We start from the raw sequence: 144,179 nt of genomic DNA on the forward strand, positions 1-144,179 counted from the left end.
TTTGTCACTAATCCATTGATTTGATTTGGCTTTCTCTAGGGTATTCATAATGAGGCTTTTGATGTTAATGATTGGATCATTAGTTAGTTTCATATACATGCCTTCATCGCTTAGTAACTCAAAGCATTTTTTGTTATAGAAGGGAGTATCCATCACTACGATGGCCCCTCCTTTGTCAGCAGGTTTAATGGTTAGAGATTCATCCTTGGCCAGGCTCTCAATATGATCAAGTTGACTGTTTTTGATATTCAATGGGGAATTTCTTTTATAGTTAATTCGATTATGATCTTGTAGCACATTCTTTTCAAAAAGATTTAATACTGAGTTCTGAATGTGTGGGTCAAATGTACTTTTTGGGCGCATCTCCAATGCGTCATGAATTGTTTGGTGCTGATCCATAGTTGGTTGTGTGTCAAAGAAGATTTTTAATCTAATTTTCCTGAGAAGGCGATGTAGACAGACTTTCTCATCAAAGAATGTAGTATTACAGGTCGGGACAAAGGATAAGCCTTTGTTCAGTGTATTAAGTTGACTACTAGACAATGTCTTACTCGAAATATTAACTACTAAATTAACTGAACCTATTTGTTCTTTTTTCTGGGCTGTTTTTTTGTTGCCTCGCCTGGCCTTTCTCTTGTGCCTAAAAAAAACACCTGAATCTGGGATTTCACTAACTGCTAAGCTGCTGCTCTGTGGTGGCTCTTCAGTTTGTGGAGCTGGACTTGGTTGTTGTGGAGCTCGATTCTGTAAAGGTTCTCCTATACTGCTGTCACTACTGTTTCCAGAACTCGGTGACCCTTTCTGTCTTGGTTTTGATCGGTTTGCGTTACGTTGGCGATAAAATTCCTGCCAATTATATACAATGTCGTTTAAATAGTCAAAGGTGTCACGTTTAAATTTTCGTAACTTTCTTTGTTCAATTTATGTTTTATAGTCGGCTAGTTTGGTATTAATGTCTTCTAATAGCTCAGAAAGTTCTTGAGGTGTTTTGAATTTAGAAAGTTGCTCTTTCAAGGTTGAGATGTCTGTATCGATGGTTGTGAGTGATTTGGATAATTCTTCAATAGTAAGAAGGATCAAGTCCAAGGAACATTTATTGAGTATTTGGTCCCATCTGGCTACAAATGCTTTGTTGTCGCTACATAGTGTGGGTCTCAAGTATACTCTAAGACCCCTGGGTATTTTTTGTGACTTGTAGTACTCTACTAAGGTACTCGCATGGAGTTTCTGAGAGATCTCTCTCCTAATAATTTTCTCTACTTCAAAAACTAATTTGTCAGGGTTGTCTTTATTCTGTAAAGTTTTGCCTGTGTCTTTGATAAGAGACAAAATTCAGGTGGCCTCCTCCAAGCTAAATGCTAGAGTAGTGGCCTTTTTATCAGTTAACTCATTGATTTTTGAAATTGACATCCCTGTTGGATGTTTCTAAATAATGGGTGCAACCTGTTCAATGTGCCACACTAGAGAACTAGTGAACCAAAACAAGAAAATACCAAGGCAGGTGCACAACCTAGTATACTGATTATTTAGAGAAACGTAAAAAATAATGGTATTTAAATTTCAAAGGTGCGGGGGAGGAACTGAGATCCTGGCACAAGACCTCTACAAATAACAACAAAAAAGGAAAGGATTCAAACTTTGAACCCTCACGTCCCCTGCACACTGTAGGGTGTGTTGGATAATCCAACTACTATATCCTCGAGGAAATAAATTCTTTATGAGTAATTAAATGGTATTTAAACTCAAGAAGTTTCAAACACAAAAAGTTATTTGAAAAGCACATAAGTGCATATGTTATTATTTTTAAGTACAGGCTTTTGGGTACAAAGACAAAAGCAATCTCAGTACATTTGCAAAAAACAAGTGAATAATGAAGAATGAAGGAGTGTTGCCAGTAGTCTATTTCTGGGTGGTGACGCGTTTCGAGGCTGGACGCCTCTTATTCATAGGCCTCAACAGACTCTAAACAAAATATTTATACATTAGAAGGCAGGCTTTCTGAGTATGCCAACATATATTAACACAAGAATACCTATCAATTTAAGCTGGTTTCATTACCATAAACATTGTTTCTGTGGTTCCCATGGTTAAACTGTCACTGTTTTCATATCCACATAATTGTATGGCTGATTATAATTTGCATGGTTTTCAATCACTAAGGTGACATTGTAATAGTTAGTTCAAATGTACATCCTGGACACACATATGCAAATGTATATATAGAGCCCTATTGCCCACATGGAGTGACTAGATTAGTCTGACATTGCCCATAAACTACAGTAGTATGAGTTACCTAATAGAATCAATGCCTGAACATTGTTCATTTTGTGTGTGTTCATTTTATTCATGACAGTGCACAGTGCCCAACACCCCACATACCCCTGTGTGCATGTCCACATGGACCCATGCATGTCAATGTCAGGTGGCAGTGGTACATTTCTCTGGATGCACATGTTGTGCAGCATGACACAGACCATGGTGATCTTTGCTACCTTCTGAGGCCCATAAAGGAGTGCTCCACCAGACCTGCTTAGGCAGCGGAACTGCGCCTTCAACAGGCCAAAGGTGTGCTCAATCACGACAAGGGTACGGATATGAACCCGATTGTACTCCTCTTCGTGCCTGTTACGCAAGTTGTGCACATGGGTAAGTAGCCACAGCTTCAAGGGCTAGCCTCCATCACCTGCATGGGAGCACAAAGAGGTCTGTGTGAGTCATTCTGAGCTGCCACTTCACCATGGGCGCAGCTATTTGGTGTTGACATGCACATGTCCCTATACATATGCACACAGATTCATTGGATGCATTGTGTACTGCAATATGGTCTGCTAGTGTGGATTGCATTGTTCAGATGATGCAGGGTGTACACTTGCATGCTGATGCGGATGTGGAACGATGTCTTGGCTCCCATAATTGTAGTGTATGCTACTCTGTGCCTAATCACACTGGGGACATTGGCACAGTTGTAGTCATGTTTAGTCATGCATCGCTTGACATACCCATGGTGGCCTGGTTGTGTGTCTTGCATGTTGTCATTGATGTACGGCATTGATATAATGTGTGGTATTGATGTGTCATGTTCGAGTTTAGAGGTTCAGGTCTGAAGTGCTCTGAGTGCATTGTCCACTCACCACCCATTCCCACACAGGTGGAGTATTTACCCCCCTCCCATTCTCCCATTCCCACCCAGGTGGAGTATGCACCCCCCCATTCCCACCCAGGTGGAGTATGCATCCCCCCCATTCCCACCCAGGTGGAGTATGCACCCCCCCCCACCTCACAACCCCAATGCACTGCCATGGGCCAGTCAGGCAACTCACCAAGCAGCCAGGCACTTTGTCCAGTATGTCGCTCCATGTGGCGGGGTAGCGTGGAGTTACGCAGCACCATGGAATCATGTGTAGATCCGGGATATCGGGCGCAACATAGTGTGATGATCTTGCTGGAGTCACATACCATCTGCACATTGATGTAGTGGTATTGCTTGTGATTGCAATACACTTCCTCTGTTGCATGAGGGGCGACCAATTGTACATGGGTGCAGTCGAGGGCACTGACGCAATTGGGCATGCCTGCCAGTGCATGGAAGCCTACTTTAGTGTCGGCAAGCTCCTGGGCAGTCCGTGATAGAGATATGTGGGTGCTAGCGTGCTTCAGGAGAGCATCCAGCACTTGAGTCTGCATGCGCGAAAAGAGTGGTTGTGATATGCCATGCAGTTGGCCCACTGTGGCTGGTAGGTGCCTGTGGCCAGGAAGTGGAGCACAGACACCACCTTTAGTAGTGGGGGGATGGCAGTGCATATTTCGTTGAGGCTGACGATGTCGTTGTGTATCATGTCCACTATGGTGGTGATGGTGTCCCGGTCCAACCGGTACAGGGTGTGGATCTGCTCAGGGGTTAGATTGAATGGTCTGGGTCTGATGCGAAGGATTGGTGGCTGCCTATGAGGTACCACTGGCTGCACTGGTGGTAATTGCTGGGCCTGTGTCACCTCCTTCTCCTCCTGCGTCTCCTCTGTGTTGCCTGTTGTTGTTGCTGTTGTTGCTGTTGTTGCTGTTGCTGCTGTAGTTGTAGCAGTACAGGCATGTCCTCCAGCCCCATGATTGCAAGAGCTAGTGGTATCATTTTGGTGTCGGAAGGGGTGTGGTGTGTGGGTGTAGTCCTTTTGTACTGAGACAGGCTCCATTGACTCCACCTGTGGTGATTGTGTGCACCTGTGGCAGTTGTCTACACTGCAGGTTGCCATTTCCGGGTGGTCCGCGATGCCTGTATTGGCGCCGTCGTGCAGGCCCTAATTACCGCCTTCGGGATGCCGGTAAGTGCATGCCTGTGCAACTTGTGATGTCCTCCTATTACCGGCATCCCGGTATTTCCGCAGCGAAGGGGCGCGTGTACGTGCACATGCCGGTATGAAGGTACACGGTACGTTAACGATGTCGGTATTACCTTTCCGCCTTCCTATTTTCATTACCTCTATGCTCGTAATGAGGCCCTCTGTATCTAAAGAATCAGAACAAGTACATAGGCTGATGTGTCTACTGCAATTCGAATGGACAATGTAGCTATATGACTTGGAGTGTTGATGAACACATGAAATCATCAGGATCCCTGAAGGGAGTAGTAAAGATCTGGACCCCAAAAAAGCACTTCTTCAAAATAGGATGTCTGGATGTGAAGATCAATGAAGGTGTGGTTGATGACTCAACCAGCGAGGCGAGTGCAGAGAAGCAGTCGAATGCCTCTACATGAAGTCTCGACCCTGTATGTTGGAAATCAGAAGTCATGCCAAGTTTGATACCATTAATTGTGACTATTCCATCGAGAGTCTTCGAGACAAAGTATCCATTAAGGAAACTCTATCTGATATATCCTCGGTGAACTGATAATCTCCGGGAGGAGATCCCCAAAGGAATACGAAAATAAGAGAAAAGAGAAGCAGGTGACATTACAAGAGGTGAGCGTGATGCACTGAGAGGAATGGTCGATGAAGAAGATGCATAGACCTTATAGAAATCTGATGACGAAGTAAATAATTGAGTAAAATTTCACATGCAGATTGAAGATTGCACGCGTGAAGAGCACTGTAGAAAATACAAGCCATTTTATAACTGTACAGATGCAGTGGCGCAAGTAGACTAAGAAATCTTAAAGGCTGGCTATACGTAATGAATAGATTGCAGGCAGTGCCGCCATTATATCGAATCTGGATGTTCGATGTCACAATTCTAGTAAGCTCACACCCACAGAGAAAGAAGGATTGATAGCTATGCATGTGTCCATGTGTCGCAGCAAAGAAATAAGCTGAAGCATGAAGGAAAACCAAGAAAGGCTGTCTGGCCTGGTGTCAAAGGCTATAGCAGCCAAAATGTGTTATTAGTCCTTGAAGAACAGTGAACGTGAGATGCTGAGGCATCCCTTGTTAAGTTGCAAAGAGAAAACATCATGAGTGCCAAGTTTCTTCATTCAAGACAATTACATGGTATAAAATGGGCCGATTCATGGCCTCCCGTCACGTGAGTCAAGGATGGAAATAGGAGTTGGGGCGCACAGACCAGAACTGCGATAAGGAGTACCCATACTCAATTGTTAGTCTCAGGAGCAGTGATACCTTGCAAGGACAAGTTCAAAGACAAATTGAATGGCAGGCAGCATGAGCGATGAGAGATATAGGGCTAATTGGGTGGGGTGACACTGTCAAGTCCACCCACTGACACCTTGGGTACCAGCTTACATGCTGCTTGTGAATTGAATGTTCTAGAAGGGTACAAGCATGGCAACCAATTGTAGAAGGCGTACAATGAAGGGCCTTATAGTTTGGGAGCCAACTATGTACCGTGTATCTAATAACTGATGAAGATGATTTACACTAGGGGTGGGCATAAGCTGTCCACCTGACTGTAGAGACTCAATCACACCCGTCCCTATATAGAAATTATACTTATATGTTCCCCTTAAGCCAACCACAATCCCACATATGTTTTTCTTGTTTGCCACGTAGTATGACATCACTTATGATGAATTTTTGCTATATAAGAATGCTTTTTTGTTGAAATACGTTGAGACTATGCTGTGCGATGTCCGTTGTAACTCCCTGTTTTAGAGAATTGAAAATAAAACAGTCTGATGAGACATTTTGCCAACTTCCTGAGTCGGTCTTATTATTTGGTGTAAGAGTTATTCTGCATCCCATCCATCGTATGAAGTGTTACCTAAATTAAAGGACGTTAAGGGTTCATAACGTTATTACTGACGCATTACTGCTCTACGCAATCCTGAGTTTGGGGGAGAGTCAGAGAACTGACCTCCAGCTTTGAGCTGAGGGTGAATGCACTGACTTTATGCCCATTTTCGGCACAATTACGGTGACGCAAATTGTGCCACAGTAATTGTGCCAAAAATGCCCCATAGAGTTCTATAGACTCAGTATGAATGGGGATTTACCACAGATGGACCAAGTTGCAGTAACGCTATTTGCGTTGGATGTTATCCTGGTGCATTTACCACCAGGATACTGCCCACTCGTGATCAGGCCCAAAGTCACCAATGCAGTTTATCCTCCACTGCTGCAGACACCTGGTGGAAATCGTCAAAGTGACTGCCAAGGACAAAGTACCTAACATCTTTCGCTAGACCTGTTCATCTTTTCCTCCTCAGCACACCAACTCTGAAACCCACCTCATGCGCTTAGCTGCCTTAAACAGTTGCTCCATAACCGCACCCCATAGACATATACCGACAACACACGGATGCCCCAAAGCAGCACCGAGTGCCGGTGCCTAACAGGATGCCTTAGGAGCACATGCTTTCACAGTAGTGAGTATCAGGTCATCAGCAAAAATAGGGCCCAAAGTCGTCTGCACACTGTGCACACACTCTGACCTAGAAGCTTCCATCAGAGCTGAACCTCCGCACAATTGATGTTCCAACACATCATCACTCAGCAACAGCTTCTGAACAGTGCAGAGCTCTCTGACCAATGGACTCTGCGGCCTGAACCCATCACTAGGTGTCAGCACACCACTGCACAGGTCTCGTCTTGCGTCGCCATGCCAGGACCACACAGTAAGTGCCGCTGGCCTCCTCCCAACCCCGCACTCACAACCAGTACCTTGTTGAGTTGCTAAGACCCTTCCCAGTTGCCAGATCACTTGCCAGTACCACTACACTGCACAGACACTCCTGAAGCTCCTCTTGGCTTCCAGCTGCCTCCCTTAGCTCAACGCAACAGATGGAAAGGCAGTCCTCTTCGCAGCCTCTGCTTGGCCTTATTGCTCACTGCTGCGCTGGCTACCCTCCATCAGCGCTTGCATGACTTGCACGGCTGCCTCTCATAACTCCTCTCTGCCTGCCCCTTGCAGGACCAGGTTTTAAAGCTTCCTCAGGCCCAACTACTGCTTACTGACCCTCCTAGACCAGGCTGCCACTACAGAACGTTCTGCAGCCCAAGCTGACCCGAGCCTGACAGCCACACAGCTGCCCACTGCAGAATCTGCCTGTCTGCTTAGCTTTACGAGAGAGAGGGTCTTTATTCAGGGCGTGGGGCCAGTGGATGTCTCTTCTGTCATCCTCTGACAGCTCTTCTTGTCCTCTCTTTCAGCTCTGGTCCCCCGGGCTCTCAGCCACCTTGTCGCCAATGGTAAAATTCATGGAGCCTTCAAGGATGACACTGCTCCCTCAGGTAAGTTATGTAACTTCTTTTCTTAGTTGCTAGTTAGGTGTAGGTTGGCACACGTACATTTGTGGACACGTAAGATCAATACATAAGGAGACATCTACTGGCACCCTCTCTCTCAGGCAGGCACTCTTCAACGGACACTCTTGGAACCCAGCGCACACAACATTCTCTCAGCACACAGTGTCCAGGCATTCATAACATTACATACTAACATAGCAAAGGAGGGAAAGCAAACCAAGTTACAAGAGCTGGCCCTCCTAAGAATAGTACCATACTGCTTACGGGTCACGGAAGGTGGTGTCAAGATGAACAGCATAACTTGGAGCACCCACTAGCAATCAGTGTGCCTCAGTGCTCCTGTTTGAGCCTCTAAGCCTTTACTGAAGATGTAATCTGAGTTTTTCAGCCTGTCATAAGCCATGTGAGTGTCCTGGTGTTTATTACATCAGTACACATTCCACCTAGCTAAGCATTTGTTATCCAGTCTTTCCAGCACCTGACCTAGTATCTGGGCTCCAGTTTATCTCACAATTGCCCAGCATCTGTGCCCTAATATAACTGACAAAAACATAGCATCTGTGTCCCAGGTAATCCTACACTCTGCTCGGCATTACTCCCCCCTGTCTGAAAGAGAAATTGTGCATGATTCATCAAAGGAGTTTTTTTTTTTTTTACCTTTGGGCTTTTCCTCCTACTTGAGGATTTTTTCCAGGGAGACGGCTGGCCTTGCAGCTATTCAGCCACCTTATGGCACAGTGACTTTGAAGAAGGAAGCCTGTGACGCCCAAATGAAAGCAAGACATCAATCTTCTAGTTAGGATCTCTGATCACAGGCCCCAAGGCAGTGCTTGGAACACGTGTTTCAGTTAGCATGACAGGGTTGTGAGGGCCCTGGAGGAATGGGTGAAAAAGAGACTGAAAGGACCACCAGCAGGGTGTGTGTGAAAGGTGGAGAAAGTAGGTGAAAATATGATGATGGATGGCAAGCTTTGACATAAGTAGAAAGAAGGAGTTGTCCATGAAAAACTAAGGAGGAGAGTGAAATGGAACAAGCAGACACACGTTAACACCCAATTATTGGATGGAGAGGAAATACGGGGAAAGAGATAGGCAGAACAGTTGAGTGAAATAGGAGAACAAAGAAAATAGAAGAGGGATATGGAGATCGAAGAAGTGGCAAGAAAAGGGGTGGGGGCGGTAAGGTTCCCAGTGAAGGCCAAAGGATAGAAGAGTTGAAGACACAGTGTGAAGCACTAGATCTGAGGCCTGATATGTAAAAGGAGAGGAGAGGAAATGGAGGGTTATGGTGTGCAAAGACGGGTTAGACTCCCACTGAAAGAGGGATGCAGAGAAGTAAAAGAAAAAAGAAGAGAGGAAATGAAAAGGAAAACAGAAATGAAAAGAAAAAAGGTAAGAAAAGGCAGATTGGAGTAACAAGGATGTTCAAGAAGTGGAAGAAAAAGTTGAAGAAGAATAGAAGAAAGGAAACATAGAAGATACAATGAATGAGTGCAAGAGAAGAAAGAGGTGAGTGAAGAACAATAGAGTGTGAACATTCTAAGACAAATGATGGGGGAAGGGAAGCTCTTCCAAAGGCGATACATGTTAAGCTGTGTGGCAAACTGGTGCTGGGTACCTGTGCACCATGTAGACGATCAGATCATCTCAGGTTCCCCCCTGTGTCCATGATGAAAATGTCACAAGCAAGGGGTGGTGTGTGGATCCAATTCCAACTCATCCAATCAAGATGTAAGTGCTGTGAAGACCATAGTGTTAGCTCCCCACCACATAAACAGCACCCCAGAATGGTGTGGTGCATGGGCAGTGGAAAGCACTGTATGGGGGCTGTTGGTCTACTGTAGGGGCTCCAAGTCAAGAAGCCCCACAGGAGACCAGAAAAGGAGCACTGAAGATGTCTGGCAGGATGACTGAGGAAGACTTGCAGATGAGAATACAGGGCAAAACACTGCACATGTAACCAAACTGGACAAGAAAAACCTTCAGACGACAAAAGCCAAATCGAAACTTGGACCTGGGTAGGGCATAAAAAACAAGTAAGGCAGGGACAAAATGCCTCAGGGCAAGAGGCAGTGGAAAGTGAGCAGTAGCAGGAGATAGGATAATGAATGCACCAAATGTGTTGAGACGGGAGGTGAGGTGGACTGTCATTATTTTGTATTGGAGGCAGCATTAGAGCAAGGCTGACACTCAGTCTCAGAATTACCAGCAGCCCAACACGTTGCACATTTGTAGAGTGTGATCCATTCCTCCCTCACACCCACGCAATAGTTTAATAGTGGTGGCACCCATCACCAGGTTCTGCGACTGTGGGAACTGTCCCCTGCACCCACTTATGGGAGAGTGGGTGCTGCACCATCAGCGATGATAGTCTTGCCACACCAGCATGTGCTGTAGATAGAAAAGATCAGCATGCAATAAGAGGTTGACTTCAGAAAAGAGCAGAGTGGAAAATCCAGGGGAAAAAGTGCAGGGTAAGATGCACTCAGTAGTCAAAGTGAATTTGCAAGACAGGATAAGGGGAAATAAACTGGCAGGAAGCAACTTTGAGACATAATCCACCCAATACTGAGGACAGAAAAGTACACAACACACATTGGTATCTGTGGTTGCTTGACAGGTTATGGCCATGGCATCACTATTGAAGCAATTCCTAAAGCATAGAACCTCCATGTATTTCAGTTGAGACTTAAATAAAAAGGAGTTGGTCCACCAAACCGAATTATACAGTATGTTTCAATTGACAAATGCGCCACCCTCCAAAAAGAATCTTAAGTGGACCTAAAGACTAATGAAAGGATTACAAGATGCAGAGACATCCATTGAGACGTCTGACCTGCAAACTGTTTGCAGATGCTAAGCATTATTTGCTCATCGTCTGCAGTGATGGTCTTCAGTGTATATTCGTGCAGCGGCCATCTGTGGTCTTCTCCCTGTGAACCCTGGGGATGTGGCAGGGTTTGTGTTCACACCCAAATTATACACTCTGAAGCCTCACTCGAAATAGGAATGGCAGTGTTCCACCTATTCCTGTTTGGTATGCTCTGTTATTTCTTTGTTCATGTGAAAGCGATGCTCGGCGGTAGACACATAATCCTTAGTATCTTCATCTGCTTTGTGTTCTCTTCTCTTTGAACTGCTAGCAGCAACCTGAAAAGATGAGAAGGAATGGGCTGAGATGGATGAGACAGAATTGTCTATTTTTAGCTCACTTTCATATTCACAAACATATTCCTTTTCACTTGAGACCTCTTCTGTAGCAGTCTGTTTATTCCCATCTCTTTGTTCTTCTCAGCTTCTAGTGGGCTAGGGGATGTGATAGAATGGGGTGCGGCAGATAAGGAACACTGGTCTATATTGAGCTGCCATTTGTATTCTCTTAAACATTGCTTTTCTTTTGACTCAAATAATATTATTGATTTATGATATTCACCGTTCTTTTTTAATATTCTCTGCTAGCAATGAGTTAGAAAGAAAGGTCTATTTTTAGATCATTTCATGTAGTGAAACATGTTTATTGCAGATTTGTGTATTGTGTGCTGCCTTTCGTAACTTCAAACTTACATTTTTTTCCCTCCGTATTTACTGACCAGCTTGAATTAGGAGTATATTTTTGAACGCAAATATCTCGAGTTTGGTTGAACTTATTTTGCAACTTTTGCAGAGTGCACCAGTTCCAGTATGTGCTACGTTTCTGCTGAAAATATCAAAAATCAAAGCCTACAATTTCAAGATTGTGTTCCTGAAAACCTGGTTTTGAGTCCCAAAAACCATTCCCTCCACATTGCAACCAGACAAGAAAATACTCTTGAAAGTTCTCCAGATGTGGCTGTTGTGTTTGCATCTGGTCTGAAAACGTTTGAGAAATTTGGTAGACTTAAACAGAATTTGGAGATCTCCCATGTCCGACCTTAAAGTTAAAGAGGCAAATGTGTTCTTATTTTTCCATTTAAAGTGTCATACAACATTCACTATAATATCACTACAATATTAAATTAATGTTGATAGAATATGTTGATAGACTACATGTATGACATATTGGGCCTCATTATGAGGAAGGCGGCCACGGAATGAACGGTGCCGGTAAGGGACCGGCACCGTTCATTCCGGGCCGCCCTATGCCGAGGTCTGCAGCGGGTCTCGCTTAGGACGTCTGGTCAGACCAGGCATCCGTAGCGGGACCTGCTTGCAGACCAGGATGCTAACAACGAGCCTGTCATTAACAGGCCCGTTGTTAGCATCCTCCCCATTCTCATTGAGCCCTATAGGGGCTCAATTGGGAATGGGGATGTTCAAGGTCCGAATGGCCCGGCAAGTCCCCTTTTGTGGGACCCGGACCCGGTACCCGGTTAGGGCGTAGCCATGCCGCTAAAAATGGCATGGCTACCTCCAAACTCATAATGAGGCCCATTGCATTGTACAAGGTTGACTACACAAGGTCCAGTACTCACAGACGTCCTACGTATTGAACTGAAGGATGCCAAGGTAGCTAAAGGCCTCCTAGGTTTGGAATATAGATCTTCACATCCCCTAAATTGTGATATTGAATTAAGCGCGTACCATCCAAGAAACATTATGCTCTCTCGCCCATATCCAAACCAGCCCATGAGTCAAACTTGTTGCATCATGTGGCACTAGTTGTCCGAACCCAGATATTCCCTGGAAGGGGTAGTTATCCTACCAGCCATTGTAATAATCGAAGTAGCCTGGAAGCAAGCAATGGGCTCAGTGCTATTGATTGACTAGCTACCAATTCAAGCCCGCATAAATCCACCACAGGTCATATCAGTGAGCTGGACATACTCCAGGACACTGATAGACTGACTTCCTGGGACATTGCGGGTCTTGCTAAAAATATGGTAAATGCTGAATGGTGCAATTATGTATGACAGTTGCAAATCATCTATCTACACGAAACCTGTGCCTGAACTAAACTACACCTCCAGAGTTGTAATTTCTTTCACAATTTAGTAAAACAAGGGACATAAAGGTCAACCCTGGAGAGGTTTAACCACATAGATTGACTCAAAACTCAATTATGACACAACAGATCTTGCCACTGTCTCTGATGAATTACAAGAGATACACTTTTCTAAAGGACTGGTGCATCCTATCATCCTATTTAATGTCTCTAATTGCCCCTTCTTAAAAAGTATCAAAGATCTGGTCAAGAATAGAGTCAGACTGGCTAGAGTGAAGTATTCGAATGAACGGTTTCTTCTTTAAGTGAGTGAATTTAACATGCAACTTGAGCCCCTAAGACTCTTCGACAATCTATTTGAGGAGGAAGATGCTGCCTGGGATATTCCTAAAGTGATTGCAGAGTATCCCAGAAAAAAGCATAAACTAGCATTCAGAACTTCCCGGGCACTTATTACCTGCAAACCCAGGGCCTCCAAGGGCAGAACCAAATGCAATCAATCTGTCAAAATAACCTTTGTAGGTAGAAATAAAACCTGGGAAGGCATCATGAAGTAGACACAGACAACAGGTTCATGTTTGATTCACAAAGTTTTATTAAACTTAAAAGTCAGGATGGAGTAAGGCCTAACTTGCCCTATGCTAAAATGTGATTTGCCTACCTGAAGAAAACTAAGGATAGTCTGTGTCAGGTCCTAATTAAATGTCTGTCTGTGTCCACAGTCTATGCTTGCCCTCATAACTAACTGTATACAATGTGTAGGAATGCCAGCATCACAATGGATAGCGTTCAACATAAAGTCCAGAGCTTCCTCCAGCCTTTGGCTTGTAATCAGTTTGCCCTTCCCCCAAGTTCAAAACAGTTCATAAGGCCTCAGGATTCCCTTTCCAAAGGGTTCAAATCTTCCAGCTTTTCAAAAACAAAACAATTCCTTGGGACACTTCCCAGATCGTTTGATATCGGTACTTTTCACTAGTTCACATAGGCAGTTCAGTTTCTTAACTTCAGAATCACATAAGAGGTTGTTGTAAAACACAAACTTCCTAAACAATACTTTCAGTGGCTTGTCCATACAAGGGGCACTCAGTCTAGGCACCGTTGTCGGACCACACAGTCCTCCCATTACAGGTCACAAAACCGATACCTCTTTCTTGACGGCTTTCATCAACAATATGCCACTGCTTCAATTTGACAGTGATGCTTGATTTATTCACCTGTCCCACAGTCTCCTTACACTGTACTATGGCTTGGTTGGCCACTATGCACTAGTTACACTTGTTTGTATTCTCTTGGCTCCTGCCAATGCAGATTTCCTCATGATATGCACTTCCCCGAACTATTTTGGCTGTTGCCAATGCTCATTCTCTCATATGGGGAAATTCCTTGAATTCTATTGGCTTTGGCCAATACTTGGTTTCTCATACCATACCCTACTTGGTAGTCTCTTGACTTTGTCAATACTTGTGTCTCAGATAATACAGTTCATGGTACCAGCCAAATTCACCAACTTTATTTTACTCCAATCAATATTCACAATTGCTCCAAACTTGCTTTCACTCTGTTCGGGATTCAAAAGTACTTATAATGGCTTTCATTTCGTTCAGTGTTCAAAAGTACTTAGAATGGCTTTCATTTCTTTTGGCATTCAAAACAATATTCATTGACTGCTTCCCATATTCACCTGCCAGCCCGGTGTTTCCCCTTCTCGGTACACTCCCTGGTCAGAGCATATGGCTCTGCGAGGTCCTCTGCCGCCATTTGTTCTCGTCTTCCTGTGTGGTACCACTCTTCTTCTCCCAGTGGCTCTGAATGGTGCTGCTCCCTCAGCAATGCTCCATCTGCACTTTAGGACTCTTTGCTCGGTCACGCACGTCTCCCTCACATGGTCTGCTACCGGCTTCCAGCGTCCTTCAGCTTTGCTTCCTGCTGCACAAGCTATGCATCTTTGAATGGGTCTCGAGCGCTCTGCTTTCCATGCCGCTGATCCAGCCTTGCTTCCCCAGCTGCTGCCTCCATTGTAATGATTCTGGCTTTTAAAGATTCCACCATTAGGATTTGTGCAAACAAAACTAGAGCACTCAATGCTGAAGCAGTAATCCTGCTTTATTCTTGCTGTCCTCCTCGTCTCAGTACCCAGCTGAGGACTATATGTTTGTGTATTATTAGAATGAGGAGTTGCTGCTCTAGTTGGTCTCTTCCTTATCCTAGTAGAGTACTGTTGTTTCTTGTGGAATGTTTTAGAGGAAGAACAGGGAAAGGGCTGATAATAGCCTATGAAGGCTTGTGGGATCAAGGGTTTATAATGAAAAGGAAATGGGGGATACCATGTCTTACCTAAGGATGTCCTCTCTCCACTGCCTAAGTTCCCTCCACCCAGGTGATCCTCCTTCACATATTCACCCCCAGGGTCAGGATCCAATAACGACAACCTTTCACCGGCCACCTGGGAGGAGGACATCTTGGGGAAAGAAGTGAGGATGCCCTCAGATTCCTTATAAACCTCACTCATTGACAGTGCATTATAATTGCAAACAATTGGCACATGGTGAAAGACATGACAGTCGAGGACAGGTCAGATAGTGATCACCAGCCACTCTGCTTACAACTAATCTTGAATGGATTGGCAGCTAGATGTATTGCCACAAATCGCTCAACCATATCTATCTCATGCAATACTAGACACAACTATTAAGTGGTAAGACATTGTAGAGAATGATAAGGGACAACATATTCATAACAACATCATGACTGAGCTGAAAACTATACTTTCAAACCGCTCCACTGATATTGTAGTCATAACTACATATGAGTCAGCCGTTGCAAAGATTGAAACATTTGCAACTAAACCACAAATACAGGTCCTACGTTCTACACTTAACCATCCAACATGGTATAGCAACGATTGTCGTAAGGTAAAAGTAGTCATTCATTATCAAACACATTAAGAAAGTCTCAAACCTCAACAGGCATGCGCTACAATTAGCAAGGGAATCCTATAAGAATGTAACCGATAGGAAAAAAGAAGCCTTTATCACATGCCAATGGCAAGGCTTATTAGAAGCAACTGTGAACAACGATAGTACATCTTATTGGAAGAGAGTAACACTAGAAAAATCTGACAACAGGAATATAATTCAGGGCAATATCCCAGAAAAGGTTTGTTTATTTCACTTCACCAGCCTTTATACAGTACTTCATGGGCATGCCTGAGACGGTACTAATCATATCAGGTGAATGCTTCCTCCAAAATCCATCTGTGCTGAAATTTACAACGGCAGAAGTCAATGAGGCCTTAGAACATCACAGTCGGGGGGAAAGCTCCTGGCCCCGACTTGATACCAATAGATATTTTCAAAAATGCCCAAGAAAACTGGGCACCAATTTTCTACCGCCTCTTTAATGCCATCCTAGCATCAGGTGTAGCGCCGACTTCATGGACAGGGGTGATTATCATACATTATATAATGAAGGTGGCCAGGAGAACCATGACAATTATAAGCCTATGTCTCTGCTAAATGCTGTACGAAAGGTCTATGCGAAAGTACTGCTTTTCCATCAGGATGGGTGTGAGACAAGAATATTATTAGTCACCTCCAGACTGGTTTCCAACAAGGAACCAGAACATTGGAGCAATTTTTTAAACTATATATAGGGTTTCCTGATTTTAGAGGTTTATTTTTATTTACTTCCGGGGTGTTTTTCCAGTGTTTTCGAGCATTGTAAAAATCTGTGTTTATCAGTGTTTTCCCGTTTGCCCCCTCCAAAAAAATCATGGATAACTGTTTTTTCCAGTGTTAACACACAAATTATTTTATTGTTTCATTGTATGCATAAGTAGGGTAATGTCTCTCAAGATGTTATGAACACATTGCGAAGAATAAAGATGAATGTGTTAATCCAGTAACATCTAACATTTCTACAAGTCAAAATTATTGTAGTAAATAGTGCAATACTTTTTACAGGGACTCTTTGTTCATCCTTGTCCTTTCTTATCTTCCCATGAAGACTTTGATTTGTGAAAACGACCTTTCCACATTGTAGAGACTTCTATTTTTACCAGATAAGGCATAAGGTCATTGACCATCCTTTTGTAGTCCTCTTAGTCCATTATTACCATGCCTCCCCCTTTGTCTGCCGGTTTTATTATAATGGCATCATTTTCTGCTAGGTTGTTAAGCGCCATCAGTTGTTCTTTTGTGCAGTTGTTGTTAATAAATGGGAGGTTGTTTCCAGTTCCTTCAGCCACTTCATGAGAGCTTGCTCGAAGGTTGCTGACTCTGGTGTGTTGCTGTGTGGTGGTGGGATGAATCGTGAAGGAGGCCATAAACCTGTTTCGTCAGCTGGTCTATTATCTGTCTTATCTGCAAAAAATTGTTTTAACCTTTTTTTGCGCATAAGTTGAGTTAACTCTATGCAGGTTTGAAAGGGGTCATATCTAGCCGTCGGCACAAAGGAAAGACCCTTTTGTAGTATTTGTTCCTCTGCTTCTGTCAAATGATGATGAGAGAAATTCATAATTAGGGAAAGGCTGGCTGTGGAAAATTCTGTCCCGTGCTCTGTGTTACTCTCTGTGAGAAAGTCTGCCATCTGGGTCTGCCCCGGTTGTTGCCACATTGGCCTAAGAAATGTGTTGCACTTGTTGTTGATTACTGCCACCTACATAGTTGCCCTGGAATCCTTGTGCATTATAGAGTACTTGTTGCCTTGATCTGCCTTGTGCCCCGCCTCCTTGTCCCTGGGCACTATTATTTGAACTGTTACTTGAATTATTGGAGGAGGCTGTGCTGTTATTTCTGTAATTTCTATACCCACCTGGTGGGTTTGCTAAATAGGCATTTCGTCTCTAGTTTGGCTTCTGGTGTATAATAGTCCTCGGTGGTATACGGATACACTTTTGCATGTTCAAATACATATAGATATTTCTTCAATTTGAGAATTGTTCTTGCAGTGTTCATCTCTTTAAATTATTCATTCAGGGTAACATCCAGTGCGGCCAATTTGGTTTTGTATGCTTCAATGTCCTTAAGATCTTTGATAGATGTCAGTTTTAATTCCAGCTCTCTCACCAGGTTGTCTGCGATGGATAGACCAATTCCAGTATAAAAAAGGGAGCATCTGGTAGAATGCACCCGGTAATAAGGGCAATACATCCTCAGTACCTAATGCCCCGAAAATATGAACTGTCCATACAATAGTATTGCAGCAATAAACATTGGAATGCCTTAATAAATGGGGTTCCCTCCCCCACAGAACCATCCCAGATCGAACTGCAGTGAGAAACGGGATCAAAACTACAAAACTACTGACCTAACCAGTTTTCAAGCGTGGCAATCAGACCTCAGCCAGGTAACCTTGAATATTTGTATAACATATTGGGCAGACGCTTGCCACATGAACAAAAAGAAGTGTGCACTACTGAAGCACACTGATAACAGCGAATGCAGACAAGGAGTAAAATACATGACTGCATGTTGTTATTACAGATAAAACATTGATGCAGGAGCACTGATCCGACTAACAGAATTGTCCAAACCTTATTGTTAGGTGTGCATTCCCATTGCACATACAACGGAAAAACCAGGTATGACAATCTATAACATAATAAGTGCCTAATAAGTGCTCTATGCCCTATGTAAGAGGGGAGGGGAAGTAGCCTGTTTACATTGTCATAATTATGTCCCTCATTAATTGAATAATGACTAAAGCGATTTTGCTAAACACATTATAAGTATGAAGTGCCATATACTCAGCCTATTAGACGGGAGAAGTCACTCTGACTTTTTCTTTCCTTGCCCCACAGAACAAGCTGAAAAAATAAATTTCTAATGGGCGCACAGATTTGGTTTTAACAAATGAAGCAATTGGTCCTGAAGAAGATGATGTACGAAAGAAACAATCACTGAATCCGGTCGTCCATATTCTTTGATGTCCTCTGCCTAAAGGTGACACACAGTGTACTTGAGCAATTAGGAACTTGAACTAACGATGCTGATATTCTAATTGTTTTTATGTGAAACTACTTCTCTCAGAAAAATAACTACTGTCTGTACTCCGGAAAGAGAAGTAATTTGAAGGTGTATAACAACAAGGTGAGAGTGTTATTTACAGTCCTAATTGTTTTATTACACTTTACTTTGAGAAAATCAGACACTCTTCGCGGAGGGCAAATAAACTGTCCGGTTTGTGACGCCTAGTCCCACGCGAACTGCCTGATTGACCAAAGTGTGCAGCTTTGGTAAGACTGAAATCCCAGCTGCAATTTTTAATTAACTTTGTTCACATTGGTGTCTTAAATAAGACAACTACTTACCAGTACCTTGCCTCAAATTTACCTCATTTATTGTCAGAATAGGGTTAGTCTCTATTCATCTATCTCTTTTAGCTAGGCGGCGCTACAGTGCTTTCTAGGGCCAGTAAGCACCATGAAGTGAAAGGGTGCTCTTCTGTTTAAGGAGTGTGTTAGGGCCACACATTAATGGTTTATTAAGTGACTAGCTCGAGAGAAGCTTTTTCCGTTTCTGTTTTGTGTGTTTATATGGTGCAAGTACACAGCCTTGTCTTTCTCCCATGCTGATGTCTATTAGAGCTGTCACGTTCCCGCCAAGACTCCAACAGACCTTTGCTGTGCTGCAGTTATGAAGTCCCTGGATCGTAAACAACAATTGGATTGGGGCATCCAGAATGTGCAGTGCCTTCCATAGTTTTGCCCTAAGTGCCTCCTCTAACACACTTAATATCAATAAATATTACATAGAGACTCATTCTTCTGCGAGTGACATACTTTAGGATTAATATATATAGTTAGGCTTTCCTGTTTTCAGAGAAATACGATAAACACCGGAATCCCCCCCCCACCCCAGCCATAGCAGAAGAAAAATCTCCTCCTAGGTTTAAACTGAAAAACACTGTTTTCCCCATCCCAGTGGTGCCTTAATGTGAGCATGGACGGGTGGAAGTTTGGGGGTGATGGGGTGGCTGGAGAGGGGGCTCGGCAGACAATAGGAAAAGGGCCCAAATCCACCCCATGTATGCTTGTTTGCTTTCTCCCATTCTTTCCCCTCCTGTCCCCTGATCTTATTCAAAAACACTGAACATTCAATGTTACATTGGTATCTTTGTAAAATAAATATTTGTAGTTGTATCTGGTCAGAGCTATTTTGAGACATTGTAGAGAAATTTTTGAGACATTGTAGAGAAATTTGAGAAATTTTTCTGGTTGCCAATTCATGTCTTAAAATTGCCTAAAATTCTTCAAAATAGCCCTGACAAATATTTGTATTTACAAAAAATGGTTTAACATGGATTTTTTAGTGCCTGTTTGGGGCCACAGGCCCTCTGTGTATGTGTATCTGTCTGGAGGAGAGATACAAAGTGTCAGCTGCCTGTTGGCTTTAAAATAAAAGCAGTGTGAGACTTCCAGACATGAGGCTCTCATGAGGTCACAGTGTCACTGTCACCTCCCAACCTCCTGTGGCAATGTAGAGCACCCAAAATAATCCTTATCTAGATCAAAGTGAGTGTACCTGGGCAAATCCTTTTATCACACTATGCCTTATCTGGTAAAAATAGAAGTCTCTACAATGTGTAAAGGTCGTTTTCACAAATCAAAGTCTTCATGAGAAGACAAGAAAGGACAAGGATGAGCAAAGAGTCCCTGGAAAAAGTATTGCACTATTTACTACAATAATTTTAACTATTAGAAATGTTAGATGTTACTGGATTAAAAAAACTTCCAAAAAACAAAGTGAATCCACTTTGTTAGGAAAGGCGCATCTCAGTTAGCCCCAAATAGGTTGCTAATGTTTAATATGTTATAGATTAGGTATCCAGTTTACAATATGAAAGTAATGAGGTTCAAAGAAATATCTTTAGCAGGAATTGTTTAATTCACATTCCTGTAATATTTGCCACCAAAATTTGTTTTTGTAAATCACACAATGAGTTTGCATCTCAAATTGCCCATAATACTCTGGTGCCAATGCATTTCAGATTTAATCCTTCTTCAGGGCGGTATTATAGCAAAAAACAAGTAATATAGCATGACTTATTACATTGTTAACAGTATATGTACATACAACAGCTATTGTTTAAGGGTTATTACAAAAATCACATACCAATCCGCGAATCACATCCATTTGAAGAGATAATGAGCAAGAATGAAACAAAACGGCATATCAATTAGTTAACTGAAGTAAATGTGCATATTCTCTCTATCTTTAAACTGTATGTGCATGTCATACCTCGGTCATGCCGAACGCTGAAATCGTGGTGTTGTACGGGGGTACAACAAGATCTACAAGAAAGTTAAACAATAATGCTAAGTCATCCTCAAGTCCTTCCGTAGGTAAGGCATGTGAAATCTAATTGTTACTGCTGTACTTACTAAGCTTCTGTTGTGCACGAAGCGTGACCGCAGAGTGAGCTGCTTGCAATGCGCTCGCGTTAGTTTACCTTTCGTTTTAAAGGTTACCATGGAGACGGTGCGTGGTGTTGTGGTCCATCCTGGAGCACGTACGCCTCGCGCCCCACCCTCGGGCGCCAGCCAGGGGGCGGGGATGTCTCCATGGTGACAAACGCATTGAAAGTCAATGCGCGTGATTGTAATCTCATGTCTACAGTGCCCAGACCCCCATCTTTCAAAAACCCACAGATCGGAACAATCTATTACAACGCCTCAGCTTCCATAAACCAAGTCTTATAAAAAACCATCCATACAGCCAGATGCTCAGGGTAAAAAGATTGGTAAGTGACCCAGAAGACTACAAGATAGCCATCCAAGAGATGGGGAAAAAGTTCCTGGAGAGGGGATATTCGGAAGACGAAATAAACACAGCTCAATCACGAGTAGCCACACAAAGCAGAGAAGACCTATTGAAGATAAAGACTAGGCAAGAGTTGGCTCCCCCACTGGTCTTTGTGTCTAAATACTCACGTCAAAGCAACCGCATTAAGTGCATTATTAAAAAACATTGGAACACATTATTATGTGATCAGAGAGTAGAACACCTGTTTAATGAAGTACCCACATTTGCCTATCAGTGGAGTCAAAACCTAAAAGATAGACTAGTTCAAACTAAACCAGCGCTTAAGAAGAAACTAACGGAAAGAATTGGAACATTTCCTTGTTTGAATTGTAGCAATTGTAGCTATGTGATGAAAGGAGAAACAGTAAAACATCCCCATACAGGAGAGACAATCAGATTGAAAGATTTTGCTACATGTGACTCAATTAACGTGATTTATGCCATCAAGTGTCCGTGTGGACTGTACTATGTGGGTCAGACATTGCAAGTAGCAAAAATTAGGTGGAACGAACACAGATCATGCATAAGGAACCACAATCTGAACTCAGCGGTGTCAAGACATTGGGATGAGAAGAAACACAACCTGGCTCAAATCCGCTTTGTTATCCTAGAAGTGGTTTCTAAAAGAGACACCCACGAGAACTTCCAAAAGAAAATGGATAAAAGAGAATCCTTTTGGATAGACCGTCTGAGTTCTCTTACTCCAAGGGGGCTCAATGAAGAAATAAACTTTGTGTTTCTTGTAAAATCATTTCTGTAGAATATAACTAACTTTATATTTTATTCACAGAAGATCCATATTTTCCATGAAAACAACTGTTATTGTTCCGCTATTTAACTGCATTTTACATTTCTTGCCATGTTTTTCTTTAAGATTGGACTATACCTAGGTTTATGTCTTCATAATAGTGGAAAACTCATTGCTTAAATGATACCATAGTGATAGAACACATGTCCCAGAGATGGATTACTCTGGATTATTTTATTTCATACGCCCTACTTTCCATATTTAGTCAATATAGTTTTGCATACATCATTACGATCTGTTAAATGAATACACACTGCTAGTCCCCTTATTGCTCTAGCTACTGCGCCTTTAAGGCACTGTAGACATGAGATTACAATCACGCGCATTGACTTTCAATGCGTTTGTCACCATGGAGACATCCCCGCCCTCTGGCTCGCGCCCGAGGGTGGGGCGCGAGGCGTACGTGCTCCAGGATGGACCACAACACCTCGCACCGTCTCCATGGTAACCTTTAAAACGAAAGGTAAACTAACGCGAGCGCGTTGCAAGCGGCTCACTCTGCGGTCACGCTTCGTGCACAACAGAAGCTTAGTAAGTACAGCAGTAACAATTAGATTTCACATGCCTTACCTACGGAAGGACTTGAGGATGACTTAGCATTATTGTTTAACTTTCTTGTAGATCTTGTTGTACCCCCGTACAACACCACGATTTCAGCGTTCGGCATGACCGAGGTATGACATGCACATACAGTTTAAAGATAGATAGAGTATGCACATTTACTTCAGTTAACTAATTCATATGCCGTTTTGTTTCATTCTTGCTCATTATCTCTTCAAATGGACGTGATTCGCGGATTGGTATGTGATTTTTGTAATAACCCTTAAACAATGGCTGTTGTATGTACATATACTGTTAACAATGTAATAAGTCATGCTATATTACTTGTTTTTTGCTATAATACCGCCCTGAAGAAGGATTAAATCTGAAATGCATTGGCACCAGAGTATTATGGGCAATTTGAGATGCAAACTCATTGTGTGATTTACAAAAACAAATTTTGGCGGCAAATATTACAGGAATGTGAATTAAACAATTCCTGCTAAAGATATTTCTTTGAACTTCATTACTTTCATATCGTAAACTGGATACCTAATCTATAACATATTAAACATTAGCAACCTATTTGGGGCTAACTGAGATGCGCCTTTCCTAACAAAGTGGATTCACTTTGTTTTTTGGAAGTTTTTTGTTCGATTAGGTCCTAGTGCTACAGGACCGTTTTTGGATTGGCAGCTCCAGGCGAGAACATTACAATAAACTTACTGTATAGTGAATTTATGATTTTCTCAATATAAGCAACTACTATAATACGTGGTGCCCTCCTCACCCTCTTTTTCTTAGATGTTACTGGATTAACACATTCATCTTTATTCTTCGCAATGTGTTCATAACATCTTGAGAGACATTACCCTACTTATGCACACAATGAAACAATAAAAGTATATTTGTGTGTTTACACTGGAAAAAACAATTATCCATGATTTTTTGAAGGGGGCAAACGGGAAAACACTGATGAACACAGATTCTTACAATGCTCGAACACACCGGAAAAACACCCCGGAAGTAAATAAAAATAAACTTCTAAAACAGGAAACCCTATATATATATAAGTTACACAATTACTCCAATGTTCTGGTTCCTTGTTGGAAACCAGTCTGGAGGTGACTAATAATATTCTTGTCTCACGCCCATCCTGATGGAAAAGAGGTACTTTCGCATAGACCTTTCGTACAGCATTTAGCAGAGACATAGGCTTATAATTGTCATGGTTCTCCTGGCCACCTTCATTATATAATGTATGATAATCACCCCTGTCCATGAAGTTGGTGCTACACCTGATGCTAGGATGGCATTAATGAGGTGGTAGAAAATTGGTGCCCAGTTTTCTTGGGCATTTTTGAAAATATCTATTGGTATCAAGTCGGGGCCAGGAGCTTTCCCCCGACTGTGATGTTCTAAGGCCTCATTGACTTCTGCTGTTGTAAATTTCAGCACAGATGGATTTTGGAGGAAGCATTCACCTGATATGCTTAGTATCGTCTCAGGCATGCCCATGAAGTACTGTATAAAGGTTGGTGAAGTGAAATAAACAAACCTTTTCTGGGATATTGCCCTGAATTATATTCCTGTTGTCAGATTTTTCTAGTGTTACTCTCTTCCAATAAGACGTACTATCGTTGTTCACAGTTGCTTCTAATAAGCCTTGCCATTGCCATGTGATAAAGACTTCCTTTTTCCTATTGGTTACATTCTTATAGGATTCCCTTGCTAATTGTAGCGCATGCTTGTTGAGGTTTGAGCCTTTCTTAATGTGTTTGATAATGAATGACTACTTTTACCTTACGACAATCGTTGCTGTACCATGTTGGTTGATTAAGTGTAGAACGTAGGACCTGTATTTGTGGTTTAGTTGCAAATGTTTAAATCTTTGTAACGGCTGACTCATATGTAGTTATGACTTCAATATCAGTGGGGCGGTTTGTAAGTATAGTTTACAGCTCAGTCATGATGTTACCAGATATTGTGACAGGGGTTCCAAAATGGATTGTATCCCTGAGACAATAGTTCTCCCAGGTATTGGGGAAACCCCTTTATGCACCTTTGGTAGTGCATAAAATGCTGGGAAGCGCGGATGCGGCTGTGTGAGGAATGCTGCCTCATTGGTGGTAACTAACTCTTCAAGAAGTGCTTCTTCGACCAATGGTGCAATTAAGCCTCAGATAATCTGTGTCGGGTCCGCTGGCAGCTTTCGATAGCTTCTTTCATCCTTCAGAAGGTCATTGACCATACTGTTGTAGTCCTCTTGGTTCATTATTACCGTGCCTCCCCCTTTGTCTGCCGCTTTTATTATAATGGTATAATTTTTTGCTAGGTTGTTAAGCGCCATGAGTTGTTCTTTTGTGCAGTTGTTGTTAATAAATGGGAGGTTGTCTCCCATTTCTTTCAGCCTCTTCATGAGAGCTTGCTCGAAAGTTGCTGACTCTGGTGCGTTGTTGTGCGGTGGTGGAATGAATCGTGAAGGATGCCATAAACCTGTATCGTCAGCTGGTCTATTATCTGTCTTGTCTGCAAAAAACTGTTTTAACCTTATTTTGTGCATAAGTTGAGTTAACTCTATGCGGGTTTAAAAGGGGTCATATCTTGCCGTCGGCACAAAGGAAAGACCCTTTTGTAGTATTTGTTCCTCTGCTTCTGTCAAATGATGATGAGAGAAATTCATAATTAGGGAAAGGCTGGCTGTGGAAAATTCTGTCCCCTCCTCCGTGTTACTCTCGGTGAGAAAGTCTGCCATTTGGGTCTGCCCCGGTTGTTGCCACGTTGGCCTAAGAAACGTGTGGCACTTGTTGTTGTTGATTACTGCCACCTCCATAGTTGCCCTGGAATCCTTGTGCATTAAAGCGTACTTGTTGCCTTGATCTGCCTTGTGCCCCTCCTCCTTGTCCCTGGGCACTATTATTTGAACTGTTACTTGAGTTATTGGAGGAGGCTGTGCTGTTATTTCTGTAATTTCTATACCCACCTGGTGGGTTTGCTAAATAGGCATTTCGTCTCACTAGTTTGGCTTCTGGTGTATAATAGTCCTGGGTGGTATACGGATACACTTTTGCATGTTCAAATAGAGATAGATCTTTCTTCAATTTGAGAATTTTTCTTGCAATGTTCATCTCTTTAAATTCATTCAGGGTAACATCCAGTGCGGGCAATTTGGTTTTGTATGCTTCAATGTCATTAAGATCTTTGATAGATGTCAGTTTTAATTCCAGCTCTCTCACCAGGTTGTCTGCGATGGATAGACCAATTCCGGTATAAAACAGGGAGCATCTGGTAGAATGCACCCAGTAATACGGGCAATACATCCTCAGTACCTAATGCCCCGAAAATATGAACTGTCCATACAATAGTATTGCAGCAATAAACATTGGACTGCCTTAATAAATGGGTTTCCCTCCCCCACAGAACCATCCCAGATCAAACTGCAGTGAGAAATGGGATAAAAACCACAAAACTACTGACCTAACCAGTTTTCAAGCGTGGCAATCGGACCTCAGCCAGGTAACCTTGAATATTCATATAACATCTTGGGTAGCCGCCTGCCATGTGAACAAAAAGAAGTGTGCACTACTGAAGCACACTGATAACAGCGAATGCAGACAAGGAGTAAAATACATGACTGCATGTTGTTATTACAGATAAAACATTGATGCAGGCGCACCGATCCGACTAACAGAATTGTCCAAACCTTATTGTTAGGTGTGCATTCCCATTGCACATACAACGGAAAAACCAGGTATGATAATCGGTACCAAAATAAATGCCTAATAAGTGTCCTATGCACTATGTAGGAGGGGAGGAGGAGTAGCCTGTTTACATTGTCACAATTATGTCCCTCATTAATTGATTAATGACTAAAGTAATTTTGCTAAACACATTCTAAGAATGAAGTGCCATATACTCAGCCTATTAGACGGGAGAAGTCACTGGGACTTTTTCTTTCCTTGCACCACAGAACAAGCTGAAAACATTTCTGATGGGCGCACAGATGTGGTGTTAACAAATGAAGCAATTGCTCCTGAAGAAGATGATGTACGAAAGAAACAATCATTGAAACCGGTCAACCATATTCTTTGATGTCCCCTGACTATAGGTGACACACAGTGGTCTTGAGCAATTGGGAACTTGAACACTAACGATGCTGATATTCTAATTGTTTTTATGTGAAACCACTTCTCTCAGAAAAACCTACTGTGTGTACTCCGGAAAGCGAAGTAATTTGAAGGAGTATAACAACAAGTTGAGAGTGTTATTTATAATCTTAATTGTTTTATTACACTTTACTTTGAGAAAATCAGACACACTTCGCACAGGGCAAATAAACTGTCCGGTTTGTGACGCCTAGGCCCACGCGAACTGCCTAATTGACCAAAGTGTGCAGCTTTGGTGAGACTGAAATCCCAGCTGCAATTTTTAATTAACTTTGTTCACATTGGTGTCTTAAGTAAGACGACTACTTACCAGTACCTTGCCTCAAATTTACCTAATTTACCTATTTTATTGTCAGAATAGGGTGAGCCTATTTCTTTTAGCTAGGCGGCGCTACAGCGCTTTCTAGGGCCAGTAAGCACCATGAAGGGAAAGGGTGTTCTTCCGTTAAAGGAGAGTGTTAGGGCCACACATTGATGGTTTATTGAGTGACTAGCTCCAGAGAAGCTTTTTCCGTTTTCTGTTTTGTGTGTTAATATATAAAAGATAACAGAAAGGATAAAGTACCCCAAACTTGAGGTATTAATCTATAGATTTCCCTGTTTTGTTTACAGTGTACTTGCACCAACACTTTTCTGTGTTTTCATCAACAAGATCACCACCAAACTAGTAAACCTACAAACAGATGCTCCAAAGTTAGGTGAGGATAGAAAACCGATATTGAAGTTTGTGGTTGATGCAGTTTTGATCTCCCTAACCCTCAGTGGGCTTCATAGACACATTAAAGTGTTCCATTAAGGCTGTACTGAGAACAGGCTTACTATTAACTATGGCAAAACACAATTGATGTTTTTTCATGCACAAAAGAAGAGAGGCTAGCATGGAGTTGCCATAGAAATAAATGGCCACAGCATTGAACAGGTGGAGTTATTTGTTTATGTAGGCACTAGGCGAGGGCAGTCGTTCAGGCCAAGTGGAAAAAATCTTCACTATCTCTTGAATGATCTAACAAGGCCATATTGAAATTCAGTTACACCCACAGCAACACAGCACGTTCACCTGCCCTTCAGTTATATAAGTTGCCAGCCAGGGCTTCAGCTATGTTTGGTACACAATCTGGGGGCACACCAATAGTTCCAGATTGTCAGTGGTTGAGAAAAGAATTCTTAAAAAGGCTTTGGGTTTACCGCAATGCACACCAAATACAACGCTGTGACTAGATCTTAACCAAATGCTGATTTCAGGTATAATAGCTTTTAGTCTGATCCATTATTGGCTCTGCCTGTGGGTTTCGCCACATTAAGTAAATATTGGGAAGCAATGAAAGATCTCCTGTCACAAAGTAGCGGGGTAAATCTAAGTTGGTGTAAACATGTTAAGTCCCTCAAGAGTCATGAAGATGTGTGCCTCAATCCTGAGAGGACAAATAGCTACACTAAGGCAACCCTACAAAAGTCCTAAACACCAAATTGTTGTTTATTTTAGTTTTATTTTAAAGGTCTGGTATTAACACAGTAAAATCATATAATAAACTACCTAGCCAATTGAAATGTGCAAGAAGAGAAAAGAACAAGAATGAGATCAGGAACGAGAGAAAAGGAGGAGAGAAGTTAAATATTAAATTAAAATAAAAAATGAATAAAAAAACACTCCCCATAATTATAGGGAACTCTTTTGCAGAAACACCAGGAGTTACTCCAAATCCAGCGCATGAAATCTGCTCCAATTTTCCACAAACACATTTTTATGGGTCACCACAAAGGCTCTAAGGAGCCAGGTCACCAGTTAGTAGACCATGTCCTCCAAATTGGTATCCTCACCCAATATCAACATCACAAAATTCTATTTGATGTCCGTCAAGGACTGTGTTCATAATGCCTGAAATTCACTTCAGAAGGTCTTCACTTTGTAGTAGTCCCAAATCATATGTTACAATGAGCCAATTGCTTTGTTACAGCTCCAGCAGAAATCAGATGTACCTAGGCCTTGTTTACACATCTGTTCTAGTGTCCAGAATACTGAGAAGATTGATGTTACATACTCTTTCACCGAAGTTAATAGACATGCAAGGAATGTTCCCTCAAAGATTTTCCCATCTCTATGAAGACATCACAGAGGTGAGAAAGCTCGACCAAACATCTAAAAGCTTGGTATTCCAATCTGGTGATCCATTCAAGTGCTTGTACACAGCTGAAGTCATACGATTCTGTTCATCTAGCCATTGGAACAAAAATACAGAGCATCTTCATAGAGCTGACTCAATGTTATGTCTTAGGGGACCTGTATTCCCCATAAGTGCAGTCTCTCAGGTCATATCTACTGGCCAGTAGCACATCAACTTTTTACAATTTAGATATCTCTTCCCAACACCTGTGCAAAAACCCAGTAAGAACAGAGACTTTCCTCTGCTTCTCATTTTCAAAGTCATCAAAGTGGATGATTTTAGTCACACAAGCCTCTGTAACCAACCACTCATCAAAACGTTCCTGCAAAAAAGGCAGTAAATGCTGGGACATAAATGCCAGGGGATATATTTTAAAAGTAGGTAAGTTTAGACCCCATCTATCATTGGAAATGTGTAATATCCATAGCTTTATCCTTGGAGGCTTATGATCCATAGGAATGTTTGAATCAAGTTGTCCAGTTTCTTCATCAGTTGTTTCATGAGAGGGAGGGAGATAATACTCATAATATATGTGATTCTTGGTGCCGCCATCATCTTTAAAGCTTTTACCTTGCATCCTAATGAAAGATTGATGGATTACGATCTTGTTAGGTCTGTTGGTAATTTATCCAACACCAATTTTAAATTAGTTTCCATCATGTCCTTAATTCAGCAGTCAGCCACATTCCCAGATATAGCATCTTAAAAGGGCACCAGTTGAATCCACAGCTAGACAAAATAGTCTATCGCAAGATTGAGAATGGAGCTAATTGATCTTTTAATTCGGTAAATCATCTAACCTTCAAATTGGATCCATTAACGTGGGTATGAAAGGTGTCAAATTCTGCAGTACCAGCAGAAGGTTGTCAGCATATAGCCATAGATTTTGCATAACTCAGTGTAAATTGATGACAAAATCCTGTTTTCTGATCTGATAGCAGCGCCAATGGTTCCAGCGAGAAAACAATTAATAAGGGTGACGGGTACAGCCTTTTCGAGTTCTCTGATGTAGGTCAAATGTAGTCGATATAATTCCATTTGTCATCACTTCTGCAGTCGGGAAATTGTATAGGAGTCTCATCCAGCCTAGAAATACTGGCCCAAATTTCATGTTTTAAAGCCCCAGTGAACTCTATCAAAAGTCTTTTTAGTGTCCACAGAAATTACTGTAACATCAGACTTCAATTTGTTGGCTTAAGATAATGTTAACAAGAGCTTTTGCATATTAATCCCTAAGTGGCTTCCTTTGACAAACCCGGTCTGGTTAGGTTTCACCAGCTTTGACATGATAATTTTCAGTATCCCTGCCAGGGCATTTGACAGGATATTATTATCTGTATTTATGAGACTTATAGGTCTATAACTCCCAAGGTTCAAAGGTGGATTACCCTGTTTTATATATTATTAGAAGCTATACTGATTTAGCTTATTTAAGGTCGCAATTAAAAGCAGTGTGAGCGGTATCATTAGAGACCCTGATGATTGTCTGAGGAGTCCCGCCACCAGCCCCTAGCCCCTGGTGTCCTAATTGGTCAGGCTGTGGGCCCCCAAGCCTGGGATTACCGTTGTTCCCAGGCCACAAGACACCTGCTCACGTACATTGTGTATCGATAAGATGTGACTAGGTGACAGTGTGTAACAATGCGGTGCTTCTACTAATGCCATGCGAGCAGTCCATTCCCAGCGCATGCTGTAGGTGGATTGTTGCAATTTGTTGCAAGCTCGGTCCCAGACGTGAGACGGCTGCATCTTCCCAGCCTCCAGGCCTTGGCATCATGTCAGTTCAGCATAGTCATGTGTGAGATGACCGTCGGTAAGGCTGAATTACTTTGATTTGTATTTTGGCTTGGCATATTCTCTCCTACAGCCAGTCTCACTGTGGTGCGGTGGGTGAGGAATGTCAATTGCAACAACATGGCCTTGGCAGTTACAGTAAAAAAAAAATCATTGACATTCAGAAAAGCATCACTGAATTGATAACTGTGGAAGAATGGGGAGAATCTGGAGAAGAGGGAGAAGTAGTAGAAAGCCAGGAAACCGAGGAGAACTTTCGCTTCCAACCTATTGAGAAGGAAGATATAGAAGCTTTAATACTCAAGTTAAAACCCACTAAGGACTTGGCTTTTCCTATACAGCATGTACCGCTACTCGTTAAGCAGCCAACCTCACCCCTTTTTTAACAATTTTTGTAAATTAATCCCTATTAGAGAGCTATGTTCCTTGCTCACTTAAGCGAGTGGTGGTAAAACCGCTATTAAAAAAGCCCAAGTTGAACCCCATGAAACTAAAAAATTACCGTCCTGTGGCTAATCTATGCTGGCCTACTAAAATTACTAACCAATTCCAGCAGTTCGTTGACAATAGAGACATCTTGGACGAACACCAATCTGGATTTCGCCCTAATCATGGGACAGAGACTGCCTTACTGGCAGTCCAGGATGACCTACTAGAAGCTGCGGACAGAGGAAGCAACACAATACTGTTGACGCTCGATCTGTCGGCAGCATTTGACACAATCAACCACAAAATTATACTTCAACGGATTGGAAGTATAGGCAGAGCAGCTAAAGTTGTGGTGGATTGGTTTGATTCCTTCCTACAAGACAGAACTCAAAAGGTGGCCCTGGGAGCCTTCCTCTCAGAGTTAATACAACTGAGATGTGGAGTCCCCCAAGGCTCAGCGCTTTCACCTCTGATTTTCAACCTATATATTCGACCACTGTTTGACATCCTGAGGAAACACGGTCTACGTTTCCACTCTTATGCCGACGATACGCAGATCTATGTGGAGACAGATGATCTGCCGGAGGCATTTGAAAGGATAGACCGGTGTATGCAAGATGTCAAAAAATGGATGGCTTGCAACCAGTTACAGCTCAATGTAGCCAAAACGGAGGTAATCCTGTTCAGATCAGAGAACAAAAACAGAGGGGAAGGAACCCACATAACTCCACAGATCTTAGGTGAACACATCCCGTTCTCTAATGTCAAACTGGATATTAAATTATGCCTCCTATTGTAAACGATTGTATGTATATGGGCCTACGCCAAGTTGCATAAAACTGTACGTGAATAACTCTCTACGGCAAGGTCTTGACCTTAGAAATTGATGTAAGCCGCCATCTTGAATCAAACCGCCATTTTAGGTTCTCTTGTTGTGTAAAAGTCACCCTGTACATCAAAATGGTGGACGATGCCATTCCGAATAGAATCTGGTCGACATGACCTCCGTACAGCTAATGTATAACTTGCCTGCAAGCCACTTGTTAGGGTTGTGAACTGAGACCTTGTCCTTCTGTTAGACCTGCATGTAAATGGATTACCTATATCAATGGAACTGATCTATGCGCATACTGATGTATGTATTAGAAAATTGACCTGGCAGAGACCCTAGACCAGTAATACATTCATGGAATGGTTAACCCGCGAAGGGGTTGGACAACATGCTGGAGAAATGTATAAAAGCCTGAATGTCCCAATGTACAGTCTCTCACTGAATACATCGAACCCCATTGAAGTTCGTTGTGTTGTACTGAGGGCCGATAGCTATCCGATCTGTCATTTGACTTTGTCATTACTTGACCTTAAAATAAAGTACTTTGTATGTTCCTTTGTAACCAGTGTTTGGTGTGTTTCCTTTGGGTTTCCCGGCCTCATCTTATTTTTCTCTTTTCAAACTAGGAAAATAAAAAATCTTGGATGCATCTGGCAAGAAAACTTGGCCAGTGAAGCACAAGTTGGGGCAAAAATAAAAGCAGTATATTACGCTCTGCGCTTGCTTAGGAACGTACTTCCTTTTTTAACACCCCAAGATCAGCCAGTGGTGGTGGGAGCCTTGGTAAATGTCCATCTTGACTATTGTAACAGTCTCATGACAGGGATTCCGATGAAACAAATGTCAAGACTACAAAAGGCCTAGAATGCGGCAGTGAGGTTAACTGCCCACCTGGGCAAAAGGGATCATGTTTCTACATCTCGGAAAGCATTCCACTGTCTGATGGTGGAGGGCTGTATTGAATTCAAGGTGGCGTGTCTGGTTGATAAATGTTACCACAAACTCGCACCCAGATACCTGAACACGAGAATCCACCAGTATTACCCAACCAGAGACCTCCATTCAGGAGACAAACTCCTGCTATGTGTCCCTCGGACAAAATACACCTCTAAAGGATACAGGAGGTTCTCCGTGTTCGGCCCCAAGCTGTGGAATCAGCTGCCTTTTGGCATTCGTTCATGCACTACACTGGTAACGTTCAGAAAGGAATTAAAAACATTCCTATTCAATTGAACTTAAGTAACCATGGTGACCCTAAGCCTCCAAAGCTAAACATATAACATATAGTTAACATCTGCGCCCGAATGCAATTGCTTGCTTGGTGCGCGTAAGAAATGAATCAAAATCAAATAATCATCTCCAGCTCAGTCTTGTTCATCCTTGCATGCTTTGGTTCGTATTTGTACCACCACAGGGTTGTATGGTCGGGTGACCGGGTACCGCTCATTGTGCGTGCCTATGGTGGGAGCGGTGGGGACTGGTGCAAACTCATATGGTCGGTGGTTATTCTGTCAGGAGTACTTCTTCCGGTAGGGCGGCCCATTGGGAGGGAAGGGACATTCGGATTTTCCCTCTTCAATAGGTGAACATTTTATGCAACTGAGTATCAAAGAAGTCAAAAAGGAACCACTAGCTGCTGGTCAACAGATCCCCATGATAGTACGAGAGTGGAATATCCCAGCGTGACCCCATTGCTTTCCATACTTAATGTCTCTTACTATCCTGCTCTAACTGATGAATATTCCCCCAAAGGCATGTATCAAATCTGTCTCCACCACTATCCTGATGTAGTTGTGGTCCAGAATGCGGTATGCGTTGACCGAACACTTTCCCATAACAATGATCAGTCTTAACAGCTACTGGAGGTCTGTCATAGAGCAAGCCATGTAAAACCAGATCTACTTGGAGCATATGACACAAATCGAAAAAGTAATCCACCATAACCACGCTGCAGATTGTGTCTACTAGGCGTGAACAAACTATGAAGTAAACAGCAGGGCCGAAATCTTGCAATCATAATACCAGTCATAGTAACACAAGTTGTAAACCAATCAAAAGTTAAATCATCATAGAAATACATCCCACATAGGTTGCATACTATCCCACATTCACTAACTGTCTCTGTCGCTCTTCATCTACTCAGTAACCGTTGTGAAAACCCGAATGACAGATGGTTCACATTATCACCATATCCACTAAAATGTTCAATTACCACATCACTTACCATTCCAGTCTCCCTGCACCAACTCAACCAACGTCTCGGAACGAATATGGGCTCCTATCAAGCAAACCACAATAATAGAAAATGGACCCTGCCACGTTAATCAGCGCCCCTCTATACACGATACGCCAGGAACTGCTAAATATGGGCATGTAAAGAGCTGCAGAATTGCGCCCGTAAACGAAGGAAAGCAAAATTGAAAAGATATCAATACCATTAAAATGAATCACTGTGGGGTTGTCATTTTAACTTTGGGTTTCAATATATTGAAATATATATTCGATTTCTCATATATTCCTAAGTGTGTGTTCCTCCGGGTACTAATATGAGAGCTAACTTCTCAAAACAATTCAGTGTGAAATTAATAGCCTATGCAAGAATACGTTTTTAAAAAAGATAGCCCCTTTAATGCTCACCCACCCTCTGTGCTTGAGAAAGAGCATATTATCTATCATCTGGGAATTAATGTAGGAAGGGAACATGCAGGGAGAAAAGGCCAAGTGGTACACACCTCTAAATATCCTAGAATCGAAGCGATATTTTCTAAGCCCCTAAATCCTTTCACCAAAAAATAGCCGCCTCAGGATCTTCCAAGCTCTTGGTGCCTCTAGGCAGGGACAGTTTTAGTATGGCTGGTTTGACTAAAACAGCTTTGACAATTTTCTCTTTTGCCACCCTGTTCACCTCCCCGAAGGACTTATTCTTTAATGCCAAATCTTTCAAAAAATCTGGAAAAATGGCATGATGCTCATTGTTGTAATAAACCGGGCCTTTATCCCTTGCGGCCTTCAGAACTCTTTCTTTGGCACTTATCCTTGTGAAAACCATCAAAACCTAACGGGGCTTGTTAGTAACTGCCTTTCCAGTCTGTAGGCAAAGTCCACATTTCCTGGAAGCACAACGTCAGGGCAATATAACCCAGAAAAAACGTACATAATGTAATCCTCTAGAGACTTTTCACCAGGAACCTTTTCAGAAAAAAACCACCAGTCTCAGATTAGAAATCTTGCTCTTCAAGTCCAGCTCCAAGTTTTTAGCTTGCATTAGGGATAATTAATTATTCATGTCATTGTATGCTGTAAAGCTACCAGTAATGCCAGTGGTTAATCCTTCAGACTCCCTTTCAACCTTGTTGATTCTGTTTTCCAAATGTGAAATCTTAATAGGAAGGTCTGCCATGGAAGTTTTCACCTCGCCCACACCTTGAGCCACTTTTAGTAGCAGAGAGTAGATGTCTTTGGAGTTTAGTGTATTATCCATTTCCGTTTCAGCCTTGTACTTCTTGGGGATAGGATTGTCTGCTGTTTCAATCTTCTTTTTCTTATTCTTGGATGATCAGTATCTGTTATAATATCTATAGCTAGGGAATAGGAGCTCCTGGTTGAAGCTGCTGTCAGGTCAGCCAACATTCATTTTTTTAAAACATTGAGCACCACATGCCTACAATCGAATACAGCAACAGCACACTGGAGCTTAAAAATAGACTATGGGTATGACAGTTATATGGATCTAATCTCCCTGACATATGCACAGAAAATATACATCAAATTTCGAGTTAGGCACCCTGCCCTTATATATACTCCAATGTGCCTGGCACATGAGCGATTCAGAGTTGTGTGCCTTCTGCCTAGTGAGGAAGGAGGACATTACTCACTTTCTGTTCTTATGTACTCTGTACAGAAGCCTAAGGACACAATATTTAAAACCCGTATTGACAAAATGTTCAATTCACTACCTCAAGGATGTACTAACCTTATGTAGGTCTACGGATTGGGATTGTGTTATATTTCTAGTGACCAGCAATATATTTAGAGCCTGGATAAAAGGAAAAAAGCATGTCTTTATACCTGCATTACACATGTAGATTGTAGCACACATTCACTTTATGTTAGAATATTTGGATGAACGGTTTTTAGCCTTTGTTTTTTACTTCATCATTTTTACCACAACCTCTACAAGCTTACATGATCGCTGGAACAACTAAAATGCATCTTTATACAACATACTCAATTTATTCCGCAGAAACTAGCAGGGGACAATTTTATTGTTGAGATTGTTTCATCCTGTATTCATATAATGAATGTTACCTTTTAACATTGTTCTATTATTGTTTTTTATTGTATTTCTATGTTATATTATGTGTATTTGATTGCTTTGATTGTGTGAATCTGAATCTGACATAAAAAAAGTATTGAATTGAATTGAGAATATATATATATTGCCAACTCAACTGCAATGTTGTACTTCTTCATATTTGTTTTCAAGATGTTCATTTTGTATAATGTATTATTATGAATGAAAATTATATAAGGATGTTTGGTCAATCTATAACGTGATAATGTATTTTTATTCTTTCACTGTGTCATATCCTGTGCATAAGAAGGAAAAACAGAAAATATAGTTTTACTTTGGTTAAATCTATATCCATCTTTCATGTGCATGATTTTGTTTGGGATGCAGTAAACGGCTGGCTTACTTTGAGCAGAAAGAGGCTCAGTCTGATGTGTTTTCAAATTATTTTAATTAAATCAATAATGAATGGCACATACCTGTGTTTGACTTGATGTTCTGTTCTATGGATTGTGCACTCCATTAAGCCATGCTCTGTTGACATGGATCTACAAAGCCCACTGCTGATGACTGCACAAGGCTGGCAGCTCGTGGTTCTGTACCCTAATAGGCCTGAGTGTTTTGTAAAGACTTTCTGTTCAGGCACAGGAGTGTGTGCCTTCATTTTTGATGAGTTTGGATACATTTGTATTGTGATTTTCCCATTATTTGAAACCTATATTATGTGAGTCACAGTAGAAACCGTTTCAGATGTCAACTGAAAGAATGAGCTTCTAACAGCTGCCATGAAAGTGCACAGTGACCCCTAAACGCTCACACCAGAAAAATGCAACGCACTAGGGAAAAAGGCCCAGCACACAAAGAGAACAAGGTTTAATCTCACAAAAATACAAGTATGCGCCTGAAAAGAAGTCTGCTGCCACGGAGCACTTTGACAAAAAAAACATGAGCTATAGGTTTTAAAGGTACACAGAATCTTGAGTGACATTATTTCATAGGTTACACATCCAGGTACCTGGTTCGTGCAACCCTACACACACACACAGCCTGCTCCCTGTGGGATGCCATGCGATTGGTCTCAGTGTCCTCTGTCCATCTTCTTCCACGTGCGGATCTTCATCTTCTGTCATTGTGTTAAAAAGACTCTAATTGGCCAATTTAGTTTTACAATTCATTATTTCGTAGCATCTACAGCGCACCTGGTACCATGGACATGAGCAACGTGGATACTTCGGAGTTTGTGATAACTTTTCAGAACTACGTGAACCCTGCTCTACTACCAGAAACATTGGCGCCTCCACAACTTTCCCACCCACAACATGCATTTTTTACTTTCTCCACTGGCACCTAGCAGCACAAATTACATGACCTAACAGTGGGGCCTGGTCATCCCTCCTCTCTGATCTCCCTAATCGATTGGCCATTTTACAGTTTTATGGCTAGGGGTATTGAACTGGTTTGTGTACTCATATGTTTGTCTCCGGGGCTTTTGGGGTCTTGGCGCACATAGATCTGGACAGTAAAGGCCTAAAGCCCTCATCCCCTTTCTCGTGGGATAACTCTTCAAAGACCCATTCTGTTTCTCTCTAAAGGGGGAAAAAAATCCATGTTACATGCACTGCTGATAAGCCACAATAAAGAACTGTGTATGTGTGTATTCAAGAAATTAACCTTCTGCAAAGCTACCAGGGCTGTGTGCAAGGAACACATGTGCATCCTTCCAACCCTTTGGACTTAATGTGAATGTACTAGCATAGCCATGGCACTATGCCTCAATTTCAAAATGGTGTCTAACTTCGAAAATGGAGTTTCATTACATACGTGATACTAATGTTGGAATCCACTATAATTCCACTACAATCCAGCTTCTCTAGGAGGTCCTCTCCCCCTCCATTCAACATGCTTCCCCGCAGCACCTCCTGCTACAATCGCCTTGTTATGAAATGCTGAGGCGCCTGGGACGTTCACCCCTGCTTCTCAGTAAGCAGCACTAACTTCGTTCTCTCCTCACCCCTCTTTTTACCTCTACTCCGTCTGACTTGCATACACCCCTCAGTCACTGCTCTTCCCCACACTATTGCTCTTTCTCTTGCTCCTCACAGACCCACTTTCCAATGACTATAGCAAAGCCAAAACATTTCTCTTTGTTAATGTGTATTTTGTTTTATGGGAACATTTCTGTAAATTAACCAAATGCATATACCAGACATTTGCCTTCATTTAAGCACATTTCGATGACATGCTGAACATAAAATCCAAAACAGTTTAAAAAAGAAAAGCGTTTTAAGTGCCTTTTAAATGGTTGTAATGAAAGCATGAAAGTGTGTCCAGAGATTGTACTCTCCGCTCTAACCGATTGATAGAATCTACCTCTGCTGGCCCTTCCAAAACTTTCTGGCGAAAACACAGCAGCTCAGAGTAACTACAGTGACATTTTATCTGATTGCATGAGTCTGAACAATCGCGAAGAAACACCTAAAATGGGGAAGCAATTTCACACACAGTGGAAAACAGCCTAGGGCTGAACAGAACTCAAAGCAATCAGGATGCCATCAGTGCCGTACAGTATGTTCAAGTATAAACTAAGGATCAAACAAGCAGGGTATTCATCCGCCAATGCCCTGCTGCAGAAACGCGGCACTTCCTTCCTAATGGTAATTAACTGGATTGGGTTGTGGGCTGAATGCAAAGTAAAAATAGCTGCCGTTTTGAACTAATCACTCAGCACGATGCTAATGGTGTACATAAATAAGAGCACGCGCCTTGGAATACGATACATCTCTCCCAAATGTGCTGAATATCATTTATCACTCATGAATTTCACATCACTTCATTTCTCTTGGATTGGATCACTTTTTTCTTTATCTCTCCGGAACACCTTATATTCTGTTTGCATTCCATATGCTGAAATTATGCTGTTTCATATTTCCTTTTGTGTTCCAACTTGTTAATGAGTTTGGAAAGTGTTATTTAGGAACCTGCAGGCGATGAATCTGAATTAAAAAGAAATGAGCCTTCTTTAAATCCATTGAATGAGGTTGGGTTTGGGGGATTCCCTTCACTTAGGCCGGCAGCCCCAATCTATTGCTCATTAAATATATAGTCACACCCCACAATTCTGGGGAAGAAAAAGGTGTTTTTGTTTTAAAACACACATGTAGTAAAATAAAGACATTAGAGGTGAAATCAAGACAACGGTGGTCTACACGTTTATACAGGGCAAGTCACCACAATGTTACACAATCACAGAGAGCTTGACTACATAAAAATCACCTGCGTGCATTTACCTCACTATTTCTCACACACATACACTAATTTCCATAATCAATAATATATATACCTTAAGGTCTGAATAACTAAAACATTCTAATTGTAACGTTGCCACTTGCCAGTCATTGGGTTTAAGTCTGCTGAAACGCAATCAAAATGGCTGATGAGTCATAATAACAGGATTCAACAATACATGTTTACTTTCTGTAATATACTAGCATCTTTAAACTGCACATAGAATTACACTTACACATAATACACCAGACTTTTGCCTTCCACAATATTAGGGAACTCTTGCATATCTTACTTTGCCCATGTAATTTCCCAGAGGCGGATCCTCTTTCTCTGTCCAAGCGCCAATCATCTGGAACTCCCTAACCCTACATATTCGCAACACTAAACACCACCTGAAATTCAGAAAAGGCCTAAAATCCTGTCTCTTTCCCTAATATCCCCATGAACCCCGCCCAGAAACCAGACTGCCGAACCCACCTTTCCCACACACCAACTACAACACAGAGGCCGTCAGCACTCGCAGCGGCTCACCTGACGGTCAGCTCATGCACAACAACATCCCTCACCTAACTAACGCCCCGAATCACCCCCCGCTCGTAACCACGCTACCCAACCCTCCCTCAAACCGACTTCAAGACAGAGGCCGGCTGCTTTCGATGTGGCTCACCTGATGCACAAAATCAACTCTTACCTAACCACATACACCAGGGAAGCCAGCAGCCTTCACTGTGGCACACCACAACAAACTATCCTGCCCTCACCCCAGACCCTCGCCCCAGAGATACTACGAATAATGAGAGCACACTGTCCTCTCTGCTGCACTGGACAAAGATCACTCCAACTGAACAGTCTAGAAGCCTTCGGTACGTATATCTCACACCACCTCTGTGGACACAGGCCACAGGCACGGCAAAGCATCCGTGCACCTGTAGATTGTTGCTATAGCTATGCCCTTCTCATCTACCATCGCACATAGCCGTCCAGACTGAAACGCCTGACGTACCTCAACACCCTTGTCACTAGCACACAGTGGCTACCATCCAAAAGGAACTTGGTATAGCTGGCCACACATTGACTCTCTGCACCATAGCCCTCTATCCCAAACCACCAACAGCACCCACCCATGTGCCTGACCCTTTGGGTTGCTTACTTGAGCCTAGCCAGTCACCTAAGCCCTATCCCGGCGAAAATGCACACATACATCCTCCAATCTATATTCTCAGAACCTCCAACACACTGACTACGGTCAATGAGGGCATTCCAACTACAAAGCGCATTGAAGCCATACAAATGGGAAAAGAGTGCTATATAAATACACCAATACAATACAATGCAATGTAAATCCAGTGCTGTGGGCTGCTAATGCGTGTATGCAGTTTAAAATAGGCGAACAGTATCCTGTATTAGAAATGTCCAGGTTTTCAGTTAGATAAGTATTTTTTTCAATTTAGAATGAAATTACTATTTTGACTCACCCCCAACCTTTATTAAACGCATAGAAATACACCTGCCCTTTCAAATCACATATGAATCTCACTGTGCACTTTCGGAATTAGGTGTTGCATGAGGTGTTGCCGTATCCACATCACTTGATCTACATGGGGTTATATTCACACTATGTTTATGGGAATAGAAATTACTTCTTTTAACTGATCTCATATTTTAAGTTGGTCTAAGTGACTCAGTAGGCCACGGCACGGTACGCTTTCGAACCATGGTATAATGTCAGCACGTTGGGTACTTTTGAAATATACACTCTCAGCTCTGGGAAATTATCCCTATTTTACACAGTGCTTATATCAGCAGGTCTCGGCTGCATTTAGTGCCCACCTGGCTAAACAATGTTTTATACTCTTGGTCATCAAGAAATAGAATGGGGATCATTTTTACTTGTTGCTCCACCGGGATCGTGTTGAATTACAGGTATTTCTTGAGAACATGTCCATGCGATTCAGTCCTAAATTCCTTTTTCTTAAGGAGAAGTAAAGACTCGCTGTTGGAGCCAGAGTTTTCATTCAAAGGAAGTCTCAAGTCATCAAAAAATGATGGACCACTTATGAGTTCTGTGATCTGTGCCTCAATATACGTTAAGGTATCTGAGTCTGCAATGACAGGTGGAACTGGCAGTAGCAGTTGGAAAGAAAAGGAAGGGGGAAGAAGGGAAAGAAGGGAAACAGAAAAGGGGTGGGAGAAGAAGGAAAGAAAGGAAAGGAAAAAGGGCAGAAGAGGAAGTATCAGAGAAAGGAATCACACACCAGAAAACAGCGGTACCACTGTCTAGTAGTTATTCACAGATATTTTTAAATCAATGAAAAGACATAATCCTGCACAGCCATCTGCTGGTAAAACAGATAAACGGAAAAGCAGGTGTCCGTAAACTTAGAAAGAGAGACAATTAAGTAAGAATTAATAAGGCATAATAAGGAATTGTTTAAAATTCTGAAGGAACTGGAACACCCAAGTCAGGTCACAACAGAAGGTATTACCAGGGATGCTGAATGGTGCACCTCGATTCAGGATGCCATGTTTGGTAATTTAACATCATTAAACATAACATTGAACCGGCAAAGAAAGTGATAATACCTAACCATAAAAAAACACGGATATCACCTAAAAGCTGTGGACATCAGAAGAACAGTGTGTCTTCAAATCAGTGACTGAATCTGAACTGGCATTGATAATAGAGAATCTGAAACCGACCAATTGTAAGGGGCATGCATGCCCTGCCATGATTTTAAAAACATTTTCCCTTGTATTAATCAGCACCTTATGCAAATTCGTGATTGCCTCATTCAGTGAAAGTCGTGTTCCAATTGGCATTAAGAATACTTATTACACCCCTGCTGAAAATGGCTGGTTTTTGCCCATTGAATCCGCTGAACTATCGACCCATCTCTAACTCCCCATTCCTGCTCAAAATTCTTGATCGTGTAGCATACTCTCAAGTTATGGCCCATCTTAAACTTAATAATATACTGAACAAAAGGCAGTAAGGTTTAAGGGAGAACCATGGTATGGAGACCGCCCTTCTGGACCTTAAGTCTAGGCTACTTAGGTTTATGGACAATGGGCAGATGACCATGCTTATGCTGCTTGACCTTTCCACCGCCTTCAACTTGGTACATCATATACTACTGACCTCCAGTGGCAGGGTTCTCAAGGTCAGCGTTCTGCTGGGTCGAATCATTTCTTAGCAATCGTCAATGTCGTGTTAGTAGTACAGTGGCGGATGCAAAACCAGTTGAGCTCATATAAGGAGCACCACATGGGGCTTGTTTGTCTCCTGTATTTTATAATATTTTCACTGTCCTTTTTCTTAATTTCTTAGAAAAAAATAAGATAGACTTTACAAATTACGCTGATGACCCACAATGTGTCATCCCTCTTTCTGTCAACTTTTCTGAGGATTAGATTACCATCAACAGGATATATGGACTGTTCCAGAGGTGGGTGTGTAATAATGGCCTCACCCTGAATACCAGTAAAACCGAGCTGATGCTAGTTGGTACAGAAGCTAAAACCCGTAAGATTTGAACAGAATATGCCCAGTTTCAAATTGATGGCTGCATCATAAAAACTAAAAAGAAAGTGAAGACCCTGGGGGTTTACATAGATCATAACATCAACATGAAGGCAGAGGTTAGTAGTATGGTCTCTTCAGCCTCATACTACATACAACTAATGGTGCATGCACAGTCTTTTATCTCAAGAGCCAACCAAGAGATAGTAGCCAGAACTATGATGGGTTCTAAGCTTCACTACTAGTTGGCCTGCCCAAATCTGATATGGGCCAGCTTCAAGTTGTGCAGAATAATGCCATCAAAATCATTATGGACCTCAATAGAAGAGACCAGGTCTCCGAGGCCAGAAGGAGTTTGCACTTGCTACCTATGGAAGCTAGTATTACTTTTCGTCTGAAAAGCCCAGCGCCACTGTATCTAAGGGAAGTGCTAGAACTAAAATCTAATGCACATAACCGCAGATAGAAACAATATCACTCAACCAAGAATTCCAGCTTGTACAATGTCACAAGTAAAAAAAGGGACATTCTTTGCTGCAGCCCCAACACCCTGGAATACAATCCCTTGGGACCCCAGAGAAGAAAGTTCAACAGCTTTGTTCCGAAAGAAACTCAAGATGTACTTGTTTATATAGGTTTTTTACTCTAACCCTGCATAGGTCCTCTTTCTGCTACTATTGACTCTTTTGGTCTCTGTCTGCTCTGTTCCTTTTTGTGTTTGTTTCGTTATGTTTTTGGTTTTGTTGGTGCCATTTAGCCTCCGGGTCAGTGGTGTGCAGTACAGATCTAATAAAGTGCAAAGTTAAGAACAACTGAAGAAGAATCTAGGGTTTCGTTTTTCAAAGAAACATTTATTTGTTGTTTCTTTTTTTCTTGTTTTAATGTAGGGACAGGCCATGTTGCTGACTCAATATTATTTATTATTTAAATTAATAAAAGCACCTTCATTAAACAAGGTTTGTCCTTCTCAGTTCTTTATTGGCAATGTGTATTGTCGAGTATATCCTGGAATAGTGACCTCTTTCTACTTAGGGAGCAATTGATCTGACCTAAATGCATTTTTGTAATCATTGAAGTCCATCAGGTTTCCCCGGATAATTTCTGAACCAGACTTTGCAAAATTATCCAACATGTCATTACCAATATAATAATCACAAATAACATCTCTTACAACCCAGCAATTATGATTTAGCTTTTTGTTTCTAATTTGTATCTCCACTACACACCTGCTGGTAATCTTGTGCTTTGAATCCATCGCATTAAATCCATATTCCCATTCGTCCATCAGATTAAACATTGGAATAGTACGACCCTTGTGTAATTGCCTAAGTAATCTTTCACTAATAAAGCATCTTTCTTGAGTTAAACACATTTTCGAGATTACTGGTTCATTTCCTACATGTGGTTTAGGAGACAAGAATATGAGTTCTCCTTTCCTCTGTAATATAGCTAAACTGCTGACTTTATCTACTGAATTATTATCTGATTGGCCTTGATCTTCATTGGTGTCTACCACAGATCGGACCACTTGTTATTTGGAAGAAGATTTATTCTCAAAGGCTCTGTAGGAATCTCTTCCTTATCATCTTGTTCTTTCCAGAGATGTCATTTGAACAAAATGCCAGGGCTGGCGGAAGTGACATCACATGACCCTTGGCCTCTGATGACATCACAGGAACTGGTGTCATTTTACCACACCCAAAGTGACATCATGAGAAGCGGTGCAACACAACCTTTCCGCCCTTGACACACCAGGAAGTGGTATCACATAGCATTGTTCCTAAGTACACTATTTAATATATGGTTACAATATCACTGTAATGTAGAATGGATCACCATATGTATCATTAATATCAGTGTGTGTATAGGCCCAATGTGTACCAAATTACTATGAATACAAGTAGACAGGCCAAATGATAATGATGTGTTCTAATATAGCACTTAAGCTCAAGGGCTTTATATAGAACAAATATACATACACTATCACCCAACCTGTGTTGCTACTCATTCATTGACCTCAGAAGAAAGAAAGGCAGAGTTGGCCCTGCCGGGATTTGAACCTGCAATCTGCAGATCACACACAGATCCCAGCAGTGAGCGCTCAACCCACTGAGATAACTTACCGACTGTAGCTATCTTACCGGCTATAGTAAAAGGAGCAATTCAACTTCTGAATGTTCTCAAAGTCAGAAAGCAAATTACACACTGTAGTGGATACCAATGAACTGGTAACTGAGATTGAACAGCAGGCCAGTTCATCTGCAGGTCTGGTGCAATGTTGGCTACATGTCAAGTTGCGTGGATCTACTTCTCAGGTTTCAGAGGTTGGCAAAATGCATACCATTGGGGGGTTCATAACTGTATATTAAAGAATTTCGAATATCGCAGGGAAAGCAGCGCTCCCCCCATGCTATCAGATACTCTGGGCACTCGTTACCTCATACATGCGAAACAAACGTCCTGAACAGCATGCCAGGGAGATAGGAAAGATAGACACATTACAGCAAACCATTGATTATGTCACAATGGAATCAAGGGCCACTTTATGTGCTCTGGTCAAACATTTCTACACTCTACACAAGCTTTTAGGCACAAGGATTTTGTCTTGCGATGATCATAACAGAGACAATAGATGAAAAAAACATGCTAAAACTGCAACTTGAGAAAAGCAAAATACATAATCCGAAATGGATCCTATTTTACTCTAAATGCGTTTTGGATGTTTTTGTCTGCGTTGTGAATTTGAGGTGTTCAAGAACGACTAAATCAGTGACTCGCCCCCGGAAGTGTGCCTGAAATAAACCTTTAATGAGTCTAGCAATTATTGTATATAATTTCAGAAAAACAAATTATTTGTTATTCCTATTCTTATTTAGTGTTACACTTATGGGACCTCCTGTTTTTTTTAAGAGGCATGAAAAAGAAAGCCAGCCACTCCAGAAACAAAGTGCCACACGGTGCTGGCCAAGAGCTTCCATACAAAAAAAGCTTTTCTCTTCTAGTTGTAGAAGGGAGACCTCAGGAGTCTCAGCTTCCAACCCCTGGTGACCCCCAAATGACGTCCCTGGTTCTTTCACAGATATGATTGTGATGTCTGGGGCTTTAGTGTTCTGAAAATGAATCTCCACTTGGTCAGGATCTTTCTCAATAAAGTGGCAGGTGCCATTCAAACTGATATAGTAGGCCCTTCTTTTTAATTTGATAGGGCAGTAAGTTTTGGTCCAGACGGCATGGTTCATGCAATTTATCAGAGGTGAAGCTTGTGAAATAAATAATTTCCCAGTAAAACAGATGTGCTCTGAGGAGTCATGACTATCACCGGACTGTGAACTTCAGCAACCTCATCTACTGGGAAAATTGTGTTGCTGCCCAAGAGGGCGAGGAGATCAGGGTTATACAATTATTTTTCTATCTTCCTTGTTTTAGCGTTTCAAGCAATTCTCGAGACATCAAGGTTACTTGAGAGCCTGCATCTGTGAAAGCCAATTAGTCACACTGTCCCTGAACTTGAGCAAGTACAAAGAACCTGTCCTCTTTCAATTCCAACTTAAAGAGAAAGTGTGAGTTACTGGATAATTTGGATTGCATTTTGCTGATATTTGAATTTAATGCGCTTGACCTTGGAAAGCCTCATTAGGGGTATTCACCTTGGGGTCAAGGACTCTGCAAGAACAATACACTTGGAGATCATCATTATCAGAGGGACTTCACCCCCCCCCCTCTTGTATGTTACAGGTCACCATTGTAGTTTTTATTGTGATACCTAGAAAAACCTGGCGAGGAAGAAAAATCCTTTTGTTTTAGTATCTCAGTTAAAATCATCAAATTTGATTCTTCTTTGATCTCATGTCTAGGTGTTTCTTGGTTAACTTATTTCTGTTCTTTCATGTTCTTTTTTATATTTCTCTTGACTCGAACTCTCTGCCCTTTTTGAGGAGGCATTACATCTATGAAAGAAGAAACACCTAGGTTGAATGTCTACAGGGTTCTCCTCTTTTTCAAGTGTACTTGTCATATTTTTCTCCTGACTAAATTTCACATTTTTATATTTCTGTAGCTTTGTTTCAAGGAATAAAGAGGGTTCACAAGTTGCCTTTGCCAATTTTTCGGCAAACTTAGTTTTTTTTTCTCTATGGGAGGCAAAAGGGGATTCATCTAAGGTTTGGCAAATATTTTCTGTCACATTCCCCTTTCCTATTTTCCTTGTGTATTTTGAATTGGAACTATTTCATCTTGTTATTGTCCACCATGACATGTTGAATAATTCTGTCCGAGGTTTCTGTGAGCATTAGAATCAGGATTTACCAGTTGGGATCTGGTCAATGGTCTCTGTCATTTGTTTAGCCTATCGTGCAAGTTGTGAACATCTTTCTCTGCCCTTTGAACTATGAACTACTCTTTAGTCATACTTCTGTTCCTCCATAGAGGGGTAACTATCTCTCATAGGAGAGTTGCTTTGCTAACTCTGAGAACAAATATTATATGTGTTGTTTGTTCTCCACTCACCCTGGTATTGTGATCTGTTATCCTGTAAATCAGGAAGAGGAGGATGGTACATTTATTGATAATTGCTTGTTGAAGGTTATGCTTGGGTCCTTTACCTCAGGAGATTCTGATTTGGATTCCCCTGGGATTCTACCCCTGTGTTCTGACTATTTCTCTCTGAAGGAGCAACTTAGGTTTAGCCCAGGAAAGGCCTAGAACTTAAATAACAAGGACTAATGTAAGTCCCTGGTTTTGTGGGATCAGTACCTTGAATGCCAAGTGATGTACTATTTGGCTCACTTCAATCAGGGGGTCTTCTCTGTCAGTTAGTTTCCTTGACAGCAGAGAAATACATCTTTGCCCTCCCTGTCTCCAAGTCCAAGTGAGGAGTACTCTTGGAGCAGGCGTTTGTTTGGAGTTCTTTCCTTGTTTTTGATAGTTATTTGGTTTTCTACTGAACAGATTCTCATATCTCGCATGATGATCCACTAGAGACTTCTCGAGTCATTGAAATCATGAACCAACTAAGTTGTTACATATTTTGGCATGGAAGAATGTCGTTCTGTAATCTCGACTTTCGATATCGATATGTTGAGAAATATGGGCAAAGGTGCAATTGAGTTCTGGAGCAAACAACCTAGGAAATGTATCCTCAGCACATATTAAATTATAGGCTGCCTTTCAGGCATCTTTGGGGTTTCTGTGAATTGAAAGATATTTCAAAATGTCTGCCTTGTAAAAGGACCATTTTTAATGATTTTGGTCTTCCAGCCCAGCAAATAAATTTGGAAACTTGGAAGGGGTCGTCCATTTTACAAATTAAATGTTGTTTATGTCATTCTTCAGTCCAAATGATACAATCATCTATTCGTACAGTTCTAAGTGCTGCCTAACAAATTATTTTGCATTTTTATGGTAAGGGGTCAAAAAGCTTTGAATGATCTTAATTTGTTTGATTGATTGGATCTTTCACAAACTGTGATTGTCTTTTCCTTAAACTATGTCTCCGTACTTGCGTCGAATTTCCCCCAACACAGTTAGAGCCACTACTTGAATTCCCCCTCTCTGCTTGGGTGTGTGCCCCCTCCCCCAGTCATAATTACCATAAGGTGGTTTCCTATGTGCATACTGCAGTGGATCCTTTCTTTTCTTTCTTTCGGAATGGTCTTTTGGGTTATGTCTTATTTTATCAGAACTGTACAAAGCGCAACATACGTTCGAAGGAATCTTGGCGCTGACCTAAAAAAGTAAATATATATAGTACATATAGTCATCAATCCACCGTAGGACTAAAGGAAGAGAGTTCCACAACACATGCAGCGTAACTGAAAAAGACCGGCCGCCAACCCGAGTCAGCCTAAAGTGAGGAACCTCAACCAGAAAGGCCCAAGCAGAGCTCAGGGATTGGCAAGGCACATAGAACTTGAACTTTGCCTGCAGATACACCGCTTCTGTCCCATGGAGGACACAGGATATAAGGCTGTCATGATGCCTACCCCCGGGGATTCAGATCAAGTCCAGCAACCCTGGAAGCAGGCATCAAGTTATTCCAAGCAAGCCCAACAACCCTTGCTAGGGGGTATTTGGGTGCAGTCCTGGCGTCTATGGCGCCAGGCTCATATGGAGATTCAGTCCTCGTGCCATAGGTGCCAGGCTCATAGATTAAAACTTACCTGATGCAGACCATTCTGCAAACTTACCTGATGCAGACCATGCTGCAAGAGCTCCAAGCCAAAAGAGGCTTGGAAGGGACTTCTTTAACTAGGGACTATTTTTTACTCGGGTGGGGTCAAGGAGGAATACTTACCTGGGACTACTTTGGAGGCTATTTAAACAACGCCCGAAGAGCAGCACACGCTTCGCGTTATTCTGCATCCAGCAGCGTAACGCTCACAGTGCCTGCAAGTCTGCATCCAGTCTTCTGCCACGCCCGCCTCGAGTCTGGAGCTCCTAGAAAGAGGGAGAAAGAAGGAGAAAAAGTTAGAACAAGAGCAATACATTTGATCCTTACCTGAATTCCCGATCCACCGCGCCTTCGAGCTGGAAGAAAGAAGTTATTTTATGCGTGTCACCTCGCCTGCTGCAGCGCCGCGCTGAATTCACCAGCCTTCGCAGCATCTTCACAATCCACCGCAACCTTCTGCATATTCCCCCGCACTCCGGCACCTAAGGGGAAAACAAGAACAGCAAGGTGAGCCAAAGGAATAAACAGAGGCAATATTAGTTACCCCCATAGACTTACTTGATTTTACCGCCGGGGGTACTATTCCTCTTCACGGGTCGGCGCAGCCTCCACCTCATCTTCACCGCACCCCGGCCCCTAAGGGGAACAAAAGGACAGCAAGTTGAAACAAGGGACAAACAAGGGGAATCCTTTTCACCACAATAGACTTACCTAATTTTACCGCCGGAGGCATTATTCCCCGAGACTTCATAATTTCTCTCAGCACCTGAATAAGGGAGAAAGCCACAGGTTACATACTGACATTATTTTATCGAACTGTGTTGGACAATACAAATCCTTACCTGAATGTTACCGGTTGCCACGGGGAACTCTTCGCTAGGGTCAAGCTGCAACCTGCAAGGAATCGGACAAGAGTGAAAGTCAGACATTTGAACTCTTACGAACTATATACTTACGGCGTCTCGCCGGAAATCTCAGAGTCAATATTGTTCTGGAACTCATCAATTCCTTTGAACCAGTGAAGCAACTGGTTACCTACACGCCCCTGCGCTCAATGCAGGATGGAGAGCTCATCTTTCCAAACCATCAGGTGAGACTATAAGAGGGGACATTAAAGGTGATCAGTGGGGAGAACAGCGGGGGTGGGGGTTAACACTCAACTCCACGGGTGGTTAATTGCCTTTCTCCATTTGCAGAAGAATACTCCTACGGGCCAAGCAAACAAAGCTAGGTGGGCCAGTCCAGTCTGTCATCTTGGCACTACGCGTCACATTGGTGAAGACCGCAGCTGTCCAGTTCAGTTCGACACGCCTGTGGGAGCAAGGTGAGCGTAACAAAAGCAGAGTGGTTTGAGGTGTACCCGCTTCACCACTGTAGGACATTGAAGGCTACGTAAGCACGGGGAGATATGGGCACCACAAAAGGTCTGTAGAATCTGCAGGTGCCGAATATGGTAGCCCACCTGTGAAAGGAACAGTGAGTTGCAATTATCTAGGGATGATAGTACCAGGGAGGAGACCACCGGTACCTGAAGGTGGAGAAGCAGAAACAGCAGTTTAAAATGCCCCACCTGGCAAATTGCACTGACCTGGTCAGCCATCGATAAGGAGGAGGTGATTTTAACCCCATAAATCCTTGACCATCGACAACGGGGAGGGGCAGGGACCCAGTGAAGAAGGCCAGAAGAGGGGTGTCCAAAGAGCAGCAGCCTCAGAAGACCCTGCCACGAGTACATAATTCCCCCATTCAATTTCAGCCAGTTAATACGCATCCACTCTACCACGGCTTCCAGTCATGTCCTAAGTCTGGCAGTAGTCTCTGGTAGTCAAGGTGGACCAGGATCTGTGAATCATCTGCATAGGCATAGCAAGAGGAGCCGTGGGAGGCGATGAGCTCTGTGAGAGGATGAACATAAACATTAAATAGAACCAGTGAAATGGCACAGTCTTGAGGGGACACCACAAGAAAGTGCAAGGCGGAAGAGAGAGAGACTGGGAATGGTCAGATATAAAAGAAGCAAGGTGACTCAGCAAGGTGACAGCATGATTGATGGTATCAAAGGCGGTAGATAGGTCAAGCAAAATCATTGCCCCAGTGCCGCCTTGATCATGCAGTGGGGCGACATTGTCCACTACTGACACCAGGACCCCCTGTGTGCCATGACCTGGATGAAACCCTGACTTGGAAGGGTGAAAAAAGAAGAATCCTCTAGGAAAGTCGTAAGAAGAGGACAGTCCTGTGACTCAAGAAGTTTCATTAGAAACAGAAGCAGAGAAATATGCTGAAAGTTGGCAGGCACCAAAGAATCAAGTGTGGGCTTTTTCAATAGAGGTGTGCAGGGGTCACCACAGAGCTTGGTAGGAAAAATAGTAGTCAAAAAAGGTGTGTACTCTGAGCAAGAAGTAACACAATTTTATTCAGGGCCCAGACATAGCTGGGACAGCAATTTCAAAGAGAGCACAGAACAAAAATGCATGAAAAGGCGCTGTCGAAGTAAAGACCCTAAATAAAAAGGTTTTTATAACCATCTAAGCTAATTAGCATTAATACTTTTGCAACACAATAAGTCTTTCTGCACACTGCTGATTGGTAAACACATGTCAACACTTATGGAAAAATATACATTGCTGTGTTGTGATTCGGTTCATACAAAACATACCACACCACGCCTGGCTACACCATGTGACATCACAATCTAACCCCCCATTCCCACATTGTATGCCAAACCATTGAAACATTTCATATGACCAGCAGAACTTTATTCATCTGTCCCAGTCATCAAATCTTTATTCTCATCAGAAAGCCTGATACCATGACACTGATCAGAGCCTTGAACTAAGAACAAGTTATCGCATTAAAGTAACACATCAGGAACTCTTTGACCTCTTCGCAGGCAGAAATGCATATTTGCATATATGTTTTAGAGAATGTGACTATAGTGACCCATCATTATGTCGGTAATGGAGCTGTCGCCTGGCTAATACCTGCTTCATTCCCTAACGGAACTTTCAAATGCAATATTTTCTACAGCCTCAGTATCCATTTCTTGTACATAAACGCATGCACGTTTTGTTGCACGACCACATTTCAAAACTCGGTACTCCGTGCAGTTCTTTCAAAAGGCGGCGAGAGACAAACAAACATTGTGATAAGCTACAGAACTTGCAATTTCATATTTCGCACGAGTATGGAGAGAGCAGGCGCCCATTACATTTCCAACCTTTGATTAGAACTACTGTGCAACACAGCTGCCTTTCGTAAATAACATCTAACTTTGACATATAGGATAACATAATGCAAAACCCCAAACCGTGACGTGGGGGAAGAAAAGCATTACTGCCAAGTGAGTAGGGAAAACTTGCATCTGATATTGAAATGAGAGTGGAATCACTTTGGAGGACTTCAAAGGGAGACTCCGGATGTGACTAATTTTAGGGCCCGACATGGTGCCGGACTGTTTGGATTTGCATCTTTCCACTTCCACGTGTGTCACTTCCAATTCTCCCTCCTGATCCTGACACAGATTTGCAGAACGGGGGAGGCTCACTGAAAACCCCACCACACACAAGAAATGTCTTTATGCCGATTTAAATACCTCTCAGGAGAGGGGATGTGTGAGAAGGAAGCGGTGCAATCTATCCGGGGCTGTAGTATTCTGCATAATCCCCTGTGACTGTAAAGCAGAGGAAGCATATGGCCCTCAAATGTAGATGTGGGTTTTCTTTGAAGTTCTGCAAAATCGCATCAGCTTTATTTGGAAGCTAATGAACGGTTACCGCACTGCATCTAGTGAAGGCCATAATAATCGTCAACAAATGTTATGGATAGCACCTAATTATATTAAAGGCTATCCATATATGTTTTATTCTGTGCTATGTACACAGGACATGACATAGAAAGTAATGAAATCGAAATCATCACTTTTTTTTAGTTATTTCATGAGCATCTGCATTAATGAGAAAGAATTGTGGTCCCGGGCAATCATTCTTAATCTACCCCACGGGATCCCATTCCATCAAACCTCTCCACATTGATAGGACATACAGTGAATAGGTGCTCTTTGCACATCTCCCGATTTCGCCATCTTCAACTGGTGCAATGTGTTTACTTTTGTCCCAAATTCCCGAATACCTTCTCACTTTCAAGCAGTCGTGTAAATCTCCGTTGAGGCAAGGCATTTCAAAATGGAGGATCATGGGTGGGAATGCTAGCAGATTTCTGAGCAAATTAGTGGCCTGAGAAGGACGAGGGGAGAGGATATGGCCAAGTGGTTTCCCAATCTATCTAATGTTCATTTCATGCATGATGGCAATGGCACTGTCTGGCTTTTTACAAGTAGGATAAATTGTAGAATGGGAAAGTATGATTTAAAGCGATCAGTATTAATACTAGGTGTGTGCTGCTATGATAGAACAGTGCAGCTTCCTTTCCCATACAGACTTGTGACACAGATGTTTTCATGTACCAGAGTGTGTTGCCTTTCCAGATTCTCACCCTATGTTCTTGTGGGACTTATTTCCAGAATGCCTCATGTGGGCCCGGCCTTGAAAAGTAGGGAAGACCCCCCCAAACCCCCATATCCTCCTTTTCTCCCACTAATGACTTTGAACTGCTTTTGTCCACTTGGCTCAGATGTGTGGGGGTGACCTCCCCACTGCCACTAATCCACTTGTCTCCTTTCTGTGGTGCCACCATTGCTCACCTTGCCCCCTCCTTTGCTTACCGCCTCTCCCTCTGGTGGCATGACCCACTTTTTACTCATGCTGTGCACAGCATGACCTGCTGCTGTGCAATGGCAAGTTTGAATGCAAAATGATATTACATTCAATTGAAAAGAGGAGATGACTTGGGAGAGAAGATGGGCTTGAGTGAGTAATGTGGGTAGAGAAGTTCTCCTCAGGTGAAGAAGGCAAATGGGAACTCTGTGGGGTGAAAGGGTGCGTGTCAGTAAGGAAACATGGGAGTGTGCTTACTAGAATCAAATCGACCCCAGATCAACCAGAGTTGCAAGAACAGGAGAAGAGTGGTAGCAGTAGGGTTTGGTGGTGGGGAAGAGTTGCATTGACACACATCTACAAATAGATGAGAAAGTATAGCCATGTCAGATTGGGCATGGCTGGGAGCGGTGGAAGGTTAGTGAATGGGTTAGGCATCGAGAGCCATTTATCTGGTAATAGAGAAGTGTAAGTGGATGTGTTTAACATATCTAGGGTGCGTTGTGCTGGTTGGTCAGTTGGAAATGGAATGATGGTGAAGAACATGGTGCATGTCAAGCCAATCTGGAAAGTTAAGAGGACCGCTGAGCTAACTAATATCTTAGTGGATGGAAGCTAGACAAATGGAGCCAAAATCATTTGCCAGAAACCAAACAGCACAACCACAATGACATTAGCAGACTACAGCTATGCTCACAGATTGTGCGTGTCCTTCAGGCCTGATGATATATAAGTGGGTGAGAGCCTGTCCCACAATAGTCGGTCGCGAAAATTAAGCAGTGGCTAGAAGCCTCTTTGCACAACTAACCTGCTATTATCTCTGTTGGAAGGGGGCTTTTTTTCTAGGTTGCTGCCTGCATGGCAGGAAGGGGCAGGAAGGGGCGGGAGGGCTTCCAGTGATGTTGTTTTACTGCACATGTTTTGTTCAGAGCTATAGGAAAAGGGACCAATCAGGAGAATCAGATGGATTCATGCCGATCGTTCAGAATGCCGGAGGTCAGGGGTAAGCCTGGGGGAATCTACCCAAACACCTCCATGCAAATTTCAGCAGGTTCAATCACCAGAATCGGGTGAATCTGTGGGAGTCCACCAAAGAATTGTACCATTCAAATTCATAGTGACGTCGAATTTGGGTATTCTCGCATGCATCCAGGTGAGTTCTTGGTCTTTTCTTTTGGGGAAGATGGCTGAGATGCAGCAGGAGGAATTTAATGTGATGCTGTCTGTGCAGGAGGATTAAAGAGATCTTGGATCCAAAGTGAGAGCTGCATCTCTTATACTCCTACTTGGAATCTGAAGAGGGGGTACACAGTTGAATAACATTCTTGGGCTGTTGTACATAGACAATCTGACTCTGCCAACAGATGATGCTGCTGCAAAAGGTTTTGTTAGGATTTGTGATAGGTGGTGATGATGGGGATGGTACTGGGTGTGATGGTAGGAGTGATGGTGACACAGAGGTGTGCAAAGAGCCTGAGCTGGAGGGACACTCGCTGCAGTCAGGAAGAGGCACAACGCCAAGTGAGGGTTCAATGATGGCCCAGGAGGTCCTCCAAAAGTATAAGGTGGCCAGGAACACAGGCCTCCCTTTGCCACCATCCTTTTAGGCCCGGGATTACTTTAAGGTGCATGGTTTGATCAGAGGAGGCTGAATACATGGTCTGCACCTTGTTTCCTGGATCAAAGACTGTTGAAAGTCAGAGGAATCACTGCTACCCGTTCAATGGATATCATAGCACTCCTGACCACCTGTGGTCCTTTCACTGGGATATGTATGACAAGTTTCCTGCACCGCAAGCAATACCAGTGATGACAATGAAATTTCATAAGGGACCTAAAAGGAAGACACTGGGGTATGGTGACAACATTGCCAGAAGCACAGACTTGTCCATGCAGTGAGTGAGACCTGTTCATGCCATGATGGGTTGATTCCCACAAAATGGCCACGTCAGTCCAGTGTGTGAAGGAGACAGGGTGAATGTGAATAGCCCAGAGGACAGAGCCATGGATAACATTTCCTGGCAGATTGGGTCAGTGTGTGGGCATGTCTTCAGCCAGGGAGAATAAGTGCATGCGGCAGTGATGGCCAGTGCACAGCATCATTTTGAGAAGTACCATTCTCATTGCATTTGAACATTCAGAGAGTTTTCCTGTGGTGGCGTGGCATTTGGAACCTGTGTAGATAATTTTTTATTATCTTGTGTAAAGGGGACAGTTATCTTTCCTAACACACCAACTACTAATAGGTATGGAAGCACAAGATCCTACCTTGTAGCAACAGTGCAATATGACTTGCTGAGATTTGGTAATGATTTTTTGCAATGAGTCCCACCAAGTGAAGTTACTCAGCTCTGACTTGAGAGCAATTCTTCTCATTTTGGGCTCATGTCCCTTAAGAGAGACAATAACTTTCAGTGTATGCCACCATTCCTAAAACAGAGGAGAGACATAAGATTGAGTGCATATCCTCACACCTGCGAGATGCGAGAGATGTACAAATTCAGTCTAGGACCTCACTCCTGCACGAAAGGAGAGACATACAAATGGAGTGTGTGCCTTCACCCTGAAAGAAAGGAGAAACATAACAATTCAATCTATGCCGTTGCCTCTGTGAAATAGTAGAGCTGTAATAATTGTGTGTGCCCTCATGCCTGTGAGGCAGGAGATTTGTAAAAGTTCCCTCAGGGCCCTGACCCCTGCAAGACAGGAGAGATGTAAACATTCAGCATGTACCCTTACCCTTGGGAGACAAGAGAGATGTAGAAATTATGTTTGTGATCAAACACTGACAAGACAGGGGACAGGGGATATGTAAACATTTGGCGTGTGCCCGCACCTCTGTGCAATAGAGCACTAGCAATAATGTCTTGCCATAGTAGACTGGGATATGGTGCTCATTCATTTTCATGAACATCGGTTCTATATGATATACATATAGTCTTCTCCTGTAGTCAGAGACAATAGTGCCTGCAGCACTAAAAAGGCTATTTGACTGTACCCTATCTGGAGAAAGCTGATAATCCTAATGGCTACACAGACCAGTGCTGCTGGTATGACAGACTGCTTGAGGAACCACTACTTCTGTGGGTCATTGTCGTTGCCAAACTGGCATGTGTTGCTCAAATACGCATCCATCTGAGTATATCTAAGCCCGATAATTCTTATTCTCACCAGCCCAAACACATTGAACAATGCAGAATCTGGAAGCGAGTCCCACAGGGTTGTATCTGTGAGAGTTGCGCAACCAATGCGGGGTGTCCCTGCACCTGACACAGTTGCAGTGGACAGTGTGCTACCAGACGAAGACAGACTTCATACTGGCTTTTGGGGAGGTTCAGTTGGTGTTTTTGATGCCTGCCCTTCAAGCATTTGATCTGCAAGCAAGTGAACTTGTTAACACCTCTCAGGTGCAGTCTTGCACAATCCAACTGTGTCTTCTGCATGTGTCATCCTTCTATCCACAGTCTGGATTCCAGTTACTTTATCTTTTGAATGGGGATCAACAAATGATTCCGGAAGATACTCAATGTTTTCTTTCTTGCATTTTATACATGGGCCATTGATAAAGATTACCAGAAGTTCTCTCACTAGTCGCACAATGACTGACACCCCGTATTGGCATGTTTTGTTTCCCTTTTAGACATGTTCATTTTGAGCAAGTAGATCAATGAAAGTACCTCACTCAGTGACACAGAACTATGATTCACACTTGTGTGGCATCCTCATAGGGATGTAGCAAACAGCAGACACTGCCCAGGAGCTGTCACTGAGTCTGGATGAAGAAGGCCCCACCCAATGGATAATTGTAACTGTAGCATAATCACTTACACAATTGCGTTTTCTCACACAGCTCATCCAGCATATGCAATCGTGAAATCCAGTGGGTTGAAGCAGACCTTTTCAGCTGGTGGTGTGGGAATTTCTGCTGGACATGCAATATACTCAAAGCATTACTGGCGCTGTATGGCCAGCTGAAATGAGAGTAAATCTTATGTTCCACAGCAAACATATTAAGGACAGGGGAGAAATCACTGACAAAACCGGTTCCCACAAGGTGCAGGACATGTGCAAAGCTCGGCACATGCATTGTTCCCCGGCCTTAGTGCAGCAATGACATTGGAACATTGTTTACTGTCTCCCTGCCACTCTAAAACTTGAGGAGAACCATCTCTGGTTCCAGAAGCACCTCAAGACCTTCCTCTTTGCGTCTGCCTTCGCCCCCCTCTCCCCTGCTGATCTGCTCTCTCTTGGCACTGTGCACCTGGCCACGCTCTGTCCCCTGGACCCAGGTACCTGCTCACCCTGCCACCCTCCTGCACTGCCGCCCGGCCATCCCTTGTAATGGGGGTTGTATCTGTACCCATACAGTCCCCCACCACTCCCACATTTCCTTCCTTTTCTGCACTTATTCAGACTTGCCCAGTCTGCTGCCGTAAACATAGCACGTGTCACTTGCTGGCTGCACTACCACTATTTATTGCCTCTATTATCTATTTATTTTTATTTATTATTATTCATCTGTTCTCCTCTGCTGCGCACTCTCCACTCTCCTCCTTCCATGCATTTTCCCCTTTCCCTTTCCCATGCACTTGCGCGTTATAAATGTCACTGGGCCTAGTAAGATCATTGTTGTGTTCTCCCCTGTTCCCCTCCCATGCCTTGTCATGCTCTGAAACACTTGTGTTTGAGCACGATACAAATAAAATATCATAGAGCCCAATTCTAGTTGCAGGAGGTTAGCTTCTCTGTTACCACCAGCTCTACTTTATCCCACATGTCGGCGCCTGGGTAGCTCCTACCAACAAAACCTGCATACACAAGGGGCCTCATCACGAGTTGGGCAGTAACACCGACCTATTAGCGCAGGCGTTAATAGCCCTACCGCCAAACCCGTGGCGCTAATAGCGCCGGATCACGGGTTTGGCGGAACGGGTATTGCCCATTCCCCACTGAGCCCATTCGGGAATTCCCCATTCCCCATTGGGCTCAATGGAGAATTTTCACACTCTTACCGCCGGCGGATTTCCCGCCGGCGGTAAGAGCGCAACATTTTGGTGGATTTCCCCCCAGCTCAGAGCTGCTCAGAGCTGGGGGGAAATCTGCCAAACCTGTGATTTGGCGGACCCTTAAATGCAGCGGCAATAGCGCTACCGTCGCATTTAAGGGTTACCGCCAAACTCGTGATGAGGCACAAAGTGTCTTTTTAGTGGACAGCATGCAACTGCTCTGATGAATTCCCTTGGTTGCTACTAGAGGGGAAGGTGACCCAATGTGCAGTTACAGCCATGTAATCAGTGCATTGTCTGCTTTGAAACACACCCATAGTAAAGTAGACTTCCCCACCCATTCACCTGTAGAGGAGGTCCCCCCCCACCTTATGGTAGACGGACAAACATGGTAGCTAGGGCCAATACGTCAATCACCTGTCCAACATTGTAGAAATAAGGATTCTTGTCTGTTTAGATAAGTTAAGTTGCCCTTATTCAAGGTAAAAGTATTTTGGAAATAGGGTTCACTGTGCACACTTGTATGGGGTGGCATGGGATATAGGAAGTGTGCGTACATTACACACAAACATACATAACAAAGACACTAGGCTAGAATATGTTTAGATATGGAGGAAATATATTGACAATCCATTCTTTTATGGATACTCAGTTCAAATGGCTGCAAATCTCCGAATCCCACAAAGTGTTTAGGAAGAAGTAAGAAGCACAGACATGAAGTGTTGTGTGCAGAAATAGGAGTGTATATAAACAGAAGCCATTATGAGGTGATTTAGCATCAAATGAGAGAATATACAGTATTGTCCATGGTGCTGTGTTGCAAAGTGGACCTGGCATACAGTCAAAAGTAGATAAGCAGGGCTGTGACTGTGAACAAAATGTGCTAAGCAACCTGATACAAACAGCTGGCAAATTAGCAACTAGGAACCAGACGGTCTGATCTATGTCTTGAATGTTTTAGAAATGTGTCACAACACAAACAATGTTTGTCTGTTTCAGTATTGCAACATATTGCATGGTACAAGTGAAACTTGGGAAATTACCTAGATTTGCTAATTTGCATATGGAGTCATGTCTTTCAGAGCTACCATTTTCTAGTTTTTAAAATAGCAGGTCATCATAAGGAGGAAGTGTTTTTTGTCCAATGAAGAGTAAATGATAGTTTGACTCCTTAGCAAATGTAAGGTCCAGATTTGCATATAAATATTGTGTGTTTAAAATGAACAGGCTGGAGTTCCAGCATTTCTGACTGACCAACTGTGGGTGTTGTGATGGCTTCCAGTTTACTGAAAATAAACCTTGCTGTGTTTACAGATCTCTTGTCTGATTAGGCTTTTTTGAAGTATGAGTGGGCTGGGGCCTCTGGCACAGACCTGTGCAATGTCCTTCTCAATGCAAGTAGCACTACATCATACAGCACAGGTAATACCTTACATAAAAAGTGAGATGGGCTGGGAGTTTGCCAGCTGGCATCTACATTGCTCTCTGGCACTTTTGTCTTCAATAAAGGCATATGCCAGAAGGCCAACTGCCAGTATTCAATTTAGCAGTGTACAACTGTACCTATGGATGTTGGCAATATTTCTTAATGCACTCATATGACTCCATAATGCTGGGTTGGGACATAGACTTTTATGCCCTCATGCTATTTTGTGTGTGGGTGCTGCTGATGGTACCGTCAGACAAACTGCTTTGCTGTGGGACTGAGACACATCTCAGTTCTGGTTTCACCATGCAGGCCAGTGCGAGCATGCTGCTGAGTGTTCACTGGTTCTTGGGGGTATGCCATGTAAAATGGTAGTCCGACTCTTGTGTATTATATTGCATCATAATGCCTAGAAATTAATACATGCCCCAATTGGTCCATACCTCCCCACTGGACATAATTTGTCTGCAAAGAGTTACAAGTGGCAAGAGTCTGCATTTGACCCTGTACAAAGAAAGTCCACATTGATGTGCTGTGGATTCCCAGTAGGTATCATTGGCGTATGAGCAGATGCAGAAATCTGTGCTCCACAAGGCACAAGTGGTACTGGTCACTGTGATGGTCTGAAAAGTGCTGTCATTTATAGACATTTACCATTTCCACATCAGGATCTCTATGGTATCACAAAGATATTGTACGCATACCGAGTGCTTCTTCATGGTCTTTTGACAATCTGAACCTGTTTGGGGATTGTGGTGACAGTAGGTGCCCTGTTTATTCCTCCAACCGCCCATCTGTGCTACTGCTGGAGTTGGACTCAGTATCAGTGCTCACAGCCATAAAGTCTTCTCCCAGTGTTCCCTTATGAGAAGAGGAGGTGCAGTCCACATCTTGCCAAGCATCATACCCTTCATCACTAGCACCATTGCCATCACCAAAATCAGAAGCCCAAGAAGTGGAAAGGGAGGGAGATGCAGCGCGTGTGAAAGGTTGAGAAACATCCAGCTCCTCCAACATGGATAATTGTGTATGGATCTGCTACTGCTGACCTACTGTAGAGAGCTGAAACTCCAACCCCCCCAAGAACATCTTCTGCCACATATTGAGTAACAGTTTCTTTGGTTGGCACCCATGAGGAAATGCCATCTGTCAAGTGTCTATAAGCCATGGCTTTTTTTATTTTTATCTCTATATATAAAAGTCAAAATGTGTCTCTGGGTTTGTGGTGGGATTTGTGGGTTTGTGGCTTGTAAGCTTTGTTCCTTATACAATTCGACACTGTTTCACCAATCTGAACCAAAGTTTGCATAGTTACATGTTAAGACCCTTCTGCACAATACTGGCAACCTGACATTTAGACACATGACCCCTTTACCTGGATTTTGGCAAAAGCCCAAACTTGTTTGTGGGTTTGTGGCTTAGCAAAGCATTGTTCCTTATACAATTCCACACTGTTTCACCAGTCTGCACCATATTTTTCATACTTCCGTATTAGGACCCTCGGGACATTGCATACTACATGACATTTGGACACCCCAACCCTTTCCCCAAATTTCAGCAAAATCAACATTTTTTGTGGGTTTGTGGCTTGGCAAAGAGTTGTTCCTTACACAATTCCACACCGTATCACCATTCTGCACCAAGTGTTGCATACTTACCTGTTAAGACCACCTGGAAGATACTGTTAACATGAAATTTGGACACCCCACCTCTCTCCTCTGGATTTCGACAAAAGTAAAAATGTGTGTCTTGGTCGCCTGCCAACAAAGTCGTAAACCATGTTCACCTGGAAAGGAAATGAGAAATATGTGAGAGGCGAATGGACCTGAGAGGCAAAAGTGAAGGCAAGTAGCATCCCAGAAGTTTCCAAATGTATGCTCCATCAGTTGAAATTGGTTTTCTAGAGGATTTTTGCAAGATGGTGCCTGCGGATGAAGCTGTAAACTATGTTCACCCGGAAGGGAAACATAAAATGGACATGACCCCGATAGGCCTTCAGCGCCAACTCTCAAACCTACATGAGTTCTGTTCCGAAAACAATCTGGAAATTAACATCGAAAAAACAAAGATAATGGTGATGGAAGGCCAGTCACAGAAACAGGAAAAATTCAACTGGACCATTGAGAAAACAACGATTGAAAAAGTTAAAAACTACAAATATTTGGGTGCGTTCCTCGATACTACAATAAAAGAATCAGCAATGCAAGAACACCTCTGGGACAAAATTCGCACCCTAGCCACAAAGGGAAAAGCCATTGACAAAAAATTTGGGAAATTTTCGACAATTCCTCTCTTAAACTTCTACAAAGCAAAGGTGGTCCCTTCCGTGACATACGCTGCTGAAGCCATGCCTTACCTTCCTAAAACTCTCTGGCCTAAGCTAGAAGCCTACTTCTGGAGATCGACTCTCTTTCTACCAAACTCAACTCCTATACCACTGATCCGTCGAGAATTGAGTCTGTTATCCCTCCGGAGTACGGTCGATTGCAACTCAATCATGCTTTACAGAAAATGCATACTTCCAAACGGTACTTTCGCTCACGGCCTGATCCTTAAAGAATTACAAACATCAAGCTGCAAAATGCTGACCCAGTGGAAAAAAGAAAACGCATACCTACTAAACACAATAGAGTGCACTGAAGACGAACTGATTAACAATCCATCAAGGATACTTAAGAAACTAAAAGAAATGGATTGGATCAATACACTAAATACAACAACTAACTACAAATTCACCTCACATTTGCCGCCTATGGCAACGAAACTGAATACCTTACAAAACTATATTAAAAAATTCCCGAGCCGAGCAGCACGCAACTTGATAATGCGTGCAAGACGAAACCTCCTTGATACAAATGAAATACGACACATCAGAGGCTTGTCAGAATCAAACAGTTGCAGATTCTGTAATACAGAAAAGGAATCACTGCGCCATTTATTGCTTTCATGCCCAGACACAAAAGAGATTCGTTTGCCCTACCTTAAAACTTTTCGGCTACATTCTTTCATGACTGATGAAGACACTTGGTGGGCTCGGCTGATTGGCGGCCACCGAACAACATGGCAACTGGCGACCTTCAAGATCTTACAACAGTTAACAGAAAAGCTAGAACTCAAACGAAAGGAACACAACTAGGATTCTCTGTCCTCAGACTTAACATTGCAAGTATAAATGTTGCAAAAAAATCAATTATTTGATTAAAAATTGCAAAATAAATAAAAAAAAAAAAATAAAAAAAAAAAATGGTGTTTCAAAAGAAGGCTTACAATACCGTAAACCATGATCACCGGGAAGGGAAACAAAAATGTTTGCCGAATCAGGTGAAATTATATTTCCAGATGGTTTTTTGCAAGATGGTGCCTGCAGATGAAGCTGTAAACCATGTTCAGCGGGAAGGGAAATAGAAAATGTTGTTTCTCAACCGGTCCTGACATGAGGAGCAAAACTCCACGTTTCAAGGCCCTAGGATACACAGTTTCCGAGATATTTGCACAGCAATGCACCACAACGAAATGCACCACACTAGGATGAGGCAGACCAGCGACCTACAGGATTATTAATTTTCAACAATTGATGAGTGTTATCATGTCTGTCTACAGAACCCGTTCAGAGAATGGGTACCTCTTCTAGTTATCTATAAAATGATGTGGGTAATTACATGTCAGAAAGGGTGGTATGCTAACCGGATACCCCTTTCCTTAACTTTCCTACCAAAATAATAGTTTACACCTTCTCCTTACTGCACCAGTATCCTGATCTGCAGTGCCTGCTCTTCTGTGGCACAGATCAGGTTTAGAGGCCACAGGTGTACTTTCTGACAGCTGCATTGACAACCAACTCACTTGAGTGCAGACACTGCATTTCAAATATGCACATCTGTTTCAAAACCACTTCATTATGATGAGTTATCAACCTGGTAACAGTATAATCTTTAAACGTGACCCATACCTGAGTTTATGGTATTATGGTTGGTAATGCATTCACATAAAAATTAAAGCCACATCTGATCTGTATCACAGACATGTCAACCCTGTAAGCCCAGGTCAGCCATGGACAGGTGTGTATTATCCTTAGATTGTCTGTGTTGCAACAAGCATGACAATAACCAGTGAGAGCTACCTCTATTTGATCCTTTGTGAGGGGGTGTAGCACCTCTATACAGCCCAGGAAGCACTCAGTAGGAGCAGCTTGGGAAGCAGGTTTCAGATGATACATCCTAAACAAAAGGCCTACTATCACAAAAGGGTGTTGCCTTTCAAATGGCCTTTGATCCTATGGGCTTGAGGAGGGGGCGGGGAGTGTATATCCAAATGGAACCCAGGATAGTTCGGGAAGGATTGCACCATTTAGGTTTTCTCTACTCCCCGCCTTCCTTCCTTTCTCCTACACTTCCTTTAGCACGAAGAACTTTAGGTATGATGCTCATATCTTCTCTCTCTGCTTTTGGTTTTTCTGGCTCTGTCCTATCTTGGTTTCGCTCCTGTCTATCTAATCGTACTTGTTGGGTAAGGTGGGCAAGGACCTCTTGTAATAGCTTACTGCTTCTTCACAGAATCCCTCAGGGTTCTGTTCTGGGACCTTTCCTCGTCTCTATCTATACTTCCCCTTTGACGGATATTATCTCATCCATCGATATCTCTCATCATTTCTATGTGGATGATACCCAACTCTTTCTGTCTTTTTCTTCCTTTACATCTTCTATTCACAACAATCTTGCTTCCTGCCTTTCATACATCAAAACGTGGATGTCTGATCACTTTCTTGTCTTGAATACTACCAAAACTGAAGTCCTCTTTTTCCAGCTAACACTTCCTCCTCCATCTCCCCAGTCCTCTGTTCCTTTTCCTCCTCCTTCTTCTCTTTCTATTGCTGATTCTGCTCAGAATTTTGGTCTCCATCTTGATACTGACTTAACTTTCTCTAATCAAATCTTGATTATATCTCATTCCTGTCTGTACCACCTCCTAATATTCAGAAAGCTCATTTTACGTTTAACGCCTCTAAACATCTGTTTTCTTCTATAATTTGATCACGTCTATTTTACTGCTCTACTTTATTCCTTGGTCTTTCTGTTTCTTGTCTGGCTCCACTAAAATCAGTTTTTAATGCTTCTGTTTGTCTGCTATATTTACTTTATCTTATCCGTGTAATTTTATTTCTCTACCGCTATCTTCTCTCGGATGGCTATACTTTCACTGTAGCCTTAAATTGCATTTAAAGCCCTCTATAGACTTGCGCATTTGTGCCTTTCTTGTCTTGTGTCCTTTTATGTTCCCTCACGTGTCCTATGTTATCAAGCTCAATTTCTTCAGTTCCTCGACCACCTTGTGCCCAGTCACGGGTTCCAATCCTTTTTATTCCTTGCTCCTTATCATTGGAACTCTCTTCTGCTCTCTCTTTATTCTATTACATGTTATTCTTTATTTTGCACTTCTCCTAAAAACTACCTTCTCCAGCCGTAAATTGAAATTTTGTATAGTCTGTTATTTTACTTTGATTATACTGTAAGTGTTTTTGTTCAGTGTGTTGGTGTAAAGTGCTATACAAAATACAAAAATAAAATACAAATACAAAGACCACTTTTCACAAGGATAGGGAATGGACACCTTAAAGCAGGTATGCATTCCTCCATCGCGTGGGCCTTTTGCTTCTAATCGCTTCATTGATTTATTCCAGCGCTGCAAAAAGAAATCACTTGGACCTGTTTTGGGAGTGTCGCATGGCACAAGCAAGCCTCTCCCAGGTAATTAGAAAGTCAACCCGTGGATTGGAACTCACAGCATCCTGAGAGCCAGCACAGACAGGTTCCCTGTTTTTCATTGCCTTGAACTGGTTAAACGATATTTGAGCCACGTTCTCCCCATTCACTTGACATGTTGCTGCTCCTCGAACCACTTTGCTGCCACTGCATTCCTGTTGAGCTCGTTATTGTTTTGGCTAAAACCAGGAGCATGCTGGTGGCTTTGAACCGCTGCGTCTTAACCAAATGCCTCGAGTCACCAGCATATTCACCTTCAACCAGACATGAAATATTGAACTGTCCCTGGTTCCCCATTGATCTGCTTTATTAGAACACCATACTGAACTGCAATGCGCTTCACTTCATGCGCAGACTCGTTGCCTGCTCAATGTCTGGATTACCGCAAGTCAACGCATCTGAACCTAATATGAACTGCTCACACAACAATAAAAAGTCTGGTTCAATGCTGTCCAATTGCCAAGAACTGAATAAGGTGCTGAATGCTGGTTAAACCCTTCTTTTGCAAACCTTTTTCCCAAGAACCATATCCTTTTTAAACATTATTGCCTTCATCTTCCCTGATATGAATCCAGAGTGCTTGCATTATTGCATTGTGCATTTCTTTGTCTTATTTCGCAATGGTGGAATTTTGAAAGTGTTTTCTAATACAGTTTTTATTATTGCATACCAGTGCGCTTGTGCTGAATTAAAGTATATTATAGTGCAGCTGTCAACACACTATATTTAAGGTGAGTAGCACGATCCATAGGAAAACAGAATATTTCATTGCTAATAACATTTGACTTTTAAGATGGATTTCGTTGATATTTTACAATCAAACAGAGTCACACCAGCTCCTCCAGACTGGAAATATAGGAAAGGATTCGTTAAAAAATGAAAATGCTGTTAAGAAAGCTAAAAAATGCAGTTTTTTGGCCTACTCGCATTCATTTTCCCAGAGAGAAAAATCAACATTTCTGTGCAACTCAGGGCAAAAACTGCTGGAGGGAATTGGACCAAATAAGAGACAACTTGGGCTTGAAGCGTTGACTCGATTTCCCGGATGGGTCTGGAGTGTTCCCTACAGTAGTTTTTTAATTATTTGATGGGGAGGGGGTTGCCCTTTCTCACATAATTATAGCTGTATATCCGATGGTGCATTGCAAAAGAGAGGCTTTTCAGAAATACATAATAGCCGCCAATTTTGTTTTACTCGATGCGAGCGATTTCACGATAATGCCAAAACAAAAAGTGAAAAAATGCTATTAGGAGGTGGGAAAAGGATTCAATCACATTGGACTATAGGTGTGGAGGGGGAAAGAGGACATTTTGTGAAGTTGGGGAGTTGGTGGTTGTCTGATAAGCCAGTCACAGTTCAAACATTTTCATATTACCGCAGTAATACCCCAATAATTACAGCAGTAACAATGGGGGGAAAAATGTATCATAGCAAAAACAGTCATTATCGTCTCTTTCAGGGAATTTGCGGTTTGGCATGGCTGCACTGTTGTAGCCTAAACAACTAAGCCAGAAATTATATTGAAAGCTCTAGTATCCAGCCCAACAGCCAGAGTTCGAATGCTTGCGGTACTTGTTATGGCAGTGGTGGATTTACAACTTGTGTTTATTCACTGATCTTGTACATTTCTACTACCCAAGATTCATGTATTGTGGCGGGTCAGAAGGAAGCGGATGCAGTGATGGAATTTCCAAAAAGTATTTATGGAATAAAAAGGATAAGGCCCATCTTTCCCTATCGCTATGTGGGTATTCCCTACCTATGTAAATATCTAAGGTGCTCATAAGTCGTCAGGAAATGTCAAATTAATAAGTTTGCGGTCCAAAAATAATTCGAACTGACCCTACCACCATTCTAACAAACTAAGGTCAGGAGAATGCCTCTCTTCTCTTGGTGGGTTCTTCATGCACTTGTCTTCTTTTAATTTTAACTTCCAGTTAATATGCAATTTTTAGATCTGGTCACCTTCTGTATCAGTTCTTGTAACTCTCTTACAAAGCTTTTAGATGTTCCCTCCTCTTTAGGGTTTGCTTTCCATATTTCTCTTTGTGGCCTACTCATATCCTTTGATCCAGGTTAATTGGCCCTTAGTAATCTTGTAAAGTAAATTTTCTTGTGTGACATTGGCCTTCTGTGTAATTACAGTTCAGCCTTTTCTGGAACGGTATTTCTTGTGTATGTTTATCCTATGGTCTTTTCTTGCCTTCACTTCCTACTATTCTCTTCCTGATATATTCCACTTTGTGCTTCTTGAACAATGGGGTATTTTCACCTCTTCCCAGGGTAGTGTCACCAAAGTTTTACTGCTCTCCCTCTCAGGATTATTTGTGATTCTCTTTCTCACAGTTCATCAAATTGTTTTTCAAGGTTCCGTCATTTCTACTGGGATGAGTTTCTCTGCTTGAAAAATGAGTGCCTGACAGCCCCCTGATCCTCCCCTTCTCCCTGTGATCACTAATATTGCAGGTGAACGTCTTTGGGACCTGTGGTTGCTTGGGACCATCTCTTTCATTATCGCTATCGCAAGAGTCCTCTTTGGGCAGCTCTCTCTTTTGCTTTGTATCTCAGTACCTCTGTAGGTAGCTGGACCATTTGCTGATTCCTCAGCGGGGTGGTGTCAGCATCTTTGAATAGGTAGCCTGCCTGCCCTGCAGTCCTCGTGGTCATGCTGCCTTGGGTTCTTACTGCCTGCACTCACCATGTCTACAGCATTTGCTTCTTGCATTCAGAGCAGTTCTGAATATCATGGACACAGCAGCTCTCTGCAGCTCCACCTCCTTCAGGTGTTACGCTTCCAGGGGGCCTGCCCTGCCTGCAAATGCATTGTTCTCACTCACCTTGGTTCAGCGTCCACTCCTTCAACCTCCTCATGCAGTTATTTGTATGTTTTTCTTTCTTTCTTAAAGTGGCATAAATTAGCTTTCTGTTTGGCAAAGAGGGCTCACCTCCTAGCCTCAAAGGGGAGGCTCCCCATGGGGAAAAGGGACACATTCCCACAAATTGTCACAGTATCCTCTGTAATTGAGGTAGATATTGTTTTGGAAATTAATCGTGAACAGGGCCTTCCTCTCCCCCTATTGTGTTTGGCCTTTGACTCTGAGGACATCTTAATTTGTGTTGCTTTTCGACTCAAACACCACAGACACTGACAGCCACTTTTTCAAAAGTAAAACCTGCTATATGCTCTTGCAAATGCGTTCAGCTCAACAACTGAAAGCAGCTGAAATGTTAACATGCGTTAAATCATGATCCCCTGAATCCTGATGCTCTCAAGCTGGTGGTGTGTTGCATCACACAGCCAGTGAACCTGCCACTAATGCCCATTACCCATGCTCACACACATCTTCAACAATGTTCCCACCACCCCAACAGTTTTTACTGTTCCTCAAAAGAATTCAACTCCTTAATTTGTAAAACAATTGATCTCAAAACCTTGTGCATGCTACTCAATAAGACTCTTCATACTCTTATATTATCCAGGGGGAGTCCAGGAGACTCAAAGCGATAGCCGCCGCAGTCAGAAGTACAATGTTTTTGTATTTGTAAATGCTGCGGTTTTCTTTCTATGAATACTGCAGCATTTACAAATACAACAACGTTGTATTTCTGACTGTGGCGGCTTTCGGTTTGAGTCTCCGGGCTCTGACCAGGAGACTCAAAGTGAAAGCCGCTGCAGTCAGAAATACAACGTTGTTGTATTTGTAAATGGTATTTACAAATACAACAACATTATATTTCTGACTGTGGCAGCTTTTGCTTTGAGTCTCCTGGGCTCCCCCGGGTCGGGGGAACCCAGGAGACTCAAAGTGAAAGACGCTGCAGTCAGAAATACAGTGTTGTTGTATTTAAATATGCTGCGGTTTTCTTTCTAAGTTTCTCAGGCTCTGGGAAATGTAGAAAGAAAACTGCAGCATATTTAAATACAACAACGTTGTATTTAGGTTTCCTGTGGCTTCAGCTTTGAGTCTCCTGGGCTCCCCCGACCCGGGTCGGGGGAGCCCAAGAGACTCAAAGCTGAAGCTGCCTCAGTCAGAAATACAACGTTGTTGTATTTAAATATGCTGCGGTTTTCTTTCTACGTTTCTCGGACTCCAGGAAATGTAGAAAGAAAACCGCAGCATATGTAAATACAACAACGTTGTATTTATGTTTGCTGTGGCTTCAGCTTTGAGCCTCCTGGGCTCCCCCGGGTCGGGGGAGCCCAGGAGACTCAAAGCTGAAGCCACAGCAAACATAAATACAACATTATAAATGCTGCGGTTTTCTTTCTAAGTTAGAAAGAAAACCGCAGCATTTATTTTGCAGTGCTTTTAAAAAAGAAAAACATTTTAAGTACTTACCAGAAGCAGGTTGTGTTAATCTCTGCTCTCCGGCAATAATGAAGCAAAAGCCACCTGCTGGTAGTTTTTGTGTATTACAGCTGGCTGGCCTTTGCTTCATTAGTGCCGCAAGGGCAGAAGTTAACACAAGCACAGGAGGCTCATCCATTTCACAAAATGGATGCCTCTTAGTGCTTTAAATCTGAGACTTTGAGCCTCTTTTGCTCAAAAGTTTACATAGCAACTTTCTTAATGAATATTTTTTATATATATTTTTGATGATGGTCCATCTTTTGAGCGAATAACATTTTTGATGGCACTATCCCTTTAACATTCCCATTCACAGCCGTTTGCTCCCTATGGGCCTCACTACACGGTAGAGGTAACCATGCAGCTATTAGCAGCATGGCTACCCCCTTACCGCATTCCGGGTCCGGGTAGGCGGTGTGGGGACTTACCGGGTCATTCCGACCCTGGAGGACCCGGTAAGTCCCCATGCCAAATACCATTCCCCATTCCCATTGAGCCCCCATAGGGCTCAATGGGAATGGGGAATGAGCTAATAACAGTACCGCAATTTGCGGTACCGTTATTAGCTCTGAAGTCCCTCAACGGGTCCCGTCCTTAACGCCTGGTAAAACCAGGCATTAAGGACGGGACCCACTGAAGGACCTCGTAGTAGGACGCTAAGGGATTACCGGCACCGGTGACCTTACCGGTGCCGGTAATCCCTTAGTGCCTCCCATGTAATGAGACCATATGTCTTGAAGGTGTCTCAGCAATAGCAGCCTATGATCTGATCTATCATATTGTAGCAACCTCAGCCTGTAAGATATTTGGTAGCCTTAAGGGGGGTCTAGGGGAGAATGGCCAACCGGGAAGCATATGTTCCATCTGGTGATGATGCAGGCCTCTCAGCTAAAAGCAAAAATGGCAAAACCCAAGGCTGACATTATCAAAATAAGCAAACCCAAAAATGCCAATCCCTCAAGTGCTCTGATTGCCACCTACCTGAAAAAGGCAGTCACTGTACTTGAAGAGAAGATCATACTGGGCAAGAAATCTGTCGGCTATATGGAGGATCTCGAACCTCTAACAGATAATCTTGAGGCTTGGTGGTCTTGCTGAGGTTAACTTGGGTAGAGAGAAAAGCACCTATAAAGATCTCACTGGAAACAAGGAAAACTATTTCCAACATACAGGAGGGTCAAGGGGTAGTGCATTATTGCAGGGGGTGAGTGACTTGAATGCTGCTATCCTTACTTAATTCTTAGGCTGTAAGCGATATTCAATCAACACTACAGCTAAGTCAATGCCTGGTCTGGGATGCTGAGGAAAACCCTTATTGATGTATTTTTATATCCAGTTCAGTACTCTGGATGACAATCCTTGTATAACACCCCCCTCTTAGAATCCCCCTGATCCCACTGAGCCAAGAAGTAGGTTTGTTTTGCAAATTAAAAGGTTTATTTGAAAAATTAAACAATATATATATATCACACTTTTATAATAAATTAATATCTGATAGTACACTTATACATATGATGTTGATCAACAATGGGTAATCTGGCACTAGCACACTTCTTTACAATCAATGAGGAGTTAGTATAGGATGGATAAAGTAGCAAAAATACTTTTATGGTTTCAAGGGAAAAGCAATGAGGAATAAAATGCAGTACAGAAATACTTGATATGATTTTAGCAAAAGATAAGATAATCACTTTTTCTTTGGCAATTCACCCTCCTCCCCTATGCAATGTAAGAAATGGAAGGAGATGGAAAGAGGAGCACACAGTTCTCAGGAATGCAATCAAATACAATACGAAATTCAGTTCCCCCCCAGCAAGCTTAGAGGAAACAGGTAGGAGTTTGAAACACAGGCCCAAAATGCTTTTAAATTCTTTTAAATGTGATGGCAATGGATGGGAAAATGTGCCAACTGATTTTAATTCCCTCTAGAGATTCAGGATGAGTGGGAGATGCGTGTTGGTATTAGTTCAGGCTCACTTTAGCAATGCTCTATGAGTTATGACCAAGTTGCAAACGGATTTTAACAAAAGAAAGAATGGAGCTGCTATTTTGACAAGTGGAGAAATTGAGCCAAAATCGCAAATCGCGGTAAATTTCGCGAGTGCGTAAATCGTGATTGTGGAAAAAGTATAAGGAGTAAGGAAGTCGGTTCTAGGCTTGTTGGAAAGCCTAGATTCTAAGCTTTCAGAGGACAGTTAAATCTCATTCCAAACGGTTCCAGAGATACGGACGATTAAATAAAGGTAGTTTTTCGGATTTAAAGTAACTCAAAATGACAGGTGACAGCTTGCAGCTGCAGAATTGACAGGTGACAGTTGTGCAGCTTTAAAAATGACAGATGACACGATTTCTAGGAGGCAGTTCTACTTAGGTTAAAATAGTTTGGATTAGATTATTTTAACTAAGAGATTGGTTCTGCACAGTTCTGCTAGGTACTCACAATATAAATTTGAACTAGGCCTCGTCACGGATCTGGTCAACACGTCCGGCTGCAGTTCTGTCTGCTCGGCGGGTCAATCAGGCACCGGTTCTGCTCACAGCGATCTGGGTCAGCTCTGCTCTGCTGGTCTAGCCTCTTTGGATTCTGGATGTAACACTGCTTTCTGGGTACTGCTACAGGTTCTTGCAAAAATTCTCAGCAAAACTTCAAACAGCTCGCCCGGCTGTTGAATAGTTTGGTTAGTTTTGGGGCCTGCTGAAGAGGATTCAGCTGGTGGATTCAGGCCTCTCTGCTACAAATTCTGGAGTTAATTTCTGCTACAGGTTCTGGAGATTGATGGATTTGAAGTCTGGATCTCTGGATGTGAAGTCGTCGGTCAGCATGCTCCGCAGCAAATGGAATTGAATCTCTCTACCTGTCCCAGCAGTCTCTTTTTATGTGTTTTGGAAAGTGGGTGTGTGCGTTGGTCATAACTAAACCTGCCCCTCTCACTTATCATTGGCCAATTCCTCCTCTCTCACTTGATTGGGGGAAGGAAATGTGAGTCAGAGTGATGCTGTAGGTGTTATGGCAGAGGAACCTCCCCTTGTCAGATTGCACACAAATCTATTTCTGACCCAAACACATATTTATCTATGTACCATTTTTCTAATATTATAGGCCCAGTTAACATATTTTCTGTAGCACCAAACCATCCGATCCCTGTCTTTGTACGATGTCGTGTCCACTGATGACAGAATTCTCCCCTTTTCATCCAGATAATGACCTCTAAACCTTTCCAGATTTTACACAAATGTGCACCAGGCATATGGGTTACAGATGATAAAATGTCAGATTTTTAACATGCATACATTTGGAGTCAGACCCTATTTTCCGCTAGTAAACCCCCAGAATACACCACAGGGTCCTAACGCCTCTTAAAATGTTCACAGAAAAATCACAAAAATAATGATATTACTTATATAATTCTGACAAGTCCGCACTATGAGTTATCTATCTTTTTAAAATTATGCTCTGGTCAAAAAGAGGTGTGGCTTCCCACATCACAGGGTGGAATAACTGGTTTATCCACTTCCCCCAAGCCAGCTTGTTCACAGAGGCACAGCTGCCCCCCAGTTTCTCCCAAGAGGAAGCTATTTTACGACGCCCCCAATATAACATTTGCCTGAGTCCAGGACAGGCCTTTGTTCAACTCCCTGTAGTCCCCAGCTGCTCCACCTCTAATCTAATCAGAGAGGTGGCAACTCCTTTTGGCAAGGGGAAGAGTGGCTGAGCAGGTTTCAACTCCTGTCGGGGTAGTTGTCAGGCAGAATCCAGTTTCATTAAGCCAGGTTTCAGCTAAATGTCACTTTTTGTTCCCATTTTAAATCACTTACAATTTTTACATATACATTAAATAATTACTTCCTTCAAGTCATTTCAGAATATAGTTTTACATTGTATTCACCTCTTAGCAAGTCTTTCCTTGGTCTGGTTTTGTTTCATTTGTTCAGTTTTACACAATAGTCTGGTGGTTTTAAAACGCCGGCTTTCTGATAGTGGTGAGTACTGGTAAAGCAACCATTTTTGGGATTAAGAAAATGAATTCCCCACAGTTCTGAGTTGCTTTTTTGGCAATCAGCATTGCCATTCCCAATGGTTTCAGGCTACTGTGTGTGTAGCCCAATGGTGGTTTTAGGCAGTGCCCTCCGGTGCTCACAACATAGGCAAAAATGGGTGGCAGCCTATTCTTTATGTTTTCCCTGTGCACTCTCTGGGGAGTTCTGGCCATCATGATGTTTTCCATGCCAGTACTGCACAGTTTTATGGTAGGGCTTGTATGCATGGGTTAAAACATCCCACAAGCCCCCCCTCTTGCGATAGCCATTCTGTCCTTTCACTGATGGAACTCGCAAGATCTGGGATGTTCGCCTCCTCTTCTTCCGATTCCGTGGATGGCACAGTTCAGCATCTTTTCGTCCCTCCAGTCGATCAATCAGATCTCCTTGCTGGTCCTGATGGGAGGATTGGGTGGTACCCCGGCCCCTCGGGTCTCTGCTCCCGGTCCCCAGTCGTCCTCCTTGGTCAGTCTCCATGGTTTCATCTCTCATAGGATGATAAAGCAAAGCGCCAATACCTATTCGTAGACATTTCTTCACCACTATTAATGGTGTGGCGAACATATACATTTTATGAATCAGAAGATATGAACATATACATTTTCTTTTTTAAATTAGGAGACAAGAACATATATATATACAAGGATCACAGAATGTTATATGCTATATGGGGAATATTTTGGGGTTGGAACTGAATTACTCTGGAGCGGCCTTCTCTGGGATTCCAGTGGATTCCTCCAGTTGTTGCAGAGTGTGCCTGGGATGGCAACACTTTAGCTGATTTATATGTACCCACTTGTCTTCCCCTTCTGCCAGACTGCCTTTGGGGATGCAGATCTTATAGGCAACAGGGGAAATCTTGTCTATAATTTCAAACGGTCCCTTCCATGTAGGCAAGAATTTTTGCTGTTTGGCCTGGTTCCTTTGGAAATTATATAGATAGACCCGATCACACACCTTATATTCCTTTCGGGTAGTTTTCAAATCATAGTGGGTTTTCATACTCTCAGCTGATCTTTCTAGATTCCGCTGAGCATAGGCAAAAGCATGCTGAAGGTGTTTCCTTAAATTCTCCACATACTCATGAGTTGTGGAGGCATTTATCAGTGTCTGCTCTTGAGTCCTGTAGAGCAAATGCTGGGGAAGCACCATCTTGCGTCCCGTCATCAACTCAAATGGTGACATTTTAGTTGCAGATGAACGGGTAGATCTGATGGCCATTAGGACCAGAGGTAATCGGATATCCCAACTTGGCCCAGAATCTGCCACAAACTTTTTTAATATGCTCACAATGGTTCGGTTGTATCTCTCTACTGCTCCAGAAGAAGCTGGCCTGTAAGCCATGTGTAGCTTCCTTTTAACCCCCAGTATCTCCCACATCTTTGTCATTACTTCACTGGTGAAGTGGCTACCCCTGTCTGACTCAATCCTTTGAGGTAGACCAAAATGGGAAAAGATGTGGTTAATCATCAGGGCAGCTGCTGTTTCTGCCTTGCAGTTTGGGGCTGGGAGACATTCCACCCACTTGGTAAACAAGCATGTAACGGTCAACATTTACTTGTTTCCTCTAGACGAGCGAATAACAGGGCCTACAAAGTCGATTTGCAAATCTGACCATGGCAGTGTCATCCCCCTCTTTTGGAGAGGCGCACGGTGTGTGAGGGATGATGGCTGAAATTGTGCACACACAAGACACCCCTTCAAGTATTGGTCGAAGTCTTGCCCCATGTGTGGCCAGTATGCAACCTCTCTTAAGATTTCCAGTGTTGTGTGAAACCCCCTATGACCGGCGGTGGCCGCATCATGGGTGTGACTTAACATCAGGCTTCGGAATGAGGTAGGAACCACCCACTGATCATGGCCAGCTTGGGATTTCCTTACCAACAAACCGTCTTGGATTCGGAAAATCTTTGGACATTTCATCAACACTCTAAGGTCCTCCTTCCCAATGTAATCGGTATCCGTCAGGGGAAAGTTCTCAGGGTCCTCAATGTGTTGGTAAAACTTACCAATTATTGGATCCCCCTTCTGAGCTGTAATCAAATCAGCATCAGGGGTCTCCTTACTCCATTGTGCAGTTGAAAGATCATTGTGAGCATTCGTCTGGGACCTAGTGATAGCAGTGACCTGGATTTCCCCCAATAGGGGCTCTATTTCTATTAGATCCCCTTGGAATGCCCCGGTTTTGGCCAGCTGATCAGCTAAGTCATTTCCAGTTTTGTCTGGTCCCTCTACTTTGGAATGACCCTTGATCTTTTCCCAGTAGATGGTCATCCCATTCGATGTGACCAGATCATCAATGTTTTGGATTAACTTCCCATGTTTCAAGGGTTTGTTATTAGCACATAACATGCCTCTGGTTTTCCAATTAACCAGGTGCTCCACGAACCCGTTCCGTACATAATCCGAATCTGTGATTATGACCAGTTCGTGGAGTTGATGTTGGACAGCAGTGAGGATGGCCTGATGCACAGCCATCAATTCTGCCACCTGACTACTTCGGGGACCAATTTTGTATCCATCGGAGGGTTCTGGGAACTCCTTCACCCATGCATTCCCTACGCCAGCCACCAGTTCTTTCTCCCCGTCGTTGTCAACATGGTAAGAGCATCCATCCACATAGACAGTGGGCATTCCCTCACACTTGTCTTCTTCAAAGACTTTGTGTGGGTAATTAAGGTATGCCTCCATGTTGTCCTTGATTTTTAGACTTTCGTCCTCGAGACAGTTTTCTCTGGCACAATCATGCAAATCAGCCAGACCTTGCGCGAGGGGACTCTTCTTGTTTTGGCCTTATCTGACCTCCACAGGAAAGCCTTGCATTGACAGAACCCAGGAAGTAATTCGGGAATTACTCACATTTCCGGCCCGGATTCTGTCACTTTGGAGATATTGCAGAGGCTGGTGTGGAGTCTCCACTATGATGTGTTCTCCCTGGATAAACGGGCGGTAATTCTTCAATGGCCACACCGTTGCCAGGAGTGCCTTCTCACAATCGTTGAATTTTTTCTCCACAGAGGATAAAGTTTTGCTCGCATAGGAGATTACTTTATTGACCTTTTCATGCTTTTGGTATAATACTGCTGTCAAGCACGTATTAGAGAACCCTGTCTCCAGGAAGAACTCCTTTTTTCTGACAGGGTAAGCTAGGCAAGGCGCTTGTGAGAGACTTCTTTTGAGTTGTCTTACCACCTCGGATTGTTCTGGACCCCATTCCCACTTGACCCCCCCCTTCAATAGATGAATCAGGGGTCTAGTGATCTCTGCGTAGCCTTCAATGAACTTTCTGCTGTAATTAGTCAGTCCAAGGAGGCTCCTTAGTTCCCGCAGAGTTGTGGGGTCTTTCAGTTTCTGAAGTGCTTCCACTTTCTTTTCTTGGGGACAGAGGCCCTGAGGAGTAATCTCCTGCCCCAGGAAATTAACACGGGTTCTACACCACTGTGATTTCTGGAAGGAAAGTTTTGCTCCGGCGGCTCTCAACTGCGTCAGAACATAACGGATCTCCGCTATGTGTTCCTCCACAGATGAACTTTTGATGAGGACATCATCTACATAAGCCAGGTTACCCCTCGCACCCAGGTCGGGCATGGCCTTATGTAAGAAAATGTTGAACTCCTTGCCGGAGTTGAGGTATCCGAAGGGAGTCCGGGTCCATGTGTACTGCTGACCCCCAAAGGTAAAAGCCAGTTTGTATTGGTCCTCCCTACTGATAGGCACGGTCCAGTATCCATTGGTCAGGTCTATTGCAGTGAATACTTGTGACCCTTGAATCTGGGCCAGCCCTTGGTCAATGTAGGGCAGAGGCCATCGGGAAGTATGGACCCGTTTGTTGAGCTCCCTAAGGTCGGCACAGAGTCTCCACTGGCCGTTTGGCTTCAATATTCCCAGCACCGGATTATTGAAGGTGCTGTGTACTGGACGGATTATTCCCCGGGACTCAAGGTTCTTAATTATTTCAGTAAGGGACTCCATGGATGCGAGAGGCAAACGATATTGCTTCACAAACACCGGAGTCATGCCAGGGTCAGTGGGAATTGTTGTGGTGTGGATGTCAGTGCGACCACAGTCATATGAGTCTACCGCAAAGAGATCTTGGAAATCCAAGAAAACTTGTTTCAACTTATGCTTCTGTTCCAGAGTCACACAGGCATCAGCTAGGTTGACCCTCTCTTCCACAATCTGCCTGAAGCCTGGAAAGACTTCTGGTTTGGCTATCTCAGCGGCCTCCTCCAGCTGGGTGGAGAAGTCCCTGGTCAGAGTGCTGATTTGGACTGGAGGCTTCAGGTGGGAAAGGCAGCCCTCATGGACCTGGAAAATCACCTCATCCCTCCTGAAGTCACAAGTCACATCTTCCTTACCATAAGGGCAAGAAGTGTACACCAGGAAGTTCCCCCCCATGCCGGGTGAAAATCCTGTCTGGTGTTGTATTGTCCTCACTATCACTGTCAACACAGTCCTTGGGGATCGGTCCTAACAGTTCATTTCCTAAATCAATGGAGAAATGTCGGTCATCAACCGCCATTCCAATAATGGTGCCTGCGGCTAGAGTAATACTCTTTAAGTCGCTGTTATCCACCTCTATTGGAATGGTGTCATGTTCTATGTCGACTAATGGTGTTGGGTTTACCCCTAACCCTTGCTGTTGGAGAGAAGCATTTAGATGAATATAAGCATCAGGGTTTTTCAATTTTTGTCCTCTTTTAGCTTTCACTCCCAGGGAGAATTGTCGGGTCCTTTCTGGGATGGTGACTTCCTCTTTAATCTGAATTTCAACTGCATAAGGTAGCAATTGAGCTGACCTAAATGCTTTTTCTGGATCATCAAAGCCCATGGGATTATCCGCTAACCGGGACCAAGCTTTGAAGTTTATTAGGTCCAAACTAATGGCAAAGCGATTGAGAATGTCACTGCCTAAGTAAAAGGCGGCAGTGACGTCTCGCACGACACAACAATTATGGACTATGCTCTTGTTGCCAATGGAGATTTTGGGCATACACCTGCTTGGCAGGAGATGTTTGGAATTAGGTGCTTCCAGGTCCATTTCCCATTTGTCTATCAGTTTGAATGTGGGAATGGCTGGATCTTTTGGGAGTTGGCGGAACATGGCTTCGCTGATGAAGCTCTTACCGTTGTTCATCCCTGTTCAGTTAAATGATGGGAAGGACTCTGTTATCGTTCGAGTGTGTGTGAACAACTGCTCTCCAATTTGCTGAATATCAGCCAGGCTCTGAGCTGATTTCACATCTTTCTGGACTATAGGAGTGGAAGTTTCTGATTGTGGGTTAGTAAAGAATTTCAGGGTGTTTCCTTCCAGTGTGGAATACCACCTTAAACTGGAAGGAAGGTTGATTTTCAGAAATAGAGAGGACCCCCCATCACCAGTCTGTTGTCCTACTGCTATTACTGTCATGTCTGGAGTTTGGTTGTTCTGGAAGTGAAATTCTACTTGGTCAGATTTTTGTTCAACCATGTGGCAGGTGCCGTTTAAACTAACATGGTTGACACTCTGTTTTAATTTTATTGGTCGGCTAGTCTGGGTCCAGAGGACCTTGTTTACACAATCTATTAGGGGTGACAACCTTCTCAGGAGGTCATTCCCTAGTAAACAAGGGGTGCCCTCTGGAGTCACTACTATGACCGGGTGTTTCACTTTGTGTCGCCCAATTTTGATGTCCAAATCTGCAGTCCCCTCGACAGGAACTTCCTTCCCGTCAAAGTTCTGCAGTTGTCCAGGAAGAGAGGTGAGAGGAATACGGTAATTCTCCCCCCTTCCTGCATTTAGTTCCTCAAAGGCCCTTTTGGACAGAAGGGTAGCTTGGGATCCAGTGTCCACCAGTGCCAAAATTGTACCCTGCCAATGTACTTGTACCGGGGCATAGTATCTTCCCTCCTTCTCCTCAAGGGGGCACAGATAATGCACATTTTTGGACAACTGCTAGGCTAACTTTCTGGTTTTGGACATAGCGAGCAAAGAGATTTGGGCAGAATTCTGTGAAGAGCCTGGGGAATCTGAAAGAAAAAGTTGGCAACTGGAGGTCAGAGCCATTGTGGGTTCCCCTGGTTCCGGTTCTGGGCCGCCCCCCCTTTTTGGAGGCAGTCACCAGGATGGGTTTGAACCAGGGGATTTCGGTATTGTGGGTTCTGGGATGAGATGATGGGTGGCGGTAGCTCAGTCTCCATATCTCCCCAGTCTGAATTGGCATCCCTTGGAACCCATTTTTCCTTGGGAGGAGTTCCCCCATCTCTGAAGGAGAAGATCCTTTTCCCAGGATCTTCTGAGGATCCCTCTCCCTCAAATTGGAAGACCTGTACCTCCTCCACAAAGTGGGTCTGTTTGGGTCCTTTGTTTCTCCTACCCCCCTGTGCTCCTTGGGAGGCAGGCTTTCAGGGGCAGGAGATTTTGTTTCCGGTTCCTGGTTTTCCAGGGGCTGTTTACAAGTTGGGAGGAAGCTTCCTCCAAGGCTTTACACCCCCCTTCCCCTTGTGCCTCCTCCCTGGGAACCGGTGGGTTATCGGGGTGCTGCCCCCATCATTGTTCTGGAGCACCAGGTCCAGAGTTTGGGGCATTCTGCGGTGGCATGCTCATCTGAGGGTTCTGTTGAGCCCTCAGTCTGTGACCCAGATCCCGTGCCATATTTTAGACCTTGCGCTCAAGTTGTGAAACCCGCTCAGGCTGATACGGGGCTCTATTTTCTCCCCTGGGCTGATCGCGGAAAGGGTAGCTATCCCTTCTCTGGTAATACCCCGGATTGGGAAGATTTGGGTACCCCTCCACCCTTGGACTCCCATCTCCCGGATTAGGTTGTCTGGGCTCAGGGAATTGGGGAAAGAAGGATGGATGGTTTTGGGGTTGGAAATTGGGTGGATACCTGGGGAAAAAGTTCTGCCCAGGATTTGGAGAATTTCTGCCCTCCTGTGGGAAGTTGGGAAGGAAGTTCCCTGGGTTAGGTGCTTGGCTGGATCCCCCCCTTGGGCTGGAGTAGTCCACACATAACTCAGGATTGGTCGGTTTCCCTTGTAGCGGGGACTTACATAGTCAGGGGAGCCGGGGACCCCATTTGTGGGACTACCTCCTCGACTCCCTGTCTGTGACTGGCCCGAGGGCCTTCTGGGCTGTGAATTATTTGGTGCAGGCAGGTTTTTAGGCCCCCCCATCTCCAAATCTAAAACGGGGGCAACCTTTACCTCTGCCAACTTGGCAGCAGCAGGGGTGCTGTTGGTTTTGGGGTTTTTCAGCGCGTTATTTTTATTTTCGATAGGCTTCTGCACCTCATAGATCCGGGTAGCCTGTTCAATGACCCAGTCTAAAGATCTTTTCTCATGAAAATCTCTCACGAGCTGGGTCATTATGTATTTGGGTAAGGCTTGGAAAAACGTATTGATAAATTCTCTGCTATCCGTGCGCACCCGTCTGGTGGTCTGCGCAAAAGCACGCTTTAATTCTTGCACAAACTCTTGTGGGGCCTGATCCTCCCCACATTGCAAATTGAAGGCTGCCTTGCAAGCCTCTTGAGGATTTCTGTGCACCGAAAAATGTTTCAAGGTGGCCGCCCTGTATGTGGACCACCTTGAATGGTTTTGATCCTCCAGCCCCGCAAAGAAACTGGAGTATTCTGGTGAGAAGGTCCATTTTACATATTGAATAAAGCTTTGGCTGTCCTTCAAATGGAAAGTCTCCATCATTTGCTCATAGAGCTCCAAGTGTTCCCAAACAGAATACTTGCCGTTCTTATGATAAGGCGTGATGACACTCCTTATTGCCTTTATTTGTTTCAATGGGTCCTTAAGCAAGGCCCTTTTTGCCTTATTGGTTCGGGTAACCCTGGTCCATTCATCCTCCAACTCAGAAGCGCTGCTCCCAGAGGTGCCCGTCTGATCTTCCAGGTTTTCCCGTATTCTGCGAGCCTGGGAATGGCTGGCAGAATGTGGGGACCTGGTCTCCTGTGTCCTGTAATGCTCAGAGGAGTCTTCAGACCCCTCCTTGCTGCCAGGATTTGATGGGTACCCCCCCACTGACCTAACTGGGCAGAGGTTTTCAGGATGCCCTTAATGGGCCTACTCTCCTGGGGTTTCCTACTCAATCCACTGTGCTTGGGTGCCCATACCCGGATGCCCGCCCATCCATTCCTGGGAGGTACTGGCCTATGAGCCCCATACTTCTAGCTGGATAGTAATCTGCCATCTCCGTGGCCCTGGGCTCATGTGCGCGAGGGGACATGGGGGTGGCAGAGTCCAGGGACTGGGAGAGATGAAGGCCTCTGGTACCAGGGCTCCTGAGCTTATGCTCAGGCGTTTCCCTTTCCCAGCGCACCTCGTCCCTATCAGCCCCTGCTCCCTGTTGCAATGCAAGAGCCTGCGCTTTCAGTTCCTCAGTTAAGGCCTTACTAGACTCTATCAGTCTCTCCTGCATCGCTACCTGTTGCTGGAGCCTATCATTGTGCTGACAGAGAGCCTCATTTTCTCTCAGTGCCTCCTGATTGGTACTGGAGTACTGGGCCAGTCTCTGCTGCAGGAGGGTTACCTCCTGAGCTGTGTCCCTATTGGCTTGCTCCTTTCTTGCCAGAGCATCCGCCACTCTCCTGGTGTGCTCTAACAAGTTCTGGTGTTCTTTTTGGAGGTCACCCAGTCCCTGGAGGGCCAGGTGATTTTCTTCCATTTTCCTTTTTAAGTGGCAGACTTCCTGGCCTAAGGTATCCCTTTCCTGACTAAGAGCCCGCATCTGTGCCGCCAGGTCGTCCCTTTGCCTTTGGAAGGCACCAGCTTTCAGGCGCTCCTGGTCAAACTCTGCCTGGGTATCCAGGACTTTCAAAATCAGTTTATTGCTCTCTGCCTTCTCCCTATCTAGGTGGCTTTGCAGGGTGACTACCTGCTCGGCACATGCCCTATTGAAATCTAATTGTTGCTCCAGCTTTTTCTGGCTCTTGGTACTCCTTCTGCAAGGCCAGAAATCTGGTATCCTGGTCCGCCTTTTCCTGTTGCAGCACATCCATATCCTCCTTTATTTTAGTGATGTACTGTCTGCTGTCCTTTTCTGACTCCTGGCTCCTGAGCAGCCTCTGCTCAGAAGAGTCCAGATCAGATTGGGCCTTCTCTAACGCTATCTGTTGCCTATTTGCCAGATCTTGGCCTTCAGCACATTTGTCCTGCATGGCTCCCATATATAGATACAAATATGCCGCTATCCTGGCAATCTTATTATGTTCATCTTTGGCTTTAGGGGCCATATATAGTTCACTCAGGGCCACATGTAGGGGACCCTGATCTCCCCATATATCTGACCCTGTTTCAGTGACCTGTTGCGCGATTGCCTGCAACCAGACCGTTTGGTCCTGATGAGTCCACTCACCTCTCAAAAATAGCTTATGTAAGAAGTGCTCTCTGGCTATTTTCATATCTACCAAGGTCGTCATTCTGGAATTTGAGTTCCTTCCTGACTTACAGAAGTTTGTATTTTATTTTGCAAAACAGACCGTTTCTTTAGAGCGTTCCTTTGAGAGATGCTTTCACAGTGTAAAACAGCGTGGTGATCTAACCGGATAGGTGTATCTGGTCAGTTGGCACACTGTATTAATCTGCACAAGTGGTAAAGCTGACCCAGAATATCCCGGACGAGCCCCCACTTTTGTAAGCGATATTCAATCAACACTACAGCTAAGCCAATGCCTAGTCTGGGATGCTGAGGAAAACCCTTATTGATGTATTTTTATATCCAGTTCAGTACTCTGGGTGACAACCCTTGTATAACACCCCCCTCTTAGAATCCCCATGACCCCACTGAGCCAAGAAGTAGGTTTGTTTTGCAAATTAAAAGGTTTATTTGAAAAATTAAACAATATATATATCACACTTTTATAATAAATTAATATCTGATAGTACACTTAGACTTATGATGTTGATCAACAATGGGTAATCTGGCACTAGGACACTTCTTTACAATCAATGAGGAGTTAGTATAGGATGGATAAAGTAGCAAAAATACTTTTATGGTTTCAAGGGAAAAGCAATGAGGAATAAAATGCAGTACAGAAATACTTGATATGATTTTAGCAAAAGATAAGATAATCACTTTTTCTCTGGCAATTCACCCCCCTCCCCTATGCAATGTAAGAAATGGAAGGAGATGGAAAGAGGAGCACACAGTTCTCAGGAATGCAATCAAATACATACAAAATTCAGTTCCCCCCCAGCAAGCTTAGAGGAAACAGGTAGGAGTTTGAAACACAGGCCCAAAATGCTTTTAAATGTGATGGCAATGGATGGGAAAATGTGCCAACTGATTTTAATTCCCTCTAGAGATTCAGGGTGAGTGGGAGATGCGTGTTGGTATTAGTTCAGGCTCACTTTAGCAATGCTCTATGAGTTATTACCAAGTTGCAAATGGATTTTAACAAAAGAAAGAATGGAGCTGCTATTTTGACAAGTGGAGAAATTGAGCCAAAATCGCAAATCGCGGTAAATTTCGCGAGTGCGTAAATCGTGATTGCGGAAAAAGTATAGGAGTAGGAAGTCGCTTCTAGGCTTGTTGGAAAGCTTAGATTCTAAGCTTTCAGAGGAAAGTTAAATCTCGTTTCCAGAGATACGTACAATTAAATAAAGGTCGTTTTTTGGATTTAAAGTAACTCAAAATGACAGGTGACAGCTTGCAGCTGCAGAATTGACAGGTGACAGTTGTGCAGCTTTAAAAATGACAGATGACACGATTTCTAGGAGGCAGTTCTACTTAGGTTAAAATAGTTTGGATTAGATTATTTTAACTAAGAGATTGGTTCTGCACAGTTCTGCTAGGTACTCACAATATAAATTTGAACTAGGCCTCGTCACGGATCTGGTCAACACGTCCGGCTGCGGTTCTGTCTGCTCGGCGGGTCAATCAGGCACCGGTTCTGCTCACAGCGATCTGGGTCAGCTCTGCTCTGCTGGTCTAGCCTCCCTGGATTCTGGATGTAACACTGCTTTCTGGGTACTGCTACAGGTTCTTGCAAAAATTCTCGGCAAAACTTCAAACAGCTCGCCCGGCTGTTGAATAGTTTGGTTAGTTTTGAGGCCTGCTGAAGAGGATTCAGCTGGTGGATTCAGGCCTCTCTGCTACAAATTCTGGAGTTAATTTCTGCTACAGGTTCTGGAGATTGATGGATTTGAAGTCTGGATCTCTGGATGTGAAGTCGGTCGGCATGCTCCGCAGCAAATGGAATTGAATCTCTCTACCTGTCCCAGCAGTCTCTTTTTATGTGTTTTGGAAAGTGGGTGTGTGCGTTGGTCATAACTAAACCTGCCCCTCTCGCTTATCATTGGCCAATTCCTCCTCTCTCCCTTGATTGGGGGAAGGAAATGTGAGTCAGAGTGATGCTGTAGGTTTTATGGTCAGAGGAACCTCCCCTTGTCAGATTGCACACAAATCTATTTCTGACCCAAATACATATTTATCTATGTACCATTTTTCTAATATTATAGGTCCAGTTAACATATTTTCTGTAGCACCAACCAATCCGATCCCTGTCTTTGTACGATGTTGTGTCCACTGATGAAAGAATTCTCCCCTTTTCATCCAGATAACGACCTCTAAAGCTTTCCAGATTTTACACAAATTTGCACCAGGGATATGGGTTACAGATGATAAAGCGTCAGATTTTTAACATGCATACATTTGGAGTGAGACCCTATTTTCCGCTAACAACCCCCCAGAATACACCACAGGGTCCTAACGCCTCTTAAAATGTTCACAGAAAAATCACAAAAATAATGATATTACTTATGTAATTCTGACAAGTCTGCACTATGAGTTATCTATCTTTTTAAAATTATGCTCTGGTCAAAAAGGGGTGTGATTTCCCACATCACAGGGTGGAATAACTGGTTTATCCACTTCCCCCAAGCCAGCTTTTTCACAGAGGCACAGCTGCCCCCCAGTTTCTCCCAAGAGGAAGCTATTTTACGACGCCCCCAATATAACATTTGCCTGAGTCCAGGACAGGCCTTTGTTCAACTCCCTGTAGTCCCCAGCTGCTCCACCCTTAATCTAATCAGAGAGGTGGCAACTCCTTTTGGCAAGGGGAAGAGTGGCTGAGCAGGTTTCAACTCCTGTCGGGGTAGTTGTCGGGCAGAATCCAGTTTCATTAAGCCAGGTTTCAGCTAAATGTCACTTTTTGTTCCCAGTTTAAATCACTTAAAATTTTTACTTATACATTAAATAATTACTTCCTTCAAGTCATTTCAGAATATAGTTTTACATTGTATCCACCTCTTAGCAAGTCTTTCCTTGGTCTGGTTTTGTTTCATTTGTTCAGTTTTACACAAAAGTTTGGTGGTTTTAAAACGCTGGCTTTCTGATAGTGGTGAGTACTGGTAATGCAACCATTTTTGGGATTAGGAAAATGAATTCCCCACAGTTTTGATTTGCTTTTTTGGCAATCAGCATTGCCATTCCCAATGGTTTCAGGCTACTGTGTGTGTAGCCCACTTGTGGTTTTAGGCAGTGCCCTCCTGTGCTCACAACATAGGCAAAAATGGGTGGCAGCCTATTCTTCATGTTTTCCCTGTGCACTCTCTGGGGAGTTCTGGCCATCATGATGTTTTCCATGCCAGTACTGCACAGTTGTATGGTAGGGCTTGTATGCATGGGTAAAAACATCCCACAAGGCCTAAAGTAGACTTATCCTGAGAACGACTTTAGAAAGTGAATGGCCTTTATGGAATCCCAAGTCCTTAACATTCATGAAGTTCTTACACGAATGGAAACCAAATTAAATTGACTACTAGGGAAGGCTACAACAGTAGTAACTTTTAAAAAGGTATTAAACAGGCAAGAAGAAATATGGTGAACAAAATAGCTCCTAAGGTGCCTAATTATGCTGGGGACACTATAGACTTGACCATCTCTTTGGAAGCAGATGGGGAGATGGCTCCTTTGCAGCCTAGGGATCTGGAGCCTCCCTTGTCAGGCAAAGGCCCACATCTACTGAACCCGTTGGTATGTCATGAAGATGCCTTCCATCTTAAACTCTCACCTCAGGTGGTATCCGGTGTCGTAGTTCTGACTAATGTTCCCTGGTGACCCCATCTGTTGAGGAGAGTGCTATTTTCCTTATGAAAAAGGTTTCTCATTTGATGAAGCATATCTGTGGTGTCCCTTTAACAGTAGGCTGGGATTTTCTGATGGCAAAGCGGTCATCTTGGGTTGGTTGTAGCAGTTGGATATTCTATGGTGATTGTATTACTATTACTCTCAAACATTCAGCCGTGGCCTCCAAACTGTTACAAAGGGCACCATAGCATCGACTAATCTGGCGAGAGAGTGGCCTTCTTCCCTTGGGCTTTTTCTACAGACCAGATGTGGTCCAAAGTACTAATGGTATGACTCATATTAGACACCCCCTTCCTGATCCCTCTTACAGTGCCATGAATCACTCCACAAACATACATATTGGTAAAATGTCTGGACCTAAAGATTTTGCCTGTATTTAAGATTTATAGTAAGAGGTGGACTTGCATTTGGATTCAGCACTTGGTCCTATTTGGCTCTCTAACCGGCTGTTTTATAACTAAACTGAAACTGCAAACATTACTGAGGAGCTGCCCGGGGGCCAGGGACTGTGGGTTACATCAGGAAAGAAAGGATTGTAATGCTTATAATGTTCACCTGAATCTTAATGTTTGTCAAGTCATGGTTTGGAACATAGCCGGCTTATTGAAGAAGGTTCAGGATGGCTCAATGAGTATCATATTGAGAATTACCAGGTTATGATGTTGCAAGAAACCTGGGCTATGGACCCTATTTATACAGAAGGCTTCTCTGTGTTCTCTTGGCCTGCAATCAGGCAGCAGAATATAGAAAGACCATCTGGTGGTTTAGCCATCTATGTTGCTATTAATCTGGGGCGGGAATTTAAGTCACAGCTGTGGTTAATGACAAATCATCATGCAAAAACTATGGGCACAATCCGATTGGTTTATAAAACTTTATAATAGAAATGAAAACAGGTGGTTCGTCAAGGGTGCGTCCTTGCACCCCTCCTTTTTAATTTGTACATTAATAACCTGTCACCCTCTCTAACATTATGTGAGGGGTGGAGGTTCCCAATTTTAAGTTATGCCAATGATGCGGCCTTGCTAGCCAGAAACCCTACGTCTTTTCAAAAACTTGTGGATGGGTATATGAAGTTTCTGTAACATAGAGGTCTAAAGGCAAACGTCAAGACATTTTGGTACTGTACTTTTTCACTAAACAACTGCACAATGCTATCATCCTTCTGGATGGCCATAAACTAAAAGCTTTCAAAAGCTTTGACTACCTATGGTCTATTGTTTGACTGTCAGTTAAACTGGAACAAGAATCAGATTGTGAGAAGGCGGAAAGGGAAACAGGCCTCAGGATGTATCTTCTGATTGGCCAATATCATGAAACAATTTTCTGCAAGACATGTGCTAATTATATACAGGGGCAAGTGTGTGGCAACAGGAGTACATGGTGGGAAGATTCAGAGTATGGGAAAGGTAGACGGACTCCAAGTCAAGGAGGACGCTTTTCTCCCCTGTCGAGTCCCCTCTTATGTTACCCATCTGGAAACAGGCCTCGTATTATATTAAGAAAACACTCTGCTCAGCGGGTCTGCAGAACGGCTTTGCCAACCCTGTTAGGCTTAACATCCCGCCTGCAAACAATTTTTTAAAAAAGGCTCCTTTCGCTTTGGAACAATAGGAGGTAAGATACACATTTGTTGAAGTCTTCTGTAAGACATTATCTTTCACTTTCACCACAAATGAGGGAGGCCATGTATTTCAATGTAATCACCACATTTTGTCATAGCTCACTTTTGTACCGTACAAGACTAAATACTTTGCAGGTAAAGGCAGTCACCTGCGAATGGTCTAGCTTGAAACATGAGAACTATACCCACTGTCTATGTGGTTATGTCACAACTTTGGAAATTTATTTTTTTGTTTACCCCCTGTAAAAAGACTTAAGAAGAACCTATCTTCTGACTTTACTTAGAGGCTTTGGCCTCAATCACTGGAAACCGGCTCTTAAACTGATGTTGAATCCACCTGATGTTTGCTATGCCTTAAAACTGGCATGCTATCTTCAGCAAGCTTGGAACAGAAGATCTCTACTGTCTTTCTAATAAGCACATCTCTTATGTTTCTATGTCCTTTATTATACTTTTCCACTGGTATGTTTGACTTGGGAATTGCGGGTGCTCTTACTGGTTTGATTGTATGTTGTATCTTTTTTTATATGACTCGAACGTCACAAATGTAATATATGAAAGTGTTTGTATTGCTATATTTTATGGAAAAAATAAACTAAATCATCACTGGAGTTTCAGATGAACTTCAGTTCTGGTGAGTTCTGGTGAGTGGCAGCTTGACATAGAGAGGTCAACATGAAATGATCTTTGAAAGTAGGGACAGCTGTATCCAGTTTCTGCCATTATTACTTCCGTAATCAGAATAAATACTCCTCTTTAACAATGGTCTTTGCCTAAATTGTTACCACTTGTGGACTACTACCAAACTTTTAAACTCTTTTATTCTCTGTTATAATAGTAGTAGTACTAGTATTAGTAGCAGGGTTAGTGCCAACTAATAAAAAAACTGCTGTTACTACTTCAAGCAACAGCGCTGCTACTGCCACTAGTTATTCCGCTACTACTCCTACTTATGTTCCTATTATCAATATTACAAGGATAACTGATAGTACTACTGGTAGGGTCCGTTTTACCACTGATTTCGCTGTTGCAATCCCTACTACTATACTAAGGACACTTACTATAGCTGGGCTGATTACAATTACTGCTACTATATCACTACAATAATGATACGAACTACCACTAATATTTTTATTATGATTGTATAGTGGCAATGCTGCTAAAAGGATCCATTTTCTGAGTACTGCATTCTATGCTATTAATAATATTACAACCAGAAGGACTATTTTATGACTGCCTGCTGGATTAGTGATATCACTGTAGATCAGTGATTAATGGTGGACATTATGCAGCCCACCAGATATATTGGCCTATGACTCCCACAATTCCACTCATTGACTTTTCTGGTAAAGCTGATGGAAGTTGTAGGTCAAAGCATCTGGAGGGCTGCATATTGCCACCACTGCTTTAGATAGCCCTGTCAGCTGCATGGCCAACACTGTTTCATGTCACTGTTGTCAATGATTATTTCCATAAGGTGATAGCCTATGGGCACATTGATGGTGGGAACCTGTTGATTGGCTGTACTTCTGACATCATTGGTATTTAGTAGTCTGGGCCACGTTTCTGAGAAGCCTTTTGGTGAGTGTCTGAAAATGCTGCTCCCAAGGATCTTCTAAACTGTCTATTTTTTGGTTGGGATATCTCATCTCAGGCGATTTGGCATTGGTGACATGTGTTTCATTCAAAGTGATTACCCAATGATAGTGATTTGTCATTAATAAACCAAGCCAGAAGTATCCTTTGATCAACAAGATAGTTTGAGTTGTGTGACAAATCCTTGTCCAATTTTGGTAACCTGGACCGAATGGCAGGCTTATCTCTGCAAGGTCATGGATTGTTGTTTAGTTGCAACACAGCGAAAATACAATTATTACACAATAATAAAAGGGACTATCCAGTCAAGGCTGTATACAAATATCTACTTTATTATTATTCAACAGAAAGTTCTAGCACACTACAAAATACAACCCACCCTGTAAAGAGTGCAAAGGACAGACAGTTTGAAGAAAAGGGATACACTCTGGGTACTGACAGGAGGGTAGTCAGTAAAGTAATCAATCACAGTTTTTCAAGGTTACTTGGTTTCAGCACAAAGGGAGTAATGGGTTGTAAAATGTCACTAGGGGCATTCAGAGAAGGACCAGGGGGATAGAAACACAATGTACCTTGGGCTTGTTTAAGTTCTTGATGCTCAACAGGGTCGAGTCGGTTTTCGTGTGCTTTCTAGCTCCTGCGACAGAGTTCAAGATGGGAGACAGTTGCAGGTATCAGGCAGTAGGCAGTTTGGCAAGTGAGGCTGCATGGACAGCTGCAGGCTAGCCTACGCAACGGCTCTGGATCAGGAATCGGTGTCTCAGTGGTGGTTGGTGGGTCTGAAGCATTGGTCGAGGTGTCTCGGGAAGCATCAGCCACTGGGGCATGACAACAGTTAGCGGTGCAGTCGGTTGCAGCTCGAGGGGCTCGACTGGCTCAAAAATGTCCTTTAAGGCAGCACTGGTTGATGCTTGTCGATACACACCTCCTAGCTTCTTCACTCAGCTCATGTTATCCTTTAAGGTGGACAGCCCAAAGCTGAGGAAAGTGTTGTAGGCAACGGCTTGGTTTGGATCAGAGACTCTCTGGCACTTCCCACCTAGGAAACTTGGTTGCAGAGCCATGCGGGGCACGTTCTGTGCTGGCTGGGTAACGCTTCTAGAGCTGTTTGAGGATCCTCTAGATTAAGCATCTCCCTCTGTTCACTGGGAGATGTTAAGGGAATATCTTGCTTCCCTCTTTGGAAATCCTGGCCTTCCTTCACCGGCAGAAACTGTCAGGCACACTGAACCTCCAGCCAGGGTGTCATATATCGGGGCTGCTGGCAGATGTTACCGCAGTGGAGATTGTCCCGACGACTGTTCCGCCATAGGTAGTTCCATCACATTTTCCTCCTAACGTGAGGTGACGGTCTAGTGTTGCACAACATGGCTGCCACTGGAAGCACTTAGCAGTCAGTGCTCCAAGCGGCCGGCGTGCTGCAACCGCGTTGGCGTTTCTATTCTCCTTCTGGTTAATACGCTACGTTTTCCCTGCCTTTCGCTTCACACCGAAGCCTCTCCTTTCCCTTCCTTTTTCTACTTGTTTACTCAGTCGGCTTTCTGATACGGCTTCCCGTGTACCGTGCCTCGGTACTTTCTCTCCTCTAGTCTTTCTCTCTTCTTTTCACTTCGGTATTCCTCTCACTCTCTTCTTTTCATTTCCCCTTTGCAGCCTTCTGTGTCTGCTTACCTTGCCTCCTGCTGTGTTACCCTTTACACGCTACTCCTCTAAGATTGGTACTCAGTTATTGCTTACCTAGCTTTTTCGGATCCTTCCCGGATTGAATTCTCCTTGTCTCTGTTTACCTTACGGTATTGGACCTTCTACATCCATATTGCTTCCGAAGTTGGAGATCTGCTATCCCCCGCTGGCGTTTCTCCACTCACTCCAGTATCGCCGGAGTTCATCATCCATCAAGCTACAACTACAGGGTTTTTTTAGCCTTCGGGCTTTTTCCCCGATCTTCTGGTCTGCCCTCGGGAAAGGGGCCACAGGTCTGCAGATTACAGCAGTCACTGTGGCTTCTCCTCGAGACAGACACATGCCACCAAAGAAAGAAAAGGACTACCTTTTAAGACGGCGCCTGCTCCCCGGCAACTCAGACTCAGGAAGCTCAGGTGAGGAGAGTAACGAGGGGAGGAAGCCGGTCACAAAGGTGGATGGTCACAGTGTGCAATGCCAAAATATCAACATGGCTACAGCCGAACAAATACAAGAGCTATGGACCGCCTTCCAAAGTATGTCGCAAGAATTAGACGTCAAGGCTGAGAATGCTGTCCTTAAACAGTTGGTTTCTGCCCTAGAGCATCAGCCTGTAGAACCACCACAAATGGCTTTATCATCGGGAAAGTTTGATGGTTCGCCAAAAAAGGTTAAAGAATTCCTAGAAGCCTGTATTGTGTATTTCACTTTCAGACTGCACAGTTTTGTGACAGACCAGGCTCGAGTAGGGTTTCTTATCTCGAACATGACGGGTAATGCACTAGCTTGGGCCACTCCACTGGTTACCAATGCCAATCCCATTTCGCAGGATTTTGTTGGGTTCCAAGCCCTTCTTAAACAAACTTTTGAGAGAACCGGAACTTACCTTCACAGCATGTGAAGATCTGTTGGATGTCCATCAGGGGTCATCAGATCTCCTTTATTATATTTCCCAGTTTAAGACGTTGGCAGCCGGAGCAGGCTGGCCGGAACAAGTCCAATATGCCATATTCCGGAGAGGCTTGAGAGAAGAAATAAAGGATGAACTGGCTCGTTCATCTAGACCTCCTACATTCTCTGACCTTCTGTCTTCAGCATTACAGGTTGAATTCCGTCTTCAGGAAAGACGATCGGAACGGAGAAAACATAGAGGAGCCCTGTCCGGACCGGATCCCCTCCTTCCTCCTCACACTCTCCTTCCCGCACCCGAGAAGAACCGATGCAGATCGGAACTACCAGAGAATCCCTCTCAGCAGAGGAAAGAAGACGCCTTAGAGAAAAAGGCTTATGTGCCTATTGCGGCTCAGACAAACATATGATCAAGGACTGTTCGGAATAGCCGACCAAACGTTTGGGAAACGAACACCCCTGGCCCTACTAGGGACGGGTTTCCAGGGGTTATACAGCACAAGTTCTGGTCCCTATGTACCACTCAGGTCTCTGCCACTGAGACAAAGGAGGATACAAGATTAATGGTTGTCTCTGTACTATTGGAAATCAATCAGCATCCTGTCGAGTCTCTGGCCCTTCTTGACTGCGGGGCTGCTGGCAATTTCGTAGACACCTTACGGGCAGACAAGGTGGGTATTCGGAGACTCCCTCGCAACCAAGGCCAGTCTGTAGAGGGAGTGGATGGCTCTCCCCTTTCATCTGGACCCATTACACATACCACCGAAGATCTGTCTGTAAAGATATTTCAGCATTTCGAGGTACTGCAGTTTGACATAATACGAGCTGCACATTTCCCTATCATACTAGGGATTACCTGGCTCAGAAAACACAATCCCCATATCGACTGGTCAACAGATCAGTTATCTTTTGTCTCAGACTTTTGCAAGAACAACTGGTTGTTTTGGAAGATCATATGGGAGTGCATGTGCTACACAGGGCTTGGTCTCAATATCATCAAGTCTTCAAGGACAATCAGCCCGCTAGATTACCCCCTCATCGGCCGGAGGATTGTCCCATTGAGTTGGAACCCAATGCCCTGGTTCCATTTGGCCGTATGTTTTCACTTTCTCAGACAGAGAGGCAGGTGCTACAACACTATTTGGATGCTATCTTACAAAATGGATTAATCCAACACTCTAAATCACCTGCAGGGGCCTCGCTATTCTTCATCGCTAAGACGAGCTGAGGCCCTGCATCGATTATAGAGGACTGAACAAGGTTACGGTACGTGACCGATATCCGATGCCTCTTATATCCGACATCATCGAGGTTGTACAAGGAGCACAAATCTTCACAAAGTTGGATCTCAGGAATGCCTACCATTTGCTTCGCATTTCTGCAGGAGACGAGTGGAAAACGACCTTTCGTACCCCATTCGGGTTATTTGAGTACAAAGTCATGCCATTTGGACTAGTCAACGCTCCCGCTGTCTTTCAGCCTTTTATGGACCGAATGTTCTCGGAATCGCTATTCATCTCGGTAGTAATCTACCTCGACGATATTCTGGTATTCTCTGCTTCTCAAGAAGACCACGTTCTCCATGTATCAGCTGTATTAGACCACCTACAGAAGAATCATCTATTTGCCAAGCCCGTGAAATGTGTTTTTGGGGTATCTTCCATTCCTTACTTAGGCTTTATTCTGTCCAAAGATGGAATCACGATGGATACTCGCAAGGTTTCTGCCATTCTTGAATGGCCAGCTCCATCCTCGGTTAAAGAGGTTCAGAGATTCCTTGGTCTCTCTAACTTCTATAGACATTTCATTCCGCAGTTCTCGGAGATTGTTTTTCCCATCACATCTCTACTAAAGAAAGCCATGGGATCATTCCATTGGTCCAATCAGGCAGACCTGAGCTTCCGCCAACTTAAGTCGTTGTTCTGCTCCTCTCCCATACTTCGTCACCCGGACCAGTCTAAACCATTTATTGTTGAAACCGACGCTTCTTCTGCGGCAATAGGTGCTGTTCTTCTTCAAAAGAACAACGGTCTGCAATACCTGATTGCTTACCTTTCAAGGACCCTTACCTCCAGCCAACTGAACTATTTTGTCCTTGAGAAGGAACTCCTAGCCATGAAACAGGCATGCGAAGAATGGCGACACCTGTTGCTGGGAGCACAGCATCCATTCACGATACGCACAGATCATAAAAATCTACAAGTCTTACAAACCTTGGAGTGTTCTAATGCAGGACAAGCACATTATTTTGCCTTATATAACTTCAAGATCACATACCTCCCAGGCTCTAATAACATGTTGGCGGATGCTCTTTCACGCAAAGACCACATAAGGAGCAGAGAAACACAACCTACAGAATTGATGTTCCCCAGAAACCGTATTGTAGCTCATGTCAACACATTCCTACAAGAGGTTAAGGAAGCCACAAAGGCGAAAGCCACAGAGGTGGAACAAAGTGCCCCCTATGGTCTAAAGGGAAGGCAATATACTGAAAAGGATGGGTTATGGTTCCACAATGGACAACTATTTGTGCCCTGCGGGTCGCTACGAAGAGAAGTAATCTCCTGGTGCCACGATCACCTCACGGCAGGACACAGAGGCCAATCAACTACCACGGAACTTATTAAACGTTCCTTCTATTGGCCGAACATGATAAGAGACGTCAAGGATTATATAAAGGCATGTTCCATTTGTGCCAAGGCCAAATACCCTACTGGCAAGCCTTTAGGACTGCTAACTCAACCAGAACTTCCATTGCGCCCTTGGGGCTTATTTCCACCGATTTCATAGTGGAGCTTCCCAGGTCGGAATCCTGCGCATGCATTATGGTTACCGTGGATGCACTGACTGAGCTGGCCCATTTCACTCCATTAACAGGGTTGCCCACTGCAACCGGAATGTCGGAAGTCTTTTCTAGAGAGATCTTTAAGCTGCATGGGCTTCTCGACAAGGTGATATCTGATCGGGGAAGCCAATTCATATCCAAATTCTAGAGAGCACTTTGTCTTCGTCTAGGGATGGAAAGAGCGTTGTCCTCAGGTATTCACCCCCAGACCAACGGGCAGACCGAACGGCTCAATGCGACACTGGAACAGTATCTCCGATGCTATAGCAATCAACTTCAAGACAATTGGGTATGGTTGCTTTCAACGGCAGAGTTCACCTACAATAACGCTACCCATTCCACCATCGGCATGGCCCCTTTCTTTTGTACTTATGGTGTACATCCTCGGTCTATGCTTCCCATACTGCCCAAACCCAGCAACTCGCCTGCTGCTGAATCAGCACTAACCAGTTTAAGAGAGGCTCATAAAGCCGCCAAACTCAGTCTGGAAGCAACTCAGGCAAGGTGCAAGAAGCAGGTTGACCGATACAGAGCAGTGTGCCCTGAATGGAAGCCGGTAGATAAAGTTTGGCTTTCTACCAAATTCTTACCTCGATGGGTCCACCCTTTTAAGCTTTCTCCCCGCTATCTGGGACCTTTCACTTTTCTGCCTAGGATAAATCCGGTGGCTTATAGGCTGCAATTGCCATCTGCTCTTAGTCGCATTAACCCTGTCTTTCATGTTTCTCTTTTCAAACCCTATGTCTCAGATGGTGTTCGGAGGTCTCTGATACTGAATTCCGAGTTCATCCCAGAAAGTGAGAGAGAGGATGAGGTTTCTCGTATCCGCGACTCTCGTTATTACCGAGGTCGTCTTGAATACTTGGTCTCTTGGAAGGGGTACCCAGCGTCGGAGGACTCTTGGGAACCTTTTTGTTTTGTGCATGCCCCACACCTGCTTAGACTGTTCCATCGGTCTCACCCTGGCAGGCCTGGGGACCCCCGCACTGGTAGGGGGCATACTGTCATACATCGGGGCTGCTGGCGGTTGTTACTGCAGTGGAGATTGTCCCGACTGTTCCGCCATAGGTAGTTCCATCACGTTTTCCCCCCAACGTGAGGTGACGGTCTAGTGTTGCACAACGTGGCCGCCGCTGGAAGCACTTAGCAGTCAGTGCTCCAAGCTGCCGCCGCGTTGCAGCTGCGCTGGGTTTCTATTCTCCTTCTGGTTAATACACTTCGTTTTCCCAGCCTTTTGCTTCACACCGAACTTTCCCTTCCTTTTTCTACTTGTTTACTCTGCTGGCTTTCTGATACAGCTTCCCGTGTACCGGGCCTCGGTACTTTCTCTCCTCTAGTCTTTCTCTCTTATTTTCACTTCGGTATTACTCTCACTCCCTTGTTTTCGTTTCCCCTTTGCAGCCTTCCGTGTCTGCTTACCTTGCCTCCTGCTATATTACCCTTTACACGCTACTCCTCTCAGATTGGTACTCAGTTATTGCTTACCTAGCTTTTTCGGATCCTTCCCGGATTGAATTCTCCTTTTCTCTGTTTACCTTACGGTATTGGACCTTCTTCATCCATATTGCTTCTGAAGTTGGAGATCTGCTATCTCCCCCTGGCGTTTCTCCACTCACTCCAGTATCGCCGGAGTTCATCATCCATCAAGCTACAACTACAGGTTTTTTTTAGCCTTCAGGCTTTTTCCCTGATCTTCTGGTCTGCCCTCGGGAAAGGGGCCACAGGTCTGCAGATTACGGGCAGTCACTGTGGCTTCTCCTCGAGACAGACCCATACCACCAAAGAAAGAAAAGGACTACCTTTTAAGACGGCGCCTGCTCCCCGGCAACTCAGACTCAGGAAGATCAGGTGAGGAGAGTAACGAGGGGAGGAAGTCAGTGACAAAGGTGGATGGTGACACAGCGTCCAGATGGGTTTGTCTTGTTACTCCTTGCGAAGTCTGCCGATGATCTGCCAAAAGAGGGGCTCGACCCTCTTTTAAAACCAAATGGGCCCCAATGATTGGTGCAGTCTAAGCCTACCTTAATGAACCAATCCTGGGTCCCCACCAACAATGTCCTCTATGCGTGAGGTCATAACCAGAGTGCTTTGCAACAGAAAAGGTAAAGGGGTGAAAACCTGTAATACTAAGTCCCACCCATCTTCCTGTCTGTTTTGGATCAAAGGGTCAATCTAGTTAATGGAGCTCTCTGTGGTTCCTGATTAAAGAGGCAGGTCTCTCTTGAAGCTGCGGTGAGAACAGACTTTCTGTCTCCATCAATCCACATACTCATACCTTCTGAATGGGGTCCCCCTGGGGGTGTTGACTACTGTAAATAGATAGTCCCAGACATGACAGATCACTGCCCTTGATACTGAGAGGCGGGAGCTGGCTTTCACGTTGAAACAGTGCATATCAAAGGTTGTCGTGGTTTTCCTGTCTTTGGTTAGTACTGCGACATGGCCTCCAATGGGCCTGTTTGAATTAACTCTTTTTAGTATGTGAGCTGCTACCAGCAGCTTACAAATGACAGGGTGGATCCATGGGGGCTTTGTTAGTTAATGAGGCTGATAATGGCAGGAGGAAGGTTTTGCCTCCCCCTTATGAGATGCTCTGATGTACTCTTGGCTGTCATATTCCAACTAAATATGACAGGGGGATGGGGCCTTTAGGTTGTGTCCACCAGGAGTACACAGGTCTATGTGTAGGTCATGCAGTAGTCATAGAAAATGTGTGCGGATTAGCCCCACACATTTTCCGAAGGTTAATCTACCATCATACAATTTGAAAAAAAGCCCAGGCATGCGCACACACAATGTGCAGATGGTCAAACTCCTCACAGCCTGCTACTCAATAACCTCCATAGGGTCAGAGGCAAGCGGGATTTCACCAGGAGAGACTCCACCTCTGGGGACAAGGTCTCCTATTCTTATGAGGAACTCCCTAATCAACATATCACTAACGCTCATTCAATAACACCTTGTGAAGAAAGAAATGAAGAACAAATGCGAATATGTCTTTGTTATTCAAATACACTATCGGTACCTGTGAAGAAAAATGTATTTGGTACTGGGAATTTATTTTAAAAAATTGAAAAATACAGAGTATGAGTCAAACAGAGAAGAAGGACTTTGACAGAAAGCTGGGGAAATCCCACAACAGCGTCATAAAACTTGAAGGTGGAAACATTGAGAGAGTGAGAGAACCCAGGAGTTTTGAATCAGCTTGCAGAGGGAAGCTGAGGAAAACCTGGACGTGCAGCGTCCAATGCTGGAGAGAATCTTAGGGACAGCTCTCAATGCATGGCATGGAAAAAGAGGTGAGACCTTAGGGACAGAGGAGAATACACGGCGCCCTGAGCAAGAGACAAGTGGTGGTGTGAATTGTTAAATGACTCCAATCAAGCAATCCCACTAAGTCAGTGCCTTGTCTGGGATGCCCAAGGGAAGCCCTTATTTATATATTTTTATGGCAAGTTATAATCTGGATGATGAACCCTTGTATAACGCCCCTCTCTTTGAATCCCCCTGACCCCACTGAGCCAAAAAGTAGGTGTGTTTTGCAATCTAAAAGGTTTATTTGAAAATTTAAACAATATATATATATATCACACTTTTTATAAATAAATTGATAATGGGTAGCACACTTGTGAATATGAGCAGAAATCAGCAATAGGTAATCCTACAATAGCACCGTTCTGGTGACTTATGACTAGGAACAGGGGAATAAGGTATCAGAGAATGCTTTATGGTTTCAAGGAGATGCAAAGATGAATAAAAGGCAGTACAGAAATAAACTTGATATGATTTCAGCAAAAGATAATATGATCACTTTTTCTCGGACAATTCACTCCCCCCCTATGCAATGTAAGGAGATGGAAGTAACACACACAGTCTTCAGGAATACAATCACAATACAATACGAAATTCAGTTCCCCCCTAGCAAGCTTAGCGAAAAACAGGTATGAGTTTTAAACACAGGCCCAATCCTTTTAAATGTGGTGACAATGAAGTGAAAAATATACTCAAATTGCTTTTAATTCCCTATAGGAGGTTTAGGGTGAGTGAGAGATACTTTGAATCATTTCAGGCCAGCCCTATCAATGATTCAGGGATGGTTATCAAGTTGAAAACAGAATTCCGTGATGGAAGCAAAAGACAAATGTTTTTTCACGTGGCTGGAATGAAGCAAAATGTCAAATCGCGGCAATTTAGTCACGTGCGTCGAGCGCAATTACAGAGGAAGTATACGGAGTAGAAAGACGGTTTTAGGCTCGTTGGAAAGCTTAGAATCTTAGCTGCAGAAACGGTTCAAGAGATACGGACGATTTTGTGAAGGTAGATTCTCAAAATAAAAGTAAAGCACAGAATGACAGATTACAGTTTTACAGCTTTAGAATGACAGAATGACACGATTTCTAGGATGAAGTTCTCACTAGGTTAAGATAGTTTGAATTAGATTATTTTAAACTAAGAGACAGGAATGCGACTTCGTCACGGATCGGGTCAGGATTGGCTGCGGTTCTCTCGCCACTTGGTACTGGTTCTGTGCACAGCGATCTGGGTCAGCTCTGCTCTGCTGGTCTGGTCTGGCACTCGGCACTGCACGGATCTCTGGACCTCTGGTTTCTCTGGATACAGCACTGCTTTCTGGGTCTGCTACCGGTTCTGGAAAAAGTTATTGGTAAAGAATTCAAACAGCTCGCCCGGCTGTGAATAGTTTGGTTAGGTTTTGAGGCCTGCTGAAGAGAACTCAGCTTGTGGGTTAGGCCTTTGCTTTAAGTTCTGGAGTCAGAGTTCTAAGCTCTGGTCTCTGTCTAGCTGGAGTCAGTCTGGATCTCTGGATGTGAAGTCGCCTGTCAGCGTGCTCCGCAAGGAAATGGAAATTGAATGTCCCTATCTGTCCTGCACAGTCTCCTTTTATGTGTTTAGAAAGTGGTTGGGTCGGCTCATTCTGCATGTCCAACCCTCTCAACTTATCATTGGCCAGTTCCTCCTCTCTCCCTTGATTGGGGGAATTGAGTTGTGAGTCAGAGTGATGCTGCCATTTACAATCTATTGAAGAAACACCCCTTTGCTTTTGCTTTAGAAAATCATTCTCATAACTAAACATATTTCCCAAACGCACAAGTGGTTGACATTACATGTACAGGTTGCAGATGACTTAAGGTACAGTCTGGCCCAACTCTGATCTTGGGGGCTTGCCTTCAAAAATGGCAACTTATTTTCGTTTTTAGTTGGTTTACCAATGTTAAATCTTTACCCAAAATTACACAAATGTACACCCCCCTTCTCCACATATTCCAGTAATTTACTAGGTCTCTAGCATAAGCACAGTGTCTGCAGTATTAATAATTAGCGGAGTTCGGTCCTAGGGCACCTCACAAATTAGAGTTTGGTCTCAGATCTTGAAGGCCTTTTCCATTTTGTGGACCCCCAAAATGCACATTTCTGTGAGCTTAATACAAGATTTTATAAGCATTTTAATCAAACATACATTTGCTGCAATATGAATTCACACTCCAGTCTGGCCCGCCCCTAGGAACTGGGAGAGTCAGGGATCACAGTCAACACCCAAATCAGCATATCCTATTCAATGGAAAGAGTCTATTGTGTCGGCTGAGGTCAGCAGGCCAGGGGCCACTCTGCATTTGGTTAGCATGTCCATGTGATCTCCTGGGCTGTTGCTGGTAAGGGCTGGTGTGAATGCTTCCCATGGACAGAGGCCCTTTGAACTGTTAATTGAATCAGCCTGCCTCCTGGGAACAAACCTTTGAAGTCCCAGTTAGCTCAGGATCCTCTTGCATTCCTGAGATACAGTTCTACTGTCAGAGTTTAGACCGCTAGCGCTGGCTTGTGTCCAAAGCTGGTACTGCACCCATGTTTTTAGGAGTTGTCTTGAATTTGACAGGAGGATTTTGCTTGACCGCTCTAATCCTTGCTGCCATTGTTTTGATGGGCATCCTTACAGTAGAGTGGTGATGTGGAACCCCCCACAAGAAGGTTGAATCTCTAGAGTGGTCTTATGCCCATGATTTTAGCAACTTTTTGACATCAATTAAAAACGGATTTTGGACAAAGGGTCTCCTGTATTAGCTGTCTTGCAATGTTTGAAAAGGACATTTTGAGCTTGCACTTCAGAGAAACAGAGGTGATTTCAAGGCGCTTTTGATCTAACAGGCACTGCTATTTTTCCTTTGACACCACCTTTCACCCCTGGTGCTTCTGCCCCATCACGCTTGCACTGGTGGGTGGCAGGTTAGGCGACCATTTTGGTGTGCGCAAAACTGTGCGGTTCTCCTGGTTCTGGGATAGAATGATGGGCGGCGACAGCTCAATCCCCACATCTACCCAGTCTATTGATTTCGTTTTGTTCTGGGATAGAATGATGGGCGGTGACAGCTCATCCCCACATCTACCCAGTCTATTGATTCAGTTTTTGTTGTCGACTAATAATTCAACATGGGTCATAACTCTTGACAGAATGCAGGCGGCATGTGGGGACCTGAAGGTCCATTACCAACAATGCTACCACTCCTACTGAGGTGTCACATGGCGAGCTGACCGAGGAAGAAATGGAGAGGCCATCCATGACACTGACATAGAAATAAAAAGCCAAGTTTACAAGTGAAGGTCCCAGCCTGTTACAAGCCCCAGTGATGTTATCCCTGAATAATCGAGGTAATGGCAAAAGCAGGAGACCTGCGAGGAGGACCAAGAATCATTACTGGAATGCTATTAATTGTCCCATTCAAGATAAAGGGCCTCATTACGAGTTTTGAGGCTGCCTCCAAACTCTGGTCCGGGTCCGTGGTCCCTGAATGGGGAAATACCGGACCATTCAGACTTTGGAGGGCCCGTTATTTCCCCATTTAGGGAATCCAGACCATCCCCATTCCCATTTGAGCCCCCATAGGGCTCAATGGGAATGGGGAGCATGCTACCAATGCGCCCGTTAATGACGTGCCTCTTGTTAGCATGCTGGTCCCCTCACGGGACCCGCAAAGGACGTCTGGTCTGACCAGACAGCCAGAGCAGGTCCCGCAAGGGAACCTCGTAATGAGGCGATACGGGGTTAACAGCGCCGGCACCTTTACCGGCGCCGTTAACCCCTTACCACCTCACTTGTAGTGAGGCCCAAAGTGTTAAGAATACCTGAATAGACTGAGAATCATTACTAGAATTCTCATACCCGTCCCAGTCAAGATACAGTAATAAGACTACCTGAAGAGAGTGAGAATCATTACTGGTACACTCATACTTGTCCCAGTTAAGGTAAAGTATTAGGAATATCGGATGAAGCTGAGAATCATTACTGCATCGCTCATACTTGTCCCAGTGAAGATAAAGTGTCAATAATACATAAAGAGAATGAGAATAAATACTGGAGGCCACAAACCTGTCCAGTCAAGATAAAGAGTGGACATTAAATGAAAGGAAGACCTTCAGTTTGAATAAAGAGAAGGGATCAAACTTGGCCCATAAAAAGAGACTGGCAAAATTAACTAGAACAGAACAAGAGTAGAGTAAGAAAGAAAGAATAATCAACTGAAAGATATGGTTAAAACCTTGAAGAACCCATTATCAGAACTGTATGATTTGATAGAAGTAGTTACCCAGATCTACCTAGGGATACTTTATTGAAAAGAACTTGGTGAAAAATCACCTCACAGGAGAAGGGAGTCATTCTCCTGTACATTTGTTTTTAAAATAGTGGTAGTTTGGACAGTAGACTGATCTTGATTTGGACTCTCACTGATGACTGATGAGCACCTTAGTTAGATTTGTTAGGTGGGGAATACCCTTACTATAGGCAACAATAGGAGTTCTCACCTTTCAGTTAATAACTTGTTTCGGATTGACCGTGAATTGCAAAAATGTCCCCAATCCAGGGGAGCTGGTAAGTGAAGCCGGCCCCCTCCAAAGGCCCACACACAAGGCCCCCGTTTCCTGTCTGGCCATAACAAGAACCAAGGTGGCTGTATGCTCTGGGCTTGCAAAGCATCACACCCCTTCTACAATGCCTGATGTTGATAGCCTGCACCCCTACAAATACAACTGCAGCCTGTAAGGTAAGCCATGCTGGGCTGAATCGACGTGAATCGGAGCCCAGATACACTTAAAAAATTGACATTTCTACCATCGTTCAACATCAGAGATGTTTCCTCTCCGTGCTGGCCCTATTCATTGCAGATTGTCCACAATTTGCAACAATTGACCCAGTCGAGGGAGCCGGCAGGCAAAGCAGACCCCACACAGGTACTTAGTTTCCTATCTGGCCTGTCCAGCTGTGGCCGATGTGCCGGCTACCTCAATCTATGTATTGATTCTGATACTAATTCATAGACCCAAATACTATCGCTGACTCAGCGGCTCCACCAAGCCATGCGACCAGCCTACCACATCCCACGGATGCTCAATGTACTACCTAGACTGAGCTTTGCAGGTAAGCGCAGCTGCCCACATTTGCACAGAGCAAGTTCTATTTGCATAACTTGCCACCACTATCCAAAAGATGTTTATCAGCCCTGATAAAAGGTCTCCCTCTAAGGCCCTTCATGACTCTCGGAGTCTGGCTGGGGCTGATGGGACGTACACACTACCAACTATTAATGTACTCACCGGCATCTGTTTTACACTGCACATGAGCTTGCTTATCAACTTCCAGCTGACTATTCTTGCTGGCTTGGCTGCTAGCTCTCGATCACCTGCAAATTCCTATTTCACACTGTCGTAATGTGTTTCTTCACTGTGTGAGGCTTTACCAAAATGTTCATTCACAAACTACCCTTTGTTGTCATTTTGTCCTGCATTTCCGACATAGCCTCCAGTACCTCTGTGTGAGGCTTTACCAGAATGTGTACTTACACTAATATTGCTTTTTATGCCTACCTGCATACCCGACGTAGCACCCTGCACCATGGGGTGAGGCTTTTTCGGAATGTGCATTAACAATCTACCTTTATGTTGTAACGTTCATGCCTTGTCCTCCACATTGTGGACTGTGCTACTGCACTTATACTTTAATTTATACAACAAAAACCAAAACAGGCCTGTGGCATAGAGGCACAGAGGCTGACACTTAAAGGGGAGGAAGCAGACAAATGTCAAACAAGATATTGGCCTGACCTAGAATACATAAAATGAGTGCGAACGCAGGCTGAACAATATGCAGCTACTTTAATTGATATGTCTTCAGTTTCTTCTTAAACATATCCAGGCATTCATCCCTTCTGAGCTCCGAGTTCTAGAGTCTGGAAGCTGCTGTATAAAAGCACTCCTATTAACTTGGTAGCAGCAACAAATTGGAATGATCTGTTCTCGAATTTTTAACCAAGGGCTTCTTGATTATCCTTTCTGCCAAATATTGTGGAGTCGAGCCATCTAGGCATTTGTGAACTATGGTCAGCAGCCAAAAGTGTATCCAGGCCTCCACATGAAATGTGGTTGCATTTCTGGACTCTGACTATAGCTCCGACAGCACTGTTCTGAATAACCGGGATAGTGTATCTTAGGACCTATAATCACTCTAGCGATAGTCGCACTGCTCTTGGTGGAGTGATATGGGTGTATATGAGAGAGGAGTCTTAGATAATAAGAAGACGACACAAGATTACTTATGTGCATTTTCATATTAATATTTTGATCAAAATAGACTCCAAGCGTTTTAATCTTATTTTTAATAGGAATTTTACATTCTGCTATGCTAAACTCAGAGTATTCAATTCCCAATTTAGCAATTCTGAGACTCGTCTCAATAATCATGAGTTCAGTTTTCTCATTGTTAAACACAACCCCATTCTCCACCATCCACAGATGCATGAGATCAAGAATCTCATTGATGGCAAGGGTATCTTCACAATAGTTGCCTGATAGGCAGATGATACACTCTGCATCATCGGCGTAGTTGGAAAAACAAATACTCTTACTCTGTAAAAGTTGACATAGAGGGGCCATGAAACTGTTATACAGCGAGGGAGACAGACAGGCTCTTTGTGGTACACCATAAGGCAAGGGGACTGGGCAGGCGTCAGCATCATGTCTTCAGACCCAAACAGATCCGTCCTCCAAGAAGGAGTGTACCCAAGCCACTGTGTGTTCACTAAAATAGGCAACTTCCTTAGGTCCATGCTACAGGAGTGAATGTTCCAGCAAATCAAAAGCGACTGACAGATCTAATACCATCAGCAGCATACTTTTGCCATTATCCGTGTTGCACAACATATTCGTCTACAGGTCAAGAAGAGCCAGTTCATTGCTAAAACCTGGTCTGAAACCTGTCAGCCATTTATTCAGAGCATTGTACCTTGAGAGTTGCTCAAGTATTTGCTGATACGCCACCCTATCCAGAATCTTCAGCAACAATGGGGAATTGGTGATAGGTCTATAATTTCCTGGTATAGCTGGGTGTAATCCAGGTGTTTTTATTAGCAGAGTTATCCATGCACTTTTAAGATCCCTGAGCACATGGCCTTCACTCAATGAAGTGCTAATGATTTTTGTCAAAATGCTTAGAAGTGAGTCTGAGCAAGCTTCAACCAGCACTGCTGGGCAAATATCTCCCTTGCAATTTGTCGGTTTAAGATTGCTTAAAATTGTACTGAGTTCTCCTTCTGTCACTGTTCTAAAGATAACGGAAGGGATTAACTGTTTTTGTGGTGCTGCTGTTGTAACTGTACAGCTGTCACATGGCTGCATATCTACAGGGTCTATAGCAGCTGCAGCACGGAACTCTGGATGGCTTCTGGCAACGTGGACTCGAATCCTGGAGTGGACCTCCGACCCTCACCAATTCTGGACCCTCAGGACATCTTCGTTAGCTTCTGGTAGCGGGAAACCCATCGATGGATCTTTCACTGCACCCAACAATTCTGGGCTCTCCCCGGCAGGTAAAAGTGATCAGTGGTGAAGGCAAGGATGTCTTTTCAAATGTTCTTAGGCAGTTTGGTACTTTCACAGCTGCGGTGGTCCTCCAGCACTATGCCAGTGTACCCCCTCTTCTGGGCAGTAGACAGCAACGGCTTCCAGCGGTCACAAAATGCATCTGTGAACCCTGGGTGACACCAATGGACTTCACTGGCTCGAGATGTCCAACACTCCTCTTCTGGACTTCAAAAACCCCTTCTCAGGACAGCAGGCACATAGCACTGGCTTCCAGAATACTTCGATGAAGAGAGCAGCTTTGCACAATGGTCCCTCGTAGCTTGGGGAGAGGTCTTTTTTGCAGGGCCTCTCTGGATCAGTCCATGGGAGACAACAGCTTTTGGATTACATTGTAACTGTAACTAGTGCCTAGATACCTGAGGGCTTTGCACGCTGCTATAAATGTAAAAATAAATAAATAACTACACCAGTGAGATGAAAAGTCAGAGTCTGTGTTCTTCTTCTGACCTGCCACAGTTACTATAATGAATATCATTTTTGTTCGGCATATCTTCTGTTCAATACGCTCATCATACTTTCTATCTATGTCATGCAGACCTTGGGATAATGTCCCTTTTTCATTGCAATATTAATTTGTGTTGCTTGACTCTCAGCCTGATTGTTATCCTCTGGGGCAAGTGAAATACATTTTTTCAGGAGGTGTGCTTAGTAGAAATCCTGTGGCACATGAAAGAAGACAGGCATCTTTCATTTACCATCAGTGAAACCAATTCTTCATTCAGAAGTTCTTGAATTTCAGTGCTATTCAAGTTCCTCCAGCCTAATAACACGTGCACCAATGGATTATCCATGCTCCTGGTTAAGCAAGATGGATGTTTGCATGTATGATATTCACAGTCAATGTCTCTTTCATTTTGGAAATATGCATACATGGTTTCTATGAATTATGCATATGATTATGTTTAGTTAGAAGGAATCCTTTGGATCAGCCCATAGCCGTCATGAGACTCTTGATGATTCGCCATTGTTTTTATCCTTCCATTTCCTGGGGTAACATGAAGCAGGATGTTTCAGGCCTCTCATCTCCTGTTTGATGACACAAAGTATTAGAAAATAGCACCACATGTCATGGGTCACAAGAGTTTTCTCTGGAGCCCAAGGAGCATGTCCAAGTGATATACTGAAATTGGCAGTGCAGCGTTCCCTACAACTCCCTTGCTTGCCTATAAGTAGTGGTGGTCAGGCAATCAAGGGTAAGCGCATAAGAGGTTTGTGGAATGTACAAAAATGCAGGGTAACATGGTTAGCACTTTGAATCAAGAAATGTCCACAACATCGGGTAGAGTTTAAATACTTGGCATCTCGTTATGGGTACACTCATCTTCATGTTGAGCAAAGTTCTAAATTCATAACCGGAATCGTTCATTAGTTCACAAACATCAGGATTAGGGTCAACACGAAGTAATGTAATAGTTGCAGGGCTTACACGAGCTTGGTAAAGTCGAAGTTCAGTATTGATCCTTTCACAGATCAACATCAGAGCACACTCATTTCAAACATGATGCAGGACTACCTTGTGAAACAGGTGTGAAGGGAGCTAAGGCTGATTGGTTACATTCTTTACAATGGACGGTGTAAGGAGCAATGTGGTTGGGTGTTTGGCCACTGCGTAGCCCCTGGCTGCCATTGTCCTCATGGTCATGTTATCGCAGTAGCCTTATGAGGATCAATTTCACCAAATCAGGTTTTTGTTTAAAGAACAGAGTTTGGATATTTTACCTAGTTAGCAATGTTGATGGCACTGAGAGGTCTTAAGAAATTCCTGGCTGGAGTTGTCAAGTACTCATATCTGTTTAGAGTTATGGACTGCCGGACGGCAGGCAATGTCCAGCAGATCCCTCTGGGTTCTAATGTGCACAGACCTGTTGAGGATCTCTCTTCAAGAAAATGGAGCTGAGGTTCACAGAAAATGTTGTCTTTTGAAGCTAGGGGATGTTTCAGACAGTTCTGGACCAGCAAAGGTGCAGCTCTGGTGCCAGTGGAGAGCATGCGAACTTCAGTAATGCCAAGTAGTTAAGGAGGCATTCTTCAGAACGTTGGCGCAAAAGAAGAGTGCTACAGCCATTGTGGTTCAGACGTATGCAGACACACATGTCAGACTCTGTTCAGCTGCTGGGGCATCTAGGTGCTGATGCTCTCATATCTTCCGGGTCATTAGCAAGATGGTCAGCCAAGGATGCAAACCTGCCACGAAAATGTATTATAACCCTAATCTTAGCCTCGCCTAAGGGTACTTCACATGTGGCGGATCATGTACTCACAGTTAATAAGAAATTGTGTTCCATCGTATTCAGGAGGAGGAGAATATTGAAAATGTACATTAGCATTGCTTCTAATGTTTATTCATGTATCACTTTTTCATTTCAATTTATAAAACAATTGCCATCAAATTCAAGGGTCCAGTTAATTTCGTTTAGGTTGAGTAGATCAAATAATTTACTCAACATGCAGGTGTAATATGATTTGAAAGATTTTTCAAGGCCCATACAATTTAGGAAAATGCCACCAGCCAGTTGAGTGCTCTCAACCAGCCAGATGAGGCTACATGCATAGGCAAAACAAGGTACATGCTGAATACTGACTCGGGGATCTTTATGTTCTCCCATAAGGATGCCCATACAGTAATTACTGCATGCACCAGGGAAAAGGCAAGCAAATTGTCCAGAAAAGATGAAAAACGGAGGGCATCCATGTCACAATAGCAGTTTGACTACAACTCCAATCATCCCTAGCCAGCATAATCAATGAGTCAGGGTCATGGGACTTGTAGTCCAAAATTATCTAGAGAGCCGAAGGTTGCAGGACTTTAGGATACACTATGGGCCAGGTGGAATTGAGTCAAATAAAAACAAAACCACCACTAAACACGTTAGCTGTGCTTCATATGGATGTGGCTCCAGCTATCCCACCAAGCTTCAGGGAATTGTTAAGCATCCCACTGTGGCACAAATCTAACACAAAAATCCCTACTGTGTTTCATATGTTCATGCAATAGGATTGGGATAGGAGATTTCTGCTTGGTGCCACCTAAATGTTGCGAACACCGTGATGGCATTGTGTACAAAAAAGGGCAAGACAATTCCTGTGCAAACATGAAGAGGAAAATAATATTGCTTTGTAGCAGAACCACTGGGAGGATGACCTCTGATAATCACACAAAGCTATCACTGGCCACTAGGGTCCTCATCAGCAATGGCCGGGACATTCTGGGCAATGACAAGTTTCTGAAAAGGTAAGAAGGAAGTTGAGTTAACTTGTGCTCAACAGTATGTCATTCAGAAGCACATTTGCGAACATTCAAACAAAGAGAAAGGTAGGCATGGGGGGGTGGGCGGCTAGCGGCAAGTATGTATAGGATAAAGTACCCGCTACCATACGTCACAAGGATATTGCGTGACCTAGGAGTCCTGTGACCAAACAGAGGAACAAGGTCAAAGGCGGAGTCCCTTCATAAGGTTATCTAACTGCAAGGTGACTTGCAAATACAGTGAGAGGGATTTTATTGGCCTCGCACTTTCCTCCCCTTTACTACCTGGCCCCTTGCTTAATCTAATGTAATACAGCTTCCGTGTGCTGTTCAACATAATTAATGTAGAATGTATTTGGATTTTAAAAAGCTAACATGCAAATTGTAATATGTTGCAAACAAATAGTATGAGCAGTGTAATAACGTATTCTCAATTCATTTTATCATTTTGTGCTTTAAAATAACAAGTACAGAATTTGAAAAGCGCGTCACGGCTTTAAATGCAGCAGTGACAGCTGGCAGCTGGAGTTCTATGCACTGGCTCGAACAGCAGGCATTGGAACGTCAAAGCTGAAGCCTAAAAACCGACGACGCGTCAGCTGTGATGTCATGTTCGTGTGAAGTCACAACTTTCCTGTAATAAGACAATGATTTCCAGGCTTTTATACTGAATACATAATGTACGTAGTGGGTTGCATCGTCATCTATGGGAAGACCTGACACCACAGAAGTTACTCAGCGTGCTACCAGAGGGCATCCGGTTTACTGTAGGAAGACTGCTCCACTCAGGCTCAGACTAATGCCTATCACTCGCTAAAATGCGCCATCTTACACCATCTCTGGTGGAGGATGTAGGTTGACTCCCACACGGCCTATGAAACATACAGACCAGACCTGACGGTCAAAGCTAAATGCGGACAGGTGCGTTGGATAGATGTTTTGAATGATATAATAGGGGCTCAGAAGCCCAGCGTAGTGACGCTGTCACGCCGTTGCTCGTGGACACCACGGCCCGTAAGTGCGAGGAAGGAAATGGCATTTCCCTTACGGCAGCACAGTGGCACATGATGGGGGCAGGGCCCCCAAGAAGCAGAGAACAACAATGGGTTACTGGAATAAGGTCAACTGCAAGCCATCACTGTGCCCGGATGCCATGTGCATCGCGGCAATCAGCCGAGTGAGGCGAAGACGCTTCTGTGACTGATGTTTTTGCTACTCTTAAATATTGAAAGAAAGTCACCCCACAGTTTGCTGCCTTAACATGTACCAGGGAGCGCTTTCATCAATCTGCATTTACTGGAAATGCGTGTATCCTTTACGGAGAAAGTATGATTCATTTCATAGAAATTCTCATCTGCTATTAATCTTTCAGGATAAAGTTAGTGTACTGATATTTTCAGATATTGTTTTATGGAGGGGTTTAAAGTAGCTCTCCCTTGACAGCCTGCGAGATTACCCAGTGATTATAAGCAACTCAATACTGTGTGACAGCATTTCCATGCAAGGGACTTACAATCATGTTTCATTAATTCGGCTTGAATGAAGCCTCATTTCAGGCCTTGAGGAGCTTAAGATTTATGTGAAATTAATAACATAACAGATGTCTTCACAATTTGGTTCCTCTGGAAAAAAAAAATATTACTTTGAAAACTTCAATGCTTGACTATGCAGACCGAGGGGCGTGATGCTCTGGGGTAAAGCGCTATTCATTTATATCATCCATATCCCTGCACTAAGCGGAATTTAAATGTCAGATTTATATTAATATTCGCCATTATTGAACGCAATAAACAAAAGTCTACCACTCTTATTAATAAGCTATGTTGGACATGTGCGCGCAAAGCTTAGAGAGGGAGATAAGGTCGGCACCTTTCTTAAGAAGAAGAAATAGCAAAGCCCCTCTTCGGATTGGAAAGAATATTCCAGTAGCTCTCAGTTTACATTTGTTACTAATAATTTAATCATATCCCCCTCAGAGAAAAACAAAATGCATCTGGCTTGCATAAAATGCACCTCTTTAGAAAGAAGTGACAGTCCCCTCCTGTGGGCCCTGTGAGCTTAAGGGCAAAGTATTTCTTTTTCACACCACACTCTAGGCTGATTTTTTTGTCTTCTTCAAAATTCAGTTCCTTATCTAGGTCTCAGCGTCCTCGAATTTTAACACATGCCAAGCAAGAGATTATCTACAAGAAGACTGTCCGTGTGATTACTTCTCTAAATCGCGCGCCCGCGCACATACACAAACAAAATCATTGAAAGAAAAATTATCTCTTTGACTTTTTTTGATCCGATATGCTGAAGGGCACGGGGAACAATGGTGCTTCCATTCAAGGGTTCAAGAGCAGCAGATAGCAAAGGCCCTGCAATGGTTAGATATGCAAATGCTTCCCACATTAATGATGGAAAATTGGCGCTGCGTAGGATATTACAACCCAGAAAGATCGGGAAAAATGGAACCAATTAACTGGCTGGTTGCAGCCGCCATGGTTCATGGAGCAGCCTCCTCATTTCAAATGGGTTTTTTTGTTGTGGAAAACCCTGCCATGAGAAACCACCAGACCGAGCACATTAGCTGCCTTACCAAGGAGCAAAGTCCCAGAGATAAAGATGGAACACACAGAAAAAGGAGAGGCACCCATCCGAGTCATAATCACATAGCATTAGCTATTTAATTATAGGATACATTAGATCTTGCTGAGTTCATGAATAAGCAGAAGTTGGCATAGCTGGTTTTGTGTCCATGAGAGACCTCACGGGCAACTATAGTTAGTGCCTGTGGGAACAGACAAACGGACGTCTTGGAAACACATCTAGCAAGCCTAATACCAAACAACTGTTCAGGGAAATGGAAAAGACGTGGTTTTGAACAGTAATTGGAAAGAGCAGATATGTTTTTTTTTCAGATAATCTGATACCTTGAGCTAAGAAGCTTGCTCCTATCCCAGGCAATGGAATTCCTCCCGTTATTGGACATGCAGTTGACTCCAAAACAGCTGTGTATCCACTTTAATGGCCGACGCTACATTGGAGAATGGCTGTGGCAAATTTGTTGTGTGGAAAACGATAGTGGCTCCATGTGTTCAGCAATGATAATGGAGTAGCGCAGTGAAGAGTGTGCCGAATTCTCAGGATGCGGTGGGGAACACTAAGGATGCTTTGATCCAGAGAGATGATTTGGATTCAGTAGTGTTGACATTGAATACGAGATCATAATGCATCAACTGACCTCACAAAGTGGGAGCAAACCTGGGCGAAAGCACTACTCTCAATGTTAAGAAGATGTGCCTAAGGTCCCAGAGGTTGTGGATTTTATTTACTTCTGTAACTGAACGAAAGGCACATCTAATATTGAGCCAAGATGTGCATTGAAGTGGCGAAGATCAGATAAATGCATTCCTTGTGACTTGAATCAGGACATTAGAAAGTCTTATTTGCCAATATACCCCTTGGACTGTCCATTGTGCACCCAGATTGGACAGTTTTTGGGATGTACAATCTGGGGTTGCTGTCTGACTGTTCAATGACTCGTCTTCCCCGCATGTTCAGTGGTCACAGACCTAAGAAGTGTGTCCTTAGTAACACACTAACCCCCAACTCTGTGGCAGAAATGCATATAAAAAATCCCAAACTGCTTTTCACTGCTCGATTTATTGTAAAGGTACTGACAGCTTTAATAGAACCAGACCTTGAGCAATCTGGGAGTGGTAGGCTAACACTCATACAGTCATCAAATTGACAACAGATTTGAAGGTATTGCATGTTTTAGGTTTTATCACATTGAATGATCATGTAAAACTTAATGTTCCAGACACTGATTAGGATGTATACCGATGAAGGTGCCTATTTGTTAGGATGGTTATTGTATGCTGTTAGAATAAAATGTTTTATTTCTCTTTCTTTGGATGCATGTGAAAAGCCACATTATTGATTATAGCACGCTATTAATACTATACAAAGAATAATTGCGTCTTCCCCTTTACACCTGATACATGCCACGGTTCCACTGCACTGCAATAGATAGGTTTGCATGGCATGAGTCACGTGGCAGGTGATGTAAAGCAGTCACCTGTGTGGCGGTAGTTTGGGTATTATTTGATGATTTCGCACTATTTCTCCAACAACGTTCAGCCAGACCAGTGGAAAAAGTGCTTACCCCTCTAATTGTTCTGCAAAATGTATGCCAAATGAGGCACAGCTGTGCAGGAAGTGAAACCATTGCAACCTACATGTGATAATGGCAGTCATACGTGTGCCACACTCACATGAGTGGACTCCCACCTCCCAGCCTTTTCCTGCTGAACTGCCAGCCTGGCCTTCCTTCACGCAGCATCCCTGGAGCTACTCACCTGCTCATCCGCTCCTTTCCTCACGCTGTCCAATTTCAGCTAGGGATCTGCACTTCTCCCTCTGCATAGTATGCACTTACAGTGACACGCTGCGCGCACTTCTGCGTTGCAGGTGCTTTTGAAAACGGTGAAACGTGTGACGCACATGGTTTCCCCTCAGTTATGTCCTATGTTTTTGTTCTTCTGGACATATCCGCTGATGACTATAACGCAGTATGATGATAATGATGTGTTATTTACATAGCACCTTCGCCAAAGCGCTTTACATAGAACATATTTACATACAATATCAATCAACCATTTACCCACCTCGGAAGGCTGAAAGGCTGAGGTGGCCTTGCTGGGATTCAAACATGCAGATCACACACATATCACAGCAGTGAGCGTTCAACTTGCTGAGCTATCTTACTGGCATGCATGCCTTTACATGAAGTACTCTCTCGTCACGGCTGCTGCCTCATGTAATGCCCTCGCTCGGACCATTGCCTCAGGACAGGGGGCTGTTACCCCCTCAAACACATCATTGCCATATTACACAATGACAACATTCCAGCTCTACACTCTCCATCAGGATGCGGATTGACTGTGGAATAGGTCCACATCTTTGATATAAAGACCATCCACAATATGGATTGAAGATTTAAGAACAAATGTTTTCTTTATAGTTTCATGAATGGCACAGTTGCGTAAATTCTCTATTCAGCGCCATCCACACGGTAGCAGCAGCCGGTTTTATTTCACAAAAAGCTTCTTGCTCAAGCCACCCGATGAGCGCAAGTTGAACTTTGTGCTTGCGCCATTGTGTCTAGGTCATTAAACAGCGCAGGTCAGTGGTGTCACCCATGCAGGATCCAGGGGTGGACTGGCCTATCAGGAACTCTGGAGATTTCCCGGTAGGCCGCTGCACACTGGGCCTCTTTTGGGTGGTATTTCCAAATGTTCCCATAGGAAAAGAGATTGGGGTTGCTGAACATGTGTAATATAGGGCCCCTTTGAACATTATTGCCAGGGCCGCTTTTGGTTCCCAGTCCATCCATGACAGGATCACGATCATTAAGCTTGCCCATGAATGGACATGCAGTGGCTATCCTGTGAATCACGCTGTATTCATCTGACATGACTTCTCGTGTACTTTCAATGAAAAACATGCACATATTGACATCAACCAAATTCTCCGGTGGCTAAAATTTCTTTCAGATCCGATCTTTATCGGCGGAACAGCATTTCGTAGGGTTGCCTGTTTGTATTAACAAATCAATGCGAAGCAGAAACTCTGCATCTGGCTTAATGCAGCATGTTATTCACTCGGTTTCAATTAAGTCACGTTTGGAAAAAACCTGGATGATGCAACTTTAGTAGAACCAGATCCAGTTTCATAACAAACACACAATGAATAATATTTGTTCCTCTTTAGATGTTTGTGTGTTCGTATATATTCGCATCTGGCTGTAATCAAGATTTCCTGCAGATGTGCTGGATGTTTTCACCCTGCCTAAAACGTCCATCTTGCACATTTCTCAGATAACTCGAGGACCAGTGATAAGAGTAGACAGCATGGCTCGCCAAAGATCAGAGATGATCTTTGACCAGGCACTCCACATACTCTACGGGGTTTCAGGCTCAAGTGTGCAAGGCCTCCACTTGCTCGTGGGAAAACCGGACCATTGTCTTAGCTCTCGCCTCTATGCAACATTTTTAATAATGGAGAAAATGTTATTTCTTTATTTTGCATCCTAAAGTATGCCAGTTAGTATCTTTTGAATGTTTCTTTTTAGTTTGGGCTCCTAGGTGTCGTTTGCGACCCCTATAAGATGAAACTATTGCATCAGAGTACAGACACGGAGAAATGGCATATGAGGAGGGGCACAAAGCTTGTAGGTATTGTTTGGTTATTTGCCCAACCTTTGACCCTTTCCATGCTAATCCTTATGGCCATTCCCACACAGTTCCTGCCCTTCCCCATCCAAAACACCTCCTCATGGGAACTCTTTAAGCTGTCTTTGTTCAAGCCTTACCTTCAAACTTTGCACTCAAAGTATATACCAATGTTTTCTGAAAGCAGTCTGCTGCAAGTTAAAGGCTTAATTGGAGTTGTAAACCTATTACTGGTGTACAATGTTTGTCTTAACGAGGTCTGCCTTCAGCCACTCGATTTATGAGCACTCTGCATGTCCTTCACTGAAGTCATGTTACAAACAAGCATTGGTAAAGCCAACAGTTTTGAACTTACCTATAACTATGGGCCTCATTCCGAGTATGGCGGTAAGGGATAGCCGCCACCGCTAACGAGAGCGGTGGCCCATACTCCGAGTTCCTTTTGCGCCCTGGAGGTTTTAACACCTGCTTTTAGCAGGTGTTAAAAACCATGGCGCTAAGGGACCTTGATGTTAATTACGCCACCGTAATTTACGGTGGCGTAATTAACGCCTTCCCCACTCCCATTATGCCCTATGGGGCAAAAATGGGAATGGGGAAGGGTAAATGGGGATTGGGGAATTACCGCCCCGCCACCCTTGGAATGGGGCGGTAATTCCGCCATCCACCAAGGCGCTGCCGGTCCGGGTACGGCGTCAACCAAGGCGTTAATAGCGCCATTGGTTAGCGCCGTACTCGGAATGAGGCCCTATGTCTCTGAGATAAATAATGAATATGATGAGTACATTTTGCAAGTTGCTGGTGTTCTCTTCTCATCTGCGAAACATCGGTTTAACTTGGAGGAGTTTTATTAATTTACTGTCGAATGTCTTGATGAATATGACGTTGAGGGTATGGGAGTATATCATTGCGGGTTCCTGCTTACTCACACTTTGTGAACTTGTGCATAACTTCACATACATTGCACATTTGTGGCATTAAATACTCCCACATTTGTGGGTATTTAATTATGTTTCTAATATATTAGACCAATAAATTGTGCTGTAGAGATGCTATAATGATGCCCTTCTGCATACAGGGCCAACCCAAAATCTAAATCTGCTAATGCATTCCCATTGAGCCTAATTGGTCCAGAGGAATATTCCTGAAAAACACCGCTGAAATGATTGTTTGCAAATGTTTACTTCAAGGTCAAAGGGGATGTCAAAGAAAAGTGGACATGGATTGTAGAATGCAAAATCGTAAGTGAGAAAGAAAACCTGGAACTTTGCTAATTTTGTAAAATGTAAAGTAGTGCAAACTTTCACAACATTGGTGCAAGTTGTAATTTGTTCATTTACTGTTGTAAGCTTTGCTCTAGTCTTGTTCAGTAGTGCATCAGATTCCTCTGCACGCCTTTACAAGGTCATATGAAGTTGGGAATAGTGCTGAAGTGGGCAATAGGCTAAGGGCAGCCATTTATCGCCATCATTCTTTAAGATAATGATGCAAGTGACCTTCTATGAATGTCCGCAGGCCATGGAAAAATAAAAGTGGAAAAACCGGTAACAAACTTTAATAATGACAACTATAATGATACTGCTCCTATCCCTGGACATGTGAGTTCAAGCGCTGCTACAAGATCTTGTAATTTCCCCCCTCACATCGTGGAGATGACCGTACCTCGGAATGCGTATGCAGACGACACAGTGTTATTAGATCTCACCCCAATCAGATTGCAACGTTCCATTGATGCCTTGTCCACCTTTGCTTCTAAGAACACTATGGAAATGAACGCCACAAAGACCATAATCATGATTATGCGCAGGCAGTCTGGTAGTAAAAAGTGTTTTTCCTGGAGATTGGAGAGGGCAGCATTGGATGTAGTAAACTCCTATATCTACTTGGGCATCCCCATCCTATTTCGCCCTACTCCTCAATTCCTTAGCAAAAATGTCAACCGGACGGTGATCAAGAAGTGGCTGGTCATTCGAAGATTCATTGCCAGGAAAGTGGCCCATATCATTGAGGGTTTCTTGGACATCTATAAGGTTGTAATAATCCCCAGCATTCTATATGGTTTAGGGTGTTTACCATCAAATCTGATCACTTGGTTAGATAAACTTGTTGTAAAACCCCTTAGCTCATCATTGGATGTGCCTAACGCTGTACCTGTGGAGGCCTTGAGGTGTGAGCTTGGCTTGCCTTCTTTGTTGGTCCCTTGGATGATTCAATGGACTACCGTTTTTTATTAAACTCTGTTTGGCCGGCAAGGAGAGTAATACGCTACTCAGCCTTATTGCACGGAATAGGCAAAATAACTCCCATAACCGGGATTATTTGTTATTTAAACCAGTCAGTCACCCTTCATCTTGCCTCTATTGGCCTTACCTTCCCTGAAGATTTGTTCACTACTTTCAAGAGTTGAACACTACAAGCGTGGATTGGGATGGATCACAAAACATTGCCAACCTGAACTCCAAAAGAAGATATGCTGAGTGCATCAGTCAAGGGTTTCGCCCTAATAGCCATTGCTCATATTTGTTAAAACCGTGCCCACTCGCGACTTGAGGCACTTTATATGTTACTTTTGTTTTAATATCTTGCCTACAATTGAGTATGAGGCATTCGTTATGAGGAATGGTACTGGCGTCGACTAAAGCTGCTGCCAGTGGTATGTGAGAAATATAGTAAGGGCTATAGTGACATCATTAGCTCTGCTACTGGTTGCGAGTCTGTTCAATTTTGGAGCACTATTTACTCAGCTGACAGCCTCGTAATAGCTGCAGCTGCGTGTCATATATGAAATTAAGCTTTTAGCTTTGTAAGTTAATTATCGATGTAGTACACTGTTTTCATTAACTGTTTTTATTATTTATACTTTTTACAATGTTAGAATTGTTCTGTTGCCATTTAATTGTACATTGTTTGTATCTAATTATTTCTTGATTAATGTTGAAGGATTGGTTTCAAAGCCAATATGCACTGAAACAAAAAATAATAAAAATATAATGATACTGATCCTTTACCTGGACATGTGAGTGTAAGTGCTACAGAGCAGCAGACACACACAATGAGTGTGATATGTTTGTTTATTTTGCCCAAAAAATGATATGAAGCCACAATAGGGCAAGTAGTATAATTTTGACTTAAAGGCCATTAGTAGCTATAGAGTGTAGATGAAGGGCCAAATCTGAACCACATGTCCCCCACGCGACTCTCGACATCTACATGTGTCTACAGTGAAATGATAGATGAACCTCACTCTTGGGCCGATCACTGCAATCATCGATATATCGCAGGTGTGGAAAGCAATATTCTCCTAAAAAACCATTCAGACCATACCCAATTGATATTTTGGATGACATGGAACTGACATCAATCAATCAGATCAACTTACTGGGAAACCAGAAACCAATTACGTCATCACTGACATCATGACGCAGCCGTGTTTATACATGAAGCGCATATTCATCCATTCAGCTACATGGACCTGCACTAGTTTATTGCATAGAGGCATGAACCACATGCTTATGACCCATTTAGGCAGAGGAATAACACACATACATATCTCTATATTCATATCTTTTGTCAAAGCTGAAATCATAAGATGCAAAGAATTAATATATCTAGCTTGCACATTTGACTCTGACTAACATGCAGAAGCCATAAGGAAGACTATAGGAGCTATAGGCCTCTGAAACGAACAAGAAAGCAGAGACAGATTCTGACTACACAGACAAGCTGACATGATCACTGCAACCTGAGGCAAGCCGAAACAGGACACTCAGCCAAGGACAAAGTGGAAGCAGGAAAATTCCAGCTACCAAGATAGTGAGCCACCTGCAGAAATTCAGGCTAAAATCCACATAATTACAGACAAGAAGGCTTAATTTCGTGTTCTCGACATGCGCGACGCAGACAGAGATAACTGTTCCCAGAGAGCCAGATAGAAGAAGATACAAATGTTGCCCACAATTCGTTAACTGACTGCACTCTCATAGGCTTGGGTGATCAGACAATAGCAACATTAGGGAATGCTCCGTACCTCCATGTTCTTTCTTATTACCTTGAAGAAGTACATTCAGTCTGAGAACTGTCTATGGTCCCAGAGCTGCGGGCACACATTCTGCCCATTTTAAGTTCACCTTTCACGTGGGGTTGTCATTTGTTGCAAGGGCCAATGGTAATCCTGCAATGTTGTAGATGGGTGATAGTAGAGGTGGTACTAGGAGGAGCCACTGGAAACCAATTCCGAAACTAACATTCTTTATATATATTTATAACTTACCCAAACCGACCAATGTAAATATCTGATAGGTTTCCTGGAGGGGACCTGGATTTGTGACATCACACCAGGATAAAACCGGGTGAGACATTCTTAGAAGCTGAGAGCTCTAGATTAAACTTGTTCTTCTGATGTGATCCCTGTTAAGTTTGTTTGCTAATGAACAACAACAACTTTGCCCCACGGCTGAGTCTTCCATTCCTGTAGCTGGGAAATTCTGAGAGGCCCAAGTGTATTCTACTAATATAATCGGGGTGACTGCTAGAGGAGCCTGGCCACGCTATACAAGACAGCTGTGATTAACATTATGAGGGCCAGGGTTATCTATTGTTCAGTGTATCTACCAGCATCAGCACCCAAGATGGAAGCTCTATCTGTGACTGTGCCACTGTGAAGAAGGCCAAATCACCAGCTTCGGATATTTTTTGCTGTGGATTAGGAGAGGGATGATATTGATATATGCACAATCTGAAAAAAAATGTGTGTCGTTAAACGACTGGTAAACATTATGGTACCATGCAACTATGGAATCCATTGGGAAACAATCATGGAGGGGATACATGCTATTCAGGAAAACAGTGAAAGTGGGTCAGCTGCTAGAAATTATTCTGAAGGAGCAGAGCTTATAGTCAAGTTAGAATACAATGATTGTGCAGGAGCTATTAAAGCCCATCCTGATTCAGTTATGAGGAGAGTATCAAGCACCATGGTCGCTCCACCTTCAAGATGGCAGAGAACTGTCAGTGCTCCCGTTCATCATCAGCGCTTAGAGTTCCAGGCACCCCTATGGCAAGGAGACTTTCAGAGCCTCTCAAACAAGCAGTATCAAAAATCTTTTCAACAAGTCTATAGAATGCTCAATAAATACTTCTTTGGTGCATTTTTTCAATGGTCAGCTAGGCAAAAATGTTGCCAGATTAACTCATGCCCTATTCCCTGGTGGTTATTGAAGGATTTCGGGAAGTAGACAAAGCTGCTTTATTTAATAATATAGGTTACTAAGTGGCACATATTGTTTCACAAGGAGATGACCTCATACCAAAAGGCAAATAAAAGGGAGTAATTCCCTCTAGACCATGAAGCCTCATGCACTGGCTTGCTAAGTATATATTTCATGTTCTTCCAAATGACTACGCTTTCACTAGAAATTGCAAATTCTTTGCAAAACACTACACTGAGTAAAGGTATCTAAAATGTGCTTATGGATTAATGGGATTCAGCAGCAGCATGCTAGTTCAGAAGTCACCCACCACATGCTTAACTCTTTCACAAGCCGGCATATAGTTCACAAAGCACTTGCAAACCTGTACATGAAGAATGATGTTGGTTTGTGTTCAGACACATTTATGGCACTGTCTTCATTTCAGAAAATCAAGGAGTGCATAGATGTTTCCTGAACTGCCACATTTCAGTGACCAATTTCATAGAGTTACTTCAATTCCTCAAAATTGAGGAGAGCAGAACAATTTTACATAAACATCTCTCCAGATGCTACCATTGGATGGGCCAAAAAACCTAGGACTAAATGCTATTTTTTCTGAGAACAGAGCAGTTGGCTAAAAGGGCAGCCAGGATCATCAATGGGAAGAGAAAAACTAGAGGGATCCACATGGAATGGGGGAAGGTGTGTGATGAAGTGCCCTTCTTTCAGAAGGAGGATAAAACCCCACAGGAACTGAGGACCAGGCATCTGTCAGTGATGTATTCCTGTAGCAGTAGACCAAATAAAGGAAACTCTAAAGAACTGCTTCCCCATTCTGAACCTTATTAGTACCTGCACCTTGGTGACCAATAGTCATTTTATCCACACCCAAGTCAGGAGTTTTTTTCTCAGCTGTCTCTTGACTTAGTAATTTGGCCTGTCCCTGATGATCACCATTACCACAGCCTTAAAACATAAACATAGATAGAGTTCAGAATTATTGAGAGTAACTCAAAGACCTAATTTCCAGCTATAACTGCCATCGGATTGAGAACTCCCAACTGTGCGCTACAGAGGTAACCCAGGGGCAGACTTAAAGGAAGTTCTCGTCCACCCAGCACTGGGAAGGGAACAACAACACTGTTTGGAGAGTTAGATGTACAAAGATTGAGGACTCCTTTTATGCACCTCCGGTCCATGGAAGCCATGGTTGATCAGACAACTTTGTTAATGGGACTACCTGTCCCCATGACACAATTCCACACTGTGTAATGACTTTGATCGATAGAATATATTTTAGTTTTAAAGCATTGTCTTTCAACATCCCCCAATCTAACACACCCCTCATGCCAATCCCACCCCAAATGTTTGGGATAAAACACAGGCTGAATATTCTGTGTTATCTTAAATAGTAAATCAAAGTTAAAGGTGTCCCCCTAACTTTCAATGTTGAGGAAATCAACAACATTCCACACAAATACAGGCAGCTTGTCTATAGAATGGAAACACAACCTGCCTGCTATTAATTTACTAATGTTATACATTAACAATGCACACGCATATCTGTTCATATGAAAGAAAGTTTCAATAACTATACTAGACAAAGATATGCAATCTTCTGCAATATGAACATTCAAAATATCTCTGTTTTCTGGCATCACATTTAAAAGAAAGCAAAAAAAAAGCATTAGATATCTTGCAATGTGTACTTCACTTTACTTTACCTGATACCGTTGACAAGTGTTGGCATCAACAAAAAAAAAAATTGAATCACATATAACATAATTATTTTAGGTCAAAATTAAATGTTGGACATTATTGGTTTCTCGTTTGGGCATAGATACAAAAATACATGGTAGGGTAAATATGGATCCCTTGTTTATAGGATTGGGTTTACGACAGACACTTTTATTATATAGTATATATGATATGATATATATTATATGATATAGTATCGCCAAAAAAATATGTATAGTTCCTGTTAAAACTCAGAAATGAATTAATGTTTGGCTACTGCCAAAGAATCATATGCTTTGCAGAATTGTAATTCTATGGCATTCTGGTTTAAGTACCCTTAAAGGACCAATCCACATTCATTTGGAAAGGCAATGTTCAAGTATGTGTTCTGGCTCCCCAGATGAAGGGATTCACTGGTAAGTCTCTCAAAGGAGGATGGGTTTAGCTCCCTTTCTGGTCTGTGGTTGTCCAGCTGATGTGTGTGCTCTTTTATGGTCTCACTGGCTTGCCCTGGTAACACTACAAGGCTCTGCATAGCTGTCAATTGAACTCCTACTTTCTTCTAACTTCACCCCTGTTCCCCCTCTATCTTCAATACCTTCCTGCTCACCTTGGGGTATCTTTTCCGGTTCAGCTCCGAATCTCCTTTTCCAGACTTCCTGTTCTCTGGTATGATGATATGACCTACCCCGAGAGGAAGCCACCCTGCCCCTCAAACTCGGGGCAAAAAGGGGGCCCCCGAACCGGGGTAGACCGGTGTAGGGGAAAAAGCCTAAAAGGCACAAAAAACCCCTTCTTTGCAGGTCAGTAGTGGTTCTGGTCAGGACTGCAGGGCATACCAGGAGTATGTCGATAGCAAAGCTTGAGGGGTCCGCTTAATAGGGCAGAGACAGGAGAGTCTATCTAGGAAGGCAGAACGGCAAGCAGAGAAAGGAGCCAGTAGGGAACGCGACACAATGAGAGAGCATAAGAAGGGGATCCCAGTAGTCAATGAGGGAGAGAAACAAAGGGAGAGGGCGAGGAACGGAAGGAGGAACAAGAGAGGGAGGAGAGAAGCAACAGGGGGAATGCGGTGGCGAAAGCCACGGAAAGGAAAACTGCAGCGTACCAACCCGGAGCCTGACGCGAAGGTTGCAACGCGCGGGCTTCCGGGTTGGGTGACGTTACATAGGCTCCACCGGGGAAGCGCGGAGAAAACTAGACCGCTGGATGTGGACGCCGTCAGCGTGACGGCCAATTCAATGGCCGCCCCATCGCCAGCGTCTCCACAGCCGCCAACGGCGGCTGAGCGTGACAGTATGCCCCCCTCCAAGGCTGGTTCCCCCGGGCTTACCCGGATGAGCTCGGTGAAAACTCCTGACCATTCTGGGAGCACGAATATAGGATTTAGGCTCCCAGGAGTCCTCTGAACTAGGGTAGTTCCTCCAGGAAACCAGATATTCCAACCTGCCCTTGCGATATCTGGAATCACGAATGGCTGATACCTCATATTCTTCGGGCAGGTTCTTGGCATTACTGGACAATCCAAAAGCCTTCTTAACTGAGATATGGGGATCAACAGGCCGAAGGAGGGATGAGTGAAAGACCGGGTGTACCCGGCGCATGGATTTGGGAAGCTGTAATTTATAGGCCACAGGATTGATCTTCTTGATGATCTTATAGGGCCCTACAAATCGGGGGGTTAATTTGGTCGAATGCACCCATCTAGGCAGGAATCGGGTTGATAACCAAACTCGATCACCCTCCTTCCAATCAGGGCAAGGCAAGCGAGACCGATCAGCAAAAACCTTATACCTATGCCTAGTGGAAGCCAAACTCCGTTGAGCGGTAGAATGTGCGGTAGTTATGCGATCCAAGGTAGATTCAATAGTAGGTATATTAGAGGGTGAGGGAAACACAGGAAGTATACTACGAGGGTGAACCCCATAGAGCAGAAAAAAGGGCTAAGACCCGTAGCCGAATGTACTGTGTTGTTGTAGGCGAATTCTGCCGTGGGCAGAAGGCTAACCCAATTGTCCTGATTCTTGTTGATGTAACACCTAAGGTACTGCTCGAGGGAGGCATTAAGTCGCTCTGTCTGGCCATTGGTCTGGGGGTGAAAGCCAGATGATAAGGCCCTTTCTATCCCTAGTCGGTGGCATAGGGCTCCCCAAAATCGAGATGTGTATTGAGTGCCTCTATCAGAGATAATCTTATCGGGAAGACCATGGAGTCTGAATATGTCCCTAAGAAAAACTTCCGCCATCTGGGGGGCAGATGGTATTCCTGGTAATGCAGAAAAATGTGCCATCTTAGTAAACGTGTCTATGGTAACCATGAGACAAGTCGAACCCTGGGATACTGGCAAGTCTACAATGAAATCTGTAGAAATTTGAGTCCAGGGTCTGTTGGGTAATACTGGTTGAGTCAATAACCCATAGGGTTTGCAGGTGGTATTCTTATTCTGTGCGCACACCATACACGTTCTACAGTGCCTTCTCACATCCTGAGATAGTGATGGCCAAAAGAATGAGCGAGAGATCAACTCTGTGGTTCCTTTAACTCCTCTATGTCCAGCTGTCATATGGTTATGGCCCCAATCCAGTACCTTCCGCTGTAGGATTTCGGAGGGAACATACAAACGCTGTCCCACTAGCAAAAGTCCTTCCGACCAACCTATCTGTGGGCGCAGACTCCCAGGTATTGAGGTGACTAAGTCCGGTCTGGTTACCATCTTGATTTCTTGCAGAAAGGAAGAAACTAATCCCACAATCCTGTTTCGAGGAAACAGAGGGTTCCCGATTGGGGGGGTGAGGTGCTCAAAAGACTGTCTTCTGGATAGGGCATCAGCCAAGCAATTCTGAGTGCCTGGTATGTAGGTTATATCAAAATCATACTGGCTAAAGAAATGTGCCCACCGGGCCTGCCTGGAGTTGACACACTCCATACTTCCGAGTACCTTTAGGTTCTTATGGTCCGTGCGTAACACGAAAGGATGGGTACCGCCTTGGAGTAGGTGTCTCCATTCTTCACAGGCGACTTTGAGGGCCAAAAGTTCTTTTTCTATCACAGAGTAATTCCTTTGGCTGGTTGAAAGGGTTTTAGAGAGATAGGCTACGGGATGTTCTGTGCCATCCTTAAGTTGAGGGAGAACAGCTCCCAATGCGTGGGCCGAAGCGTCTGCCTCGACTATGAAGGGCTGGTCCTGATCCGGTTGAGACAGAATTGGAGCGGAGCAGAATCTTCCTTTCAGATCTAAAAAGGCTTGGTTGGCCGATTCCGACCAAAAGAAAGGTTTGGTATCCTTTTTCAGGAGGGCGGTGATTGAAAGCACTATCTGTGAGAAGTGATTGATAAATTTTCTATAGAAATTAGCTAACCCCAAAAACCGTTGGACGTCTTTTTGGGATGCTGGAACTGGCCAATCCAGGATGGCAGATACCTTCCTGGGATCCATACTGATTCCTTCTTGAGAGAGGATGTATCCTAAGTATGGAATAGAAGGTTGGTAGAAGAGACATTTCTCAAGCTTGACCAATAGCTGTTGCGAGCGTAGTCGCTGGAATACTGTCCGAAGATGACACACGTGTTCGGAATTGGTCTTTGAAAACACCAAGATGTCATCCAAATAAACTATGACACTACAATATAGCAGATCGGAAAACAGGTGATCCATAAAGCGTTGGAATATGGCGGGTGCGTTTACCAGGCCGAATGGCATCACCCGATACTCAAAAAGGCCAAACGGGGTCCGAAAAGCAGTCTTCCATTCATCCCCCTTTCTAATTCGCAGGAGATGATAGGCACTGCGAAGGTCCAATTTAGAAAATATTGTGGAACCCTGGACTGCTTCCAATATGTCAGCTATCAGGGGCATTGGGTATCTGTCTCGAATTGTGACCTTGTTCAGGCCCCGGTAATCAATACAGGGCCTTAGTTCTGAAGTATCTTTCTTAGGTATGAAGAAGAGAGATGCACCTGCCGGTGATTTGGAAGGTCGAATAAGGCCATTAACTAAATGGGAATCCAAATATATACGAAGGGCCCTCTTTTCCGTAAGAGACAAGGAGAACATGCGACTGAATGGCACCAGGGCATCAGGTAGCAACTCGATGGCACAGTCTTCCGGCCGATGTGGGGGTAGTTCCAAAACTGAGTTGTCCTTGAAGAGGTCAGAAAATTCGGTCAATTCTTGAGGAACTTTACAAATCTCGTTTACCCCTTGTTGTAGAGGAGTAAGGACCTGTACCGGCTCTTCTGCGGGATGGATACCGCAATTGTGTTTACAGTATGAGGAAGTGAAGGCCAAAGTGTTCTGTGTCCAATCTATTAGCGGATTATGCATCCTCAGCCAGGAGATTCCAAGTATTACTGGGAAATGTGCTGCTCGAATTAAATCGAACTGTAACTGTTCCGAATGGTGAAAGATGCGAACCATCATGGTTTCGGTGGAGTGGGTGATAGGACCTGATGAAAGCGGAGAACCATCGACTCCTTCCACCTTCTGGACTTCCTCCCTTTGTACAAGTGTTAGCCCTTGTTTGTGTGCCCACATAGTATCCATAAACACTCCTGCAGCGCCACAATCCAACAAGGCCATGGTGGTAAGGACTTCCGTCGGGGTAGTCAATTGGATGGGAACTGCCATAAGACGTGAGTCCAGCGTAGTTGGATGTGACGTCACTGTCACTGTAAGATAGGGACTAAAAGTCCGACCTCGTTCACTCGTCCCCTTTAGTTCCGAGGTCGTTCGTTTCCCGACCGTCTTGGCGGTACTTCTGAGCAATTTCGAAGCAGGTGGGAATCCGAGCCACAATACATACAAAGTCCCAATTCTCTACGGCGTCTTCTCTCTTCGGATGACAAAGGAGTTCTGGTAGACCCAACCTGCATAGGTTCTTCCTTGTTGCTGGGGTGAGCTAGAGAAGGTACCGAATGGGTGCCTTGAGGAAGGGAGACAGGGGACTTATACTTCTTTCTCTCTGCCTTACGTTCACTCAAACGATACTCAATCTGGGTGACTATGGAAAACAAATCCGACAGGGTTGTTGGACGAGCTATTCTTGCCAATTCGTCCTTGATCTCCTCCTTCAGTCCACGACGGAACACAGTATACTGGGCCTGTTCAGGCCATCCTGCGGTGGAAGCCAAGCGCTTAAATGTGGAAATATACGTCAACAGGTCACTGGAACCCTGGTGAACATCCAATAGCTCTTCTGCTGCTACATGGACTATCTCGTCCTGTTCAAAGGTCTGGCGCAATAAGGTCACAAACCCACCAAAATTACTTATCACAGGATCATTGTTTGACACCAGGGGAGTGACCCAAGCTAAGGCGTTCCCTGTCATGTTGGAAACCATAAATCCCACCTTGGTGTGATCAGTTGAAAACAGACTAGGTCTGAACGTGAAATACATAGAACATGCTTCCAGGAATTCTTTGAGGCGCCTTGGGGTTCCGTCAAACTTGCCAGTAGATAAAGCCATGGGAGGCAAATCATGATCCCTGGGTTCTCGTGAAGTGATCAATTGTCTCAAGGTTAGATTATCAGCCTTAACGTTCTGTAGTTCAACGTTCAAGGCCTGAACTGCGGCCACTAACTCCTGTACCTGTTCAGGGGTGGCCATTGTTACTTCCTGGTGTTGCAATCTGTCAATTGAACTCCTACTTTCTTCTAACTTCACCCCTGTTCCCCCTCTATCTTCAATACCTTCCTGCTCACCTTGGGGTATCTTTTCCGGTTCAGCTCCGAATCTCCTTTTCCAGACTTCCTGTTCTCTGGTATGATGATATGACCTACCCCGAGAGGAAGCCACCCTGCCCCTCAAACTCGGGGCAAAAAGGGGGCCCCCGAACCGGGGTAGACCGGTGTAGGGGAAAAAGCCTAAAAGGCACAAAAAAACCCTTCTTTGCAGGTCAGTAGTGGTTCTGGTCAGGACTGCAGGGCATACCAGGAGTATGTCGATAGCGAAGCTTGAGGGGTCCGCTTAATAGGGCAGAGACAGGAGAGTCTATCTAGGAAGGCAGAACGGCAAGCAGAGAAAGGAGCCAGTAGGGAACGCGATACAATGAGAGAGCATAAGAAGGGGATCCCAGTAGTCAATGAGGGAGAGAAACAAAGGGAGAGGGCGAGGAACGGAAGGAGGAACAAGAGAGGGAGGAGAGAAGCAACAGGGGGAATGCGGTGGCGAAAGCCACGGAAAGGAAAACTGCAGCGTACCAACCCGGAGCCTGACGCGAAGGTTGCAACGCGCGGGCTTCCGGGTTGGGTGACGTTACATAGGCTCCACCGGGGAAGCGCGGAGAAAACTAGACCGCTGGATGTGGACGCCGTCAGCGTGACGGCCAATTCAATGGCCGCCCCATCGCCAGCGTCTCCACAGCCGCCAACGGCGGCCGAGCGTGACAATAGCTCAGTGATCTCTCTCTCTCTTTCTGCTGTGCAGTGCTGGTGCTTCCTGAGTTCTCTGGGCTTTGGGCTTCAATTCTCTTCAGATGCTTTCTCTCAGTCAGTTTTGGATGTTGTCCTGGTGATAATGCAGGTTTCTCTTCTGTGTGTCCATAGCTTCAGATGTAGATTTTTTTTAAAGAATAGAAAGACACTGGCAAGCATCTGTTTTAGGAGGTAAGGCTTGAGCTAAAGGTCTGCATACAAAAATGCTGAAACCGCGGGTGTGGCAAGAGCTGGGGCCCTCTCTTCTGCCACCATGCACCTCAGCAGTAGGTGAAAGAGGTTGCAATCCCCTCTGGGAAAGTTTAAATCACTGGCCTTGTCAGAGTGTCTTTATCGAGGAACAGTGGTTCAAGGTTGAGTTTGTTTTAACACCTACAGGAACTAGAAGAAATACCTAACAATAACAAGAAATAACACCACAAAATAGTGTGAAGGATGGGACAACACTAAAGACGGTTTGTCGGGCGCTCCTTGCACTTTGGCGTGTTGGTGGTTCGGATAGAGAATAACATTTTATACCTAATAATAATAAATCTTGGTCCTACCCTATTCTATAAACACAGTGAAAAGATTGTAGCCAAGATAAAGAGATCAAACCTATTCTTGTCACGTCATTTAGCCATCTCGCTAAACCTATATGCTTCAACAAAGAATTGTTCCAAATATTCAACACAAAGTAACATAAATTGACTCTGTTAATGACCAGCCCTAAACTCCAGAAAATCCCATTAACTAATTCTCCTGTCAATCCGTTCATGGGAATACTCACAATTGTGAGTGTCACTAACTCCTAACCTCTATTGGCTTTTCCAAAGCTTCTCCCCAGTCTCTACAAGTTATTTTCCATATTTCATCACAGTCTCTTGTTTTCGGTCCCATGTTCGGTTTTCCTCTACTGTGGAGGATTCCCTCTTCCCCCTGTCTTGACCTAGGGTAGAGGATCCCTTCACCCTAGCCACAGGACCACTTACTTGTTCCAACCTGGTGAAGAAGCGGAGAAGATTAGTTCTCTCTCACTCTCACTCCCAGTCTCTTGCCCTCTCTCTCCTCCTCTCCATCTGTCCTTGTTTTGCAGAGAGCAGTGAGTAACATGCCTGCCTCCTCCCGACGTATGCCCATGGCTGACCTCCTCTCACTCCTTTTATACACATGCCCTGGTGGGGCTATCCAATTGCTTCATGAGTTGGTGACTTGTCTCAGGATTACTGATTGGCCACTTTTCTCTTGTATCCCTAATTGCATCATTAGGTGATCATTATTAGTCATTTCACATTGGTTAGATGATAAAGTGCCTATATTTTTCTCACTTGCCAGTTCTGCAGATTGAAATATATGCCATGCCATCAACAACATCTTGAAATCTTGAAAGTTTGCAGTTGTATGATTTTCCATAGCAATCTGTGTATTCTGGACAACTGTGTGCTGTTCTCATCTGACTGGCGTAGTCCCCAGATGACTCTCATCTTCTCCCCCCATGCCACACAATGCAGCTAGTCAGTGTCTGTAGAATCCTGCTTGTTCCACCCTATGCAAGGCACATTGGAAAGACGGTGGACATGTCCAGTCCCTTGGGGCTTGGCCCCTCATAACTGAGGATGTGTTGTTCCTATAACTTACCACAGATAGCACTTTTAATTGTGTAAATATGTGTATATTATAGTTTAAATATTCAAATGAATTACCGTATTCCAATAAAGCCCTACCACCCTTATTACCTTACATAATATAGGACACCAATGTTAGCCGGCTAGTAAGTAGTTTTCCAATCACTGCTGTTTCCCAATTGTAGGTGGTTCACCATTTACTGCTCTATCTCAAATTTAGTTGTTATTTCCCATATGCCAGGTATTTCAAATCCAACAGTTTTTTACTTACTGCTGTGTCTCAAATTTATGCATTTTTTCCAACTTGCCACGTATCTCAAATCTAGGTGTTTTCTATGTACTGCTGTGTCTCAAATATAGGCATTTTCCCCCTGTAGCACTGTGTGCTGGTTCTGGGGGTCTCCACACTGCTGCCATGTTTCAAATATAGGTATCCTTCCCTTAGCTGCTCCGGACTGGAATGGAGTGCAAGGAAGAAAAGAGGTGTCTGATTGGGAGGGGTGGTTTTTGAGACCTAGGGTTTACCTTTCCCTATTGAGGGTCAAAGGGAAAATAGGGGAGTGAGAGGCATCCCGATCTCGGAATGCATGGATCACAGGGCACAAGGAACATATCTGCCTCAAGCCTGTGCGGGTGGTAATTGTGGCACACCGTAATGTACTAAAGGGGAAAGGATAAGGGCCACAGTTAGTCAGAACAGCAGCGGTAGGAAAGGGTACTGCCATTAACCAATCATACTAAAAACTCACAATTCTGCATGCACCTCTCAAACTCTGAACTAAATGCAACCATATCTCAACAGCACAACAAACCGCATGCACTTCACTACACCACAACAATGAAACAAACCACACATAAACTCGTCCAACAGCACATGATGTCTACCAACCAAAAAACTCACCTATGCTCAGTGAACAGTGTCAACTGAAATGAAGCTGCCAACAGCACATCACAGCTCTCTTGCTCTTTTCTCCCACTCAATCCTACTAACTTACCCTCCTGCCCCCTTTCTTTACAGATCCATCAGAGTGCCAAGAAACCACACAGGTGGCCACAGTGCAGGCTATAAGAACCTTTAACATAACATAACATACCATAACATGTATGGTTCTCCTCCATGAATCACATCATTTGTAATGGTAAGGCTATATGAACGGATTGTGAGAACCATAGTTAATTCCATCCAATTTCTCATCCACATCATAGGAATTTGAGGACCCCCAAACTCATGCCCCGTCTATTCTTTTCAGATTACTATGATCATTTTAGTGCATATATTGGTCATCTGCAGCTGAAAGCTTTTGATTGGGTGAATAGTTTATTTGAATAGTTCTATTGATTTGTGTATATATAGTTATATATAGACATAGTGAAAAGAGGAGGCTTTGTACACTAGCCTTAGCAAGGCTTCGGCCTGGCACAGTTTATACTTGACTTGTTTTCAGTCTTCCAAAGTTCCCTTTCCTTTGAATGATATTCTTTCCAGCCTTGATAGAAATTAGGTATCCTTTTAATAAAGAAAACTGTTTCTTGATGCAAACAATTCCATTCTTCCAGGATTGCTTGTGAACACGCAGCCAAAACATATTTCTGTTCTTTCCTCCTTTGATGCGTTGGGACACCCCAAAGTCCTGTAGTCCTCAGACCGCTTCTTTTCTTTCACACATTTTATTTTGGATAGAGTGGTGGTTCACCTTGGTTGTTCAAAGTTTTGCAAACTTTCTAGATTTCTAAGCCTTCATTCAATTATTCAAATCTCTTTCTTTCCCCCTTTCATGTGTTAGGTGCATGCTCAGGTTGTTCAGGCTTCCGTAAACTGAATAGCGTTTTCCAGCAATTATTCACACTGCTACTTCTTTTCTCAGTCCCCTTTTCATAGTTTATTTTTACAAGCTCGGGTTTCTCAGGCTCCATAATGTTAATAACTTTTCCAGTCATCATCCCACAATGGTTCATTCACAGTGTTTGCATTGCTTTCAATTCCCTGGTATATAGGATTGTCCACTCTCAGGTTTCTCTGGTTCCCATAACCTTGGTAGATTTTCGCAGCAGTTATTTACAATGTTCTTGTTATGCTCAATTCTTCCTTTCACAGCTTTTCCAGTGGTTTTTTCACAATTTTCATATTACTCTCACTCTGCCTTTTAGAGGGAAATTGTACACTCTGGTTTCTCAAGCTCTCATAACCTGGATAGTTTCCCCAGTTATTATGCACAATGTTTGTACCTTATAGTGGTATGTCTTCCCTCAGGGTTCTCAGGCTCCTGAAACCTCATTGGCTTTCCCCCATGGCTATGTATCTCTGTAGCTATGGTCGGAAGTGCACGAAGCTCAGGGATCCAGGCTCCCTCATGCAGTCTGGTCTCTGCATCCGTTACCAGCCTCCCAGGCCACCACAGGTACTGTGTTGTCACAATACCACAAGGTGTTTTTCCGTCTCTGCTTCCACTTCTACCAGGGCTTGTAGGTCAGATAGACCGCCAACCCATTGACGTTCGGTTAGCGTTTCACTCACCCTTCATGCTTCTTCTGGCTCAGTGGCCGAGCGTGGCTCCTCCCCCTCATTACATCAATACTGAAGAGGCTTGCCTCTACCTAACAGTCCCACTGCCTTCATAGGTGTCTCCCTTTGCTTTAGAATCCATCATCTTCTTATACACATCACAGAAACAATTTGAACAGTGTCCTTCATTGAAAATGGCATTCAGGTTGTGTTCAGCATTACCTGCAGCAAAGAGAGTTAAAGAAGGATCTTTGTAAAATACTGTGGTTGCCAGAGACAGCCAAGTCTTTTCCATATTCATATATACAGACAAGGTGGTTTGGATGGGGGGTTCCATTCTGGAATGTGAGTTCTAGTCCCCAAGACGGGAGTCTCTCTCAGTGAGGTCCCACTTGCCCAGACCACTAGGGGGGGTCTTGCATTGCAGGCTCACCACCCTAGTCTCAAAGGGGTTGGCTCCTCTCTGGGAAGAAGGGACAAATCATCCAGATTAATCACAGTGCACATGTATTTTACAATGCTGGTTGCTCTATTGTACTTATAGCCACAGGGCTATTATTTTTGGTGTACCACAAATATCAGTGAAACCAGTTGCCGATGCCTCATTATGGCCTATAACTTATCAAGATAAACATAAGATCATGGCCAGCTCTCTTGATGAAGCCATCTATTCCATGACAATTAATCAAGAGAAGGTCTACAATGGACTACTTTAATGCCCAAATTATGAAGATCATTTATTTGGTGGCCCCTTTAATGACCAAAATGATCAAAGCTGCACATTTGTCAAATTATGGTTCTCACCCGAATTTATTGCTTTAAAAAAGGCCCCTAGACACTTAGCACATAGACAGAGAAGAGACCCCAATTGACTCACTAACAAGGATCTTAAACAAGCAAGAGCAGAATATAAACAAGCTTGTATTTAGGCTAAAAAATGGTGTTATGCCCACTCTATAGGTGCTGTGCTAACTCGCAGTAGGAACTTTTAAAGAACTTTAACAAAAGGCTGAATCCCCTCCATTAGCAATGATTAGTTCTCCATACTGGCCGGATAGCATTCGAACTTATTGCAATGATAAATTAGTGAAAGATAAGAGATCCTATAAAATCTTACATTTCTAGAACGTATATCTTTCAGGGGCCCTCTAACTCTCAAAATGGCATTGTCCACTCCAGCCAAAATTCCACCAGTGTTTAATTGTCTCCCAGTCTCTGAATTAGATATCAATAGGAGTCTTACTTCACTCACTCTCACAACATTCCCAGATGATCTATGTCCTGCTTCCATCATTAAGGACTGTTCTTACTCCCTTGAGTCTATCATCTCTCGTATCTTTAACTCTTCATTCAGAGAGGGCTTAGTTCCCACTATACTAAAACATATTTAAATATTGAAAGAAATCTTCATTGGATCCCCAAGACGGTGCTTATTATCGTCCAAAGACTAACTCTCTTGTCTTGCTTAAAATATTGGATCGTACCGCTGCTCTTCAACTTCATGCTCAGATGTAAACTAATCAATTACTGGGCGATCGTCAGTCTGGATTCTGTCCAGTTGGGGCCACAGAAACTGCCTTGCTAGACTTTAAGGACTCTCTTCTGCAGATAACGGATCATAGTCAGGTGGGCTTGCTGAAGCTCCTCGGCCTCTTGGCGGGGTTTGACAGAATAGATGTATTTATTTATTTATTTCCAGGAGGAACAATGTTCTTTTGATCACAAAAAACAAACAATAGATAAGAAATTAGATTTGACAAAAAGCAGTGAGTTTCTCACAATGGGGTGAGTTTGAGGGACATTCTAACCAGATTATGGAGGTTAGTAAATGGAACAGTATCCAGGGACAATACATAAATGGACCTACATAGATTAAGGACAACCAACATTGGAAATGTTTTAAGTGCAGGTAGGCGATATGGCCAGCTATGCTTGGGACGTGACCATGATGGGTGAGGTGCTAGAATGGAGGCAGAGGAAGTGAGAGACAGAGGCAGGTTAGAGGCGATGGAAACATGTTAGCTAGCAGGCATATGAGAAGTAATTCTTTACTTTGTCAGTTCTTCTGCCAGTTGGTTGGTGAATTGAATGCAGCAGTTGATTGGCGATCATCATTCCTGAATAAATGTAAATAACGTGTTAGAGTCGGCCCACACAATTCTAGAGCAGAATCAGTGATTTACGATTTATTGATTAAACCAGGAGTATTATTTCAGAACTACGTTTATGATACTCTGCTGGCATTTGGTTTAAATTGAGACACGATAATCAATTGTGTACATATTCAGTTCATTTTTTTATGTATCAATCAATGGATAGCCCAAAACTGGCTTTGGCTGAACCATGGCAAGAATGACATTCTGTTGATGGCCTCTCCTTCAGTACTTCCCTACTTACTTATCAGGATTTCAAATTAGGGGAATATATTTTTAAAGTTGAAACAAAAGGTAAATCACTGTGCATGACTTGTGATTCTAAATAATCTCTGATCAAACAAATTAACTGCACTCTGAAAAATTCAAACTGTTTTCTCATATTACTTTGACAAATAATGCCTTTTCTCTTGGACAACCACTTGGTCAGAGCCTTGGGGGGATCCAGACCGAATGACTGCAACTCATTGTACGCTGGCTCCAATGCATCCTCTATTAAAAAGCTGCAGATCCTGCAGAACTCCATGGCTGGGACTATCAGCAAAAGTCTGTAGATAAGCGTATATTTCCCATGTACTGTGGAGATTGCAGTGTTTATCAGGCAAGAGCAGAATTTCCTTTAAGCTACTTACTCTGGCCCATAAAGCTCTTTACGGCTCTACTCCTCTTATCATCAAGCAATGTTTCATGTGCCTAGCATCTTCTAGGTCACAGCTATCTGCCTAGGGGTACCTGATGCACATGCATGCATCAAAGCCTTCCATAGCATTCCGTAGATCCACTGCTGTGTTGGCTGCTGAGCTATGCAACTGTCTTCTGCGTGATCTTCGTAAAATTGACAGTCTTTCCATATTACGAACAAAACTGAAAAACAGATTGTTCTAACCTAGAGACTGGTTGTTATGTGATCACGGATTGCTGTCTGGGTCAGGCACCGTGAAACCTATGGCTGTAGTGCCTCTTGTGACACTTTATCAAATATATTGAATAATACAAACAAATTCTTTAATGTGATGTAGTATGAAAATAAATTCAAACTTTACACATGTATTAATAAACATTCATATAAAATCATACATATAAGATCATAAACATAAAATCATCAATCATAAATCACTACAAATCACTTCATGGAATTATTTACAAGTACTTTAAAGGGCTTGCAAGTAATCCTAAGCACCTACATAAGAATTAATGATTGGGTATGCTTAGGTTCCCAATCCGAGTTCTATCTGTTGCCAAGACATTATAAAGTGCTATGTATAAGTGCATGTTGGTTGTGTTAATACAATACTGCCAGAATGGAGATTTAGGTATAGTAAGCGGGTCATGCACAAATTCACCCAGGAAATGGACAATAGTCTTCTTAAGTACAGTGCATTGAGTTAATACATGTCTAGCTGTCTCTGGACACAAGGGAGATTTACACACTCGGCAGGTTCGCTCTGCTGTAGGAATATTTTCCCTTGCTCCTATGATAGATAAGGTAGGTAATTGTTCTAATCGGAATAGAATAATAAAACGGCGGAGTCTTCTAGTGGGACAGAGGAAAAGGTAGTCCTGCGGTTTCATGAACTTATATACTCTATAGTTCACAAAACGGTATGATTTGAGGGTGTCCAGATGAGCAAAGTTCTCCAGCCAATCCCAAAGAAATGATATATTGAATAATAGAAAAGAAGGTACATTGCTTCAAACAATTTAGCCTTGCCCAGTGAAAACAACATTTTTTTTCCTACATATCCCCTATTGCTTTGCCTAATACTGGATATAGTAATAGCCCCCCAAGTTAATTCTTCAGTGCATAGTGGCAAAACTGACCGACCGTGTGAATGTCAGTAAGGGAGGCCCTGCCCTTTGGGATATTGTGTACAGGCAGCAATCTCCAACGATGGAGGCCTCCTTGTGACAGGAGCACACCACCTTTGTAGTGGGTGCATCCTTTTAAATTGTTTTGTTTATTTGTGGTTGGTTCATTTACAAACCTTTCACAAAACAATGTCTTACATGGTAAATGAGTGAATATAAAGACATCAACTCATATTATATTAATCCCAATCAACAAGTCGAAGATTACTATAAAATATTCTCAGACCACTCACATCTCATAAGATCAAGTACAATATTTCCAGTTCATTCAATACGTTAGTGCATTAATGTTTGTCCTCTACTATAAATAAATCGTGCTCCTGCTTGTGTGAAGGAATATAAAAGATGGTGCCCCTGTGTACCACTTTAGCTTGCAGATTCATGTAAGTGCCCTGAAGCAGCTCCATGGGGCTCAACAGCAACCAGATATAAGCGCAACTAAGCGCCTGATTAATGGATCTATGGGATTGCGCCATTATAAAAACACTTCCATGAATCAGGCCCTAAGTGCTACTCTGAGAAGCATGTGTCCTACTCTTTAAGCCCTTAGAAGGTGGAAACCGACCTCCACCATCCACTTCCAGTCTGTAACCAATATATCCATCCCAGCATGCATCGCTACAGGCTATAAGGCCCGAAATGAGTCAGAATGGAGATTTCCCATGTTGCTATAATCATAGCTATTTAAAAGAGCATGTGATAAAATTGCATTTGTATTGTGCTACAAAAAACCATGGCAGGCAATTCATTGACACGGTTGGGCCTGTCCTCTGTATCTCACTGCGTGCTAAGCTTGACTTTTTAAATGCCTTTTATAAGGACATTTACTGAGGACATCAGAATTTGCTTTGGCAAAACGAGACCAAGAACGTGTTCAAATCACATTACTTATTACAAAAGAATCACTAAGCACCAAAACACATGTGGGAATAGAAGTCTCGACTCATTTATTCCACTCTGTCAATGTAGCATACTAAATGATTTCTATTTAAAAGCAGAGCTTCCCCCAAAAGAATACTACGGTCTTAATTAAAATGTCAATAAAATTCAGTGTGCATCAGGAATTCCATTTGAAATACTGTTATACATGTGCATGCTGTGGCTTAAGCATAGGTTTCAAAGGCATATGCAGGGAAGCTTTATCCTGGCACAGTATAGCACAGCTAAGAACAGTTCATTGTTCACTTACTGACAACACATAACGAACTGTCGCAAAAGCACACATCATAAAGTGTACTGGGGGTGGAATTTGGCGGCAAACAATCTCAATATAGCTCCTGCACATTTTACGCAAGCTTTGGGCCGGTGCAGTGAACTTTTCTACATCAGAAACGATGCATATTTGAACTGGTACTATTATTTTGCACTCCAATGTTATGTTATGGAATATTTATACTGCATTCATCACCATCGTCGTGGTTTTACTGCGTATGAGCCTTCTGTGTAAGGTAACGTTGTGACAAAGAGACAGCCACGCGGTTTTGAAGATAATAAATGCTTGTCTTTAATCAGACTCAATCAGCTGGGCAGGATGATAGATAACATAAAGTATTATTGATGAGAGTTCTTGTCTGATGTTCCTTCTGTTGAAAGATGTTTTCTTTGTTTTCCCTGTAGGGCACGACGTATGGACTTCTCTCCAGTCGGTTCTTCTTAGTCCTCACACACCCAGATGCTCCCTGTAGCTTCGGAAACCACGTCTGCTCTGTTCTGGAAAGAGAACAAGAATGAACACCCCTAGTCACTCTTTCAGGCTGTTTATATAGGTAGTACTCAATTGGCCAATCAGCTTCCACTTCCTGTCTTAGTCCATAAGAACCCACCCAAGCCCCGCCCCCTTTTTACTGGGAGTATGGCCTCTGGAGACCTCCTACGGCCTGAGCATTGTATCGCCTCTCCTTGCCCAGGTAAGTACAAAGCAGGGAAGGATGAAGGGTTGGGGACTCTTGGGGAAGCCTGTCGGGGTAATGGAGTTTTTGTATTAGGTCTTTCGACACGCGTGCGGTGTCACCGCTCCGCATTTGTCTCTTCCCAGAGCGGCCGTAAGGTAAAGTGTAACGCCATGTGTTTGGCGGCGGGCTCGCGGGTCCGCCGCTACCCCGAATTACCTCAAACCTCTGGTTTTTGGGAGTGGCGGTGACCATCTTATGGTCCCCCGCCAACCGAAAGCGGTGGTCCGTCCCTTCTTTAGCGGGTTGGGTAATTCACATCGGCACTTTTGTTTGAGCAGCCACGAAGCCGCTAATTTCTCTGCTGGCGGCTGTTCATTTTCATGATGCTTGAGTCGAGGCTCTCCATGCCCGCACATTTCCCCATCCCTGGGGACAGCGGGCGAAGGCCGTTCCACATGCTGTCCATGCCACTCTTCTGAAAAAGGACCAGCCGTGTTCTGATATAAGGTGATTGCTGGGTTCTGGATTGGCGGTCCCCACCACTCTTCTAGTATGTTGTCTGGGGTAGTTTCCTCCTGCTTGTGTTCTGTCTCTCTCTTGCTCTGCCTGGGTGGTTGGTCATTGTAAGCCCTGTCCGGGTCGTCACATACACCCCTCGAAGAATTCAGCCGATCGGGCTGATCCAAGTTTCTAGATAAGTAGTCCAGTATTAACTGAAAGGCCGCTGGTTTATGTATTGTTTCAAAGCAGAACTCTTGCAAAGTGAGAAACCACCTCAACATGCATTGGTTGGAATCCTTGTGGGTAGCCAACCACTGTAAAGGGACATGGTCTGTGAAGACAGTAAATTTACGTCCCATCAAATAATATCTGAGGGTCTCAATCGCCCACTTTATCGCTAGACACTCCTTTTCAATAGTGGAATATCCGACTTCATGTGGCAGGAGTTTTCGGCTGATAAAAGCCACCGGGTGTAACTCATTTTCTTTGCCTTGTGAGAGAACTGCTCCTAATCCTAGACCTGAAGCATCCTTTTGCACATAAAATGGTTTACTGAAGTCTGGACATCTCAAAACTGGTTGTGCTGATATAAGTATCTTGAGTTTTTGGAAGGCGTTATGTGCCTCCTTATCTGTCAGTAGATTCCCAGTATAAGTAGACTTGAGGGCTTCCGTTAAAGGGCTGGCTATGGAGGAAAAATGAGGGATGAACTTGTGGTAGTAACCGATGAAGCCCAGGAATGCTCTGACCTGTTTCTTGTTGCTGGGCATTTGAAGTCTCTGAATAGCCTCTATTTTGTCCAGTTGGGGTTTTATAACCCCCTTCCCAACCAAATGTCCTAAGTACCTGGTTTGATTGGCAGCCAACATTATTTTCTTCGGGTTGATATGGAGTCCTGCTGATTGTAGAGAAGATACCACGGCATATAGGTGTGCCTTATGTTAATTCCAGGTTTTGCTAAATACCACATGTCGTCTAGATAGGCGGAACTGTATTGGTGGTGTGAAGCCAAGACTTGGTTCATAAGTGACTGGAAGGTTGCCGGGGCTCCATGCAACCCGAAGGGTAACACGGTAAATTGGAACAGTCCGGATGGGGTGGAAAAGCCGGTTTTTATTTTATCTTCTGAACGTAGTGGGATCTGCCAATATCCCTTGGTCAGGTCAATGGTGCTGATGTAATAGGCGGAACCCAATTGTTCTATAAGTTTGTCTATCCTGGGCATGGGATAAGCTTGGCACGTCGAAATTGAATTTAATTGTCGATAATCCATGCAAAACCGGATACTGCCATCGGGCTTTGGTACCAAAACAATCGTGGAGGACCAGTGGCTGCAGGAGGGTTCAATCACCCCTAACTTCAGCATTTCATCAACTTCCGCCTGTACTGCCACCCTTTTGGACTCCGTAAGTCGATACGGCTGGATTCTTACCGTCTTTCCTGCTTCTGTTCCTATTTTGTGTTCTGTAAGGTGAGTCTTCCCGGGAAGGTAGGAGAACACATTTTGTAAAGGTTTGAGTTGTTCTTCCAATTCTTGTTTTTCTTTGGGGGTAAGTTGAGTTCCCCATTGAACTGCCGAAAAAGCGGTACAGGGACTTTCACAAGTTGCTGCCCGAATGCTGGTGGTCTCTTGGTCTGGCGATTTCCACTCTTTTAGCAGGTTTATATGGTAATTCTGGAGCTTGGTTTTTCGATCTGGTTGTTCCACCAAATAATTCACTGGGCCCAATATCTTTGTAATCCTATACGGCCCTCTCCACTGTGCCAGCATCTTATTATGACTTGTGGGTAACACCACCAGTACTCGATCTCCAATTTTGAACTGCCGGACTCTGGATTTTTTATTATAATGTCTTTCTTGGGCTGCTTGTAATCTTCCTAGATTAACTCTGGCCAGTTCCCTCAATTTAGTCAGTTTCTCCCTCATTTCCATCACGTAATCAGTCAGAGTAGTGGTTTCCTCTTGTTCCTCCCATTCATGTTTTGCGATGTCTAGTACTTTTCTTGGTTGGTGTCCAAATAGTAACTCGTAGGGTGAAAACCCTGTGGATGACTGTGGAGTGTCCCGTAGCACCATAAGGACCCATGGTACTGCACGATCCCAGTTTCTTCCTGTAGGAGCCGTTATTTTCTTGAGCATGGATTTGATAGTCTTGTTATATCGTTCTACCAAACCATCGGTCTGTGGGTGATAGATGGATGTGCGTAGTTGTTTGATTTGTAATTGTTGACAGACATTCCTCATTATTCCAGATATAAAATTCCTGCCCTGATCGGTTATGATTTCTGACGGAATCCCTACTCGTGAAAAGAACGGTACCAACTGGTTACAAACTTGCTGCGAACTGATACCCCGCATGGGGAATGCTTCTGGATATCTTGTTGCATAGTCAACAATTACCAACAGATATTGGAACCCGTGACTGCTGGGTTCAAAAGGTCCCACCACATCCATCCCAGTTCTGAAAAAGGGTTCTTTTATCAATGGCATAGGCAGTAGAGGTGCGCAATGGGGTTTGATTGGGCTTGTTTTCTGGCAGGTTGGGCACTCCTCGCAATGTCTGGTTACCTCTAGGTAGATCCCAGGCCAATAGAACCTTTTTAGGATTTTTTCAAGTGTTTTCTCTCGAGCCATATGTCCTCCTGTCGGATTGTCATGACGCATTTCCATAATAGATTGCCTAAAACTAGTGGGTACCAGTAACTGTTCTATTTCTTGGTCATTCTGATCTCTGGTAATCCTGTATACCAGTCCCCTCCTATATTTGAATTTAGGATACGAGGTCTGGCTGTCTGGATCTCCCATTGCCCCTTCACGGGCATTCTTTAGTGTTGGGTCTGTCAAGGTTTCACTTCTGAAGGAGACTCTTTTATCCTCTGGAATCCAATCAACCAGTCCACTAAACTTTTCCACCCATTTCCTTTTACCTTCTCTTACTTCTCTCCTGGTTTTTCTACTCTGTTTTCTATGTTCCGTTGTAACCTCAGTATTGACAAATGGGGCTGTTCTTAACCATTCCAACTCTTTTACACATTCCCCAAAGTTGGGTAAGTCAGTGCCTATTAGTACTTGTGTGGGAATGTGTGGCATGATGGCTACTTCCATTGGCATACTAAACCCCGTTTAATTCTAGGGTGACCTGTTTGGATGGGTACAACCTAACCTCGCCCTGCACATATTTAATCGGAATATCTGGTTCCCCTTCTTCCCCAGGTGCACTTACTTCTGGTCTTATGGCGGTCTGCTCGCTTCCACTATCGATCAGGCCTTACTGAGGTATCCCGTCTACCCGGACATCTACCAGGTATGGCTCCTGTTTTCTTCGGAACTCTCGCTGAGTATATCCGATTTCCATCGATTCTGGTCTGTTTTTCCTTGGGCAGAACCGGGCTATATGGTCCCATTCCCCACAATCAAAGCATTGGGGTTGTCTGTTGGTTGGGGTCCATGTTGGTCCT

This window comes from Ambystoma mexicanum, chromosome 1q, assembly GCF_040938575.1.
Source record: "Ambystoma mexicanum isolate Mex_15411 chromosome 1q, UKY_AmexF1_1, whole genome shotgun sequence".
NCBI classification, from domain to species: domain Eukaryota; kingdom Metazoa; phylum Chordata; class Amphibia; order Caudata; family Ambystomatidae; genus Ambystoma; species Ambystoma mexicanum.